The sequence below is a fragment of the Salvelinus namaycush genome, chromosome 37 (assembly GCF_016432855.1).
Source record: "Salvelinus namaycush isolate Seneca chromosome 37, SaNama_1.0, whole genome shotgun sequence".
Classification (NCBI taxonomy): Eukaryota; Metazoa; Chordata; class Actinopteri; order Salmoniformes; family Salmonidae; genus Salvelinus; species Salvelinus namaycush.
The window spans coordinates 13711140-13855318 of NC_052343.1; the positions used below are offsets into that span (position 1 = coordinate 13711140).

Consider the following 144179-nt stretch of genomic DNA (forward strand, 5'->3'; position numbering starts at 1 on the left):
TACAATCCAGAGGCGCCCCTCAGTCCGGTGGGGCCCTTTATTAGGGTTCCCAGGCCAAGGTCGGCGGCGAGGGTCACCGCTCAAAGGACGCTAAGAAAGAGGACAAAGACAATGGTGGAGTGGGGTCCACGTCCAGCGCCAGAGCCGCCACCGCGGACAGATGCCCACCCAGACCCTCCCCTATAGGTTCAGGTTTTGCGGCCGGAGTCCGCACCTTGGGGGGGGGGGGGGGGGGGGGTACTGTCACGTTCTGACCTTTATTTCCTTTGTTTTGTCTTTATTTAGTATGGTCAGGGCGTGAGTTGGGGTGGGCAGTCTATGTTTGTATTTCTATGTTTTCCTATTTCTGTGTTTGGCCTGATATGGGTCTCAATCAGAGGCAGGTGTTTTGTGTTGTCTCTGATTGGGAACCATATTTAGGTAGCCTGTTTTGTGTTGGGTTTTGTTGGGTGGTTGTTTTCAGTCTTTGTGTGTCTGCACCAGATAGAACTGTTTCGGTTGTCACTTTTGTTGTTTTGTATTTTGAGTGTTCATCTTTATTAAAGTAAGATGAACAATTACCACGCTGCGCATTGGTCCTCCGATCCTTCTAACTTATCCTCCTCAGACGAGGAAGACGACAGCCGTTACAGTCTGGAAGGAGAGTTTACAGTCTAACCAGACACCTAGGTATTTGTAGTTGTCCACATATTCTTGGTCAGAACCGTCCAGAGTAGTGATGCTAGAGGTGGATCAGAGAATCACCAGCAGCAAGAGCGACATCATTGATATATATACAGAGAAAAGAGTCCGCCCGAGAATTGAACCCTGTGGCACCCCCATAGGGACTTCAAAAGGTCCGGACAACAGACCCTCCAATTTGACACACTGAACTCTGAGAAGTAGTTGGTGAACCAGGCGAGGCAGTCATTTGAGAAGCCAAGGCTATTGAGTCTGCCGATAAGAATGCGGTGATTGACAGAGTCGAAAGCCTTGGCCAGGTCGATGAATACGGCTGCACAGTACTGTCTTTTATCGATGGCGGTTATGATATCGTTTAGGACCTTGAGTGTGGCTGAGGTGCACCCATGACCAGCTCGGAAACTAGATTGCATAGTGGAGAAGGTACGGTGGGATTCAAAATGGTCTGTGATCTGTTTGTTAACTTGGCTTTCAAAGATTTTAGGAAGGCAGGGCAGGATGGATATAGGTCTATAACAGTTTGGGTCTAGAGTGTCTCCCCCTTTGATTAGGGGGATGATTGCAGCAGCTTTCCAATCTTTGGGGATCTCAGACGATACTAAGGAGAGATTGAACAGGCTAGTAATAGGGGTTGCAACAATTTCGGCTGATAATTTTACAAAGAAGAGCGTCCAGATTGTCTAGCCCAGCTGATTTATAGGGATCCAGATTTTGCAGCTCTTTCAGAACATCAGCTGTCTGGATTGCTGTCATCAGCTGTCTGAAAATATGCATTGCTGGTATTGTCACGTCCTGACCTTAGTTCCTTTTTAATGTCTCTATTTCAGTTTGGTCAGGGCGTGAGTTGGGGTGGGCATTCTATGTTTTTTTCCTATGTTTTCTTTTCTATGTGTTTGGCCTGGTATGGTTCCCAATCAGAGGCAGCTGTCTATCGTTGTCTCTGATTGAGAACCATACTTAGGTAGCCTTTTTCCACCTGGTGTTTGTGGGTAGTTGTTTCCTGTTTTGTCTTGTCACCTTTCAGGACTGTTTCGATTTTCGTTGTTTCACTTTGTTATTTTGTATTTCGTGTTCAGTTATATTAAATTAACATGGACACTTACCACGCTGCGTTTTGGTCCGATCTTTCCTGTTCCTCAGATGAAGAAGATCGTTACAGGTATGGTTGTGTCGTGTCTTTGGCATCATTAACGTGAAGACTGTTATTTTATCAAATCAATTCTCTGTAATTATTATTAGGTGATTAAACGAATTATGTTAATGTAATTAATTAGGAAGTCGGGGCACCAAGGATAATCTTCAGATTCCAAAGTTATACTTTTCCTGATATAACTCTTCAGATATTTTAATATCTAATCAATGAGTCATCTAATTAATTAATTATTCTTTACCTCACGTTAGTCTCATTCCAAACGTCGTAAATTGTTGATTATCTGCACGAACCCAGCCTTTACTATGAATCATCCATACATCAATTGTCTTAATCAATTGATTATACTAACTAACTAAATCAATATTTACAACTAACTAAATATAGGGGAGGTTAGGGGAGGTTCCCTAGTGGGCTACGCCGATATGACGGCTTGTTGGACAAAGGGAAGTGGGTGTGGACTGAGAAGGGCGGGAAAAATGAAAAGGCTGTCACTACACAGTTGATAATTTTATTAAATTCTAATCCTTTGCACATGAACACTCACTCATTCGGGAATAATTGTAATCAATATATATTTACGCTCAGTGTGTCGTCGTGATATCTGTTGGAATCGTCCGTCTTTCTGTTGGAAAGTTCATCCGCGCGTCTCTCTCTGCTTTCCTGAAGTCTTTCGTGGTTAGAATGGTTACTTCAGAGTACCATTCAGAAATGTTCTTATAGAATAGATGTTTCGGCGGTTGTCGGTCTTCGCATTTTAGGTTGACATCATTTCTAGCTGCAGACTAGTAATTAGTATCGAAGAGTTGCTCTTATTCTGTCCATGGCCAATGACTTAGTTAAACTTTAGAGGGAAAACAATTCTCTCACATTAACAGTTCAACATCACCTTACATCATTTCACAAATAGTTTCATCTTTACTCATTCATTTTATACAATAATTAGACGCAAACCTCAGGCACCTGTATAAACAGTGTTATGGTAATGTGGCTGTATTGTCTTTCATGAGGTCACAAACATGAAACAAAATGGATCGGGTCGTAGCTGGCTTCTCCACCGACCGTTTACACATTCTCCAAAACATGGATATTGTTCAGTTCTCAAGATCTGTGATGTAGAAGATGTTCATTTGTTCTCTCTGTGTCTCTTTCTGCATGGCCAGGAATTTACGACCTGAGATAACAGAATCTGGGTGTAGGAGAGGAGAGAGGGGAAGGCACTCGCTCTACCCAAAGAGGGCCACGTCATGACAGTTGGATCCCCCATATACTGTATATAACATTCTATTGGTTGCAATAACTTGTATAATAATTTAAATTGAAATATTATAAGTTTTGAATCTGGCGTCATATACATTTTAAAGATTAGTTGAAGCAATGAAGCATGGAAAAACAACCTAGCCTATCAGCAGGAAAGGTGGAGCTATAACCATATAAATAAATACAGTACCTTCGGAAAGTATTCAGGCACCTTAACTTTTTCCACATTTTGTTACGTTACAGCCTTATTCTAAAATGGATTAAATACAAAAACATCCTCAGCAATCTACACACAATACCCCATAATGACAAGTCAAAAACAGTTTTTTTGAAATGTTTGCTAATTTAATACAAATAAAAACAGAAATACCTTATTTACATAAGTATTCAGTCCCTTTGTTATGAGACTCGAAATTGAGCTCAGGTCCATCCTGTTTCCAATGATCATCCTTGAGATGTTGTACAACTTTATTGGAGTCCACCTGTGGTAAATTCAATTGATTGGACATAATTTGGAAAGGCACACACCTGTCTATATAAGGTTCCACAGTTGACAGTGCATGTCAGAGCAAAAACCAAGACATGAGGTAGAAAGAGTTGTCTGTAGAGCTCCAAGACAGGATTGTGTCGAGGCACAGATCTGGGGAAGGGTACCAAAAAATGGCCTCCAGAGAAGTCCAGAGAAGGGCATTGGTCAGGGAGGTGACCAAGAACCTGATGGTCACTCTAACAGAGGTCTAGAGTTCCTCTGTGGAGATGGGAGAACCTTCCAGGAGGACAACCATCTCTGCAGCACTCCACCAATCAGGCATTTATGGTTGAGTGGCCAGACGGAAGCCAATCCTCAGCAAAAGGCAACTAAAGACTCTCAGACCATGGGAAACAAGACTCTCTGGTCTCTCTTTGGCCTGAATGTCAAGCATCACTTCTGGAGGAAACCTGGCACCATCCCTACGGTGAAGCATGGTGGTGGCAGCAGCCGTGCTTTGGGGATGTTTTTCAGTGGCAGGACCTGGAAGAGTAGTCAGGATCGAGGTAAAGATGAATGGAGCAAAGTACAGAGATCCTTGATGAAAACCTGCTCCAGAGTGCTCAGTACCTCAGACTGGGGTGAAGGTTCACCTTCCAACAGGACAACGACCCTAAACACACAACCAAGACAACGCAGGAGTGGCTTCGGGACAAGTCTCTGAATGTCCTTGTGTGGCCCAGCCAGAGCCCGGACTTGAAGCCGATCGAACATCTCTGGAGAGACCTGAAAATAGCTGTTCAGCAACGCTCCTCATCCAACCTGATTGAGAGGATCTGCAGAGAGGAGTGGGAAAAACTCACCGAATACAGGTGTGCCAAGCTTGTAGCGTCATACCCAAGAAGATTCAAGGCTGTATTCGTCGCCAAAGGTGCTTCATCAAAGTAAAGGGTTGGAATACTTATGTAAATTTGATATTTCCGTTTTTTTTTTATACATTTGCTAACATTTCTAAAATCCAGTTTTTCTTTGTCATTATGGGGTATTGAGTGTGTAGATTGATGAGGGAAAAAACTATTGAATCCATTTTAAAATAAGGCTGTAACCTACGAAAATGTCAAAAGTCAAGTGGTCTGAATACTTTCTGAAGGCACTAAATCCTGCCTAATTTACTTAATGGTTATGTTAAAGGGGCAATCTGTTATTGGTACATCAATTTTTATACTTTTAAATTAATGATTCATACCCAAAGTAATGCTGATTTATTAAAGTATATAACTCATAAATACCTCATAAGCTTAGTTCAACTGTAATACCCCATAAGAACCCACAATCTAAAATAGTTTTCTCCAATGTTTGTAAACAATTTAGATTTAAATAAACACTTTATAGCCTCAAAACATTGTTAAAACTCTACTTTTGTAACGTCCTGACCAGAGTTCGTATGTGCTTTGCTTGTTTAGTGTTGGTCAGGACGTGAGCTGGGTGGGAATTCTATGTTGTGTGTCTAGTTCGTCTGTTTCTGTGTTCAGCCTAATATGGTTCTCAATCAGAGACAGCTGTCAATCGTTGTCCCTGATTGAGAATCATATATAGGTGGCTTGTTTTGTGTTGGGGATTGTGGGTGGATATTTCCTGTGTCAGTGTTTGTGCCACACAGGACTGTGACGGTTAGTTTGTTTGTTATTTTGTATAGTGTCTATGTCTAACGTTAGTAGTTTGTGTATTGCACTTTCGTTTGTAGCTTCACAGTCGTTTGTTGTTTTGTATTAGTTTGTCAGTATCTTGTCTTGGTGTTTATTAAATTCATGGAAAATTACCACGCTGCACATTGGTCCTCCGATCCTTCTCTCCTCTCCTCGTCCGAGGAGGAGGAAGAGCTAGACTGCCGTTACAGAACCACCCACCAAAAAAGGATCAAGCAGCGTGGCAACGGACAGCAGCAGCGGTACCAGGAGGAATGGTCATGGGAGCAAATATTGAACAGAGAAGGACCCTGGGCTAAGGTTGGAGAGAATCGCCGCTCTCGGGAGGAGATGGAGGCAGCGAAAGCCCAGGATCGGTGGTATGAGGAGGCAGCACGGAAGCGTGGCTGGAAGCCCGTGAAGAAACCCCAAAAATTTCTTGGGGGGGGGGGGCTAAAGGGTAGTGTGGCGAGGGCAGGTAGGAAACCTGCGCCCACTTCCCATGCTTATCGTGGAGAGTGGGAGTACGGGCAGACACCGTGTTATGCGGAAGAGCGCACGGTGTCTCCTGTACGGGTGCATAGCCCGGTGCGGGTTATTCCACCTCCCCGCACTGGGCGGGCTAGATTGAGCATTGAGCCAAGTGCCATGAAGCCGGCTCTACATATCTGGCCTCCAGTACGTCTCCTCGGGCCGGTGTACATGGCACCAGCCTTACGCATGGTGTCCCCGGTTCGCCAACACAGCCCAGTGCGGGTTATTCCACCTCCCCGCACTGGACGGGCTACGGGGAGCATGCAACCAGGTAAGGTTGGGCAGGCTCAGTGCTCAAGGGAGCCAGTACGCCTGCACGGTCCGGTATATCCGGCGCCACCTTCCCGCCCCAGCACAGTACCACCAGTGCCAACACCACGCACCAGGCTTCCTGTGTGTCTCCAGAGCCCTGTTCCTCCTCCACGCACTAGCCCTGTGGTGCGTGTCTCCAGCCCGGTACCACCAGTTCCGGCACCATGCACCAAGCCTCCTGTGCGTCTCCAGAGCCCTGTACGCACTGTTCCTTCTCCCCGCACTCGCCCTGGGGTGCGTGCCCTCAGTCCGGTACCACCAGTTCCGGCACCACGCACTAGGCCTATAGTGCGCTTCGAGAGTCCAGTGTGCCCTGTTCCTGCTCCCCGCACTAGCCTTGAGGTGCGTGTCTCCAGTCCGGTACCACCAGTTCCGGCACCACGCACCAGGCCTACTGTGCGCCTCAGCAGGTCAGAGTCGGTCTTCTGTCCAACGCCGCCTGCACTGCTCGTCTGCTCAACGCCGCCTGCAATGCTTGCCTGCCCAGCGCCGTCTGAGCCATCCGTCTGCCCAGCACCATCTGAGCCATCCGTCTGCCAAGCGCCATCTGAGCCATCCGTCTGCCCAGCGCCGTCTGAGCCATCCGTCTGCCCAGCGCCGTCTGAGCCATCCGTCTGCCCAGCGCCGTCTGAGCCATCCGTCTGCCCAGCGCCATCTGAGCCATCCGTCTGCCCAGCGCCATCTGAGCCATCCGTCTGCCACGAGCCTTCAGAGCCGCCCGTCTGTCCCGAGCCATTAGAGCCGTCCGTCAGTCAGGAACTGCCAGAGCCGCCAGCCAGTCAGGAGCTGCCAGAGCCGCCAGCCAGTCAGGAGCTGCCAGAGCCGCCAGCCAGTCAGGAGCTGCCAGAGCCGCCAGCCAGTCAGGAGCTGCCAGAGCCGCCAGCCAGTCAGGAGCTGCCAGAGCCGCCAGCCAGTCAGGAGCTGCCAGAGCCGCCAGCCAGTCATGAGCTGCACTCCAGTCATGAGCTGCCCTACAGTCATGAGCTGCCCTACAGTCATGAGCTGCCCTCCAGTCATGAGCTGCCCTCCAGTCATGAGCTGCCCTCCAGTCATGAGCTGCCCTCCAGTCATGAGCTGCCCTCCAGTCATGAGCTGCCCTACAGTCATGAGCTGCCCTCCAGTCATGAGCTGCCCTCCAGTCATGAGCTGCCCTCCAGTCATGAGCTGCCCTCCAGTCCGGAGCTGCCAGTCGTCCTGAGTTACCTCTCTGTCCTGAGTTACCTCTCTGTCCTGAGTTACCTCTCTGTCCTGAGTTACCTCTCTGTCCTGAGTTACCTCTCTGTCCTGAGCTACCTCTCTGTCCTGAGCTACCTCTCTGTCCTGAGCTACCTCTCTGTCCTGAGCTACCTCTCTGTCCTGAGCTACCTCCTAAATCATGTGGGGGCCTTGGGGAGGATTCTCAGGCCAAGGTCGTGGGCGAGGGTCGCCACTCAAAGGACGCTAAGGAGGGGGACAAAGACAGTGGTGGAGTGGTGTCCTCGTCCACCGCCGGAGCCGCCACCGCGGACAGATGCCCACCCAGACCCTCCCCTTGAGTTTTAGGGGTGCGTTCGGAGTCCGCACCTCAGGGGGGGGGGGGTACTGTAACGTCCTGACCAGAGTTCGTATGTGTTTTGCTTGTTTAGTGTTGGTCAGGACGTGAGCTGGGTGGGAATTCTATGTTGTGTGTCTAGTTCGTCTGTTTCTGTGTTCAGCCTAATATGGTTCTCAATCAGAGACAGCTGTCAATCGTTGTCCCTGATTGAGAATCATATATAGGTGGCTTGTTTTGTGTTGGGGATTGTGGGTGGTTGTTTCCTGTGTCAGTGTTTGTGCCACACAGGACTGTGACGGTTAGTTTGTTTGTTATTTTGTATAGTGTCTATGTCTAACGTTAGTAGTTTGTGTATTGCACTTTCGTTTGTAGCTTCACAGTCGTTTGTTGTTTTGTATTAGTTTGTCAGTATCTTGTCTTGGTGTTTATTAAATTCATGGAAAATTACCACGCTGCACATTGGTCCTCCGATCCTTCTCTCCTCTCCTCGTCCGAGGAGGAGGAAGAGCTAGACTGCCGTTACAACTTTTCATATTATGGATGGTCAGTCCTTGCATCCACAGCTCTGAATATGAATTTGAAAGAGGTTACATTAATCCAGCCTCATCCTCAGCTTTTTACCAAAACATTGGTGGGGTGTCCGGCAGATGGGCACTTTCTTATTTTTATTTAACCTTTATTTAACTACTTTAAGTACCCTGAGATAGGGGCTTAATATCCATTTGGAATTGAACAGAAGTTGCTATCAGTAGGTACTATAGTAGTTTGTTTCTGTTTTATCCTGCAGGTGTGCTGTGATCTCCTCTATCCCAGGTGGCACTTCTAGCACCTTCCAGTGTACCGGCATGGAGGGTCGATATGTCAACGTGGTCATTCCAGGGAGGAAGGAGTTCCTGACCTTGTGTGAGGTGGAGGTGTACGGGTCACCCCTGGATGGGACTGGGCCTACATGTAACTAAATCACATCATTAATTCTAACAGCACCCTGCAATGTTTGGGGAATGTATTGTCTTACGAAAAACAATTCATATTATTTAGTATACTTCCAGTATGTTAATTATCAAAAATGTGTATTTACTTTCAGTATACAAAAACAAATTTGGTCCACTATTCTGGAAGTTCTTCTTGCACACTGTTTTTGGAAGTTTGGGTATAAATTGGCCAACATTTTTTGTAACACTTTAAAAAAAAATATTCATACATTTTATGTAGCCTGAATTATTGGTGAGATGGTTCTCATTCATACTTAGAAATACATATAATGCTGTAATAGTATTGCTATTATGCTAAAATGAATTAAAGGTGAAATCTTGGATCTGGAATTATTCCATTATGTATTTGGTTGTTTGTGCTTGTAGTCTGTAAATAGGTCCATTTTGGCCTCTGTACAATAATCCACTCTTTGCCACATCCTGTTCCCTCTAAAGTTGTAACCCTATCTTCTACTCTAAATTATTCAATTATGGTCGGAATTACTGCAGATTACTTTATTGCTTGCAGCTTTATTGCTTGCTGGCCTCGTATCATAAGACATGGTGAACAAAGTTTGAAGGACCATAAACATAAGCAGATATTTACCAGCTGCATTAATATACGGCTGAAGGCTACTCAGATGACCAGACGAGGACCAAACCAAATCAAGCATACATCAACATACGTTTTGTCACGCCCTGACCATAGAGAGCTTTTTATTCTTTATGTTGGTTAGGTCGGGGTGTGACTAGGGTGGGTCATCTAGGTGTTTATATGTCTATGTTGGCCTGTTATGGTTCCCAATCAGAGGCAGCTGTTTATCGTTGTCTCTGATTGGGGATCATATTTAGGCAGCCATTCCCCTTTGTTCTTTGTGGGATCTTGTCTAGGTATAGTTGCCTGTGAGCACTACTCTGAGCTTCACGTTTCGTTTGTTCGCGTTATTGTTTTTGTTATTTGAGTTTTTCATTCCGAATATAAAGGATGGAAACATACCACGCTGCATTTTGGTCCACTCCTTATGATGATCGTGACAGAAGATCCCACCACAAACGGACCAAGCAGCGTGGCCAGGAGGAACAGGTATCCTGGGCCTGGGAGGATATCCAGGAGGTAAAGACATCTTGGACTTGGGAGGAGATAATGTCAGGAGACGAAAGCCTTCCATGGAAGCAGACGCAAGCTGTGAAGGAAGGACAGCGACAACGCCGGGGTTCGCGGCCACGACGCAAGCCAAAGAAGCTGCCTCAAAATGTTTTGGGGGGGGGGGGGCACACGGGGTGGTCGGCGAAGTTGAGGTGTGAGTCAGAGACCGAGGAGTTATTGGACAAATTGGAGGAGAGTGAACAGAGGGGAGAGTTAGAGACCTTCGAGGAGTTGTTGGACAAATTGGAGGAGAGTGAAGCGAGAGAGCTATTGGTTTGGCGTAGTATGCACGGCATTCGTCCTGAGGAGCGTGTTAGCCGTCCGATGCCACCTGTGCCAGCTTCCTATACTCGTCCTGAGGAGCGTGTCATTTGCTCGGTACCATGTGGGCCGGTTCTACGCAGCAGGTCTCCAGTGCGCCTCCACAACCCAGTACGTCCTGTGTTAGCTCCCCGCACTCACCGTGCGGAGTGTGTCATCGTTCCGGCACCATCTGTGCCAGCTCTACACACCAGGTCTCCAGTGCGCCTCCACAGCCCAGTACGTCCTGTGCCTGCACCTTGCACTCTCCCTCAAGTGCGCCTTCCCAGTCAGGTACGTCCTGTGCCTGCTCCTCGCAATCTCCCTAAACTGCGTGTCCCCAGTCAGGTACGTCCTGTGCCTCCTCCCCGCACTCGCCCTGAGGTGCGTGTCATCATCCCGGTGCCACCTGTACCGGTCCCACGCATCAGGCCTCCAGTGTGCCTCCACAGTCCAGTACGTCCTGTGCCTCCTCCCTGCACTCGCCCTGAGCTGCGTGTCATCAGCCTGGTGCCACCTTTACCGGTCCCACGCATCAGGCCTCCAGTGCGCCTCCAAAGTCCAGAGCTTCCGGCGACAGTTCCCAGTCCAGAGCTTCCGGCGACTGCTCCCAGTCCAGAGCCTCCGGCGACAGTTCCCAGTCCAGAGCTTCCGGCGACGTTTTACGGTCCGAAACCTCCAACGATGGTCCGCGGTCCGGAACCTCCTGAGACGGTCCGCGATCCGGAACCCCCAGCGGGGGTTCTCGGTCCGGAGCCTCCGGCGACGAACCACGGTCCGGAGTCCCCGGCGACGATCCACGGCCCGGAGCCCCCGGTGACGATCCACGGCCTGGAGCCCCTGGCAACGATTCACGGTCCGGTTCCTCTGGCGACGGCCCACGGTCCGGTTAATCCGGCGACGAGCCACGGTCCGGTTCCTCCGATTACGTGTCCACGAGCAGAGTGGGTACTTCGCCCCGCACCGGAGCCGCCCCCAACGGTAGATGCCCACCCGGACCCTCCCCTATTGAGTCAGGTTCTGCGGTCGGAGTCTCCACCTTTTTGGGGGGGGGGGGGGGGGGGGGGGGGGGGGGGTGTAATGTCACGCCCTGACCATAGAGAGCTTTTTATTCTCTGTTAGTTAGGTTGGGGTGTGACTAGGGTGGGTCATCTAGGTGTTTATATGTCTATGTTGGCCTGTTATGGTTCCCAATCAGAGGCAGCTGTTTATCGTTGTCTCTGATTGGGGATCATATTTAGGCAGCCATTTCCCCATTTCCCCTTTGTGCTTTGTGCTTTCTTGTCTAGGTATAGTTGCCTGTGAGCACTACTCTGAGCTTCACGTTTCGTTTGTTCGCTTTATTGTTTTTGTTATTTGAGTTTTTTCTTCCTAATAAAAAGGATGGAAACATACTGCGTTGCATTTTGGTCCACTCCTTATGACGATCGTGACACATTTAAACTCCACTGGACGTTAGGTAAGAGAATATGACAGAATCCTCCAGTAGTCCATTGAATGCCTTTAACCTTATTTGGACATAATACTAGTGATGCTAATTTGTTTACGTAATGTGTATTTTAATTGTACTTAATAAAACAAACATGAAAAATCAACACTTGAAAGTAGGCTTCAAGTGAATACTACCATAGGCAACACCATGGGGTTATTAACATGAGAAGGAATACAGTGCCTTTGAAAGTACTTTTTCCACATGGTTGCTGCATCATGTTATGGGTATTTGTGTAATTGTTAAGGCCTGGGGAGGTTTTCAGGATAAATAGGAAACGGAATGCAGCTAAGCACAGGCAAAATCCTAGAGGAAAACCTGATTCAGTCTGTTTTCCACCAGATACTATGAGATTAATTCACCTTTCATCAGGAGAATAACCTAAAACATAAGGCCAAATCTACACTGGAGTTGCTTACCAAGAAGACAGCGAATGTTCCTGAGTGTCCGAGTCACAGTTTTAAATTAAACCTACTTAAAAATCTATGGCAATACCTGAAAATGGTTGTCTAGTAATGATCAATAACCAAGCTGACAGACCTTGAACAACTTTGAAAAGAATAATGGGCAAATGTTGCTCAATCCAGGTGTGGAAAGCTCTTAGAGACTTCTAATCTCGTTCCTGGTACTTCATAGTACAAAAACATCAACTCATCCAATGGCATATATCAAATGTCAACTTTAGATACTCCCATCTCAAGTACACCCCACTCCTGGACAAGCTCACTGAGGGGAGTGAGCCTCTAGGTCATATACTATCTCAGGATAAGTGCAACATCAGAGGGGACATACAATGGTTCCAGACACTGCCATGCTCCTCCCTCCAATGGGAAAAGGAGGGAGTGACTGGCGTACAGACATTGTGGAGCCAAGAGATAATTGGTTCCTCCTTAATCACGCCATCCCTTCACATGGTTCAACAGATACATTCACATATGAAGACAATGTTCCATTCTGACCTCTCCCTTTCTGATATTCTGCATATTACCAGACATGTAAAATACAAGCCTGACCTCTCCCCTCTCTGGGCCCCAAGTGACTTTTCCCTAGCTGAGAAGGGAAAAGTGCAACGGCCAACAGTATAGTCCAAAGGGAGACATTCTAATGACAAGTATCTCACATAAGCATATTATGTAAATAAAACATCTTATTTATCTATGTTACCCAAATAATTCTGATAATTCTGATTCATCCTCCACAATACATACAGCCTCTTGTGATTTCAAGGAAAATGACACAGAGACGAAAGGTGTATTATTAGTATTTTATTTTTCTTGGTCAATTTTTAGGGGCTTCCCTTGGCATCCATGAGTACGCACCACTGCGTGGGTTTCATGACCATGTCAGTAGCTATGACAATTCAATAATGATGAGACAGGAGCAAGAATCAGTTCAACCAGTTCAACCAATGTACACATCTCATACACAACAATAACAATGATGCTCTGTGCATACAACTACGGTAAGTAGGAGGAACAAAAGGTACAACCTTAATAGATAACACTATGTCTTTTTAATTCAATCTTAGTCCTGTATTGACGCTTTGCCTGTTTGATGGTTCGTCAGAGGGCATAGCGGGATTTCTTGTAAGCTTCCAGGTTAGAGTCCCGCTCCTTGAAAGCAACAGTTGAGTTATGTACGTACAGTCACTGTGGGGACGACGTCCTCGGTGCACTTATTGATAAAGCCAGTGACTGATGTGGTGTACTCCTCAATACCATCGGAAGAATCACGGAACATATTCCAGTGTGTGCTAGCAAAACAGTTCTGTAGTTTAGCGTCTGCTTCATCAACCACTTTTTTATAGACCGAGTCATTGGTGCTTCCTGCTTTAATTTTGGCTTGTAAGCAGGAATCAGGAGGATGGAATTATGGTCAGATTTGCCAAATGGAGGGCGAGGGAGAGCTTTGTATGCGTCTCTGTGTGTGGAGTAAAGTTGGTCTAGGATTTTTTTCTCTCTGGTTGCACATTTAACATGCTGAAAGAAATTTGGTAAAACTGATTTAAGTTTCCCTGCGTTAAAGTCACCGGCCAATAGGAACTGCGCCTCTGGATGTGCGTTTTCCTGTTTGCTTATGGTAGAATACAGCTCATTGAGTGTGGTTTTAGTGCCAACCTCGCTCTGTGGTGGTATGTAGACAGCTATGAAAAATACAGATGAAAACTCTCTAGGGAGATAGTGTGGTCTACAGCTTATCATGAGATAATTTTACCTCAGGTGAGCAAAACTTTGAGACTTCCTTAGATATTTATTTTATTTTTATTTTATTTCACCTTTATTTAACCAGGTAGGCTAGTTGAGAACAAGTTCTCATTTGCAACTGCGACCTGGCCAAGATAAAGCATAGCAGTGTGAACAGACAACAACACAGAGTTACACATGGAGTAAACAATAAACAAGTCAATAACATGGTAGAAAAAAAGAGAATCTATATACAATGTGTGCAAAAGGCATGAGGAGGTAGGCAATAAATCGAATAATTACAATTTAGCAGATTAACACTGGAGTGATAAATCATCAGATGATCATGTGCAAGTAGAGATACTGGTGTGCAAAAGAGCAGAAAAGTAAATAAATTAAAGCAGTATGGGGGTGAGGTAGGTAAATTGGGTGGGCTATATACCGATGGACTATGTACAGCTGCAGCGATCGGTTAGCTGCTCAGATAGCAGATGCTTAAAGTTGTTGAGGGAGATAAAAGTCTCCAACTTCAGAGATTTTTGCAATTCGTTCCAGTCGCAGGCAGCAGAGAACTGGAAGGAAAGGCGGCCAAATGAGGTTTTGGCTTTAGGGATGATCAGTGAGATACACCTGCTGGAGCGCGTGCTACGGGTGGGTGTAGCCATCGTGACCAGTGAACTGAGATAAGGCGGCACTTTACCTAGCATAGCCTTGTAGATGACCTGGAGCCAGTGGGTCTGACGACGAACATGTAGCGAGGGCCAGCCGACTAGGGCATACAGGTCGCAGTGGTGGGTAGTATATGGGGCTTTGGTGACAAAACGGATGACACTGTGATAAACTGCATCCAGTTTGCTGAGTAGAGTATTGGAAGCTATTTTGTAGATGACATCGCCGAAGTCGAGGATCGGTAGGATAGTCAGTTTTACTAGGGTAAGTTTCGCGGCGTGAGTGAAGGAGGCTTTGTTGCGAAATAGAAAGCCGACTATAGATTTGATTTTGGATTGGAGATGTTTGATATGAGTCTGGAAGGAGAGTTTGCAGTCTAGCCAGACACCTAGGTACTTATAGATGTCCACATATTCTAGGTCGGAACCGTCCAGGGTGGTGATGCTAGTCGGGCGTGCGGGTGCAGGCAGCGAACGGTTGAAAAGCATGCATTTGGTTTTACTAGCGTTTAAGAGCAGTTGGAGGCCACGGAAGGAGTGTTGTATGGCATTGAAGCTCGTTTGGAGGTTAGATAGCACAGTGTCCAAGGAAGGGCCAGAAGTATACAGAATGGTGTCGTCTGCGTAGAGGTGGATCAGGGAATCGCCCGCAGCAAGAGCAACATCATTGATATATACAGAGAAAAGAGTCGGCCCGAGAATTGAACCCTGTGGTACCCCCATAGAGACTGCCAGAGGACCGGACAACATGCCCTCCGATTTGACACACTGAACTCTGTCTGCAAAGTAGTTGGTGAACCAGGCAAGGCAGTCATTAGAAAAACCGAGGCTACTGAGTCTGCCGATAAGAATATGGTGATTGACAGAGTCGAAAGCCTTGGCCAGGTCGATGAAGACGGCTGCACAGTACTGTCTTTTATCGATGGCGGTTATGATATCGTTTAGTACCTTGAGCGTGGCTGAGGTGCACCCGTGACCGGCTCGGACCACGGATTGCACAGCGGAGAAGGTACGGTGGGATTCGAGATGGTCAGTGATCTGTTTGTTGACTTGGCTTTCGAAGACCTTAGATAGGCAGGGCAGGATGGATATAGGTCTGTAACAGTTTGGGTCCAGGGTGTCTCCCCCTTTGAAGAGGGGGATGACCGCGGCAGCTTTCCAATCCTTGGGGATCTCAGATGATACGAAGGAGAGGTTGAACAGGCTGGTAATAGGGGGTGCGACAATGGCGGCGGACAGTTTCAGAAATAGGGGGTCCAGATTGTCAAGCCCAGCTGATTTGTATGGGTCCAGGTTTTGCAGCTCTTTCAGAACATCTGCTATCTGGATTTGGGTAAAGGAGAAGCTGGGGAGGCTTGGGCGAGTAGCAGCGGGGGGGGCGGAGCTGTTGGCCAAGGTTGGAGTCGCCAGGAGGAAGGCATGGCCAGCCGTTGAGAAATGCTTGTTGAAGTTTTGGATTATCACGGATTTATCGGTGGTGACCGTGTTACCTAGCCTCAGTGCAGTGGGCAGCTGGGAGGAGGTGCTCTTGTTCTCCATGGACTTTACAGTATCCCAGAACTTTTTGGAGTTAGAGCTACAGGATGCAAATTTCTGCTTGAAAAAGCTGGCCTTTGCTTTCCTGACTGACTGCGTATATTGGTTCCTGACTTCCCTGAACAGTTGCATATCGCGGGGACTCTTCGATGCTATTGCAGTTCGCCATAGGATGTTTTTGTGCTGGTCGAGGGCAGTCAGGTCTGGAGTGAACCAAGGGCTATATCTGTTCTTAGTTCTGCATTTTTTGAACGGAGCATGCTTGTCTAATATGGTGAGGAAGTAACTTTTAAAGAATGACCAGGCATCCTCAACTGACGGGATGAGGTCAATATCCTTCCAGGGTACCCGGGCCAGGTCGATTAGAAAGGCCTGCTCGCAAAAGTGTTTTAGGGAGCGTTTGACAGTGATGAGGGGTGGTCGTTTGACCGCGGACCAGTAGCGGATACAGGCAATGAGGCAGTGATCGCTGAGATCTTGATTGAAGACAGCAGAGGTGTATTTGGAGGGCAAGTTGGTCAGGATAATGTCTATTAGGGTGCCCATGTTTACGGATTTAGGGTTGTACCTGGTGGGTTCCTTGATGATTTGTGTGAGATTGAGGGCATCTAGCTTAGATTGTAGGACTGCCGGGGTGTTAAGCATATCCCAGTTTAGGTCACCTAACAGAACAAACTCTGAAGCTAGATGGGGGGCGATCAATTCACAGATGGTGTCCAGGGCACAGCTGGGAGCTGAGGGGGGTCGGTAGCAGGCGGCAACAGTGAGAGACTTATTTCTGGAGAGATTAATTTTTAAAATTAGAAGTTCGAACTGTTTGGGCATAGACTTGGAAAGTATGACAGAACTTTGCAGGCTATCTCTGCAGTAGATTGCAACTCCTCCCCCTTTGGCAGTTCTATCTTGACGGAAAGTGTTATAGCTGGGTATGGAAATCATACCAAGATATGGTGCACAAGCTGTTGTTTACATAAATGCTTAGGCCCCTTCCCGTGTCTTACCAGAGGCTGCTGTTCTGTCCTGCCGATAGTGTATAACCCGCCAGCTGTATGTTCTTAATGTCGTCGTTCAGCCATGACTCGGTGAAGCATAAGATATTACAGTTTTTAATGTCCCGTTGGTAGGATATACGTGCTTTCAGTTCGTCCCATTTATTTTCCAGCGATTGAATGTTAGCAAGCAGAACGGAAGGCAAGGGCAGATTAGCCACTCGTTGCCTGATCCTCGCAAGGCACCCTGATCTTTTGCCTCAATCTCGGTTTCCTTTTCCAGAATCACGGGGATCGGGGCCTGGTCGGGTGTCTGCAGTATATCCCTCGCGTCCGACTCATTGAAGAAAAACTCTTCATCTATTTTGAGGTGAGTAATCCCAGTTCTGATGTCCAGAAGCTCTTTTCGGTCATAAGAGACGGTAGCAGCAACATTATGTACAAAACAAGTTACGAAAAAACAAACAAAATAGCCTGGTTGGTTGAGAGCCGATAAGACGGCAGCCCTACCCTCCGGCGCCATCATTATTCCGAAGCTCTACGGAGAATTCCTTCGACCTCATGGCTTGGTTTTGCTCTGACATGCACTGTCAACTGTGGGACCTTATACAGACAGGTGTTTGCCTTTCCAAATCATGTCCAATCAATTGAATTTAACAACAGGTGGACTCAAGTTGTAGAAACATCTCAAGGATGATCAATGGAAACAGGATGCACTTGAGCTCAATTATGAGTATCATAGCGAAAGGTCTAAATAAGATATTTCTGTTTTTTAAATTTCTAATAAATTTGCTAAATTTTCAAAAACACTGATTTCGCTTTGTCATTATAGGATATTGTGTGTAGTTTTCTGAGTTAAAAAAAAATGTTTTAGTCCATTTTAGAATACGGCTTACGTAACAAAATGTGAAAAAAGTTAAGGGGTCTGAATACTTTCCGAAGGCACTGTACACACACACACACACACACACACACACACACACACACACACACACACACACACACACACACACACACACACACACACACACACACACACACTTGGTCATGCAACAATGTGGATTGCAATTGCTCCAGGACCAGATTTAAGGAAACATTGAAGTACAGTAATTTCACGATTAGACACTTTAAGTTGGACACCTACTACAAATCTTATTGAATTGAATCATCAACCACAGTAGAATATCTGAAGATGAATACGAATACATAGTGTATAATATGTCTGGTTCCTGTATGCTCTTGAGATTCTATGTGTAGTAATGTTAACAACTACACTGTTGCAAGTTGAACATGTGTAGATGTTTCCTGTTATTACCTTCCATATCACTATATCCTGATCATTCAATTAAACTGTCTGTATGTCTCCATAAAATTGGAATCACGTTTTAGTTATCTATCTCAAAGATTACTCAGCCTTACCTATTCTGATAATAGCATGTGCCGGACATTTAACATGTTGAAAACAAAGATCTCAAGGTCATTGATTTGGTAACTGGGGTATAAATAACTCTGTCAGATTCAGTTTAGTCAGGACCTTTAACTACATCAACATCACATCAACATCAACAGTGACTTTGTTATTTTGAGTGTGAAGATATGAAAATCTATTACTAGTTCGAATTACTTTATATTATATTTTCTGCCTTACTACAACCATATATCAACCCTTGATTTACATAAGTTATGGCATAATAACAATGTAATAATTCAGCAGTGAATGTAATTGTAGATTTAATCAAACCTGCCACAGATAACTAAACTGCTTACCTGTGAGGAAAGTCTATTTGCTTTTTTGTTTTACAATACATACATATAAAAATATAAAATAGGGAGCACTGCTTTGCAAAGAATATAAATGGTATCAAACAAAAATGTATGTTTATACGTTACTGCAATGTGTCTGTACCACTGTATCTGCAATGTGTCTGTACAACTGAATCTGTAATGTGTCTGTACCACTGTATCTGTAATGTGCCTGTACCACTGTATCTGTAATGTGTCTGTACCACTGTATCTGTAATGTGTCTGTACCACTGTATCTGTAATGTGTCTGTATCTGTAATGTGTCTGTACCACTGTATCTGCAATGTGTCTGTACCACTGTATCTGCAATGTGCCTGTACCACTGAATCTGTAATGTGTCTGTACCACTGTATCTGTAATGTGTCTGTACCACTGTATCTGTAATGTGTCTGTACCACTGAATCTGCAATGTGTCTGTACCACTGAATCTGCAATGTGTCTGTACCACTGTATCTGCAATGTGTCTGTACCACTGTATCTGTAATGTGTCTGTACCACTGTATCTGTAATGTGTCTGTACCACTGAATATGTAATGTGTCTGTACCACTGTATCTGTAATGTGTCTGTACCACTGTATCTGTAATGTGTCTGTACAACTGTATCTGCAATGTGTCTGTACCACTGTATCTGTAATGTGTCTGTACCACTGTATCTGTAATGTGTCTGTACCACTGTATCTGCAATGTGTCTGTACCACTGTATCTGTAATGTGTCTGTACCACTGTATCTGTAATGTGTCTGTACCACTGTATCTGCAATGTGTCTGTACCACTGTATCTGTAATGTGTCTGTACCACTGTATCTGTAATGTGTCTGTACCACTGTATCTGTAATGTGTCTGTACCACTGTATCTGCAATGTGTCTGTACCACTGTATCTGTAATGTGTCTGTACCACTGAATATGTAATGTGTCTGTACCACTGAATCTGTAATGTGTCTGTACCACTGAATATGTAATGTGTCTGTACCACTGAATCTGTAATGTGTCTTTACCACTGTATCTGTAATGTGTCTGTACCACTGAATCTGCAATGTGTCTGTACCACTGTATCTGCAATGTGTCTGTACCACTGTATCTGTAATGTGTCTGTACCACTGAATCTGCAATGTGTCTGTACCACTGAATCTGTAATGTGTCTGTACCACTGAATCTGTAATGTGTCTGTACCACTGAATATGTAATGTGTCTGTACCACTGAATCTGTAATGTGTCTGTACCACTGTATCTGTAATGTGTCTGTACCACTGAATCTGCAATGTGTCTGTACCACTGAATCTGCAATGTGTCTGTACCACTGTATCTGCAATGTGTCTGTACCACTGTATCTGTAATGTGTCTGTACCACTGTATCTGCAATGTGTCTGTAATGTGTCTGTACCACTGTATCTGCAATGTGTCTGTACCACTGAATCTGTAATGTGTCTGTACCACTGAATCTGTAATGTGTCTGTACCACTGTATCTGTAATGTGTCTATACCACTGTATCTGCAATGTGCCTGTACCACTGAATCTGTAATGTGTCTGTACAACTGTATCTGCAATGTGTCTGTACCACTGTATCTGTAATGTGTCTGTACCACTGTATCTGTAATGTGTCTGTACCACTGAATCTGTAATGTGTCTGTACCACTGTATCTGTAATGTGTCTGTACCACTGAATCTGTAATGTGTCTGCACCACTGTATCTGCAATGTGTCTGTACCACTGTATCTGTAATGTGTCTGTACCACTCTATCTGTAATGTGTCTGTACCACTGTATCTGCAATGTGTCTGTACCACTGTATCTGTAATGTGTCTGTACCACTGTATCTGTAATGTGTCTGTACCACTGTATCTGCAATGTGTCTGTACCACTGAATCTGTAATGTGTCTGTACCACTGAATCTGTAATGTGTCTGTACCACTGTATCTGTAGTGTGTCTGTACCACTGAATCTGTAATGTGTCTGTACCACTGTATCTGTAATGTGTCTGTACCACTGTATCTGTAATGTGTCTGTACCACTGTATCTGTAATGTGTCTGTACCACTGAATCTGTAATGTGTCTGTACCACTGTATCTGCAATGTGCCTGTACCACTGAATCTGTAATGTGCCTGTACCACTGAATCTGTAATGTGTCTGTACCACTGAATCTGTAATGTGGCTGTACCACTGAATCTGTAATGTGTCTGTACCACTGTATCTGTAATGTGTCTGTACCACTGTATCTGCAATGTGCCTGTACCACTGAATCTGTAATGTGTCTGTACCACTGTATCTGTAATGTGTCTGTACCACTGTATCTGTAATGTGTCTGTACCACTGAATCTGTAATGTGCCTGTACCACTGAATCTGCAATGTGTCTGTACCACTGTATCTGCAATGTGTCTGTACCACTGTATCTGCAATGTGTCTGTACAACTGTATCTGCAATGTGTCTGTGCCACTGTATATGTAATGTGTCTGTACAACTATATCTGTAATGTGTCTGTACCACTGTATCTGTAATGTGTCTGTACCACTGTATCTGTAATGTGTCTGTACCACTGTATCTGTAATGTGTCTGTACCACTGTATCTGTAATGTGTCTGTACCACTGAATCTGTAATGTGTCTGTACCACTGTATCTGTAATGTGTCTGTACCACTGTATCTGTAATGTGTCTGTACAACTGTATCTGCAATGTGTCTGTACCACTGTATCTGTAATGTGTCTGTACCACTGTATCTGTAATGTGTCTGTACCACTGTATCTGTAATGTGTCTGTACAACTGTATCTGTAATGTGTCTGTACCACTGAATCTGTAATGTGTCTGTACCACTGAATCTGTAATGTGTCTGTACCACTGTATCTGCAATGTGTCTGTACCACTGAATCTGTAATGTGTCTGTACCACTGTATCTGCAATGTGTCTGTACCACTGAATATGTAATGTGTCTGTACCACTGAATCTGTAATGTGTCTGTACCACTGTATCTCCTACGACAGTAGCTGTACATTGGCTTGTTCTGTGATTCCCCTCCAGGATGATGAGACAGGCCATGTTCTTCCTTTTGCTGGCTCTTCTTGGAACATCTACTGGTGCCATTGTTCCAAGTAAACACTTCCTCTTGTTTTTATCTCTAGATATATGATGCCATTTAGATTGACAGAGAAACACCTATAGTTATCAACAGTAAAAGTTTTATCATTTCACAAGTAGCCAAGAGTTCTCTTGTCTTGTTAATGACACACCTGTAATATAAACAATCCTTATCACTCACAAATAACAAGGAACTGGTGCACCAGTGTTCTTCCTATGGTAGATCTCTGACTGAGCAAGTTATGTGACTGTGGTTCTTCCAGGTCAGAACAGTCTTTTTATCGTTCTGTGAAGTGGAGGTTTATGGGTACCTCGCCCCAACTGGTAAGGATAAGCCCCATCACGTTTAATTCCATTTGAATATTATTGAAGTAAATACTTTTAGTAAGTAACTCAGAGCAATCATGTCTTCTACTGACTCATTTTATGCAGACAAATATTCAAGTGATGTCTTGGATATACATACTGTATGATACGATACATTATAAATCATGTATCATTGCCTCAACAGTAGTTAAACATTGGTTTAAAGCCGGCTGCCGAATCCGTAAAATGTGAAGATGTATATAGCCTCCAACACTCTACTCAGCAAATTGGATGCAGTCTATCACAGTGCTATCCGTTTTGTCACCAAAGCCCCATATACTACCCACCACTGCGACCTGTATGCTCTCATTGGCTTGTCCTCGCTTCAAATTCGTTGCCAAACCCATAAGTCTTTGCTAGGTAAAGCCCCGCCTTATCTCAGCTCACTGGTCACCATAGCAGCACCCACCCGTCGCACGTGCTCCAGCAGGTATATCTCTCTGGTCACCCCCAAAGCCAATTCCTCCTTTGGCCGCATTTCCTTCCAGTTCTCTGCTGCCAATGACTGCAACGAATTGCAAAAATCACTGAAGCTGGAGACTCATATCTCCCTCACTAACTTTAAGCATCAGCTGTCAGAGCAGCTTACAGATCATTGCACCTGTACATACCCCATCTGTAAATAGCTCGTATAACTACCTCATCCCCATATTATTATTTTTTGTTTTGCTCCTTTGCACCCCAGTATCTCTACTTGCACATTCATCTTCTGCACATCTATCACTCCAGTGTTTAATTGCTAAATTGTAATTAGTTCGTCACTACGGCCTATTTATTGCCTTACCTCCCTAATCTTACATCATTTGCACACACTTTATAGGGACTTTTCTATTGTGTTAGTGACTGTATGTTTGTTTATTCCATGTGTAACTCTGTGTTGTTGTTTGTGTCGCACTGCTTGCTTTATCTTGGCCAGGTCACAGTTGTAAATGAGAACTTGTTCTCAACTGGCCTGAAATTAATAAATAAATAAAAAATATATATATACTCCTTCAATTACAAGGGGGATTACATGAACATCAGCATACGAATGCAAGTGCTAACAATTCTCTTGTCCAGGAAATAATGCAGCTTTACAGGGAAAACCCACCCAGTCATCATTGTGTGGGTTTGGTTTTGCTTACAATGCCATTGATGGGAATCACAACGGTATTTGGGAAGATGGTTCCTCCTCCTGCACCAACACCAAAGTGAAAGTTAACCCTTGATGGCAGTTGGACCTTCTGTGGACTCATAAAGTGTTCTCCATCACCATCCCCAACCGAATAGACGGGACTTTCAGTAGACTGAATGGTTCTGAGTTCCGCATTGGTGACTCCCTGACAAAACAAGAACAATGGCAACAGCAATCCCAGGTGAACTGTGGGAGTTAAAGGCAATGCTATATTTGACAAAAGGTTGGTTAGCACAACTGTGTACAGACTGTAGAGATAGTTAGAGGACACAACATTCTATCTGTCCCATTATGGCGTCTCTGAGAGCATGAGCAGTGCCATTGAGGCCATCTCTATTTTGAAGTAGCACATTCTATTTTCTACTACTTCTATGAGTTGATAAACAAACTGAAAGGATGCGTACTGCCACGTTGAATGTGCTGTTTGAACGGGTATAAAGCCAAGGTTGACTATTTACTGCCTCCTGCAGTTACAGAATATTTGCTCACGAGTATAATTCATTGGCTGATCCCTCCTGGAATTATGTGATCCTTCCTTAACCCATAGAAAGTCCCACCCAGTTGAGTACTTCAAAATGGTGAAAGTCCTCAATGGCACTCCATATGCTAAAACGGGCTTTTGGTCACTTGAGTCCTCTATCTCTATGGTGCAGCCTGACTTACAACACCAGGAAATGTGTTGAATTGTCAACATTATTGAGTGGTTCACTATATGAGTCTGATGAGTTAACATGGAGCTGCTTGTGTTATAGTTACTGTTCTAAAGCTGTTTCGATTTCCTCCTGCAGGTGTGCTGTGATCTCTTCTATTCCAGCTGGCTTCTCCAGCACCTTCCAGTGTAACGGAATGGAGGGTCGATACGTCAACGTGGTCCTTCCAGGAAGAAGTGAATACCTGACCGTGTGTGGGGTGGAGGTCTATGGGTCACCACTGGACTGATAGATCCAGAGCATTTATTACCAAAATGTAATCTGGAGCACACACTGTTTTCTGGACGTGATAGATAACTTATATTATTTTTTTTTTTTAACTAGGCAAGTCAGTTAAGAACAAATTCATATTTACAATTTGACCTACTGGGGAACAGTGGGTTAACTGCCTTGTTCAGGGGCAGAATGACACATTTTTAGCTTGTCAGCTATGGGATATGATCCAGCAACCTTTTGGTTACTGACACAACGCTCTAACCACTAGGCTACCTGCCACCCTAAATTATATTGTAGGTAACATTCTCCACACTCTTAGAAAAAAGGGTGTCCTTCAGCTGTCCCCATAGGAGAACCCTTTTAAGTTCCTGGTAGAACCCTTTTGGGTTCCATGTGGAACAGGGTTCTACATGGAACCCAAAAGGGTTCTTCAAAGGGTTCTCCTATGGGGACAGCCGAAGAACCCTTTAAGGTTCTAGATACACTCTTAGAAGTAAAGGAGCTATGTGTAGGAAAAATCCATGTTTAAATGTATTAACAGTTGAGTATTTGTTATTTCACATTGTAAATATAGTTATATTGAGTACATTCATTTAGATCTGTTTAATTGAAACTGTACTTGCTGTAAAGGCTCCTATCATTGTAATGTATTGTATGTTAATGTATTTGGAGAAGATAAAGTGTAACACAGCACCTGTTTCAGAAGCATTTCTTGGTGTCACCTAGAATGCAATTATCAAAGGTATTTTGATAGGAATATGATGGCCTAACCCTATGTTTTTAAATTCTCAAAACCAAGACATTTAGCTTAGTCACCTGTGTACGCACTCACACATGCATGGACACACATACTGTATGCACACTCACTTGGTCATGTAGAAGAGTGTGGATTGCAATTGCACCAGGACCGTAAGTAAACATTGAAGTCATTTTATAATTAGACACTTTTAATCTACTTTTATCTGAATGAATTTAGTCATCAACTGCAGTAAAATATCTGATGTGGAATAAGAATACATACAATATGTTGCCTGCTCCTGTACATGCTCTTGAGATTCTATAAGTAGCAAAGTATACAACTACTCTGTAACACGTTGAACATGTGTAGATGTTTCCTGTTATTCCCTTCCATATCACGATATCCTGATCATTCAGTTATACTGTCTGTATTTCGCCATAAGTTGGAATCATGTTTTAGTTATTTATCTCAATGATTATGTCACAGGGTGGAAAAGTGAGTTGAGCAGGCATAGTGAAGCAGAGGGAAAAAGTATATTTTTAACATGTATGTTCATACGTCATGGTTTAAAGCCATCACCGTAGGCCAGCAGGCAGGTTGCAGCAAGGATCCACCGAAAAGCAAATGTTTCACACAAAAATAAATAAACCCACTCATAGCAAACAAAGTCCCCTTGAGCATAAAGTCCTCCAATACCTGCCAGAAGCTCTCCCACATGGTGTCCTGATGCAGCCAGGGCCGTTCTTGTAGTCTGCTTTTGTCTAGTTCCCTCTATGGTCCTGGGACGTCAATGAGGACTAGATTAGTATTTAGGACGTTCTCAGGACATTCAGTGTATCAGTTGTCAGGATGTCTGTAATGGTCCCAAAGAAACGTCACTTGGATGTTGAAACGGATCCTGTCCGTCAGTGGTTAGATTCCAGCATTTTACAGAAGTTTCTCTTGTGTTCCCTCCATGAATGCCCGGTCATGATACAAGCAGCCCTGTTGATGATTAACTAGAGCTGGTTGAGACCTGTTTTATCGCACTGATGTAGGGCTGGAAGTCAAACTATGGAACAGTAGTGCAGGTGACTAGTTGTCATGGTATGGTAATTGTTAGGAGGATGTCTTTGGAGACGAGGGGGGTGGACAGGGTCATTGACTTTGTGACTGGTGTATAAATGAATCAGTCAGATTCAGCTGTCTACAGAGCTTTTACCTACATCAGCATCAACAGTGACCTTATTTTTGTTGAGTGTGAAGGTAAGAGGATATTACAATCTAATACTATTTGAAATTGTCTTCTATTACGTAATATTTTCTGCCTTACACAACCACACAATAACTGTTGATTTACATAACAGTTATTTCATAATAATAATGTCTTAATTCAGCAGTGGGTTGAATTCAGATGGGCATGATGTTCCCATAATCCTTTACTTAAATGCATGCTGATGTGTTTGCAAGGAGGCTGTGATTGCAAAGAGACAACAAGCTGGACTGTATTTTATACTGAAAGACTTGTATTCTATTTTTAAAAGTAGCAAGTTCATGAAAGGAGAGAATAGTGCTAAGAGTAATGCAGCACCTCTCATTGTCCTTTCTGCTAATATCATACTCTCTTGAATTACGTTCTTTATTAAGTAGAATTCTTGCAGACATTTAAGCCTGTTATATTAAAATAAGTGCCTTTAAAGAAAAGTTTTACACATCAGATTTTTTATATGAATAAATTATTTCTAAATAGCCAAAAATCTGCCTTTTGACATGTCCCTTTTCTGAGGAAGATTTTAACCCAAAAATTTCCCCAGGTCTTCACCATAATAGTAAAGCACTAGTTATTTTGTTGCTTTGACAATGTCATTTCTGAAGATTATTACTAATTTCACGAGATTAGTGATACATTTACATTTGTCCCTCATTTTCAAGCTCAACTATGCTACGGGAACTGAAGTCTCATTGTCATATGGTGATTACTTTTTAAATAATATTTTCAATTAAAACATAGTGGAAAACTGAGCAAGTCAAGAATAACACGTCAACAATGTTACACATAGATGATAGACTAGAAATGTTTTTTAAAAATTATAAAATGAACGTCAACATGTGCTCTTTATGACAGAATGTTAAAATGAGTTGAAATGAATAGTATAAAACATTTAAATATTACACTACCCAAAATGCACTCTCTTGGTGTTTATTGTTCTTCTTGAGCGGTGAGTAAAACAATATTTAAAATGTCTTTGTTCAAGTCAGCTGAATTTATACAAATTATAAATTGTGATTGAATTGCAGCCTAACAGATAGTTTCAGTTTTTCTGTCAATGTTTCTGTGGACTGGTTCCTATCAGACCCATTGTTGACTTGCTCTGGGCTTTTCCTCCAGGATGGTGAGATCAGCCATGATGTTCATCTTGTTGACTCTCCTGGAACTGGCATGCTCTATTGGTGCGACCGTCCCAAGTAATCACATCTCTAATTCCTTTCCTCCTGTTAACTGATAGATATACAACCTGGTCTGAGAGCATTTCGTATCATTCTGTACATAAATCCAAGACTCTCCATTTAGTATGATATGTTACGTTTGATATGGTTACATAAGACAGATGGTTACTTAAGGCGAAAACTATAGTAGGGTGGTTAGTTGGATGGATGGGCGGACGTATAACGCGAACCTCTAACAACCCTAAAATCGTGAGTTCGAATCCTATCATGGACAACTTTAGCTAATTGGCAACTTTTTGACTACTTACTACTTTTGAGCTACATTGCAACTACTTAGCATATTAACTAACCTAACCTCAACCTTTTTCGACCAACCCTTCCCCTAACCCTAACCTTAACCCTTGACCTAACTCCTAAAAGTAACCCTAACCTTAACCCTAACTCCTAACTCCTAGCCTAGCTAACGTTAGCCACCTAGCTAGTATTTGTAACTTATCATACTTTTTCAAATTCGTAACATACCATACTTTTAGCAATTCGTAACATATCATAAGTTTGCAAATATGTAACATATAAAACGTTTAGCAAATTCGTAATATGTAATACGAATTGTAATTCTTAACATATCATACGAAATGGGTGATGAACATCCACAAATTAATACATACCATATGAAACATAACATATTGTGCTAAATGGTGTTTTAGGCATTTACATACAGAATAATATGAAATGCTCTGAGACCAGGTTGAGATATAATGCCCTTTAAATTAACAGGGCAAGGTCTCTTACTATGAAATGTGAGGTAATATTATATCTCAATGTATTTATGACACAACTTGCAGATTTATGTACTAGGATCATATCATTGGCCTTGGTGTTAAAAAGTGATGGCTGAAAGATGGCGCCGACTGACCTGGCAGCTCTGCTCTGCAAACTTGATGATTGAGTTGGAGGCTTGCATGGCCACGCAGTCACGGGTGAACAGGGAGTACAGGAGAGGGCTGAGAACGCACCCTTGTGGGGCCCCAGTGTTGAGGATCAGCGGGCTGGAGATGTTGTTTCCTACCCTCACCACCTGTGGGCGGCCCGTCAGAAAGTCCAGGACCCAGTTGCACAGGGCGGGGTCGAGACCCAGGGTCTCGAGCTTAATGAAGAGTTTGGAGGGTACTATGGTGTTTAATGCTGAGCTGTAGTCGATGAACAGCATTCTTACATAGGTATTCCTCTTTGTCCAGATAGGTTAGGGTGTCAGGTAGGGTGGAGGTGATGTGATCCTTGACTAGTCTCTCAAAACACTTCATGATGACGGAAGTGAGTGCTACGGGGCGATAGTCGTTTAACTCAGTTACCTTAGCTTTCTTGGGAACAGGAACAATGGTGGCCCTCTTGAAGATGTTGCGTGTAAACCCTCGCAAGGCTGCCGCCCCAGATGGCATCCCTAGCCGCATCCTCAGAGCATGCGCAGACCAGCTGGGTGGAGTGTTTACGGACATATTCAATCTCTCACTTTCCCAGTCTGCTGTCCCTACTTGCTTCAAAATGTCCACCATTGTTCCTGTACCCAAGAAAGCAAAGGTAACTGAACTAAATGACTATCGCCCCGTAGCACTCACTTCTGTCATCCTGAAGTGCTCTGAGAGGCTAGTTAAGGATCATATCACCTCTACCTTACCTGACACCCTAGACCCACTTAAATTTGCTTACCGCCCCAAAAGATCCACAGATGATGCAATCGCCATTGCACTGCACATTGCCCTATCCCATCTGGACAAGAGGAATACCTATGTAAGAATGTAAGGGCCCTGGGTCTGAATCCCGCCCTGTGCAACTGGGTCCTGGACTTCCCGATGGGCCGCCCCCAGGTGGTGAAGGTAGGTAACACCACCTTCACTTCACCGATCCTCAACACAGGGGCCCCACAAAGTTGTGTGCTCAGCCCCTTCCTGTACTCCCTTTACACTCATGACTGCGTGGCCACACACGCCTCAAACTCAATCATCAAGTTTGCAGACGACACAACTATAGTAGGCCTGCTTACCAACAATGAAGAGACTATCAGAACTCAGGATAAGACTGAAATAAGTGCTGATATAGTTTTACAGACAGCAATACTTTTTAGCATTCTGTAAAACTATATCAATAGCAATGATAAAACTCTGAAACTTACTTGTTTCAATCGTCTCACACTCCCTTATAACAATACCTATATGATTCACCTTGGGATGCTTTATTTATTTAACATTACGGACTTCTACACCAGAGTAATCTGCGACACATACCTTTCTCTCTGTGTTTTCTTGGACTGAGAAGAACGGGAGCTACGGTTAGTACCAGGGTGTTAGTAGGTGACGTAAGCACCCAGATTAAATAAAATACATTCAATGAAATAAAAACCGAAGATGTTAATATCATCAAGCTACTGTAGCTGCCTACTTAACATTAACAGGCAATACTAGTAGCGCAACAATTGAAAATAGAAACCAAAGGTTAAGTTCCTGGCGATCATAGCGATCTGACTCCCCCCTTCTGTCTGAACTTGGAATATTCCTTTTTGCGGGCTTGGACCACTGACCCTTAACCTGGAGGTTCTGTTTTGCGTTGTGCACTAGTTTGATGTAATAGCCATTTTAACTCTCTTCCACTGGCACCACACAGCCAGGTCTCTGACCTCCTCCCTATAGGCTGTCTCATTGTTGTCAGTGATCAGGCCTACCACAGTTGTGTCATCGGCAGACTTAATGATGGTGTTGGAGTCATGCCTGGCCATGCAGTCATGAGTGAACAGGGAGTACAGGAGGCACACACCCCTGAGGGGCCCCTTTGTTGAGGTGGCGGATGTGTTGTTACCTACCCTTACCACCTGGGGGCAGCCCGTCAGGAAGTCCAGGATCCAGTTGCAGAGGCAGGTGTTTAGTCCCAGGGTCCTTAGCTTAGTGATGAACTTTGAGGGCACTATGGTGTTGAACGCTGAGCTGTAGTCAATGAATAGCATTCTCACATAGGTGTTCCTTTTGTCCACGTGGGAAAGGGTAGTGTGGAGTACAATCAAGTTGGCATCATCTGTGGATCTGTTGGGGCGGTAGGCAAATTGGTGTGGGTCTAGGGTTTCTGGTATAATGGTGTTGATGTGAGCCATGACTAGCTTTTCAAAGCATTTCATGGCTACAGACGTGAGTGCTATGAGTCGGTAGTCATTTAGGCAGGTTATCTTAGTGTTCTTGGGCACAGGGACTTTGGGGGTCTGCTAGAAACATGTTGTTATTACAGACTCAGTCAGGGACAGGTTAAAAATGTCAGTGAAGACACTTGCAAGGTGGTCAGTGCATGCTTGGAGTCCATATCCTGGTAATCCGTCTGGCACCTGCGGCCTTGTGAATATTGACCTGTTTAAAGGTCTTACTCACATCGGCTTCGGAGCGCATGATTACACAGTCGTCTGGAACAGCTGATGCTCTCATGCCTGTTTCAGTGTTACTTGCCTCGAGTGCGAGCATAGAAGTGATTTAACTGTCTGGTAGGCTCGTGTCGCTGGGCAGCTTGTGGCTGTGCTTCCCTTTGTAGTCTGTAATAGTTCGCAAGCCCTGCCACATCTGATGAGCGTCGGAGCCGGTGTAATAAGATTCAATCTTAGTCCTGTATTGATGCTTTGCCTGTTTGATGGTTCGTCAGAGAGCATAGTGGGATTTCTTAACAGCATCCGGGTTGGAGTCCCGCTCCTTGAAAGCGGCAGCTCTACCCTTTAGCTCAGTGCGGATGTTGCCTATAATCCGTGACTTCTGGTTGGGGTATTTACGTACAGTCACTGTGGGGACGACGTCATCGATGCACTTATTGATGAAGCCAGTGACTGATGTGGTGTACTCCTTAATGCCATCGGAAGAATCCTGGAACATATTCCAGTCTGTGTTAGCAAACAGTCCTGTAGCTTAGCATCTGCTTCATCTGCTTCAAATGGAGGCTGGGGGAGAGCTTTGTACGCATCTCTGTGTGTGCAGTAAAGGTGGTCTAGAGATCTTTTTAGGTAAAACGGATTTAAGTTTCCCTGCGTTAAAGTCCCCGGCCACTAGTAGCGCCGCCTCTGGATGAGCTTTCCCTATTTGCTTATGGCCGTATACAGCTCATTGATTGCGGTCTTAGTGTCAGCAACGGTTTGTGGTGGTAAATAGACAGCTACGAAGAATATAGATGAAAACTCTCTTGGTAAATAGTGTGGTCTACAGCTTATCATGAGATACTCTACCTCAGACAAGCAAACCCTCGAGACTTCCTTAGATGTCATGCACCAGCTGTTGTTTACAAATATACATAGACCGCCACCCCTCGTCTTTCCAGAGGCGCCTGTTCTATACTGCCGAAAAAGCTTAAAACCCGCCAGCTGTATGTTATTCATGTCGTCGATCAGCCACGACTCGGTGAAACGTAAGATATTACAGTTTTTAATGTCCAGTTGGTAGAAAATACGTGCTCGTAGTTTGTCCATTTTATTATCCAATGATTGTACTTTGGCTAATAGGACCGATGGTAAAGTCAGATTACCCACTCGCCGTCGGATACTTACAAGGCACCCAGACCTACGTCCCCGATATCTCCCTCTCTTTCTCCAGCGAATGACGGGGATGAGGGCCTTGTCGGGTGTCTGGAGTAAATCCTTTTCGTCCGACTCGTTAAAGAAAAAAATCTTCTTCCAGTACAGGGTGAGCAATCGCTGTCCTGATATCTAGAAGCTCTCCCCGGTCATAAGAGATGGTGGCAGAAACATTATGTACAAAATAAGTTACAAATAACTTGATAAAACACACACAATAGCACAATTGGTTAGGGGACCGCAAAACGTGCCCATTACAACTTTGTGGACGCTTTTACCAGAGGCTGCCAAACTGCCTGCTAGTGTTGTCACGATACAAAAAAGTTTACTTCCATACCGATACCAGGTTTAGTATCATGATATATGATGCCAAAACCATACAACGGCAAAAATAATATTTTGAGTGTTGTTAACCTTTAATTCAAGTGCGCATGCACTTAACATTTTTGTTTGGTTAGCAGCATTTCTGTAGCACACACACACATGTGATGGAGTTTGCAAAACACATGGCCACTGGATTGATGCAAATAATCATGATTCTGACAGGTAGGCATAGGCCACTTTGTAGATAACTTTTAAATGAAAAAGTTCTTAGGAAAGCATACCCGCACCGCACACACAGAGCAAATTCAATAATTTATAATAAGTTAAATACATTTAGTTGATTTCCAAACGTGAGACAAATTTAATAGAAGTACCAAAAGTAACAAAATTCAATAACCGAACCGTTTTTCATGTTGTAGTTTCAGTACCGCTGCAAAAGTGAGCCCCTCTGTTCTCAGAAGTGATGATGGCTGGATGCTGGATTATCATGCACTGCATTATGCCATTGTGCCATTGTGCTGGCACATGTGAACCAGAGCCTTAAGTATTTTATTTTCTCCGCGTATCAGAACTTAAGGAATACATTTAATGTATTATTACTTAATGTCATTTTATTTTATGAAAATGTCACTTAATACGTTATTTTAAACATGACTATGGATTCATTATCATCTACATCGGCGGCCATTCAGTCTTGCGCCTCCACGTTAAGTTTGCAATGAGCATCCCTTCTAGGATGTTTTCATATCACCTGAATTCATGTTTGTTCCAAATGTCATACTTTTATCTACCACGTAACATATTTATTTTGCTAAGGCCCCGCCCGGACTTTCAGCAGATTAGAAAACTGTGTTATTCTGTTTTGACAGCATCATTAAATTGCTCCTCTATACTCACTCAATGATATGTTTCCCTGCAGGAAATCTTGCCTTGCGTGGAAAAGCTACACAGTCAGACCTCATTGAGAGCATATGGCACGGTTACAGTCATGCCTCCAATGCCATTGATGGGAACCGCGATTCACATTTTCATCATGGGTCCTGCACTGCCACTGATGAATCCACTAACCCCTGGTGGAGAGTGGACCTGCTTGATACCTACATAGTCACCTCCATCACCGTCACCAACAGAGGGGATGCTGTTCCTGAGAGACTTAACGGGGCTGAGATACGAATAGGAAATTCTTTACTGGACAATGGCATTCATAACCCTCTGTGAGTCAAGATACTGTGGTTTTTGAAATTGCATTTACAATGTGTTGTTACTGTTTATGTCCATGAAGAACTCAATTAGAGTGACCAGAATATACATAGTGGACATACTGTAGATAAAAACCCATGCAGGCAGGACAGATAGAATCAAGCAATGCTGGTGAAAAGTTTCAACCCCACTCACAGGTTACCACCAGAACACAGGCACAGTTGTAGATATCAGCATATCATCTCCTGTGTCTTGTTTATTTAGTTTAAATAAAGTTATATAGCATATGATGCAGTATCTTGACAGAGGTCAGTAAAACCCATTTCTCTCTCCAGGGCTAAAACAATTTCCTCTGTTCCAGCCGGAAGTTCTCTCACCCTGGCTTTTGACCCAAGTTTCGAAGGACGTTATGTGATTGTGGTTCTACCAGGCCAGCATAGACTTCTGACACTCTGTGAAGTGGAGGTTTATGGCTACCTTGCCCCAACCGGTCAGAACTTATATTCATATTATGAACAGTATCTTAAAGTGCAACTTTTGTTATTTTCTCTGTAATGGTAGGTTAAACATGATCCACTCTGAAAGTAACCTCTACGATCACAGTGCATGCAAATGCTTACACAATTTCAAACAAATTGTTTGATAAGATGATAGTTAATGTGCATTATGCTCTATTTTGTCCAGGAGATAATGTGGCTCTATATGGAAAGGCCACCCAGTCGTCTTTGTATGAGTTTGGCATTCCAGGCAATGCTATTGACGGGAATCACAATGCTATTTTGATGGGAGGGTCCTGCACCCACACTCTACAGGACATCAACGCCTGGTGGAGGGTGGACCTTCTGAAGACCTACAAAGTGTTCTCCATCATCATCACCAACACAGTCGACAGTGTTTCCAGCAGACTCAATGGAGCTGAGATTCGCATTGGAAACTCCCTGGAAAACAATGGCATCGACAATCCTAGGTGAATGAATGTAGGAGAGTTGAGGTCCATTTAACTTTAAGATCCTACTTATTCTAGGGTTTTTCTTTATTTTTACTATTATCTACATTGTAGAATAATAGTGAAGACATCAAAACTATGAAATAACACGTATGGAATCATGTAGTAACCAAAAAAAGTGTTAAACAAATCAAAATATATTTCATATTTGAGATTTTTCAAAGTAGCCATCCTTTGCCTTGATGACAGCTTTGCACACTCTTGGCATTCTCTCAACCAGCTTCACCTGGAATGCTTTTCCAACAGTCTTGAAGGAGTTCCCACATATGCTGAGCACTTGTTGGCTGCTTTTCCTTCTGCGGTCCAACTCATCCCAAACCATCTCATTTGGGTGGAGGTCGGGTGATTGTGGAGGCCAGGTCGTCTCATGCAGCACTCCATCGCTCTCATTCTTGGTCAAATAGCCCTTACACAGCCTTGAGGTTGTCCTGTTGAAAAACAAATGGTAGTCCCCCTAAGTGCAAACCAGATGGGATGGAGTATTGCAGCAGAATGCTGTGGTAGCCATGCTGGTTAAATGTGCCTTGAGTTCTAAATAAATCACTGAGTGTCACCAGCAAAGCACCCCCACACCATCTTCACGTGGGAACCACACATGCGGAGATTGTCTGTTCACCTACTGTGCATCTCACAAAGACGCGGCAGTTGGAACCAAAAATCTCAAATTTGGACACATCAGACCATAGGACAGATTTCCACCGATCTAATGTCCATTGCTCGTGCAAGTCTCTTCTTATTGGTGTCCTTTAGTAGTGGTTTCTTTGCGGCAATTCGACCATGAAGGCCTGATTCACGCAGTCTCCTCTGAACAGCTGATGTTGAGATGTGTCTATTACTTGAACTCTGTGAAGCATTTATTTGGGCTGCAGTTTCTGAGGCCGGTAACTCTAATGAACTTATCCTCTGCAGCAGAGGTAACTCTGGGTCTTCCTTTACTGTGCCGGTCCTCATGAGAGCTAGTTTCATCATAGCGCCTGATGGTTTTTACGACTGCACTTGAAGAAACTTTCAAAGTTCTTGAAATGTTCCGCATTGACTGACCTTCATGTCTTATTGTAATGATGGACTGTCGTTTCTCTTTGCTTATTTGAGCTGTTCTTGCCATAATATGGACTTGGACTTTTACAAAATAGGGCTATCTTCTGTATACCACCCTTACCTTGTCACAATACAACTGATTGACTCAAACAACCTTAAGAAGGAAAGAAATTCCACAAATTAACAAGGCACACCTGTTAATTGAAATGCATTACAGGTGACTACCTCATGAAGCTGGTTGAGAGAATGTCAAGAGTGTGCAAAGCTGTCATCAAGGCTAAGAGTGGCTATTTGAAGAATCTCAAATATAAAATATATTTAGATTTATTTAAAACTTTTTTGGTTACTACATGATTCCATAAGTGTTATTTCATAGTTTTGATGTCTTCACTATTATTTTACAATGTAGGAAATAGTAAAAATAAAGAAAACCCCTTGAATGAGTAGGTGTTCTAAAATGTTTGACCAGTAGTGTATATAAATTCAGCAAAAAAGAAACGTCCTCTCGCTGTCAACTGCATTTATTTTCAGCAAACTTAATTAACATGTGTAAATATTTGTATGAACATAACAAGATTCAACAGCTGAGACATTAACTGAACAAGTTCCACAGACATGTGACTAACAGAAATGGAATAATGTGTCCCTGAACAAAGGGGGGGGTCAAAATTAAAAGTAACATTCAGTATCTGGTGTGGCCACCAGCTGCATTAAGCACTGCAGTGCATCTCCTCCTCATGGACTACATCAGATTTGCCAGTTCTTGCTGTGAGATGTTACCCCACTCTTCCACCAAGGTATCTGCAAGTTCCCGGACATTTCTGGGGGGAATGGCCCTAGCCCTCACCCTCCTATCCAACAGGTCCCAGACGTGCTCAATGAGATTGAGATCCGGGCTCTTCACTGGCCATGGCAGAATACTGACATTCCTGTCTGCAAGGAAATCACACACAGAATGAGCAGTTTAACTGGTGGTATTGTCTTGCTGGAGGGTCATGTCAGGATGAGCCTGCAGGAAGGGGACCACATGAGGGAGGAGGATGTCTTCCCTGTAACGCACAGCGTTGAGATTGCCTGCAATAACAACAAGCTCAGTCCGATGATGCTGTGACACACCGCCCCAGACCATGACGGACCCTCCACCTCCAAATCGATCCCGCTCCAGAGTACAGTCCTCTGTGTGATGCTCATTCCTTCAATGATAAACGTGAATCTGACCATCACCGCTGGTGAGACAAAACCGCGACTTGTCAGAGCACTTTTTGCCAGTTCTGTCTGGTCCAGCGACGGTGGGTTTGTGACAAAAGGCGACGTTGTTGCCGGTGATGTCTGGTGAGGACCTGCCTTACAACAGGCCTACAAGCCCTCAGTCCAGTCTCTCTCAGCCTTTTGCGGACAGTCTGAGCACTGATGGAGGGATTGTTCGTTCCTGGTGTAACTCGGGCAGTTGTTGTTGCCATTCTGTATCTGTCCCGCAGGTGTGATGTTCGGATGTATCGATCCTGTGCCGGTGTTGTTACATGTGGTCTGCCACTGCGAGGACGATCAGCTGTCCTTCCTGTCTCTCTGTAGCGCTGTCTTAGGCATCTCACAGTATGGACATTGCAATTTATTGCCCTGGCCACATCTGCAGTCCTCATGCCTCCTTGCAGCATGCCTAAGGCACGTTCACGCAGATGAGCAGGGACCCTGGGCATCTTTCTTTTGGTGTTTTTCAGTCAGTAGAAAGGCCTCTTTAGTGTCCTAAGTTTTCATAACTGTGACCTTAATTGCCTACCGTCTGTAAGCTGTTAGTGTCTTAACGACCGTTCCACAGGTGCATGTTCATTAATTGTTTATGGTTCATTGAACAATCATGGGAAACAGTGTTTAAACGCTTTACAATCCAGAGGCGCCCCTCAGTCCAGAGGCGCTCCTCAGTCCGGTGGGGCCCTTTATTAGGGTTCCCAGGCCAAGGTCGGCGGCGAGGGTTGCCGCTCAAAGGACGCTAAGAAAGAGGACAAAGACAATGGTGGAGTGGGGTCCACGTCCAGCGCCAGAGCCGCCACCGCGGACAGATGCCCACCCAGACCCTCCCCTATAGGTTCAGGTTTTGCGGCCAGAGCCCGCACCTTGGGGGGGGGGGGGGGGGGGGGGGGGGGGGGGGGGGGGTACTGTCACGTTCTGACCTTTATTTCCTTTGTTTTGTCTTTATTTAGTATGGTCAGGGCGTGAGTTGGGGTGGGCAGTCTATGTTTGTATTTCTATGTTTTCCTATTTCTGTGTTTGGCCTGATATGGGTCTCAATCAGAGGCAGGTGTTTTGTGTTGTCTCTGATTGGGAACCATATTTAGGTAGCCTGTTTTGTGTTGGGTTTTGTTGGGTGGTTGTTTTCAGTCTTTGTGTGTCTGCACCAGATAGAACTGTTTCGGTTGTCACTTTTGTTGTTTTGTATTTTGAGTGTTCATCTTTATTAAAGTAAGATGAACAATTACCACGCTGCGCATTGGTCCTCCGATCCTTCTAACTTATCCTCCTCAGACGAGGAAGACGACAGCCGTTACAGTCTGGAAGGAGAGTTTACAGTCTAACCAGACACCTAGGTATTTGTAGTTGTCCACATATTCTTGGTCAGAACCGTCCAGAGTAGTGATGCTAGAGGTGGATCAGAGAATCACCAGCAGCAAGAGCGACATCATTGATATATATACAGAGAAAAGAGTCCGCCCGAGAATTGAACCCTGTGGCACCCCCATAGGGACTTCAAAAGGTCCGGACAACAGACCCTCCAATTTGACACACTGAACTCTGAGAAGTAGTTGGTGAACCAGGCGAGGCAGTCATTTGAGAAGCCAAGGCTATTGAGTCTGCCGATAAGAATGCGGTGATTGACAGAGTCGAAAGCCTTGGCCAGGTCGATGAATACGGCTGCACAGTACTGTCTTTTATCGATGGCGGTTATGATATCGTTTAGGACCTTGAGTGTGGCTGAGGTGCACCCATGACCAGCTCGGAAACTAGATTGCATAGTGGAGAAGGTACGGTGGGATTCAAAATGGTCTGTGATCTGTTTGTTAACTTGGCTTTCAAAGATTTTAGGAAGGCAGGGCAGGATGGATATAGGTCTATAACAGTTTGGGTCTAGAGTGTCTCCCCCTTTGATTAGGGGGATGATTGCAGCAGCTTTCCAATCTTTGGGGATCTCAGACGATACTAAGGAGAGATTGAACAGGCTAGTAATAGGGGTTGCAACAATTTCGGCTGATAATTTTACAAAGAAGAGCGTCCAGATTGTCTAGCCCAGCTGATTTATAGGGATCCAGATTTTGCAGCTCTTTCAGAACATCAGCTGTCTGGATTGCTGTCATCAGCTGTCTGAAAATATGCATTGCTGGTATTGTCACGTCCTGACCTTAGTTCCTTTTTAATGTCTCTATTTCAGTTTGGTCAGGGCGTGAGTTGGGGTGGGCATTCTATGTTTTTTTCCTATGTTTTCTTTTCTATGTGTTTGGCCTGGTATGGTTCCCAATCAGAGGCAGCTGTCTATCGTTGTCTCTGATTGAGAACCATACTTAGGTAGCCTTTTTCCACCTGGTGTTTGTGGGTAGTTGTTTCCTGTTTTGTCTTGTCACCTTTCAGGACTGTTTCGATTTTCGTTGTTTCACTTTGTTATTTTGTATTTCGTGTTCAGTTATATTAAATTAACATGGACACTTACCACGCTGCGTTTTGGTCCGATCTTTCCTGTTCCTCAGATGAAGAAGATCGTTACAGGTATGGTTGTGTCGTGTCTTTGGCATCATTAACGTGAAGACTGTTATTTTATCAAATCAATTCTCTGTAATTATTATTAGGTGATTAAACGAATTATGTTAATGTAATTAATTAGGAAGTCGGGGCACCAAGGATAATCTTCAGATTCCAAAGTTATACTTTTCCTGATATAACTCTTCAGATATTTTAATATCTAATCAATGAGTCATCTAATTAATTAATTATTCTTTACCTCACGTTAGTCTCATTCCAAACGTCGTAAATTGTTGATTATCTGCACGAACCCAGCCTTTACTATGAATCATCCATACATCAATTGTCTTAATCAATTGATTATACTAACTAACTAAATCAATATTTACAACTAACTAAATATAGGGGAGGTTAGGGGAGGTTCCCTAGTGGGCTACGCCGATATGACGGCTTGTTGGACAAAGGGAAGTGGGTGTGGACTGAGAAGGGCGGGAAAAATGAAAAGGCTGTCACTACACAGTTGATAATTTTATTAAATTCTAATCCTTTGCACATGAACACTCACTCATTCGGGAATAATTGTAATCAATATATATTTACGCTCAGTGTGTCGTCGTGATATCTGTTGGAATCGTCCGTCTTTCTGTTGGAAAGTTCATCCGCGCGTCTCTCTCTGCTTTCCTGAAGTCTTTCGTGGTTAGAATGGTTACTTCAGAGTACCATTCAGAAATGTTCTTATAGAATAGATGTTTCGGCGGTTGTCGGTCTTCGCATTTTAGGTTGACATCATTTCTAGCTGCAGACTAGTAATTAGTATCGAAGAGTTGCTCTTATTCTGTCCATGGCCAATGACTTAGTTAAACTTTAAAGGGAAAACAATTCTCTCACATTAACGGTTCAACATCACCTTACATCATTTCACAAATAGTTTCATCTTTACTCATTCATTTTATACAATAATTAGACGCAAACCTCAGGCACCTGTATAAACAGTGTTATGGTAATGTGGCTGTATTGTCTTTCATGAGGTCACAAACATGAAACAAAATGGACCGGGTCGTAGCTGGCTTCTCCACCGACCGTTTACACATTCTCCAAAACATGGATATTGTTCAGTTCTCAAGATCTGTGATGTAGAAGATGTTAATTTGTTCTCTCTGTGTCTCTTTCTGCATGGCCAGGAATTTACGACCTGAGATAACAGAATCTGGGTGTAGGAGAGGAGAGAGGGGAAGGCACTCGCTCTACCCAAAGAGGGCCACGTCATGACAGTTGGATCCCCCATATACTGTATATAACATTCTATTGGTTGCAATAACTTGTATAATAATTTAAATTGAAAAATTATAAGTTTTGAATCTGGCGTCATATACATTTTAAAGATTAGTTGAAGCAATGAAGCATGGAAAAACAACCTAGCCTATCAGCAGGAAAGGTGGAGCTATAACCATATAAATAAATACAGTACCTTCGGAAAGTATTCAGGCACCTTGACTTTTTCCACATTTTGTTACGTTACAGCCTTATTCTAAAATGGATTAAATACAAAAACATCCTCAGCAATCTACACACAATACCCCATAATGACAAGTCAAAAACAGTTTTTTTGAAATGTTTGCTAATTTAATACAAATAAAAACAGAAATACCTTATTTACATAAGTATTCAGTCCCTTTGTTATGAGACTCGAAATTGAGCTCAGGTCCATCCTGTTTCCAATGATCATCCTTGAGATGTTGTACAACTTTATTGGAGTCCACCTGTGGTAAATTCAATTGATTGGACATAATTTGGAAAGGCACACACCTGTCTATATAAGGTTCCACAGTTGACAGTGCATGTCAGAGCAAAAACCAAGACATGAGGTAGAAAGAGTTGTCTGTAGAGCTCCAAGACAGGATTGTGTCGAGGCACAGATCTGGGGAAGGGTACCAAAAAATGGCCTCCAGAGAAGTCCAGAGAAGGGCATTGGTCAGGGAGGTGACCAAGAACCTGATGGTCACTCTAACAGAGGTCTAGAGTTCCTCTGTGGAGATGGGAGAACCTTCCAGGAGGACAACCATCTCTGCAGCACTCCACCAATCAGGCATTTATGGTTGAGTGGCCAGACGGAAGCCACTCCTCAGCAAAAGGCAACTAAAGACTCTCAGACCATGGGAAACAAGACTCTCTGGTCTCTCTTTGGCCTGAATGTCAAGCATCACTTCTGGAGGAAACCTGGCACCATCCCTACGGTGAAGCATGGTGGTGGCAGCAGCCGTGCTTTGGGGATGTTTTTCAGTGGCAGGACCTGGAAGAGTAGTCAGGATCGAGGTAAAGATGAATGGAGCAAAGTACAGAGATCCTTGATGAAAACCTGCTCCAGAGTGCTCAGTACCTCAGACTGGGGTGAAGGTTCACCTTCCAACAGGACAACGACCCTAAACACACAACCAAGACAACGCAGGAGTGGCTTCGGGACAAGTCTCTGAATGTCCTTGTGTGGCCCAGCCAGAGCCCGGACTTGAAGCCGATCGAACATCTCTGGAGAGACCTGAAAATAGCTGTTCAGCAACGCTCCTCATCCAACCTGATTGAGAGGATCTGCAGAGAGGAGTGGGAAAAACTCACCAAATACAGGTGTGCCAAGCTTGTAGCGTCATACCCAAGAAGATTCAAGGCTGTATTCGTCGCCAAAGGTGCTTCATCAAAGTAAAGGGTTGGAATACTTATGTAAATTTGATATTTCCGTTTTTTTTTTATACATTTGCTAACATTTCTAAAATCCAGTTTTTCTTTGTCATTATGGGGTATTGAGTGTGTAGATTGATGAGGGAAAAAACTATTGAATCCATTTTAAAATAAGGCTGTAACCTACGAAAATGTCAAAAGTCAAGTGGTCTGAATACTTTCTGAAGGCACTAAATCCTGCCTAATTTACTTAATGGTTATGTTAAAGGGGCAATCTGTTATTGGTACATCAATTTTTATACTTTTAAATTAATGATTCATACCCAAAGTAATGCTGATTTATTAAAGTATATAACTCATAAATACCTCATAAGCTTAGTTCAACTGTAATACCCCATAAGAACCCACAATCTAAAATAGTTTTCTCCAATGTTTGTAAACAATTTAGATTTAAATAAACACTTTATAGCCTCAAAACATTGTTAAAACTCTACTTTTGTAACGTCCTGACCAGAGTTCGTATGTGTTTTGCTTGTTTAGTGTTGGTCAGGACGTGAGCTGGGTGGGAATTCTATGTTGTGTGTCTAGTTTGTCTGTTTCTGTGTTCAGCCTAATATGGTTCTCAATCAGAGACAGCTGTCAATCGTTGTCCCTGATTGAGAATCATATATAGGTGGCTTGTTTTGTGTTGGGGATTGTGGGTGGTTATTTCCTGTGTCAGTGTTTGTGCCACACAGGACTGTGACGGTTAGTTTGTTTGTTATTTTGTATAGTGTCTATGTCTAACGTTAGTAGTTTGTGTATTGCACTTTCGTTTGTAGCTTCACAGTCGTTTGTTGTTTTGTATTAGTTTGTCAGTATCTTGTCTTGGTGTTTATTAAATTCATGGAAAATTACCACGCTGCACATTGGTCCTCCGATCCTTCTCTCCTCTCCTCGTCCGAGGAGGAGGAAGAGCTAGACTGCCGTTACAGAACCACCCACCAAACAAGGATCAAGCAGCGTGGCAACGGACAGCAGCAGCGGTACCAGGAGGAATGGTCATGGGAGCAAATATTGAACAGAGAAGGACCCTGGGCTAAGGTTGGAGAGAATCGCCGCTCTCGGGAGGAGATGGAGGCAGCGAAAGCCCAGGATCGGTGGTATGAGGAGGCAGCACGGAAGCGTGGCTGGAAGCCCGTGAAGAAACCCCAAAAATGTCTTGGGGGGGGGGCTAAAGGGTAGTGTGGCGAGGGCAGGTAGGAAACCTGCGCCCACTTCCCATGCTTATCGTGGAGAGTGGGAGTACGGGCAGACACCGTGTTATGCGGAAGAGCGCACGGTGTCTCCTGTACGGGTGCATAGCCCGGTGCGGGTTATTCCACCTCCCCGCACTGGGCGGGCTAGATTGAGCATTGAGCCAAGTGCCATGAAGTACGTCTCCTCGGGCCGGTGTACATGGCACCAGCCTTACGCATGGTGTCCCCGGTTCGCCAACACAGCCCAGTGTGGGTTATTCCACCTCCCCGCACTGGACGGGCTACGGGGAGCATGCAACCAGGTAAGGTTGGGCAGGCTCAGTGCTCAAGGGAGCCAGTACGCCTGCACGGTCCGGTATATCCGGCGCCACCTTCCCGCCCCAGCCCAGTACCACCAGTGCCAACACCACGCACCAGGCTTCCTGTGTGTCTCCAGAGCCCTGTTCCTCCTCCACGCACTAGCCCTGTGGTGCGTGTCTCCAGCCCGGTACCACCAGTTCCGGCACCACGCACCAAGCCTCCTGTGCGTCTCCAGAGCCCTGTACGCACTGTTCCTTCTCCCCGCACTCGCCCTGGGGTGCGTGCCCTCAGTCCGGTACCACCAGTTCCGGCACCACGCACTAGGCCTATAGTGCGCTTCGAGAGTCCAGTGTGCCCTGTTCCTGCTCCCCGCACTAGCCTTGAGGTGCGTGTCTCCAGTCCGGTACCACCAGTTCCGGCCCCACGCACCAGGCCTACTGTGCGCCTCAGCAGGTCAGAGTCGGTCGTCTGTCCAACGCCGCCTGCACTGCTCGTCTGCTCAACGCCGCCTGCAATGCTTGCCTGCCCAGCGCCGTCTGAGCCATCCGTCTGCCCAGCGCCGTCTGAGCCATCCGTCTGCCCAGCGCCGTCTGAGCCATCCGTCTGCCCAGCGCCATCTGAGCCATCCGTCTGCCCAGCGCCATCTGAGCCATCCGTCTGCCCAGCGCCATCTGAGCCATCCGTCTGCCACGAGCCTTCAGAGCCGCCCGTCTGTCCCGAGCCATTAGAGCCGTCCGTCAGTCAGGAGCTGCCAGAGCCGCCAGCCAGTCAGGAGCTGCCAGAGCCGCCAGCCAGTCAGGAGCTGCCAGAGCCGCCAGCCAGTCAGGAGCTGCCAGAGCCGCCAGCCAGTCAGGAGCTGCCAGAGCCGCCAGCCAGTCAGGAGCTGCCAGAGCCGCCAGCCAGTCAGGAGCTGCCAGAGCCGCCTTCCAGTCATGAGCTGCACTCCAGTCATGAGCTGCACTCCAGTCATGAGCTGCCTTCCAGTCATGAGCTGCCCTACAGTCATGAGCTGCCCTACAGTCATGAGCTGCCCTCCAGTCATGAGCTGCCCTCCAGTCATGAGCTGCCCTCCAGTCATGAGCTGCCCTCCAGTCATGAGCTGCCCTCCAGTCATGAGCTGCCCTCCAGTCATGAGCTGCCCTCCAGTCCGGAGCTGCCAGTCGTCCTGAGTTACCTCTCTGTCCTGAGTTACCTCTCTGTCCTGAGTTACCTCTCTGTCCTGAGTTACCTCTCTGTCCTGAGTTACCTCTCTGTCCTGAGCTACCTCTCTGTCCTGAGCTACCTCTCTGTCCTGAGCTACCTCCTAAATCATGTGGGGGCCTTGGGGAGGATTCTCAGGCCAAGGTCGTGGGCGAGGGTCGCCACTCAAAGGACGCTAAGGAGGGGGACAAAGACAGTGGTGGAGTGGTGTCCTCGTCCACCGCCGGAGCCGCCACCGCGGACAGATGCCCACCCAGACCCTCCCCTTGAGTTTTAGGGGTGCGTTCGGAGTCCGCACCTCAGGGGGGGGGGGGGTACTGTAACGTCCTGACCAGAGTTCGTATGTGTTTTGCTTGTTTAGTGTTGGTCAGGACGTGAGCTGGGTGGGAATTCTATGTTGTGTGTCTAGTTCGTCTGTTTCTGTGTTCAGCCTAATATGGTTCTCAATCAGAGACAGCTGTCAATCGTTGTCGCTGATTGAGAATCATATATAGGTGGCTTGTTTTGTGTTGGGGATTGTGGGTGGTTGTTTCCTGTGTCAGTGTTTGTGCCACACAGGACTGTGACGGTTAGTTTGTTTGTTATTTTGTATAGTGTCTATGTCTAACGTTAGTAGTTTGTGTATTGCACTTTCGTTTGTAGCTTCACAGTCGTTTGTTGTTTTGTATTAGTTTGTCAGTATCTTGTCTTGGTGTTTATTAAATTCATGGAAAATTACCACGCTGCACATTGGTCCTCCGATCCTTCTCTCCTCTCCTCGTCCGAGGAGGAGGAAGAGCTAGACTGCCGTTACAACTTTTCATATTATGGATGGTCAGTCCTTGCATCCACAGCTCTGAATATGAATTTGAAAGAGGTTACATTAATCCAGCCTCATCCTCAGCTTTTTACCAAAACATTGGTGGGGTGTCCGGCAGATGGGCACTTTCTTATTTTTATTTAACCTTTATTTAACTACTTTAAGTACCCTGAGATAGGGGCTTAATATCCATTTGGAATTGAACAGAAGTTGCTATCAGTAGGTACTATAGTAGTTTGTTTCTGTTTTATCCTGCAGGTGTGCTGTGATCTCCTCTATCCCAGGTGGCACTTCTAGCACCTTCCAGTGTACCGGCATGGAGGGTCGATATGTCAACGTGGTCATTCCAGGGAGGAAGGAGTTCCTGACCTTGTGTGAGGTGGAGGTGTACGGGTCACCCCTGGATGGGACTGGGCCTACATGTAACTAAATCACATCATTAATTCTAACAGCACCCTGCAATGTTTGGGGAATGTATTGTCTTACGAAAAACAATTCATATTATTTAGTATACTTCCAGTATGTTAATTATCAAAAATGTGTATTTACTTTCAGTATACAAAAACAAATTTGGTCCACTATTCTGGAAGTTCTTCTTGCACACTGTTTTTGGAAGTTTGGGTATAAATTGGCCAACATTTTTTGTAACACTTTAAAAAAAAATATTCATACATTTTATGTAGCCTGAATTATTGGTGAGATGGTTCTCATTCATACTTAGAAATACATATAATGCTGTAATAGTATTGCTATTATGCTAAAATGAATTAAAGGTGAAATCTTGGATCTGGAATTATTCCATTATGTATTTGGTTGTTTGTGCTTGTAGTCTGTAAATAGGTCCATTTTGGCCTCTGTACAATAATCCACTCTTTGCCACATCCTGTTCCCTCTAAAGTTGTAACCCTATCTTCTACTCTAAATTATTCAATTATGGTCGGAATTACTGCAGATTACTTTATTGCTTGCAGCTTTATTGCTTGCTGGCCTCGTATCATAAGACATGGTGAACAAAGTTTGAAGGACCATAAACATAAGCAGATATTTACCAGCTGCATTAATATACGGCTGAATGCTACTCAGATGACCAGACGAGGACCAAACCAAATCAAGCATACATCAACATACGTTTTGTCACGCCCTGACCATAGAGAGCTTTTTATTCTTTATGTTGGTTAGGTCGGGGTGTGACTAGGGTGGGTCATCTAGGTGTTTATATGTCTATGTTGGCCTGTTATGGTTCCCAATCAGAGGCAGCTGTTTATCGTTGTCTCTGATTGGGGATCATATTTAGGCAGCCATTCCCCTTTGTTCTTTGTGGGATCTTGTCTAGGTATAGTTGCCTGTGAGCACTACTCTGAGCTTCACGTTTCGTTTGTTCGCGTTATTGTTTTTGTTATTTGAGTTTTTCATTCTGAATATAAAGGATGGAAACATACCACGCTGCATTTTGGTCCACTCCTTATGATGATCGTGACAGAAGATCCCACCACAAACGGACCAAGCAGCGTGGCCAGGAGGAACAGGTATCCTGGGCCTGGGAGGATATCCAGGAGGTAAAGACATCTTGGACTTGGGAGGAGATAATGTCAGGAGACGAAAGCCTTCCATGGAAGCAGACGCAAGCTGTGAAGGAAGGACAGCGACAACGCCGGGGTTCGCGGCCACGACGCAAGCCAAAGAAGCTGCCTCAAAATGTTTTGGGGGGGGGGGGGGGGGGGGGGGGCACACGGGGTGGTCGGCGAAGTTGAGGTGTGAGTCAGAGACCGAGGAGTTATTGGACAAATTGGAGGAGAGTGAACAGAGGGGAGAGTTAGAGACCTTCGAGGAGTTGTTGGACAAATTGGAGGAGAGTGAAGCGAGAGAGCTATTGGTTTGGCGTAGTATGCACGGCATTCGTCCTGAGGAGCGTGTTAGCCGTCCGATGCCACCTGTGCCAGCTTCCTATACTCGTCCTGAGGAGCGTGTCATTTGCTCGGTACCATGTGGGCCGGTTCTACGCAGCAGGTCTCCAGTGCGCCTCCACAACCCAGTACGTCCTGTGTTAGCTCCCCGCACTCACCGTGCGGAGTGTGTCATCGTTCCGGCACCATCTGTGCCAGCTCTACACACCAGGTCTCCAGTGCGCCTCCACAGCCCAGTACGTCCTGTGCCTGCACCTTGCACTCTCCCTCAAGTGCGCCTTCCCAGTCAGGTACGTCCTGTGCCTGCTCCTCGCAATCTCCCTAAACTGCGTGTCCCCAGTCAGGTACGTCCTGTGCCTCCTCCCCGCACTCGCCCTGAGGTGCGTGTCATCATCCCGGTGCCACCTGTACCGGTCCCACGCATCAGGCCTCCAGTGTGCCTCCACAGTCCAGTACGTCCTGTGCCTCCTCCCTGCACTCGCCCTGAGCTGCGTGTCATCAGCCTGGTGCCACCTTTACCGGTCCCACGCATCAGGCCTCCAGTGCGCCTCCAAAGTCCAGAGCTTCCGGCGACAGTTCCCAGTCCAGAGCTTCCGGCGACTGCTCCCAGTCCAGAGCCTCCGGCGACAGTTCCCAGTCCAGAGCTTCCGGCGACGTTTTACGGTCCGAAACCTCCAACGACGGTCCGCGGTCCGGAACCTCCTGAGACGGTCCGCGATCCGGAACCCCCAGCGGGGGTTCTCGGTCCGGAGCCTCCGGCGACGAACCACGGTCCGGAGTCCCCGGCGACGATCCACGGCCCGGAGCCCCCGGTGACGATCCACGGCCCGGAGCCCCCGGCGACGATCCACGGCCTGGAGTCCCTGGCAACGATTCACGGTCCGGTTCCTCTGGCGACGGCCCACGGTCCGGTTAATCCGGCGACGAGCCACGGTCCGGTTCCTCCGATTACGTGTCCACGAGCAGAGTGGGTACTTCGCCCCGCACCGGAGCCGCCCCCAACGGTAGATGCCCACCCGGACCCTCCCCTATTGAGTCAGGTTCTGCGGTCGGAGTCTCCACCTTTTGGGGGGGGGGGGGTGTAATGTCACGCCCTGACCATAGAGAGCTTTTTATTCTCTGTTAGTTAGGTTGGGGTGTGACTAGGGTGGGTCATCTAGGTGTTTATATGTCTATGTTGGCCTGTTATGGTTCCCAATCAGAGGCAGCTGTTTATCGTTGTCTCTGATTGGGGATCATATTTAGGCAGCCATTTCCCCATTTCCCCTTTGTGCTTTGTGCTTTCTTGTCTAGGTATAGTTGCCTGTGAGCACTACTCTGAGCTTCACGTTTCGTTTGTTCGCTTTATTGTTTTTGTTATTTTAGTTTTTTCTTCCTAATAAAAAGGATGGAAACATACTGCGTTGCATTTTGGTCCACTCCTTATGACGATCGTGACACATTTAAACTCCACTGGACGTTAGGTAAGAGAATATGACAGAATCCTCCAGTAGTCCATTGAATGCCTTTAACCTTATTTGGACATAATACTAGTGATGCTAATTTGTTTACGTAATGTGTATTTTAATTGTACTTAATAAAACAAACATGAAAAATCAACACTTGAAAGTAGGCTTCAAGTGAATACTACCATAGGCAACACCATGGGGTTATTAACATGAGAAGGAATACAGTGCCTTTGAAAGTACTTTTTCCACATGGTTGCTGCATCATGTTATGGGTATTTGTGTAATTGTTAAGGCCTGGGGAGGTTTTCAGGATAAATAGGAAACGGAATGCAGCTAAGCACAGGCAAAATCCTAGAGGAAAACCTGATTCAGTCTGTTTTCCACCAGATACTATGAGATTAATTCACCTTTCATCAGGAGAATAACCTAAAACATAAGGCCAAATCTACACTGGAGTTGCTTACCAAGAAGACAGCGAATGTTCCTGAGTGTCCGAGTCACAGTTTTAAATTAAACCTACTTAAAAATCTATGGCAATACCTGAAAATGGTTGTCTAGTAATGATCAACAACCAAGCTGACAGACCTTGAACAACTTTGAAAAGAATAATGGGCAAATGTTGCTCAATCCAGGTGTGGAAAGCTCTTAGAGACTTCTAATCTCGTTCCTGGTACTTCATAGTACAAAAACATCAACTCATCCAATGGCATATATCAAATGTCAACTTTAGATACTCCCATCTCAAGTACACCCCACTCCTGGACAAGCTCACTGAGGGGAGTGAGCCTCTAGGTCATATACTATCTCAGGATAAGTGCAACATCAGAGGGGACATACAATGGTTCCAGACACTGCCATGCTCCTCCCTCCAATGGGAAAAGGAGGGAGTGACTGGCGTACAGACATTGTGGAGCCAAGAGATAATTGGTTCCTCCTTAATCACGCCATCCCTTCACATGGTTCAACAGATACATTCACATATGAAGACAATGTTCCATTCTGACCTCTCCCTTTCTGATATTCTGCATATTACCAGACATGTAAAATACAAGCCTGACCTCTCCCCTCTCTGGGCCCCAAGTGACTTTTCCCTAGCTGAGAAGGGAAAAGTGCAACGGCCAACAGTATAGTCCAAAGGGAGACATTCTAATGACAAGTATCTCACATAAGCATATTATGTAAATAAAACATCTTATTTATCTATGTTACCCAAATAGTTCTGATAATTCTGATTCATCCTCCACAATACATACAGCCTCTTGTGATTTCAAGGAAAATGACACAGAGACGAAAGGTGTATTATTAGTATTTTATTTTTCTTGGTCAATTTTTAGGGGCTTCCCTTGGCATCCATGAGTACGCACCACTGCGTGGGTTTCATGACCATGTCAGTAGCTATGACAATTCAATAATGATGAGACAGGAGCAAGAATCAGTTCAACCAGTTCAACCAATGTACACATCTCATACACAACAATAACAATGATGCTCTGTGCATACAACTACGGTAAGTAGGAGGAACAAAAGGTACAACCTTAATAGATAACACTATGTCTTTTTAATTCAATCTTAGTCCTGTATTGACGCTTTGCCTGTTTGATGGTTCGTCAGAGGGCATAGCGGGATTTCTTGTAAGCTTCCAGAGTCCCGCTCCTTGAAAGCAACAGTTGAGTTATGTACGTACAGTCACTGTGGGGACGACGTCCTCGGTGCACTTATTGATAAAGCCAGTGACTGATGTGGTGTACTCCTCAATACCATCGGAAGAATCACGGAACATATTCCAGTGTGTGCTAGCAAAACAGTTCTGTAGTTTAGCGTCTGCTTCATCAACCACTTTTTTATAGACCGAGTCATTGGTGCTTCCTGCTTTAATTTTGGCTTGTAAGCAGGAATCAGGAGGATGGAATTATGGTCAGATTTGCCAAATGGAGGGCGAGGGAGAGCTTTGTATGCGTCTCTGTGTGTGGAGTAAAGTTGGTCTAGGATTTTTTTCTCTCTGGTTGCACATTTAACATGCTGAAAGAAATTTGGTAAAACTGATTTAAGTTTCCCTGCGTTAAAGTCACCGGCCAATAGGAGCTGCGCCTCTGGATGTGCGTTTTCCTGTTTGCTTATGGTAGAATACAGCTCATTGAGTGTGGTTTTAGTGCCAACCTCGCTCTGTGGTGGTATGTAGACAGCTATGAAAAATACAGATGAAAACTCTCTAGGGAGATAGTGTGGTCTACAGCTTATCATGAGATAATTTTACCTCAGGTGAGCAAAACTTTGAGACTTCCTTAGATATTTATTTTATTTTTATTTTATTTCACCTTTATTTAACCAGGTAGGCTAGTTGAGAACAAGTTCTCATTTGCAACTGCGACCTGGCCAAGATAAAGCATAGCAGTGTGAACAGACAACAACACAGAGTTACACATGGAGTAAACAATAAACAAGTCAATAACATGGTAGAAAAAAAGAGAATCTATATACAATGTGTGCAAAAGGCATGAGGAGGTAGGCAATAAATCGAATAATTACAATTTAGCAGATTAACACTGGAGTGATAAATCATCAGATGATCATGTGCAAGTAGAGATACTGGTGTGCAAAAGAGCAGAAAAGTAAATAAATTAAAGCAGTATGGGGGTGAGGTAGGTAAATTGGGTGGGCTATATACCGATGGACTATGTACAGCTGCAGCGATCGGTTAGTTGCTCAGATAGCAGATGCTTAAAGTTGTTGAGGGAGATAAAAGTCTCCAACTTCAGAGATTTTTGCAATTCGTTCCAGTCGCAGGCAGCAGAGAACTGGAAGGAAAGGCGGCCAAATGAGGTTTTGGCTTTAGGGATGATCAGTGAGATACACCTGCTGGAGCGCGTGCTACGGGTGGGTGTAGCCATCGTGACCAGTGAACTGAGATAAGGCGGCACTTTACCTAGCATAGCCTTGTAGATGACCTGGAGCCAGTGGGTCTGACGACGAACATGTAGCGAGGGCCAGCCGACTAGGGCATACAGGTCGCAGTGGTGGGTAGTATATGGGGCTTTGGTGACAAAACGGATGACACTGTGATAAACTGCATCCAGTTTGCTGAGTAGAGTATTGGAAGCTATTTTGTAGATGACATCGCCGAAGTCGAGGATCGGTAGGATAGTCAGTTTTACTAGGGTAAGTTTCGCGGCGCGAGTGAAGGAGGCTTTGTTGCGAAATAGAAAGCCGACTATAGATTTGATTTTGGATTGGAGATGTTTGATATGAGTCTGGAAGGAGAGTTTGCAGTCTAGCCAGACACCTAGGTACTTATAGATGTCCACATATTCTAGGTCGGAACCGTCCAGGGTGGTGATGCTAGTCGGGCGTGCGGGTGCAGGCAGCGAACGGTTGAAAAGCATGCATTTGGTTTTACTAGCGTTTAAGAGCAGTTGGAGGCCACGGAAGGAGTGTTGTATGGCATTGAAGCTCGTTTGGAGGTTAGATAGCACAGTGTCCAAGGAAGGGCCAGAAGTATACAGAATGGTGTCGTCTGCGTAGAGGTGGATCAGGGAATCGCCCGCAGCAAGAGCAACATCATTGATATATACAGAGAAAAGAGTCGGCCCGAGAATTGAACCCTGTGGTACCCCCATAGAGACTGCCAGAGGACCGGACAACATGCCCTCCGATTTGACACACTGAACTCTGTCTGCAAAGTAGTTGGTGAACCAGGCAAGGCAGTCATTAGAAAAACCGAGGCTACTGAGTCTGCCGATAAGAATATGGTGATTGACAGAGTCGAAAGCCTTGGCCAGGTCGATGAAGACGGCTGCACAGTACTGTCTTTTATCGATGGCGGTTATGATATCGTTTAGTACCTTGAGCGTGGCTGAGGTGCACCCGTGACCGGCTCGGACCACGGATTGCACAGCGGAGAAGGTACGGTGGGATTCGAGATGGTCAGTGATCTGTTTGTTGACTTGGCTTTCGAAGACCTTAGATAGGCAGGGCAGGATGGATATAGGTCTGTAACAGTTTGGGTCCAGGGTGTCTCCCCCTTTGAAGAGGGGGATGACCGCGGCAGCTTTCCAATCCTTGGGGATCTCAGATGATACGAAGGAGAGGTTGAACAGGCTGGTAATAGGGGGTGCGACAATGGCGGCGGACAGTTTCAGAAATAGGGGGTCCAGATTGTCAAGCCCAGCTGATTTGTATGGGTCCAGGTTTTGCAGCTCTTTCAGAACATCTGCTATCTGGATTTGGGTAAAGGAGAAGCTGGGGAGACTTGGGCGAGTAGCAGCGGGGGGGGGGGCGCAGCTGTTGACCAAGGTTGGATTCGCCAGGAGGAAGGCATGGCCAGCCGTTGAGAAATGCTTGTTGAAGTTTTCGATTATCACGGATTTATCGGTGGTGACCGTGTTACCTAGCCTCAGTGCAGTGGGCAGCTGGGAGGAGGTGCTCTTGTTCTCCATGGACTTTACAGTATCCCAGAACTTTTTGGAGTTAGAGCTACAGGATGCAAATTTCTGCTTGAAAAAGCTGTCCTTTGCTTTCCTGACTGACTGCGTATATTGGTTCCTGACTTCCCTGAACAGTTGCATATCGCGGGGACTCTTCGATGCTATTGCAGTTCGCCACAGGATGTTTTTGTGCTGGTCGAGGGCAGTCAGGTCTGGAGTGAACCAATATATCTGTTCTTAGTTCTGCATTTTTTGAGCGGAGCATGCTTGTCTAATATGGTGAGGAAGTAACTTTTAAAGAATGACCAGGCATCCTCAACTGACGGGATGAGGTCAATATCCTTCCAGGGTACCCGGGCCAGGTCGATTAGAAAGGCCTGCTCGCAGAAGTGTTTTAGGGAGCGTTTGACAGTGATAAGGGGTGGTCGTTTGACTGCGGACCCGTAGCGGATACAGGCAATGAGGCAGTGATCGCTGAGATCTTGATTGAAGACAGCAAAGGTGTATTTGGAGGGCAAGTTGGTCAGGATAATGTCTATTAGGGTGCCCATGTTTACGGATTTAGGGTTGTACCTGGTGGGTTCCTTGATGATTTGTGTGAGATTGAGGGCATCTAGCTTAGATTGTAGGACTGCCGGGGTGTTAAGCATATCCCAGTTTAGGTCACCTAACAGAACAAACTCTGAAGCTAGATGGGGGGCGATCAATTCACAGATGGTGTCCAGGGCACAGCTGGGAGCTGAGGGGGGTCGGTAGCAGGCGGCAACAGTGAGAGACTTATTTCTGGAGAGATTAATTTTTAAAATTAGAAGTTCGAACTGTTTGGGCATAGACTTGGAAAGTATGACAGAACTTTGCAGGCTATCTCTGCAGTAGATTGCAACTCCTCCCCCTTTGGCAGTTCTATCTTGACGGAAAGTGTTATAGTTGGGTATGGAAATCATACCAAGATATGGTGCACAAGCTGTTGTTTACATAAATGCTTAGGCCCCTTCCCGTGTCTTACCAGAGGCTGCTGTTCTGTCCTGCCGATAGTGTATAACCCGCCAGCTGTATGTTCTTAATGTCATCGTTCAGCCATGACTCGGTGAAGCATAAGATATTACAGTTTTTAATGTCCCGTTGGTAGGATATACGTGCTTTCAGTTCGTCCCATTTATTTTCCAGCAATTGAATGTTAGCAAGCAGAACGGAAGGCGAGGGCAGATTAGCCACTCGTTGCCTGATCCTCGCAAGGCACCCTGATCTTTTGCCTCAATCTCGGTTTCCTTTTCCAGAATCACGGGGATCGGGGCCTGGTCGGGTGTCTGCAGTATATCCCTCGCGTCCGACTCATTGAAGAAAAACTCTTCATCTATTTTGAGGCGAGTAATCCCAGTTCTGATGTCCAGAAGCTCTTTTCAGTCATAAGAGACGGTAGCAGCAACATTATGCACAAAACAAGTTACGAAAAAACAAACAAAATAGCCTGGTTGGTTGAGAGCCGATAAGACGGCAGCCCTACCCTCCGGCGCCATCATTATTCCGAAGCTCTACGGAGAATTCCTTCGACCTCATGGCTTGGTTTTGCTCTGACATGCACTGTCAACTGTGGGACCTTATATAGACAGGTGTTTGCCTTTCCAAATCATGTCCAATCAATTGAATTTAACAACAGGTGGACTCAAGTTGTAGAAACATCTGAAGGATGATCAATGGAAACAGGATGCACTTGAGCTCAATTTTGAGTCTCATAGCGAAAGGTCTAAATAAGATATTTCTGTTTTTTAAATTTCTAATAAATTTGCTAAATTTTCAAAAACACTGATTTCGCTTTGTCATTATAGGATATTGTGTGTAGTTTTCTGAGTTACATTTTTTTATTTTAGTCCATTTTAGAATACGGCTTACGTAACAAAATGTGAAAAAAGTTAAGGGGTCTGAATACTTTCCGAAGGCACTGTATACACACACACACACACACACACACACACACACACACACACACACACACACACACACACACACACACACACACACACACACACACACACACACACACACACACACACACACACACTTGGTCATGCAACAATGTGGATTGCAATTGCTCCAGGACCAGATTTAAGGAAACATTGAAGTACAGTAATTTCACGATTAGACACTTTAAGTTGGACACCTACTACAAATCTTATTGAATTGAATCATCAACCACAGTAGAATATCTGAAGATGAATACGAATACATAGTGTATAATATGTCTGGTTCCTGTATGCTCTTGAGATTCTATGTGTAGTAATGTTAACAACTACACTGTTGCAAGTTGAACATGTGTAGATGTTTCCTGTTATTACCTTCCATATCACTATATCCTGATCATTCAATTAAACTGTCTGTATGTCTCCATACAATTGGAATCACGTTTTAGTTATCTATCTCAAAGATTACTCAGCCTTACCTATTCTGATAATAGCATGTGCCGGACATTTAACATGTTGAAAACAAAGATCTCAAGGTCATTGATTTGGTAACTGGGGTATAAATAACTCTGTCAGATTCAGTTTAGTCAGGACCTTTAACTACATCAACATCACATCAACATCAACAGTGACTTTGTTATTTTGAGTGTGAAGATATGAAAATCTATTACTAGTTCGAATTACTTTATATTATATTTTCTGCCTTACTACAACCATATATCAACCCTTGATTTACATAAAAGTTATGGCATAATAACAATGCAATAATTCAGCAGTGAATGTAATTGTAGATTTAATCAAACCTGCCACAGATAACTAAACTGCTTACCTGTGAGGAAAGTCTATTTGCTTTTTTGTTTTACAATACATACATATAAAAATATAAAATAGGGAGCACTGCTTTGCAAAGAATATAAATGGTATCAAACAAAAATCTATGTTTATACGTTACTGCAATGTGTCTGTACCACTGTATCTGCAATGTGTCTGTACCACTGAATCTGTAATGTGTCTGTACCACTGTATCTGCAATGTGTCTGTACCACTGTATCTGCAATGTGTCTGTACCACTGTATCTGCAATGTGTCTGTACCACTGTATCTGTAATGTGTCTGTACCACTGAATCTGTAATGTGTCTGTACCACTGAATATGTAATGTGTCTGTACCACTGTATCTGTAATGTGTCTGTACCACTGTATCTGTAATGTGTCTGTACCACTGAATCTGTAATGTGTCTGTACCACTGAATATGTAATGTGTCTGTACCACTGAATCTGTAATGTGTCTGTACCACTGTATCTGTAATGTGTCTGTACCACTGAATCTGTAATGTGTCTGTACCACTGTATCTGTAATGTGTCTGTACCACTGAATCTGTAATGTGTCTGTACCACTGAATATGTAATGTGTCTGTACCACTGAATCTGTAATGTGTCTGTACCACTGTATCTGTAATGTGTCTGTACCACTGAATCTGTAATGTGTCTGTACCACTGTATCTGTAATGTGCCTGTACCACTGTATCTGTAATGTGTCTGTACCACTGAATCTGTAATGTGTCTGTACCACTGAATCTGTAATGTGTCTGTACCACTGAATCTGTAATGTGTCTGTACCACTGTATCTGTAATGTGTCTGTACCACTGAATCTGTAATGTGTCTGTACCACTGTATCTGTAATGTGCCTGTACCACTGAATCTGTAATGTGCCTGTACCACTGTATCTGTAATGTGTCTGTACCACTGTATCTGTAATGTGTCTGTACCACTATAAAATAGGGAGCACTGCTTTGCAAAGAATATAAATGGTATCAAACAAAAATCTATGTTTATACGTTACTGCAATGTGTCTGTACCACTGTATCTGCAATGTGTCTGTACCACTGAATCTGTAATGTGTCTGTACCACTGTATCTGCAATGTGTCTGTACCACTGTATCTGCAATGTGTCTGTACCACTGTATCTGCAATGTGTCTGTACCACTGTATCTGTAATGTGTCTGTACCACTGAATCTGTAATGTGTCTGTACCACTGAATATGTAATGTGTCTGTACCACTGTATCTGTAATGTGTCTGTACCACTGTATCTGTAATGTGTCTGTACCACTGAATCTGTAATGTGTCTGTACCACTGAATATGTAATGTGTCTGTACCACTGAATCTGTAATGTGTCTGTACCACTGTATCTGTAATGTGTCTGTACCACTGAATCTGTAATGTGTCTGTACCACTGTATCTGTAATGTGTCTGTACCACTGAATCTGTAATGTGTCTGTACCACTGAATATGTAATGTGTCTGTACCACTGAATCTGTAATGTGTCTGTACCACTGTATCTGTAATGTGTCTGTACCACTGAATCTGTAATGTGTCTGTACCACTGTATCTGTAATGTGCCTGTACCACTGTATCTGTAATGTGTCTGTACCACTGAATCTGTAATGTGTCTGTACCACTGAATCTGTAATGTGTCTGTACCACTGAATCTGTAATGTGTCTGTACCACTGTATCTGTAATGTGTCTGTACCACTGTATCTGCAATGTGCCTGTACCACTGAATCTGTAATGTGCCTGTACCACTGTATCTGTAATGTGTCTGTACCACTGTATCTGTAATGTGTCTGTACCACTGTATCTGTAATGTGTCTGTACCACTGTATCTGTAATGTGTCTGTACCACTGTATCTGTAATGTGTCTGTACCACTGTATCTGTAATGTGTCTGTACCACTGTATCTGTAATGTGTCTGTACCACTGTATCTGTAATGTGTCTGTACCACTGTATCTGTAATGTGTCTGTACAACTGTATCTGTAATGTGTCTGTACCACTGAATCTGTAATGTGTCTGTACCACTGTATCTGTAATGTGTCTGTACCACTGTATCTGTAATGTGTCTGTACCACTGTATCTGTAATGTGTCTGTACCACTGTATCTGTAATGTGTCTGTACCACTGAATCTGTAATGTGTCTGTACCACTGTATCTGTAATGTGTCTGTACCACTGTATCTGTAATGTGTCTGTACCACTGAATCTGTAATGTGTCTGTACCACTGTATCTGTAATGTGTCTGTACCACTGTATCTGTAATGTGTCTGTACCACTGTATCTGTAATGTGGCTGTACCACTGTATCTGTAATGTGTCTGTACCACTGTATCTGTAATGTGTCTGTACCACTGTATCTGTAATGTGTCTGTACCACTGTATCTGTAATGTGTCTGTACCACTGTATCTGTAATGTGTCTGTACCACTGTATCTGCAATGTGTCTGTACCACTGTATCTGTAATGTGTCTGTACCACTGTATCTGTAATGTGTCTGTACCACTGTATCTGCAATGTGTCTGTACCACTGAATCTGTAATGTGTCTGTACCACTGAATCTGTAATGTGTCTGTACCACTGTATCTGTAATGTGTCTGTACCACTGTATCTGCAATGTGCCTGTACCACTGAATCTGTAATGTGTCTGTACCACTGAATCTGTAATGTGTCTGTACCACTGAATCTGTAATGTGTCTGTACCACTGTATCTGTAATGTGTCTGTACCACTGTATCTGCAATGTGCCTGTACCACTGTATCTGTAATGTGTCTGTACCACTGTATCTGTAATGTGTCTGTACCACTGAATCTGTAATGTGCCTGTACCACTGAATCTGTAATGTGTCTGTACCACTGTATCTGTAATGTGCCTGTACCACTGTATCTGCAATGTGCCTGTACCACTGTATCTCCTACGACAGTAGCTGTACATTGGCTTGTTCTGTGATTCCCCTCCAGGATGATGAGACAGGCCATGTTCTTCCTTTTGCTGGCTCTTCTTGGAACATCTACTGGTGCCATTGTTCCAAGTAAACACTTCCTCTTGTTATTATCTCTAGATATATGATGCCATTTAGATTGACAGAGAAACACCTATAGTTATCAACAGTAAAAGTTTTATCATTTCACAAGTAGCCAAGAGTTCTCTTGTCTTGTTAATGACACACCTGTAATATAAACAATCCTTATCACTCACAAATAACAAGGAACTGGTGCACCAGTGTTATTCCTATGGTAGATCTCTGACTGAGCAAGTTATGTGACTGTGGTTCTTCCAGGTCAGAACAGTCTTTTTATCGTTCTGTGAAGTGGAGGTTTATGGGTACCTCGCCCCAACTGGTAAGGATAAGCCCCATCACGTTTAATTCCATTTGAATATTATTGAAGTAAATACTTTTAGTAAGTAACTCAGAGCAATCATGTCTTCTACTGACTCATTTTATGCAGACAAATATTCAAGTGATGTCTTGGATATACATACTGTATGATACGATACATTATAAATCATGTATCATTGCCTCAACAGTAGTTAAACATTGGTTTAAAGCCGGCTGCCGAATCCGTAAAATGTGAAGATGTATATAGCCTCCAACACTCTACTCAGCAAATTGGATGCAGTCTATCACAGTGCTATCCGTTTTGTCACCAAAGCCCCATATACTACCCACCACTGCGACCTGTATGCTCTCATTGGCTTGTCCTCGCTTCAAATTCGTTGCCAAACCCATAAGTCTTTGCTAGGTAAAGCCCCGCCTTATCTCAGCTCACTGGTCACCATAGCAGCACCCACCCGTCGCACGTGCTCCAGCAGGTATATCTCTCTGGTCACCCCCAAAGCCAATTCCTCCTTTGGCCGCATTTCCTTCCAGTTCTCAGCTGCCAATAACTGCAACGAATTGCAAAAATCACTGAAGCTGGAGACTCATATCTCCCTCACTAACTTTAAGCATCAGCTGTCAGAGCAGCTTACAGATCATTGCACCTGTACATACCCCATCTGTAAATAGCTCGTATAACTACCTCATCCCCATATTATTATTTTTTGTTTTGCTCCTTTGCACCCCAGTATCTCTACTTGCACATTCATCTTCTGCACATCTATCACTCCAGTGTTTAATTGCTAAATTGTAATTAGTTCGTCACTACGGCCTATTTATTGCCTTACCTCCCTAATCTTACATCATTTGCACACACTTTATAGGGACTTTTCTATTGTGTTAGTGACTGTATGTTTGTTTATTCCATGTGTAACTCTGTGTTGTTGTTTGTGTCGCACTGCTTGCTTTATCTTGGCCAGGTCACAGTTGTAAATGAGAACTTGTTCTCAACTGGCCTGAAATTAATAAATAAAATAAAAAATATATATATACTCCTTCAATTACAAGGGGGATTACATGAACATCAGCATACGAATGCAAGTGCTAACAATTCTCTTGTCCAGGAAATAATGCAGCTTTACAGGGAAAACCCACCCAGTCATCATTGTGTGGGTTTGGTTTTGCTTACAATGCCATTGATGGGAATCACAACGGTATTTGGGAAGATGGTTCCTCCTCCTGCACCAACACCAAAGTGAAAGTTAACCCTTGATGGCAGTTGGACCTTCTGTGGACTCATAAAGTGTTCTCCATCACCATCCCCAACCGAATAGACGGGACTTTCAGTAGACTGAATGGTTCTGAGTTCCGCATTGGTGACTCCCTGACAAAACAAGAACAATGGCAACAGCAATCCCAGGTGAACTGTGGGAGTTAAAGTCAATGCTATATTTGACAAAAGGTTGGTTAGCACAACTGTGTACAGACTGTAGAGATAGTTAGAGGACACAACATTCTATCTGTCCCATTATGGCGTCTCTGAGAGCATGAGCAGTGCCATTGAGGCCATCTCTATTTTGAAGTAGCACATTCTATTTTCTACTACTTCTATGAGTTGATAAACAAACTGAAAGGATGCGTACTGCCACGTTGAATGTGCTGTTTGAACGGGTATAAAGCCAAGGTTGACTATTTACTGCCTCCTGCAGTTACAGAATATTTGCTCACGAGTATAATTCATTGGCTGATCCCTCCTGGAATTATGTGATCCTTCCTTAACCCATAGAAAGTCCCACCCAGTTGAGTACTTCAAAATGGTGAAAGTCCTCAATGGCACTCCATATGCTAAAACGGGCTTTTGGTCACTTGAGTCCTCTATCTCTATGGTGCAGCCTGACTTACAACACCAGGAAATGTGTTGAATTGTCAACATTATTGAGTGGTTCACTATATGAGTCTGATGAGTTAACATGGAGCTGCTTGTGTTATAGTTACTGTTCTAAAGCTGTTTCGATTTCCTCCTGCAGGTGTGCTGTGATCTCTTCTATTCCAGCTGGCTTCTCCAGCACCTTCCAGTGTAACGGAATGGAGGGTCGATACGTCAACGTGGTCCTTCCAGGAAGAAGTGAATACCTGACCGTGTGTGGGGTGGAGGTCTATGGGTCACCACTGGACTGATAGATCCAGAGCATTTATTACCAAAATGTAATCTGGAGCACACACTGTTTTCTGGACGTGATAGATAACTTATATTAATTATTTTTTTTAACTAGGCAAGTCAGTTAAGAACAAATTCATATTTACAATTTGACCTACTGGGGAACAGTGGGTTAACTGCCTTGTTCAGGGGCAGAATGACACATTTTTAGCTTGTCAGCTATGGGATATGATCCAGCAACCTTTTAGTTACTGACACAACGCTCTAACCACTAGGCTACCTGCCACCCTAAATTATATTGTAGGTAACATTCTCCACACTCTTAGAAAAAAGGGTGTCCTTCAGCTGTCCCCATAGGAGAACCCTTTTAAGTTCCTGGTAGAACCCTTTTGGGTTCCATGTGGAACAGGGTTCTACATGGAACCCAAAAGGGTTCTTCAAAGGGTTCTCCTATGGGGACAGCCGAAGAACCCTTTAAGGTTCTAGATACACTCTTAGAAGTAAAGGAGCTATGTGTAGGAAAAATCCATGTTTAAATGTATTAACAGTTGAGTATTTGTTATTTCACATTGTAAATATAGTTATATTGAGTACATTCATTTAGATCTGTTTAATTGAAACTGTACTTGCTGTAAAGGCTCCTATCATTGTAATGTATTGTATGTTAATGTATTTGGAGAAGATAAAGTGTAACACAGCACCTGTTTCAGAAGCATTTCTTGGTGTCACCTAGAATGCAATTATCAAAGGTATTTTGATAGGAATATTATGGCCTAACCCTATGTTTTTAAATTCTCAAAACCAAGACATTTAGCTAATTCACCTGTGTACGCACTCACACATGCATGGACACACAAACTGTATGCACACTCACTTGGTCATGTAGAAGAGTGTGGATTGTAATTGTACCAGGACCATAAGTAAACATTGAAGTCATTTTATAATTAGACACTTTTAATCTACTTTTATCTGAATGAATTTAGTCATCAACTGCAGTAAAATATCTGATGTGGAATAAGAATACATACAATATGTTGCCTGCTCCTGTACATGCTCTTGAGATTCTATAAGTAGCAAAGTATACAACTACTCTGTAACACGTTGAACATGTGTAGATGCTTCCTGTTATTCCCTTCCATATCACGATATCCTGATCATTCAGTTATACTGTCTGTATTTCGCCATAAGTTGGAATCATGTTTTAGTTATTTATCTCAATGATTATGTCACAGGGTGGAAAAGTGAGTTGAGCAGGCATAGTGAAGCAGAGGGAAAAAGTATATTTTTAACATGTATGTTCATACGTCATGGTTTAAAGCCATCACCGTAGGCCAGCAGGCAGGTTGCAGCAAGGATCCAGCGAAAAGCAAATGTTTCACACAAAAATAAATAAACCCACTCATAGCAAACAAAGTCCCCTTGAGCATAAAGTCCTCCAATACCTGCCAGAAGCTCTCCCACATGGTGTCCTGATGCAGCCAGGGCCGTTCTTGTAGTCTGCTTTTGTCTAGTTCCCTCTATGGTCCTGGGACGTCAATGAGGACTAGATTAGTATTTAGGACGTTCTCAGGACATTCAGTGTATCAGTTGTCAGGATGTCTGTAATGGTCCCAAAGAAACGTCACTAGGATGTTGTAATGGATCCTGTCCGTCAGTGGTTAGATTCCAGCATTTTACAGAAGTTTCTCTTGTGTTCCCTCCATGAATGCCCGGTCATGATACAAGCAGCCCTGTTGATGATTAACTAGAGCTGGTTGAGACCTGTCTTATCGCACTGATGTAGGGCTGGAAGTCAAACTATGGAACAGTAGTGCAGGTGACTAGTTATCATGGTATGGTAAATTGTTAGGAGGATGTCTTTGGAGACGAGGGGGGTGGACAGGGTCATTGACTTTGTGACTGGTGTATAAATGAATCAGTCAGATTGTTGTCTACAGAGCTTTTACCTACATCAGCATCAACAGTGACCTTATTTTTTTTTACGGTAAGAGGATATTACAATCTAATACTATTTGAAATTGTCTTCTATTACGTAATATTTTCTGCCTTACACAACCACACATTAACTGTTGATTTACATAACAGTTATTTCATAATAATAATAATGTCTTAATTCAGCAGTGGGTTGAATTCAGATGGGCATGATGTTCCCATAATCCTTTACTTAAATGCATGCTGATGTGTTTGCAAGGAGGCTGTGATTGCAAAGAGACAACAAGGTGGACTGTATTTTATACTGAAAGACTTGTATTCTATTTTTAAAAGTAGCAAGTTCATGAAAGGAGAGAATAGTGCTAAGAGTAATGCAGCACCTCTCATTGTCCTTTCTGCTAATATCATACTCTCTTGAATTACGTTCTTTATTAAGTAGAATTCTTGCAGACATTTAAGCCTGTTATATTAAAATAAGTGCCTTTAAAGAAAAGTTTTACACATCAGATTTTTTATATGAATAAATTATTTCTAAATAGCCAAAAATCTGCCTTTTGACATGTCCCTTTTCTGAGGAAGATTTTAACCCAAAAATTTCCCCAGGTCTTCACCATAATAGTAAAGCACTAGTTATTTTGTTGCTTTGACAATGTCATTTCTGAAGATTATTACTAATTTCACGAGATTAGTGATACATTTACATTTGTCCCTCATTTTCAAGCTCAACTATGCTATGGGAACTGAAGTCTCATTGTCATATGGTGATTACTTTTTAAATAATATTTTCAATTAAAACATAGTGGAAAACTGAGCAAGTCAAGAATAACACGTCAACAATGTTACACATAGATGATAGACTAGAAATGTTTTTTTTAAATTATAAAATGAACGTCAACATGTGCTCTTTATGACAGAATGTTAAAATGAGTTGAAATGAATAGTATAAAACATTTAAATATTACACTACCCAAAATGCACTCTCTTGGTGTTTATTGTTCTTCTTGAGCGGTGAGTAAAACAATATTTAAAATGTCTTTGTTCAAGTCAGCTGAATTTATACAAATTATAAATTGTGATTGAATTGCAGCCTAACAGATAGTTTCAGTTTTTCTGTCAATGTTTCTGTGGACTGGTTCCTATCAGACCCATTGTTGACTTGCTCTGGGCTTTTCCTCCAGGATGGTGAGATCAGCCATGATGTTCATCTTGTTGACTCTCCTGGAACTGGCATGCTCTATTGGTGCGACCGTCCCAAGTAATCACATCTCTAATTCCTTTCCTCCTGTTAACTGATAGATATACAACCTGGTCTGAGAGCATTTCGTATCATTCTGTACATAAATCCAAGACTCTCCATTTAGTATGATATGTTACGTTTGATATGGTTACATAAGACAGATGGTTACTTAAGGCGAAAACTATAGTAGGGTGGTTAGTTGGATGGATGGGCGGACGTATAACGCGAACCTCTAACAACCCTAAAATCGTGAGTTCGAATCCTATCATGGACAACTTTAGCTAATTGGCAACTTTTTGACTACTTACTACTTTTGAGCTACATTGCAACTACTTAGCATATTAACTAACCTAACCTCAACCTTTTCGACCAACCCTTCCCCTAACCCTAACCTTAACCCTTGACCTAACTCCTAAAAGTAACCCTAACCTTAACCCTAACTCCTAACTCCTAGCCTAGCTAACGTTAGCCACCTAGCTAGTATTTGTAACTTATCATACTTTTTCAAATTCGTAACATACCATACTTTTAGCAATTCGTAACATATCATAAGTTTGCAAATATGTAACATATAAAACGTTTAGCAAATTCGTAATATGTAATACGAATTGTAATTCTTAACATATCATACGAAATGGGTGATGAACATCCACAAATTAATACATACCATATGAAACATAACATATTGTGCTAAATGGTGTTTTATGCATTTACATACAGAATAATATGAAATGCTCTGAGACCAGGTTGAGATATAATGCCCTTTAAATTAACAGGGCAAGGTCTCTTACTATGAAATGTGAGGTAATATTATATCTCAATGTATTTATGACACAACTTGCAGATTTATGTACTAGGATCATATCATTGGCCTTGGTGTTAAAAAGTGATGGCTGAAAGATGGCGCCGACTGACCTGGCAGCTCTGCTTCCAGCTCCTAAGCAACTTTGCAGTATTTCGTTTTTGTGTGTGGAATTTGTAACATTATTATCCCATAGCGTTTTTTGTGTTATTACATACAGCCGGAAATAACTTTTGGATATCAGAGTGGCGGTAACTCACCAGCATTACGACCAGGATTACAACTTTCCTGAATTGGTTGCGTTGTTCGCACCACCCAGGGCAATTTAACTTATCCTAGAGTCTGCTCCAAGACGACGCCGGCGGAGAAGAGGTATTTGGAGTGGACTTCTAGTCCGACTCAGGAGGCGGGCACACCATCCACCGCTTCAGAGTATATTACTTGCTAAAGTTCAGACTCTGGACAATAAAGTAGACAAATCAAATCAAATTGTATTGGTCACATATGCAGATGTTAATGTGAGTGTAGCGAAATGCTTATGCTTCTAGTTCCGGCCGTGCAGTAATATCTAACAAGTAATCTAACAATTTCACAACAACTACCTTATACAACTACCTCTTTTTTCCAAGATGGCGTAGCAGTGCAGACGTGGTTTGTCGTCCTCTCTTTTACTTTTTGTATTTTTCGTCTTTTTTGTATATATTTCAATTTATTTTTCAATCTCTTTTCCATTTTTAAACTAAATATACCTTCCGGTAACCCGCCTCCCTCAATGTGACACGGATCCGCAATTAATTTTTTTAGACCTTAGACAGAACCTCTATCAGAAGCTAGCCATCAGAAGCTAACCAGCTAATTAGCTACTAGCTATTTAGTCATTGTTAGCCACTGCTAGTGCCTTTTACCTTCTACCTTTTACCTGCACAGGCACCAGCCGTTTTTTAGCCTGGATAATCCCTGCCAGCCTCAGACTGTTTTTCTCCACTACAAAGAAACCCTGGACCATTACTCCTGATCATCACAGCTAGCTAGCTGCCGCTGAGTGACCCAGCCCCGAAGCTATCCCTGAGCCAGGCGCATCTCCCGGCTAGCAAACGAAATTACTACAACTACAATACCTCTTTCGCCATCTAGCCCGGACCCTTTGTCGACACGGCGCCCCGCCGTACCACCACGACTAGTCCGCAGACGTAATTCCATCCGCTGTGCCCTCAACCGGCCTTTGCCGGATGTCGGAGCAGACGCTTCTACTTACCCCGGCCTGCTAACTTTAAATGCCGTGTCTCCCGCGTGCTAGCGTAGTAACTACTACCCCGCGGCTTCCCTGTTCCATCGATTGCTGTTCACTGGACCCTATGATCACTTGGCTACAAAGCTGATGCCTGCTGGACTGTTCATTTATCACGGTACTCCACTTTGTTTACTTTTTGTTAATCTGTCGGCCCTAGCCCCGAACTCAGGCCCTGTTTGTAGTTAACCGACCCTCTCTGCCCATTCATCGCCATTTTACCTGTTGTTGTTATCTTAGCTGATTAGCTGTTGTTATCTTAGCTAGCTCTCCCAATCAACACCTGTGATTGCTTTATGCCTCGCTTTATGTCTCTCTCGAATGTCAATATGCCTTGTATACTGTTGTTTAGGATAGTTATCATTGTTTTAGTTTACTGCGGAGCCCCTAGTCCCACTCAACATGCCTCATATACCTCCTTTGTCCCACCTCCCACACATGCGGTGACCTCACCCAGTATAACCAGCGTGTCCAGAGATGCAACCTCTCTTATCACCACTCGGCGCCTGGGCTTACCTCCACTGTACCCGCACCCCACCATACCCCTGTCTGCACATTATGCCCTGAATCTATTCTACCACACCCAGAAATCGGCTCCTTTTATTCTCTGTCCCCAACGCACTAGACGACCAGTTTTGATAGCCTTTAGCCGTACCCTCATCCTACTCCTCCTCTGTTCCTTGGGTGATGTGGAGGTTAATCCAGGCCCTGCGTGTCCCCAGGCACTCTCATTTGTTGACTTCTGTAATCGAAAAAGCCTTGGTTTCATGCATGTTAACATCAGAAGCCTCCTCCCTAAGTTTGTTTTACTCACTGCTTTAGCACACTCCGCCAACCCTGATGTCCTTGCCGTGTCTGAATCCTGGCTTAGGAAGGCCACCAAAAATGAGATTTCCATACCCAACTACAACATTTTCCGTCAAGATAGAACTGCCAAAGGGGGAGGAGTTGCAATCTACTGCAGAGATAGCTTGCAAAGTTCTGTCATACTTTCCAGGTCTATGCCCAAACAATTCAAGCTTCTAATTAAAAAAATGAATCTCTCCAGAAATAAGTCTCTCACTTTTGCCGTCTGTTATAGACCCCCCTCAGTTCCCAGCTGTGCCCTGGACACCATATGTGAATTGATTGACCCCATCTATCTTTAGAGTTCGTGACCTAAACTGGGATATGCTTAACACCCCAGCAGTCCTACAATCTAAGCTAGATGCCCTCAACCTCACACAAATTGTCAAGGAACCCACCAGGTACAACCCTAAATCCGTAAACATGGGCACCCTCATAGATATTATCCTGACCAACTTGCCCTCCAAATACACCTCTTCTGTATTCAATCAGGAGCTCAGCGATCACTGCCTCATTGCCTGCGTATGCTATGTGTCCGTGGTCAAACGACCACCCCTCATCACTGTCAAACGCTCCCTAAAACACTTCTGCGAGCAGGCCTTTCTAATTGACCTGGCCCAGGTATCCTGGAAGGATATTGACCTCATCCCGTCAGTCGAGAATGCCTAGTCGTTCTATAAAAGTTATTTCCTCACCATCTTAAATAAGCATGCCCCTTTCAAAAAAATGTAGAACTAAGAACAGATATAGCCCTTGGTTCACTCCAGACCTGACTGCCCTTGACCAGCACAAAAACATCCTGTGGCGGACTGCAATAGCATCGAATAGTCCCCGCGATATGCAACTGTTCAGGGAAGTCAGGAACCAATACACTCAGTCAGTCAGGAAAGCAAAGGCTAGCCTTTCAAACAGAAATTTGAATCCTGTAGCTCTAACTCCACGCTGTCTGGGTGGGTGGACCATTTCAGTTTGTCCGTGATGTGTACGCCGAGGAACTTAAAACTTTCCACCTTCTCCACTGCTGTCTCGTCGATGTGGATAGGGGGTGCTCCCTCTGCTGCTTCCTGAAGTCTACGATCATCTCCTTTGTTTTGTTTACGTTGAGTGACAGGTTATTTTCCTGACACCACACTCCAAGGGCCCTCACCTCCTCCCTGTAGGCCGTCTCGTCGTTGTTGGTAATCAAGCCTACCACTGTAGCGCCGTCTGCAAACTTGATGATTGAGTTGGAGGCTTGCATGGCCACGCAGTCACGGGTGAACAGGGAGTACAGGAGAGGGCTGAGCACGCACCCTTGTGGGGCCCCAGTGTTGAGGATCAGCGGGCTGGAGATGTTGTTTCCTACCCTCACCACCTGTGGGCGGCCCGTCAGAAAGTCCAGGACCCAGTTGCACAGGGCGGGGTCGAGACCCAGGGTCTCGAGCTTAATGAAGAGTTTGGAGGGTACTATGGTGTTTAATGCTGAGCTGTAGTCGATGAACAGCATTCTTACATAGGTATTCCTCTTTGTCCAGATAGGTTAGGGTGTCAGGTAGGGTGGAGGTGATGTGATCCTTGACTAGTCTCTCAAAACACTTCATGATGACGGAAGTGAGTGCTACGGGGCGATAGTCGTTTAACTCAGTTACCTTAGCTTTCTTGGGAACAGGAACAATGGTGGCCCTCTTGAAGATGTTGCGTGTAAACCCTCGCAAGGCTGCCGCCCCAGATGGCATCCCTAGCCGCATCCTCAGAGCATGCGCAGACCAGCTGGGTGGAGTGTTTACGGACATATTCAATCTCTCACTTTCCCAGTCTGCTGTCCCTACTTGCTTCAAAATGTCCACCATTGTTCCTGTACCCAAGAAAGCAAAGGTAACTGAACTAAATGACTATCGCCCCGTAGCACTCACTTCTGTCATCCTGAAGTGCTCTGAGAGGCTAGTTAAGGATCATATCACCTCTACCTTACCTGACACCCTAGACCCACTTAAATTTGCTTACCGCCCCAAAAGATCCACAGATGATGCAATCGCCATTGCACTGCACATTGCCCTATCCCATCTGGACAAGAGGAATACCTATGTAAGAATGTAAGGGCCCTGGGTCTGAATCCCGCCCTGTGCAACTGGGTCCTGGACTTCCCGATGGGCCGCCCCCAGGTGGTGAAGGTAGGTAACACCACCTTCACTTCACCGATCCTCAACACAGGGGCCCCACAAAGTTGTGTGCTCAGCCCCTTCCTGTACTCCCTTTACACTCATGACTGCGTGGCCACACACGCCTCAAACTCAATCATCAAGTTTGCAGACGACACAACTATAGTAGGCCTGCTTACCAACAATGAAGAGACTATCAGAACTCAGGATAAGACTGAAATAAGTGCTGATATAGTTTTACAGACAGCAATACTTTTTAGCATTCTGTAAAACTATATCAATAGCAATGATAAAACTCTGAAACTTACTTGTTTCAATCGTCTCACACTCCCTTATAACAATACCTATATGATTCACCTTGGGATGCTTTATTTATTTAACATTACATTACAACATTACATACCTTTCTCTCTGTGTTTTCTTGGACTGAGAAGAACGGGAGCTACGGTTAGTACCAGGGTGTTAGTAGGTGACGTAAGCACCCAGATTAAATAAAATACATTCAATGAAATAAAAACCGAAGATGTTAATATCATCAAGCTACTGTAGCTGCCTACTTAACATTAACAGGCAATACTAGTAGCGCAACAATTGAAAATAGAAACCAAAGGTTAAGTTCCTGGCGATCATAGCGATCTGACTCCCCCCTTCTGTCTGAACTTGGAATATTCCTTTTTGCGGGCTTGGACCACTGACCCTTAACCTGGAGGTTCTGTTTTGCGTTGTGCACTAGTTTGATGTAATAACCATTTTAACTCTCTTCCACTGGCACCACACAGCCAGGTCTCTGACCTCCTCCCTATAGGCTGTCTCATCGTTGTCAGTGATCAGGCCTACCACAGTTGTGTCATCGGCAGACTTAATGATGGTGTTGGAGTCATGCCTGGCCATGCAGTCATGAGTGAACAGGGAGTACAGGAGGCACACACCCCTGAGGGGCCCCTTTGTTGAGGTGGCGGATGTGTTGTTACCTACCCTTACCACCTGGGGGCAGCCCGTCAGGAAGTCCAGGATCCAGTTGCAGAGGCAGGTGTTTAGTCCCAGGGTCCTTAGCTTAGTGATGAACTTTGAGGGCACTATGGTGTTGAACGCTGAGCTGTAGTCAATGAATAGCATTCTCACATAGGTGTTCCTTTTGTCCACGTGGGAAAGGGTAGTGTGGAGTACAATCAAGTTGGCATCATCTGTGGATCTGTTGGGGCGGTAGGCAAATTGGTGTGGGTCTAGGGTTTCTGGTATAATGGTGTTGATGTGAGCCATGACTAGCTTTTCAAAGCATTTCATGGCTACAGACGTGAGTGCTATGAGTCGGTAGTCATTTAGGCAGGTTATCTTAGTGTTCTTGGGCACAGGGACTTTGGGGGTCTGCTAGAAACATGTTGTTATTACAGACTCAGTCAGGGACAGGTTAAAAATGTCAGTGAAGACACTTGCAAGGTGGTCAGTGCATGCTTGGAGTACATATCCTGGTAATCCGTCTGGCACCTGCGGCCTTGTGAATATTGACCTGTTTAAAGGTCTTACTCACATCGGCTTCGGAGCGCATGATTACACAGTCGTCTGGAACAGCTGATGCTCTCATGCCTGTTTCAGTGTTACTTGCCTCGAGTGCGAGCATAGAAGTGATTTAACTGTCTGGTAGGCTCGTGTCGCTGGGCAGCTTGCGGCTGTGCTTCCCTTTGTAGTCTGTAATAGTTCGCAAGCCCTGCCACATCTGATGAGCGTCGGAGCCGGTGTAATAAGATTCAATCTTAGTCCTGTATTGATGCTTTGCCTGTTTGATGGTTCGTCAGAGAGCATAGTGGGATTTCTTAACAGCATCCGGGTTGGAGTCCCGCTCCTTGAAAGCGGCAGCTCTACCCTTTAGCTCAGTGCGGATGTTGCCTATAATCCGTGACTTCTGGTTGGGGTATTTACGTACAGTCACTGTGGGGACGACGTCATCGATGCACTTATTGATGAAGCCAGTGACTGATGTGGTGTACTCCTTAATGCCATCGGAAGAATCCTGGAACATATTCCAGTCTGTGTTAGCAAACAGTCCTGTAGCTTAGCTTCATCTGCTTCAAATGGAGGCTGGGGGAGAGCTTTGTACGCATCTCTGTGTGTGCAGTAAAGGTGGTCTAGAGATCTTTTTAGGTAAAACGGATTTAAGTTTCCCTGTGTTAAAGTCCCCGGCCACTAGTAGCGCCGCCTCTGGATGAGCTTTCCCTATTTGCTTATGGCCGTATACAGCTCATTGATTGCGGTCTTAGTGTCAGCAACGGTTTGTGGTGGTAAATAGACAGCTACGAAGAATATAGATGAAAACTCTCTTGGTAAATAGTGTGGTCTACAGCTTATCATGAGATACTCTACCTCAGACAAGCAAACCCTCGAGACTTCCTTAGATGTCATGCACCAGCTGTTGTTTACAAATATACATAGACCGCCACCCCTCGTCTTTCCAGAGGCGCCTGTTCTATACTGCCGAAAAAGCTTAAAACCCGCCAGCTGTATGTTATTCATGTCGTCGTTCAGCCACGACTCGGTGAAACGTAAGATATTACAGTTTTTAATGTCCAGTTGGTAGAAAATACGTGCTCGTAGTTTGTCCATTTTATTATCCAATGATTGTACTTTGGCTAATAGGACCGATGGTAAAGTCAGATTACCCACTCGCCGTCGGATACTTACAAGGCACCCAGACCTACGTCCCCGATATCTCCCTCTCTTTCTCCAGCGAATGACGGGGATGAGGGCCTTGTCGGGTGTCTGGAGTAAATCCTTTTCGTCCGACTCGTTAAAGAAAAAAATCTTCTTCCAGTACAGGGTGAGCAATCGCTGTCCTGATATCTAGAAGCTCTGCCCGGTCATAAGAGATGGTGGCAGAAACATTATGTACAAAATAAGTTACAAATAACTTGATAAAACACACACAATAGCACAATTGGTTAGGGGACCGCAAAACGTGCCCATTACAACTTTGTGGACGCTTTTACCAGAGGCTGCCAAACTGCCTGCTAGTGTTGTCACGATACAAAAAAGTTTACTTCCATACCGATACCAGGTTTAGTATCATGATATATGATGCCAAAACCATACAACGGCAAAAATTATATTTTGAGTGTTGTTAACCTTTAATTCAAGTGCGCATGCACTTAACATTTTTGTTTGGTTAGCAGCATTTCTGTAGCACACACACACATGTGATGGAGTTTGCAAAACACATGGCCACTGGATTGATGCAAATAATCATGATTCTGACAGGTAGGCATAGGCCACTTTGTAGATAACTTTTAAATGAAAAAGTTCTTAGGAAAGCATACCCGCACCGCACACACAGAGCAAATTTAATAATTTATAATAAGTTAAATACATTTAGTTGATTTCCAAACGTGAGACAAATTTAATAGAAGTACCAAAAGTAACAAAATTCTATAACCGAACCGTTTTTCATGTTGTAGTTTCAGTACCGCTGCAAAAGTGAGCCCCTCTGTTCTCAGAAGTGATGATGGCTGGATGCTGGATTATCATGCACTGCATTATGTCATTGTGCCATTGTGCTGGCACATGTGAACCAGAGCCTTAAGTATTTTATTTTCTCCGCGTATCAGAACTTAAGGAATACATTTAATGTATTATTACTTAATGTCATTTTATTTTATGAAAATGTCACTTAATACGTTATTTTAAACATGACTATGGATTCATTATCATCTACATCGGCGGCCATTCAGTCTTGCGCCTCCACGTTAAGTTTGCAATGAGCATCCCTTCTAGGATGTTTTCATATCACCTGAATTCATGTTTGTTCCAAATGTCATACTTTTATCTACCACGTAACATATTTATTTCGCTAAGGCCCCGCCCGGACTTTCAGCAGATTAGAAAACTGTGTTATTCTGTTTTGACAGCATCATTAAATTGCTCCTCTATACTCACTCAATGATATGTTTCCCTGCAGGAAATCTTGCCTTGCGTGGAAAAGCTACACAGTCAGACCTCATTGAGAGCATATGGCACGGTTACAGTCATGCCTCCAATGCCATTGATGGGAACCGCGATTCACATTTTCATCATGGGTCCTGCACTGCCACTGATGAATCCACTAACCCCTGGTGGAGAGTGGACCTGCTGGATACCTACATAGTCACCTCCATCACCGTCACCAACAGAGGGGATGCTTTTCCTGAGAGACTTAACGGGGCTGAGATACGAATAGGAAATTCTTTAGTGGACAATGGCATTCATAACCCTCTGTGAGTCAAGATACTGTGGTTTTTGAAATTGCATTTACAATGTGTTGTTACTGTTTATGTCCATGAAGAACTCAATTAGAGTGACCAGAATATACATAGTGGACATACTGTAGATAAAAACCCATGCAGGCAGGACAGATAGAATCAAGCAATGCTGGTGAAAAGTTTCAACCCCACTCACAGGTTACCACCAGAACACAGGCACAGTTGTAGATATCAGCATATCATCTCCTGTGTCTTGTTTATATAGTTTAAATAAAGTTATATAGCATATGATGCAGTATCTTGACAGAGGTCAGTAAAACCCATTTCTCTCTCCAGGGCTAAAACAATTTCCTCTGTTCCAGCCGGAAGTTCTCTCACCCTGGCTTTTGACCCAAGTTTCGAAGGACGTTATGTGATTGTGGTTCTACCAGGCCAGCATAGACTTCTGACACTCTGTGAAGTGGAGGTTTACGGCTACCTTGCCCCAACTGGTCAGAACTTATATTCATATATTTTATATATACTGTACCAACAGTGGCGGTTCTAGCTTGTATGGCTCCCTGGGCGAACCTCCCCTTCAGCGCCCCTTAACTGGCATTTTTATTCAGACATTTGTAACAACACAAATAAATAATCATAAAATATAAAAATATATACAAAAATAAGACTCAATAATATCAAAAAGAAGCAACAAAGACAAATATAAACAAATTGTGGTATATAAATAAAAAAGAGAATCGAATTATTACACTATTACCCTATTACTAACAAAAAACACACAAATAAAACTAAATTGCACAAATCCTATATCACACAAATACACAAATAGAATAACACACTTATAAAGAAGAGAACCTGATTATTACACTAATGCACTTCAAACAAGAAACACACAAACTAAATTGCACAATTGCCATCTAAACCCTGACCTTTCTTGTCTTCCTTGATGCAAAGTCATTAGTTACATCCTCATAAGAAATCTGCCCAACAATTGCATGGTTAATACTGATGACAGCAAGGCCACTAAGGCGTTCCTGTGGCATGGTGGACCTCAGGTAGGATTTGATGAGTTTCAGCTTTGACAAGCTCCTCTCTGCTTCAGCTACGGTCACTGGAAGAGTAAGACAAAATATGAGAGCAGTCCACAAATGTGGATACATTTCTGAGAGCTCCCTTTCGTGTATAAATATCAGCAGCTCAAGCAGGGTCATGGTCTTCGACGGCAAGTCAGGCAAGTTCTTCACTTCCTGTGCAAGCTCTCTGCCATCCAAGTCTGAGTGTTCTTTATAGTGCACTGTCACACTAAGGGCCTCACATTGTTCTGTCAGCTCCTCATTTGAGAGACTTTGGAAGGTTGACAGCACTCCAAACTTCTCTCCCACATTTTCCAATGTGTAAAATCTTTCCTGAAGGGCCGAGGTTGCAGCATCAACAACGACATTGAAAAATGTCACCTCCAGCTTCTTCAGGACATCGCTCAAAGGCTCATCAAATGATTCGTATGAAAAGTGCCATTTTGTGGACCTCAGCCCTTTTTGTTGTAGAACGGCCTCTACATTCATACCCTCGCAAATATCCTTGGCTGACGTTTGTGCAGTCATAAAGCCTGTTGCCCTGTAGTTGCTGAGACCTCTCTCTGTCTTTCTGAGAAGGCTGACTGCAACATCCACATGCATACTGGGAGACTGCATCAGCTTGCTTACATGTTGGATCTGTCTCCAGATGTCATACCACACCACTGTACAGATGCTGAAGAGGTATGATCCCACCTCCTCTGACAAGGACTGGGCCTCAATCTTTATCATAGGGTCTTTGGTTTGATCCCTCACCTAAATCAGTGCCTCTCTCACCACTGCTGCCTGATACCTCAGTGGCTCGACACGTATGATAATAATAGCCTAATATATTCAATATGCTATAAACTATTGTTTTTTAACAGTTTCACTCAATTCATTCTAATAAACGTAATAATTATGACACACCCCTCACTATTGTCACTGGTTGCATTAATTGCACTGTTTGTCTACATAACCTGGTTCAAGCATTCATGACATTACTCTGAAGAAGGCACAGTGATGCCGAAACGTTGGTGATTTACCCCATAAATGACTGGGAGTTTATACAGTATATGGAGTGTGTGGCTCTCTTCATTATTTTTTAGAGCTTATAGTTTATTCGCCGTTAGTCAGCACCTCTTCATATAATAATTTATCTGGGTGTTCGCCAGCTCATGACACACCTACTCATTCCAGGGTTTTTCTTTATTTGTACTATTTTCTACATTGTAGAATAATAGAGAAGACATCAAAACTATGAAATAACACATATGGAATCATGTAGTAACCAAAAAGGTGTTAAACAAAAATAGATTTTATATTTGATATTCTTCAAAGTAGCAACCGTTTGCCTTGATGACAGCTTTGCACACTCTTGGCATTCTCTCAATCAGCTTCATGAGGTAGTCACCAGGTGTGCCTTGTTAAAAGTTATTTTGTGGAATTTCTTTCCTTCTTAATGCATTTGAGCCAATCAGTTGTGTTGTGACAAGTTATGGATGGTATACAGAAGATAGCCCTATTTGGTTAAATACCAAGTCCATATTATGGCAATAACAGCTCAAATAAGTAAAGAGAAACGACAATCCATCATTACTTTAAGACATGAAGGTCAGTCAATACGGAAAATGTCAAGAACTTTGAAAGTTTTTTCAAGGGGAGTCGCAAAAACCATCAAGGGCTATGATGAAACTGGCTCTCATGAGGACCGCCACAGGAAAGGAAGACCCAGAGTTACCTCTGCTGAAGAGGATAAGTTCATTAGAGTTACCTCAGAAATTGCAGCCCAATTAAATGCTTCACAGAGTTCAAGTAACAGACACATCTCAACATCAACTGTTCAGAGGAGACTGAGTGAATCAGGCCTTCATGGTCGAATTGCTGCAAAGAAACCACTACTAAAGGACACCGATAATAAGAAGAGACTTGCTTGGGCCAAGAAACATGAGCAATGGACATTAGACCGGTGGAAATCTGTCCTTTGGTCTGATGAGTCCAAATGTGAGATTTTTGGTTCCAACCACTGTGTCTTTGTGAGACGCATAGTAGGTGAACGGATGATCTCTGCATGTGTGGTTCCCACCGTGAAGCATAGAGGAGGAGGTGTGATGGTGTGGGGGTGCTTTTCTGGTGACACTGTCTGTGATTTATTTAGAATTCAAGGCACACTTAACCAGCATGGCTACTACTACAGTATTCTGCAGCGATACGCCATCCCATCTGGTTTGCTCTTGTGGGACCATCATTTGTTTTTAAACAGGACAATGACCCCAAAACACACCTCCAGGCTGTGTAAGGGCTATTTGACCAAGAAGTAGAGTGATGGAGGGCTGCATGAGATAACCTGGCCTCCACAATCACCCAACCTAGACCCAATTGAGATGGTTTGAGATTAGTTGGACCGCAGAGTGAAGGAAAAGCAGATATCAAGTGCTCAGCATATGTGGGAACTCCTTCAAGACTGGTGGAAAAGAATTCCAGGTGACTACATCATGTAGCTGGTTGAGAGAATGCAAAGCTGTCATCAAGGCAAAGGGTGGCTACTTTGAAGAATCTAAAATATATTTTGATTTGTTTAACACTTTTTTGGTTACTACATGATTCCATATGTGTTATTTCATAGTTTGATTTCTTCACTATTATTCTACAATGTAGAAAATAGTAAAAATAAAGAAAAACCCTTGAATTAGTAGGTGTGTCCAAACTTTTGACTAGTAGTGTATATATACAGTAGGGAGAACAAGTATTTAATACACTGCCGATTTTGCAGGTTTTCCTACTTACAAAGCATGTAGAGGTCTGTAATTTTTACCATAGGTACACTTCAACTGTGAGCGACGGAATCTAAAACAAAAATACAGAAAATCACATTGTATGATTTTTAAGTAATTAATTTGCATTTTATTGCATGACATAAGTATTTGATCACCTACCAACCAGTAAGAATTCCGGCTCTCACAGACCTGTTAGTTTTTCTTTAAGAAGACCTCCTGTTCTCCACTCATTACCTGTATTAACTGCACCTGTTTGAACTCGTTACCTGTATAAAAGACACCTGTCCACACACTCAATCAAACAGACTCCAACCTCTCCACAATGGCCAAGACCAGAGAGCTGTGTAAGGACATCGGGGATAAAATTGTAGACCTGCACAAGGCTGGGATGGGCTACAGGACAATAGGCAAGCAGCTTGGTGAGAAGGCAACAACTGTTGGCGCAATTATTAGAAAATGGAAGAAGTTCAAGATGCCGGTCAATCACCCTCGGTCTGGGGCTCCATGCAACATCTCACCTCGTGGGGCATTAATGATCATGAGGAAGGTGAGGGATCAGCCCAGAACTACACGGCAGGACCTGGTCAATGAACTGAAGAGAGCTGGGACCACAGTCTCAAAGAAAACCATTAGTAACACACTACGCCATCATGGATTAAAATCCTGCAGCGCACGCAAGGTCCCCCTGCTCAAGCCAGCGCATGTCCAGGCCCGTCTGAAGTTTGCCAATGACCATCTGGATGATCCAGAGGAGGAATGGGAGAAGGTCATGTGTTCTGATGAGACAAAAATAGAGCTTTTTGGTCTAAACTCCACTCGTGTTTGGAGTGTTTGGAGGAAGAAGAAGGATGAGTACAACCCCAAGAACACCATCCCAACCGTGAAGCATAGAGGTGGAAACATCATTCTTTGGGGATGCTTTTCTGCAAAGGGGACAGGACGACTGCACCGTATTGAGGGGAGGATGGATGGGGCCATGTATCGTGAGATCTTGGCCAACAACCTCCTTCCCTCAGTAAGAGCATTGAAAATGGGTCGTGGCTGGGTCTTCCAGCATGACAAAGACCCGAAACACACAGCCAGGGCAACTAAGGAGTGGCTCCGTAAGAAGCATCTCAAGCTCCTGGAGTGGCCTAGCCAGTCTCCAGAGCTGAACCCAGTAGAAAATCTTTTGGAGGGAGCTGAAAGTTCGTATTGCCCAGCGACAGCCCCGAAATCTGAAGGATCTGGAGCTCTGTATGGAGGAGTGGGCCAAAATCCCTGCTGCAGTGTGTGCAAACCTGGTCAAGAACTACAGGAAACGTATGATCTCTTTAATTGCAAACAAAGGTTTCTGTACCAAATATTAAGTTCTGCTTTTCTGATGTATCAAATACTTACGTCATGCAATAAAATGCTAATGAATTACTTAAAAATTATACAATGTGATTTTCTGGATTTTTGTTTTAGATTGCGTCTCTCACAGTTGAAGTGTACCTATGATAAAAATTACAGACCTGTACATGCTTTGTAAGTAGGAAAACCTGCAAAATCGGCAGTGTATCAAATACTTGTTCTCCCCACTGTAGATACTGTATGTACTGTATATATAGATTATGAACAGTGTGTTATAAGTACAATTGTTGTTACATTCTCTGTAATCATAGTCTAAACATTAATCTCTATGATTACAGTGCATGAATATGCTTACACAAGTTCCAATAATTGTTTGTTAAGATGATAGTTAATGTGCATTATGCTCTATTTTGTCCAGGAGAAAATGTGGCTCTATATGGAAAGGCCACCCAGTCGTCTTTGTATGAGTTTGGCATTCCAGGCAATGCTATTGACGGGAATCGCAACGCTATTTTGATGGGAGGGTCCTGCACCCACACTCTACAGGACATCAACGCCTGGTGGAGGGTGGACCTTCTGAAGACCTACAAAGTGTTCTCCATCATCATCACCAACACAGTCGACAGTGTTCCCAGTAGACTCAATGGAGCTGAGATTTGCATTGGAGATTCCCTGAAAGACAACGGCATCAATAATCCTAGGTGAATTACTGTAGGAGAGTTGAGGTCCTTTTTATACGTTTTAAAGATTAGTTGAAGCAAAAAACGATGGAAAACCAACCTAACCTATCAGAAGGCAAGGTGGAGCTATGACCATATTAGTACATTTATCCTGCCTACTTTACCTACCGGGTACCTTAAAGTGGTAATCCACGTTTGGTACATCCATTTTTTTACTTTTAAATTAACGATTTTATACCAATTGATTCTTGAAGTATGTAGCTCATAAATACCTCATGAACTTAGTTCAACACTCATCAGAACTCAAAATATAAACTTGTTTTACTCCAATATTTGTAAACAATGTAGATTTAAATATGTGTTGTCTCAAAACATTGTTAAAACTATAATTTTGATATCATGGTTGGTCAGTCCTTGAATTTGAAAGAGGTTACATTAATCCAGCCTCATCCCTCAGCTTTTTACCAAAACAATGGCGGGGTGTCCGCTTTGTTATTGTTTGAACTGCAGATGGACGGCTAGAGATAGTGGCTAGATATCAATTTGAAGTTGATCAGAAGTTGCTATAGTAGTTTGTTTCTGTGTTATCCTGCAGGTGTGCTGTGATCTCCTCTATCCCTGGTGGCAATTCAAGCACTTTCCAGTGTAACGGCATGGAGGGTCGATATGTCAACGTGGTTATTCCAGGGAGGGAGGAGTACCTGACCTTGTGTGAGGTGGAGGTGTACGGGTCACCCCTGGATGGGACTGGGCCTACATGTAACTAAATCACATCATTAACTCTTAACAGAACCCTGCAATGTTTTGTGGGCTGTATTGTCTTACGAAAACAATTCAACTTTTTAGTATACTATCACTATTCTGGAAGTTCTTCTTGCACACTGTTTTTGGATGTTTGGGTATAAATTAGCTAACACTTTTTGTAACACTTTTTAAGAACAACTTTCATTAATTATTATGTAGCCTAATTATTGGTTAGACAGTTATCATTCATACCTTGAAATGCATGTAATGCTGTGTCGTGTCTTTGCTATCATTAAATTGAAGACTTATAGTTTTTATCAAAGATTCCTGTAATTAGGGATTACGCGATCAACCTAGTAATAACGTAACTAATTAACTAGGAATTTGGGAGCACCAGGGAAAGTAGTCAGATTACAAAGTTATAATTTCCCAATATAACCTTTCAGATATTTTCATATCTGATCAATAGTCTTCTGATTAATGATTTATTTATTTTACCTCACGTTAGTCTCATTCCAAACGTCGTAAATTGTTGGTTATCTGCACGAACCTAGTCTTCACTATGAGTCATCCATACATCAATTGTCTTAAATCATTTATTTATTACTAACTAAGTAATTCACAGAAATGCATAAACAAACAAACAAACTTAAAATGGTTACATGAAAATGATGGGAGAAATATGCCCTAGTGGGCTGAACCGGCATGGCGGCTTGCTAGACAAAGGGAAAATTGTGGTTCGACTAAGAAGTCACTACAGAGTCCATAATTATAACAATTGACATGCTAATCCTTACACATGAACGCTCACTCATTCGGGAACAATTGCAATCAATATATATATATTTACGCTCGGTGTGTCGTCTTCACCGCTGGAGGAAAGTTAGTTTCTGTTGGAGATTCGTCGGTCTCTGTCCTGGTTATTGTGGATAGTTCAGAGTGACATTCGTTATAGAATGGATGTTTCGGCGGTTGTCTTTCTTCGCGTTCAATGATACCGAATTCCTAGCTGCAGACTAGTAGTCAATATCAAAGACTTGTTCTTATTCGTCTAAGAGTTTAACCACGTGGTATGGTTAAAGATTCAGCAATGGTACTTAACCTTTGTTCTCCTCCCATGGAGAAAAACATGGTCTAATGATAATTTCTCAGAGTTTAGCTTTTATTCAGATAGCAGAGAGGGGCTGTCCCAGGGTGTCTGACCCAACTGGCTCAGGGGCGGGTCCTCGGATTTAGTTCAAATCAAAAGGGATTTGTATTTTTCTTCATTAAACAGTCCAAAATCATATTACACAATTATACAAACAGTATCATACTCACTCATTCATTTTATACAACAAACAGATGTAAACCTCATATCTGAGGTTATTATATAAACAGCGGTATGGTAATGTAGTCCCACAGTCTCTCATGAGTTTCCCACATGGGGACAAACGGACATGTTAATAGCTGGACTCTTCACCGATCTTCCATACCTCCTCCGGAACATGAAATCCGTTCGTACCTCAAGTTCTGTGAGGTGGAAGAAACCTCTTTGTCCTGAAAGTTTACCCTCTCTCTAATACTGTTTGGCCATGACGAGACTCTCAGGAATTTACGACGTCTCTCTGTGATCACAGCATGGGTTGAAGGAGGAAAGGGGGAGGCAGGGAGTGGCAGGGAGAGGGGAATGGGCTTTATGTACCTAAACAGGCAACGTCATGACAGCTGTAATAATAATACTATTATGTTAGAATTAATGGTCCCGCTTTAAATGACGTTCAGATTATAAAGGCTTCATAAAGCCTTAAAAATGCATTCACAAGCAGTACATAAATGTTTACAAAGCATCTATAACCATATGTCATGCTTTATAAAGGGTTCATAAATGTGGCATAACTGTGTGACATAATCACCTATATCATATGTGATATAACCCACTAAGTCAAATATGATATTAACATGTGCTTTATAAAGGGTAACGTGCTGAAGGATGGCAAAAGCTCTAAAGGGATGTCATCTTAGTCACATTACACCTAATCTCGTTCCCAGACACTTCCGCCCAAATGCTCAGAAGGTCTGATGGACCATTGCATCAAACTTGGCCTTCATTAGTCAGGGTTAGGTTTCAAATCACATTTTAACAAGATAAAGTGTGGAAATGGGCAGGGTTTAGCCAAAATTATGACTTTTTGACTCTGTTAAGGAGTGACGATGACAAATACTTTACTCAGTAAGGTCACTGCTATAGAATTCTATGGTCACTCCCACTAAGCCCAATTTTGAATGGTTGATATCCCAGGCTTCAACTTGCTGTGTGTGCAATAGCCTGGGAACAACATTACACAAAGAAACACTTCCATTGATGAAAGACCCCAATCTAAAGAAATTGAAAGTGTCTTTCTTCTGGAACCAAGTTACATGTTCCTCAGTACACAAACATGCAAATAACAAAAACGAGCCATACTGCACAGTGCTGGGCCCTGTCAAGTCTTTGACACATTCACCCACTTCCCCGCTGAAAGATCAGCCACAAAATGTCTGCACCATTGTAACATGTTGTAATCAAGCCCTGGTCCCCAGCACGGGAACAGAAGAGGACTAGCTGATGCAGTAGTCTCAGGTTGGACTACTCCAAATCATCTTGGTTCTGACACATAAACACAAGCTTTGCAGGTCCATCAACCCATGTAATACCTCTCGCACCCTTCAGTAACCTGTGGATCATGAGAGAAACTTAATAAACTTAATAAATCAGCAGAACTTTAATCACCTATTTATTAACACTTCATGTAGTGTCCAGTAATAATTAGTTTGAAATGAGACACCTTCGTATGACGCTGTACTTCATTTAAAGTCAATCTACTTTGGTCATTTATGACACATGCATAAATGCCTTATATCATATGACGCTGTACTTACTATAACGTCAGACACCTTTGGTCATTCATAACACATGCATAATGGCTTAATGATGTTAACACAACTGTATTAACACTTAGGGAATTGGCATTAAAAGATAAAACAAGTAAACATTAAAGAAATGTTTAAACCATACAGTACATTTATTTTATTTGTACATTTTTAAAACAATACAAATACATGACATTTCAAAAAGTCCAGCAATGCCATTACATTGAACATTACACAGGGCTGTGAATGGTGTCATTTCATGGTGTCACTTCATGGGGCTCTAAATAATATGGAATGTGGCCGGCCTTTTACTCCACCCATTCTATTGGCGGCCAGATCACATCATGTGTGCTTACTGCACTACAGAAAACCTGCTAACAAAACAACAGTGCAGAGCATGCTCACTGAATTAAAGGGCAACTACACTTAAAAATATAAGTTTCTTAGATTTTTCCCAGACCTCAAAAGTCAAACCCTGATGTGGTTTAAGAATTGTTGTGAACACAGAAAATTAAACGTTGTTTTTCTATTAAGAAAGTGTGAAAACACTGGGGGAAACCAGAAAGAATGGGGAAAATCTGAAACCTGGAAAAACAAAAACAAGAAAACGGAATTTGGGGGAAAAAAAGAAGTAGGCAACAACAACAAAAAAACAAATGTTTTTTGCTTTGCATGACTGCACTTTAGAGTCTGTGTTCTCCTGCAGCACAGCATTTTGGGGGAAGTTGAAGTCAAGTCCAATATTGACTATGCACCCAAGAGGGAAAGAGATTGGGCCATTCTAGAAATGTTTTAGTGAAATATAATATATAACATTTTGCAGAAACTTTTATCCAAAGCGACTTACAGTCATACGTGAATACATTTTTTACGTATAGGGTGTTGAATCGAACCCAATATCCTGCCGTTGCAATGTTCTACCAAGATGTATTACAGGGTTATAAATGCTTTGTGAAGCCACAATTTAATATGATTTATAAGCTCTTTATTAAGCGGTGCTCATGCCACCCTTTATAAAGCACAGGTTTGTATCATATTTGACATAGTGAGTTTTGTCCCCTTAGACATTGGTGGTTATGGCAAACAGTTATGCCACATTTATGAACCCTTTATAAAGCATGGCATACGGTTATAGATGATGTGTAACACATTTATGTAGTGATTATGAAGGCTTTATGAAGGTTTTAGGAAGCCTTTATAAGCTGCACGTAATTTAAAGTGGGACCAAATTAATTAATAAACTTAATGAATAAATCTGTAATGTTTCCATTGTGTATTTGGTTGTTTGTGCTTCTGGTAGGTAAATAGGGCAATATGCGCTCCTTCATCCTTTGAACAACAATCCTCCCTTTGCCACAGTCTGTTCCCTCTGAAGTTGTAACCCTATCTTCTATTAGGGCCCCAAGTTATGGTCGGGATTACTGAAGATTATCTTATTGCATGCAACTTTATTACTTACCGGCCTCATATCATAGCACATGGCGAACAAGGTTTGAAGAACCATAAACATATGAAATTATTGGAGAGTCCATGCCCCAACGAATTTAGGCTGTTTTGAGGGGGAAAGGGGGTGAAACTCATTATTGGGAAGGTGTTCCTAGTTTGTCCACTCAGTGTACATGTGGCCAGTGACCCATAACCCCGTGAGAGTACTTCTAGTAGACAAAACAGGTTAAACATTATTAGACAGCTGTAACGGCTTTCTTCCTGGGAAGAAGGAGAGGACCAAAACGCAGCGCGGCTAGTGTTCAACATGTTTAATAAAGAATAATAATGTGAACACTACAAGCTACAAAACAATAAATGTGAAAACCGAAAACAGTCCTATCTGGTGCAGAACACAAAGACAGGACGGAGGGGCAGCTCCGGACGGAGGGGCAGCTCCGGACTGAGGGGCAGCTCCGGACTGAGGGGCAGCTCCGGACTGAGGGGCAGCTCCGGACTGACTGACGACTCTGGCCGGTCCTGGCTGACTGACGACTCTGGCCGGTCCTGGCTGACTGACGACTCTGGCCGGTCCTGGCTGACTGACGACTCTGGCCGGTCCTGGCTGACTGACGACTCTGGCCGGTCCTGGCTGACTGACGACTCTTCTGGCCGGTCCTGGCTGACTGACGACTCTGGCCGGTCCTGGCTGATTGACGACTCTGGCCGGTCCTGGCTGACTGACGACTCTGGCCGGTCCTGGCTGACTGACGACTCTGGCCGGTCCTGGCTGACTGACGGCTCTGGCGGCTCCTGGCTGACTGACGGCTCTGGCGGCTCCTGGCTGACTGACGGCTCTGGCGGCTCCTGGCTGACTGACGGCTCTGGCGGCTCCTGGCTGACTGACGGCTCTGGCGGCTCCTGACTTGCGGCTCTGGCCGCTCCTGACTGACAGACGGCTCTGGCGGCTCCTGACTGACGGACGGCTCTGGCGGCTCCTGACTGACGGACGGCTCTGAAGGCTCAGGACAGACGGGCGGCTTTGAAGGCTCAGGACAGACAGGCGGCTTTGAAGGCTCAGGACAGACGGGCGGCTCAGACGGCGCTGGGCAGACGGGCAGCTCAGACGGCGCTGGGCAGACGGGCAGCTCAGACGGCGCTGGGCAGACGGGCAGCTCAGACGGCGCTGGGCAGACGGGCAGCTCAGACGGCGCTGGGCAGACGGGCAGCGCAGGCGGCAGCTCAGACGGCGCTGGGAAGACGGGCAGCGCAGGCGGCTCTGGGCAGACGGCAGACTCTGGCCTGCTGAGGCGCACAGTATGCCTGGTGCGTGGTGCCGGAACTGGTGGTACCGGGCTAGGGACACGCACCTCAAGGCTAGTGCGGGGAGCAGCAACAGGGCGTACAGGGCTCTGGAGACGCACAGGAGGCTTAGTGCGTGGTGCCGGAACTGGTGGTACCGGGCTGGAGACACGCACCACAGGGCGAGTGCGTGGAGGAGGAACAGGGCTCTGGAGACACACAGGAAGCCTGGTGCGTGGTGTTAGCACTGGTGGTACTAGACTGGGGCGAGGAGGTGGCACCGGATAGACCGGACCGTGAAGGCGTACTGGAGCTCTTAAGCACCGAGCCTGCCCAACCTTACCTGGTTGAATGCTCCCCGTAGCCAGGCCAGTGCGGCGAGGTGGAATAGCCCGCACTGGGCTATGCTGACGAACCGCGGACACCATGCATAAGGCTGGTGCCATGTACACCGGCCCGAGGAGACGCACTGAAGACCAGATGCGTTGAGCCGGCTTCATGGCACCTGACTCGATGCCCACTCTAGCCCGGCCGATACGTGGAGCTGGGATGTACCGCACTGGGCTAAGCACTCTTCCGCATACCACGGTGTCTGCCCGTACTCTCGCTCTCCACGGTAAGCCCGGGAAGTTGGCGCAGGTCTCCTACCTGACTTCGCCACACTCCCCTTAAGCCCCCCCCCCCCAAGAAATGTTTTGGGCTGTCTCTCGGGCTTCCTACCGCGTCGCCGTATTGCCTCCATTCGCCGGTATCCCTCCTCACACTGCTCCAGAGAATCCCAGGCGGGCTCCGGCATTCTCCCTGGTTCAATCGCCCACCTGTCTATCTCCTCCCAAGTAGTGTAGTCCAGATTCTGCTCCCATGTCCATAATTCCTGACTTTGCTGCTGCTGCTGCCGCTGCTGCCCGTTACCACGCTGCTTGGTCCGAGTTTGGTGGGTGATTCTGTAACGGCTTTCTTCCTGGGATGAAGGAGAGGACCAAAACGCAGCGCGGCTAGTGTTCAACCTGTTTAATAAAGAATAATAATGTGAACACTACAAGCTACAAAACAATAAATGTGAAAACCGAAAACAGTCCTATCTGGTGCAGAACACAAAGACAGAAAACAATCACCCACAAACCAACAGTGCAAACAGGCTACCTTAATATGATTCCCAATCAGAGACAATGACAAACACCTGCCTCTGATTGAGAACCATATTAGGCCAAACAACAAACCCAACATAGAAACACAAAACATAGAATGCCCACCCAGCTCACGTCCTGATCAACTAAACACAGACTAAACAAAGGAAATAAGGTCAGGAACGTGACAACAGCATATACACAGGCCTGAAATATCTCCTACATATTAGTTTTACTCAATGCAAGACTGCTGTCAATGACTAACAAGTTAACAATAGTTAAAACAATTAATAAAACATGATAAGCATATGTAATGCATATTTATGTTATACTGCATTTTACAGCTTTGTTTTAAAGAAACCATTTTAGGCTCTGTTGCTGCACTCTCCTGAAGTACAGGTCCACATATTGCAGGATGTGGTCCACTGCACGGAGCAGAAGGATGTCCGTGTTCTCATCAATGTCCAGCTCAGATGAGTAGTTCTTCAGTGGGACAATGTAGGCGGTGGACATGCCAAGCAGAGCCCCAATCTTGGTCATCTACACACGTGTGCACGCACAAACATGCACGCACACACACACATTTGTTTTACTATCCTTGTGGGGACCAAACAATTTATTCCCATTCAAAATCCTACTTTCCCTAAACCTAACTCCTAAATCTAACCCATAACCCTAATTCTAATCCTAACTGTATCCCTAAACCTAACCACTAAACCTAAAATAGGCTTTTTCCTTGTGGGAACCCCACTTCTCTGGATTTTCCTCATTTTACTATCCTAAGATTTCTGGTCCCCATGAGGATAGTAAAACCCCAAAAAAACACACACACACAGTGATTAAATCATACTGTATTCTTGATTTTTGGTTTGTTTAACTTCCAATATTTGAGATGAAATGAAGCTCCTCTTTTCAACCATCTGATGGTTTTGTTGTATTGGAAACATTTCTTCCACTTGGACACGGCAAACTGTGATTCTGCAATGCTGCTATATTTATTCAGTTTATTCAGCCTGGTAAAATGATTAGATAAACATACAACTAGTTTTAAATGACCATTTAGGACGGACTTAGAGGTGGTTTTGGACTATACGCATGTGTACTGTATGCTATAGCATGATTATAGGGCAATGGCCAGGTTGATGTCACCAGGTTGTTCCACTGAGTCTTCACAACAGTCAAGGCCGTCTTAGTGTGTCTGTGACGCTTCCTCATGTCTTATGAACATACTCATGAGCATACTGTACAAGGAATACAAAAAGTGCAGTTCACACAAAAAGTACAGAGATTGGAATAAGATGACTAAATGTGACTTGCCTGTGTCAGGGCTCTGTATATGTAATGCTCCATGGCACAGTCTTGTTGGCCACTTTTGAAAAGTAAACAGTTCTTTGTACATTGCGAACATAGTGACTCAGAGGTCAGTGGACCCTTCCTATGTTCAATCCATTTTTGCCAGTCTCTGAGGGCTTAAAGAAATTGATTCCTCGTGTTCTCTATCGTCACCTCCTTTTTAAAGCCCAGTTGTGGAAAAAGTACACAACTGTTATACTTGAGTAAAAGTAAATATACTGCAGTAAAAAAAGATAGAAGTAAAAGGGAGAGTCACCCAGTAAAATTATCTTTACAAGTGCGTGAATTGGACCATTTTACTGTCCTGCCTGAGTACTTTTGGGTGTCAGTGAAAATATATGGGAGTGAAAAGTAAACATAAAATAGGAATCTAGTGGAGTAAAAGTTGTCAAAGGTATTTTAACTAAGCTAAAATGTAGGATGAAGGGCAGTGCCATACCTGGGGTTACTGTTACAATTGTTCTCCAGGGAGTTTCCAATGCGGATCTCAGCCCCGTTGATCCTCTCTGGTGAAGTATCTCTGTTGGTGATGATGACTGACGGAGGTGACTTGGTATGTCTCTGGCAGGTCCACTCTCCACCAGGGGTTGGTCTCTCCCAAAGTGTGGCTGCAGGAGTGATCTTCGTAAGTCGAGTTCCATATTCCATCAATGGATCTTTTTGCAGTGCCTCCATAGAATGTGGAGGATTGGGCTGCTTTGCCCCCCAGAGCAACATACACTGTGGGCCAGAAGGAGAATAATGAGGATAGCTCAGAGCAACATTCACTGTGGGCCAGAATAAGAATAATGAGGATAGCTATTCAGCACACAGATCAACCATAAATCATGTTACCAGCTAATAATCTTCTTATATGTTATAAAATAGTTTTTAAAGACTGTATTTAAAGATCCACTTTTGAAATAATGACACTATTTTTATGCGTTAACTTTACATACAGAACAATAGAAAATAGATTCCCATGGGACCCAACAAGGTAAGGGGGTTTACCAACCTAATTCATCTTTAGAGCACCTTCCCATTCCCAGAATTGTTGATGATGTTGTTGTTGACCATATACATTTGGGAACTTACTGTGTATGTAATGTGTTTGCATGCTCTGCATTAGAGGGGATTCCTTTAGGTCCTCAGAGACTGGCAAAAATGGATTGAACATAGGAAGGGTCCACTGACCTCTGAGTCACTATGTTCGCAATGTACAAATAACTGTTTACTTTTCAAAAGTGGCCAACAAGACTGTGCCATGGAGCATTACATATACAGAGCCCTGACACAGGCAAGTCACATTTAGTCATCTTATTCCAATCTCTGTACTTTTTGTGTGAACTGCACTTTTTGTATTCCTTGTACAGTATGCTCATGAGTATGTTCATAAGACATGATGAAGCTTCACAGACACACTAAGACGGCCTTGAGTGTTGTGAAGACTCAGTGGAACAACCTGGTGACACATAAGTATGTTGCATAAATTCATAGATCTTTGTACTGTATTGGTAAGTGTAAACCTTCTATTTCCTTAAATACCATGTTGCCTTAAAGAAAACTACTGGTCAATCCTCACAGAACTCCTACATGGGGTCTCTGACAATGTCGTAGATGGAAGACGCCTCTCCATGTACAAAGACAAATCATGCAGCCGCACCAAGTCCCAAGTCAACCCATGGTGGAGGGTGGACTTGCAGCAAACTTAAAACATCACCTCCATAACAGTCACCAACATTGAAGACGTTGATCCAGAGATGATCGATGGTGCTGAAATCCACTTTGGAAACTATCTGCAGAATAACGGCAACAACAATCCATTGTGAGGAAGCTCGTCAGCAAATATTGACTTATTTAAAACACTAAAACACAGAGCGCATTTGATGTTTATGATTTGAGATCAAAAGCCTGATTATACGATTTCCTTCTTTAGGTGCGCTGTGATGTCCTCATATTCCGCGTGGGAGGTCATGACCTTTCAGTGCAGAGGGATCGAGGGTCGCTATGTGAACGTCTTCTTGCCGGGCTGCAATAAAGACCTGTCACTGTGTGAGGTGGAGGTGAATGTGGGCAGCCGTCCAGGTGAGGAGCAGACATTATATGGTATTGTCATCAATTAACTGAAGGGGCAATATATGATCACTTCATCTAAGTTTATAAGCTTGTTAGGGTGACAAAATCATGACATCTGGTCAAACTTGACCTATTCCTCTAAATTACAACAAATGTATTGGTCCTTTTACAGATATAGACAAACATCTTTCCTCTGGTATGTACAGGGTTTTAGTTCCTATTTCTCTGATGTGTTGTTGTTGGACATTAACTTGCCAACATGGTAGCTATTAGATGACTTGAAGCCATGGCTAACTGTCTTTTAAGCCTGTGACTCAAACCCTTATGTACTGTAATGTTTCCTGTAGAGAGGAGGGTGCAAGATATGAAGAGAGGGCAAAACATTCTATGCCTACATCATAAGACTCAATATGGTAATACAATATACAATATTTTTTACTTTTGTTGTACTATAGAGAATACAACCACTGTTTGAGAAAAAGTTTTAATTGAGATAATTAATTAGTACAGCTATGTACTGCATCTTGAACTGACAATGAACCATTTGTAATCCCAATGTTTTTAATCTTGTTTGTTCTGTGAAGAGAGTGCAGCCACTGTAGCCAGTCAGTCGTCGCAGTGGGACAAGTTTGGAAATGCCAACAATGCCATTGACCTGAACTGGACCAATTGGTATCTGGAGGGGTCCTGCAGCCACACGAAAGCAGATATCGACTCCTGGTGGCGGGTGAACCTGAGACCCACAACATCACCTACGTCACCATTACCAACAGAGGGGACTGCTGCTCCGATAGGATCAGTGGAGCAGAGATCCACATTGGGGAATCACTGTTCAACAACGGCAATAGCAACCCACTGTGACTTATCTTCGTAACACAACTTCTGGCTGGCTACACAACGCACTATGTGTCATCCCAGTAACACAATTCTGCCTTAAACAACACAGCCATCTCCATAACTCATCATCATCAACTATGAGAATTGAACCAGACTTAAAGGGGCAATCCGGAGTTGAAACAATAACAAACGGTTCTCCCAGACTAGGGATGGGTCTGGAGAAATGTAACCACTCTTAAATTCATAGACATAGCTATGGATGCAAGGACTGACCATCTGTGAAATAAAAATTTTAGTTGGAACCATGTTTTGAGGCTATATAGTTTGTTTACATTTACTTTGTTTAAGAACATTGCATAAAACAAGATTATATTTTGTGTTCTGATGGGCTACGACAGTTGAACTAAGCTCATGAGGCATTTCTAAATTACAGTAAATTCTTCAAGAATCCATCATTAATTTATACATCCCAAAATGGATTTAGCCACTACAGATTGCCCCTTTAAGCTTTCAGGAAATTCATCCCTGATCCCTTATTTTGATCAAATACTGTTTGTCCCGCAATCTTCTCATAAAATATAACAATGCTCAAGATTACTATACCTGTAGGTGTGCCGGGATTCCATACATCCCTGCTGGGCAAACCAGGACATTTCCGTGCGGTGGGATATCGTGGCGCGATGTCAACATTCTCCTCCCAGGAAAAGAGAAGTGCCTGACTTTGTGTGAGGTAGAACTGCACGCAAGCACCTTTCAGGCAGGTATGGGCTCCATCATTCAGAATGTACACCTTCTCCAGCAGATGCCTTTTTTAATTCTTGTTTACGGATATATTTTTTTTTACTCTACTCCCTTTCTCCCTGTGCCTCTCCTTTTTCCAGCCCTGCCTTCAACTGCCACTGAGACAGCTGTTACAGCTCCAAACCTAAACCTGGCCTGGCTGTGGGATCTTCTGAGATCCCTCAGAAGACTTGCCATTCGGAGAGGTCAGCTACTCCTACATCCAATGATACAGTACCCTCCAGGCTAAAATTGGGACCAGAAATCAGAAATTTTTAACCAGAGCCTTGTAATTTTTCTGAGCAAACCCCATCCCTCTTGTTTGAATGAAGGCAACGTGGCGCTGATAGGAAGAGCGACCCAGTTGTCCAAGCTAAGCCGTCTGACCCATGCCGAGAACGCCATCGATGGTCGCCTGGATGCAGAGTGCCTCTCTGGCTCCTGTGCCCACACCCGGCTTCAGAGCGACCCCTGGTGGAGGGTGGACCTGGCTGTTCGCAAAGTCACCTCCATTACCGTCACTAACAGAGAGGACTGCTGCCCCTGGAGGCAGGACGCGGCAGAGATTCTCATCGGAAGCTCCCTGAAGAACAACGGCAACAGTAACCCTCAGTGAGTAGGCTGAGCAAATATGTTGACAATAAACTACTCACAACTCTGTACTTCTACTAAAGTACTAGTACATGAAAAGCACAATGCAACCAAAGAGAACTACTAACACAGTACTAAAGTACTACTATAATTGCCACACTGCTACCATGTAGTTACTGTAACAGTACTATTTCAGAACCAATGGGATCACCTAAATAAAGGATACATAATATAAATCCTGTAGGCTATTGTATGAATGACTCCTAATCTACCTGGCAGGTGTGCTGTGATCTCATCCATAGCGGCTGGGGACTCTGTCACCTTCCAGTGCCACGGGATGGAGGGACATCATCCGCCCGGGCTGCTTCAACCCGTGCTTGGTGGGTATATGATGGATTAGAATTGGGGTAAATTCATAGAGATGTACAAAAGAGCTCTTCCCCTATCTTTGCAATGGCCACTTCTGTGAGAGCATGGGCAGCGCCATTGAGGGCTGTCCCCATTTTAAAGTTGTCCATTTCTTCTTCTTCTACTTCTATGAGTGTATTGGCAGTACCAAAATGAACTGAAAAGGTGCATACCACTACCTACTTTGCTGGAATGTGTATAGTTTGAACAGATAGATTTACTGCCACCTGCAATTATGGAATGTTTCCTCATGTGTATAATTCATTGGCTGAACACTCCTACTGACCTACTGTGATCCTTCCTTAACCCATTGCAAGTCCTACCCAGTTGACTACTTCAAAATGGTGAAAATCCTCAATGCACATGCCAGGTTGTGGGACACATGCTACCTCTAACCAACTCAATGGGTCAATTACATTTCAACACAGTTGATTCACGGAAGGCCAAATCCTAACTTCAAATCGATGTATTTACCTCAAGTTTCATGCATTAGGATTAGCCCTGAAATGAGTTGACGTGGTAGTTTCAACCCTGCTTTTGCATTGATTTCCCTCACTTCTCGTCTTCTATTTCTCCACTGACGAAGAGACCTATAATCAAAACAGTACAGACGAAGAGACGTTTGATCATGAGAAAATATCAATTGAGACACAATATCCAGTTGATACAGTGCATGGTAAGTTACCCACATAGTCTGCAAACTGCAAGCAAACCCTTTTGCTTTCGTTGTGTGTCACTAAGGCTGTTTACATAGGCAGCTCACTTCTGATAATTTTTTCACTCATTTGTCTTTTGACTAATCAGATTAGCTCTGATTATGATCTGATGTGAAAAGATCTGATGTGATTGGTCAAAAGACAAATTATTGGGAAAAAGATCAGAATAGGGCTGCCTGTGTAAATGCAGCCTATTACACTTACAGTGCCTTCAGAAAGTATTCACACCCCTTTGACTATTTACACATTTTGTTGTTACAGCCTGAATTTAAAATAGATTAAAAAAATATTAAAATGTCACTGGCACAATATCCTGAATATTTGTCCTGAATACAAAATGTTATGTTTGGGGCAAATCCAATACATTACTGAGTACCACTCTCCATATTTTCAAGCATAGTTGTGGCTGCAGTATGTTATGGGTATACTTGTAATGGTTCATTAAACTTATTTGGGACTGGGGGGCAGTATTGAGTAGCTTGGATAATAAGGTGCCCAGAGTAAACTGCCTGCTACTCAGGCCCAAAAGCTAGAATATGCATATAATTAGTAGATGTGGATAGAAAACAATCTGAAGTTTCTAAAACTGTTTGAATGATGTCTGTGAGTATAACAGAGCTCATATGGCAGGCAGAAACCTGAGAAACAATCCAACCAGGAAGTGGGAAATGTGAGGTTTGTAGTTTTTCAAGTCATTGCCTATCGAATATACAGTGTCTATGGAGTCATATTGCACTTCCTAAGGCTTCCACTAGATGTCAACAGTCTTTAGAACCTTGTTTCAGGCTTCTACTGTGAAGGGGGAGAGAATAAGAGCTGTTTGAGTCAGGTGTCTGGCAGAATGCCATGAGCTCAGTCAGGCGCAACCCCGTGAGAGTTAGCTGCGTTCCTTTTCCTTTCTAAAGACAAAGGAATTGTCCGGTTGATACATTATTGAAGATTTATGATAAAAACATCCTAAAGATTGATTCTATACATCGTTTGACATGTTTCTACGGACTGTAATATAACTTTTTTGACTTTTCGTCTGAACTAAGCGATCGCGCATTGAGCATTTGGATTACTGGGATAAACGCGCGAACAAAAAGGAGGTATTTGGACATAAATTATGGACTTTATCGAACAAAACAAACATTTATTGTGTAACTGGGATTCCTGGGAGTGCATTCCGATGAAGATCATCAAAGGTAAGTTAATATTTATAACGCTATTTCTGACTTTTGTGACACCTCTCCTTCTTTGGAAAATGGCTGTATGTTTTTCTGTGGCTAGGTGCTGACCTAACATAATCGCAAGGTGTGCTTTCGCCGTAAAGCCTTTTTGAAATCTGACACAGCGGTTGCATTAAGGAGAAGTTTATAATTCCATGCAGAATACTTGTATCTTTTATCAATGTTTATTATGAGTATTTCTGTAATTTGATGTGGCTCTCTGCACTTTCACCGGATGTTTGTTTGAGACAATGCATTTCTGAACATAACACACCAATTTCAAATGAGGTGTTTGGACATAAAGATTAACTTTATCGAACAAAACACACATTTATGGTGTAACATGAAGTCTTGTGAGTGCCATCTGATGAAGATCATCAAAGTTTAGTGATTAATTTAATCGCTATTTCTGACTTTTGTGAGCCCTCTCCTTGGCTGGAAAATGGCTGTATGGTTTTCTGTGACTAGGTGCTGACCTAACATAATCGTTTGGTTTGCTTTAGCCGTAAAGCCTATTTGAAATCGAACACTGTGGCTGGATTTACAAGAAGTTCATCTTTAAAATGCTGTATAATACTTGTATGTTTGAGGAATTTTAATTATGGGATTTCTGTTGTTTTGAATTTGGCGTCCTGCAATTTCACTGGCTGTTGTTGACGCTAGCGTCCCACATATCCCAGAGAGGTTGGGCTGGGGAGTTTTTCTGAATAAAAAATAAATGGAATGGACCTAATTCTAGAAGAAAACCTGGTTCATTCTGCTTTCCACCAGACACTGGGAGATGAATTCTCCTTTCAGCAGGACAACAACCTAAAACACAAGGACAAATATACACTGGAGTTGTTTACCAAGAAGACAGTAAATGTTCCTGAGTGGCCGGGCTACAGTTTTGAATTAAATCTACGGCAAGACAAATATATGGCAAGACTTGAAAATGGTTGTCTAGCAATGATCAACAACCAATTTGAAAGAGCTTGAAGAATTTTGAAAAGAATAATGGCTAAATGCACAATCCAGATGTGTGGAAGCTCTTAGAGCAGGGTTCCCCGACTGGTGGCCCGCAGATGATATTCCCCAAATTTGGCCCGAGGGTTATATTATTTGTTTCCCCACGTTTTCTGAACAAACAAAATAATATACAGTATCAGTCAAAAGTTTGGACACCTGCTCATTCAAGGGTTTTTCTTTATTTTTACTATTTTCTACATTGTAGAATAATAGTGAAGACATCAAAACTATTCAAAAACATATGGAATCATGCAGTAACCAAAGAAGTGTTAAACAAATCAAAATATATTTTGTATATTTTGATTTGCACACACTTGGCATTCTCTCAACCAGATTCATGAGGTAGTCGCTTGGAATGAATTTCAATTAACAAGTGTGCCTTGTTAAAAGTTTTGTGGAATTTCTTTCCTTCTTAATGCGTTTGAGCCAATCAGTTATGTGGGGTGGTATACAGAAGATAGCCCTATTTGGTAAAAGACTAAGTCCATATTATGGCAAGAACAGCTCAAATAAGCAAAGAGAAACGAAGGTCAGTCAATCCGGAAAATTTCAAGAACTTTGAAAGTTTCTTCAAGTGCAGTCGCAAAAAACATGATGAAACTGAATTCTAAATAAATCACTGTCAGTGTCACCAGCAAAGCACCCTGACCTCTATGCTTCACGGTGGGAACCACGCATGCGGAGATCATCCGTTCACCTACTCTGCATCTCACAAAGACACGGCGGTTGGTTCCAAAAATATCCAATTTGGACACATCAGACCAAATGACAAGATTTCCACCGGTCTAATGTACATTGCTCATGTTTCTTGGCCCAAGCAAGTCTCTTCTTATTGGTGTCCTTTAGTAGTGGTTTCTTTGCAGAAATTCGACCATGAAGGCCTGATTCATGCAGTCTCATCTGAACAGTTGTTGAGATGTGTCTGTTACTTGAACTCTGTGAAGCACTTATTTGGGATGAAATCTGAGGTGCAGTTAACTGTAATGAACTTATCCTCTGCAGCAGAGGTAGCTCTGGGTCTTCCTTTCCTGTGGCGGTCCTCATGAGAGCCAGTTTCATCATAGTGCTTGATGGTATTTGCAACTGCACTTGAAGAAATGTTCCGTATTGACTGACCTTCATGTCTTAAAGTAATGATGGACTGTCATTTCTCTTTGCTTATTTGAGCTGTTCTTGCCATAATATGGACTTGGTCTTTTACAAAATAGGGCCACCTTCTGTATACCACCCCAACTGACTGGCTCAAACGCATTAAGAAGGAAAGAAATTCCACAAATTAACTTTTAACAAGGCACACTTGTTAATTGAAATGTATTCTAAGTCATTACCTCATGAAGCTGGTTGAGAGAATGCCAAGGGTGTGCAGAGCTGTCATCAAGGCAAAGGGTGGCTGAAGAATCTCAAATATATTTTGATTTGTTAAACACTTTGTTGGTTACTACATGACTTCATGTGTTATTTCATAGTGTTGATGTCTTCACCATTATTCTACAATGTAGGAAATAGTAAAAATAGAGAAAAACCCTTGAATGAGTAGGTGTGTCCAAACTTTTGATTGATGCTGTATATATTATTTTTTAAATGTGGACATAAAATACTGTAAAAACACCAGCAAATCAGCTCCAAGTGATTTTAGTTTTGGAAATCTGTTCCAAAGCATTCCCACGCATAAGAGATATTTGTGACCGTATACAAATGAAAGCATGGTTTGAAGATGTTTTAATAAAATATGTTTGTTCTTCTTGCAGTCAATTTGTAATTATGTCCCTGAACATCCGCTCAAGTAAAAATCACCCCACGGGTGAATATAATTGATGATCCCTGTCTTAAAGACTTACCAAGAAAGACTGACTGTTGTAATCGCTGCCAAAGGTACTTCTACAAAATATTGACTCAGGGGTTTGAATACTTATGTTGAGATATTTCTGTAAGTCACTCACTATCTCTTGTCATACCCAGTGGAACCTCAAATGTTTTTCTTTGTTGGAGGTGGCCGTCGCACTATAAAAACAGTCACATTTGTATTCAATTGTGTATTCTAGTAATAAAGGCTTGTTACTGTGAATCCAGAAACCATTTAATGAATGAAATATCCAATTCTCTCAAATGATCAACTAGCACAAACTTTTACTCACTGTTAAAAACAAGAGAAAGAAAGAGGCTGATGAACATTTTATTTTGAAAATACAGATTAAATAGACAAGCATTAGACAAAGCTAGGTCTGTCACTCAAATTAGAGATATTTCAGGTTGGGTGGTCACCGCCCCACCACTAAAAATGAGCACTTTGCTTTCAAGATCACTTCAGTACCTTACTGTATATCTTGGACAACCAAAAATAAACTTAGCATAAAACACCATAAGCATCTGCTGTGCTATTCATGAAATAGCAGAATACATTGAAATAAACTTCTAGCTTTAACCTTGCATTTAATTGAAACCGCCACTTGATACTATTACAATTGATGAATGTTGTATAAAATGTATAAACCTTAAACAGTCTTTATGAGTAACTAACTATGCTTATTGCTAAAAAGCCTCACCTGTATTGGTGAGATGATTTGTACCCAACAATACTGTAGCTTTTACACTGGGGTTGTTTTAAGTAACTTCAATGCCACACTGGTAAAAGGCAGAGTGAGTCACAGGGATAATGAGAAGGACACTCTGGTTAAGCGGAGCACTCTCCTGTTTGACCCTTGACCTCATCAGAGTGGCAAAGGGACTTTCACAGCTGCATGAACAAAAGGGGACAGTGGTTTTAAGTGGGTAGAGCACACCAGTGCTATCGAGTGTAAAGTGGAGTCCACAGAGTGGTGTAGTCTTTCACAGCTATGTCCCCAAAATTGAATGGTGGGGAAGTAACCGCAAGCAAAAAAATAAAAAATGTTGGGTCATAATACATTGTTGAATTCTAATATGTTGCTGTTGTGACATGTGCAAAGGCCACTTTTTGAGGTGCAAAAAAGGCTAAAATTCATGATGTAACTTCCTGTGTGGTGGAGTACAAAGCAATGATGCTAAATTGGCATGACTTTAACAACTCCAAAGATGCCTAAGTGTTTTCTGTATGTCAATACAGGGTCCTAAACCACTGATATTTGGTGGTAGGTCATTACGCTAATGCTTAAAATAATGCACTGCTACAAGTTGCAATGGCTTGTTGGGAAAAATCTTTTTGCAGATTATCATATTCCGCTTCTCTTAAAGGACATTTCAGGTGTGCTACATTAACCTGACACTTGCAGCTGTAACACTAGTAGTTATACTAACTACACTTTGCTTTGGCAAATAACAAAATTATTACACACATCAGTGAATAAAAAAATAACACTGTCTAAATAATGACCATTCTTAATACGCAAAAAAAGGGCATAAAAGTACAAAAACTAAATATGCCTGACATCCAAAATGTACTAATACACACTAAAATAAAATGAATTCAGTCATAAAGAACAACTTTCAGTATAAGCTCGCATAAAATAAAATGCTTATACAACACGAGTGGGGACTCTTATCTAGCCCATCACGTCAGTCCACTGCTCTAACAGAGCCTCAAAAAAAGGGAGACGTAAAACGCAGCTGTGGCAGTGGTACCTCCAAAGGGAGACAGACAAACAGGAAAAGGAACTATATAAAAACACGCACCAGGTCGGTGGAAATACTAGAAGGTAGCACCAAAAACAGGCCGACCCTGCTGTTATCTGAGCTCTTTATCTGCTTTGGGAACTTTTAGAACTTTGTAAACGTTGTTGTGAAAGACTGTGGCAAAGTGGGGCCTGGAGTCCCTGGACATGAGCGTACAGAGGGGGACTTTCCCAGCGTTCTGAGGGTCCTCCACATCCCAGATCTCAGGCATACTGCAGCCAGGCCTGGGGAGAGCACAGAGAAAGCCAGGAAGGGAGAAAGAGAGGGGCAGCGAAAGATAAATATTTCAGCAAAGAAACAAACTAAACAAAAACATTGTGTGATTAACAGACTGCGAAACAGATTGTTCAAAAGGTCACTTGGCAGCAGAATTGGGTTCAGTTCAATTCAGAGTCATTTCAGAGTGAGTTGGAAAAATACCCTGTACTGACTGGAATGACTTGTTGACAATGTCACAAGAACATATGACAGTGTTAACAGCAGTGGATTACTGACGGGAAAGCCACCCAGGGTTACCTGGAGCGGCGGGTGCACCACGAGTCCTCCAGGACGAAGTAGTCCACCTCCATCTGCATCAGGTTCCTCTTCACCACCTCGGCAGACTTGCGGCTGTACATGGCGTACACCAGCTTGGTCCTCTCCCTGAGTGGAACAGACCATAACGTTTAGACAACGCTGAATTGGTGTTAGCCTAGCACATAGCTAGTGCAGTAGTATCAATGTTCTGTCCACACCTCAGTCCAGCGTCCTCGTAGTGTGGGTGATTGACGATGGGCCGGCCGGCTGACAGCTTCACACTGGCCATGGTGGGCATGGCTCCAGCAAACACAGCGTCTGCACCACACACAAAACAAAGTACATCTAAGGGAAGAGTCCACAAAGGCATGGGTGATCTGAAAGGGACTGGATACCTGAAAGTGAGGTTACCAGCCAATTGCTTTCACCAATCCAACCTAGTCAGATTAGTCAATTCCATAACGAAGGATGCTATTTAGCATGATTTTTTTTTAAATTACAAAAATATTTTATTTTTTATAAATACGTTTGTCTCAAGTGCCAGGGGTTGGTTTCAGACATAGGATGAAGACAGCACTCACTGGGTCGGGTGTTGTCTTTGATCCAGTCCAGCAGCTGCTCCTGGGGTAGGTTGCTGAATTCTCCCATGATGCCCCACTGGGCCTGCAGGTTGGCCGCACCCTGCATGGCCATGATGGACAGGATGCCAAACACCATCATGTGGAGCTTGAACTTCTCCCCTATCCAGCCAAACAACTGACACAGACAGACAACACATGAGCATCACAGAGAACACCGGTCTGTAGTGTCTGTGATGAAGGTCTCTGGTGGTGTTGTGATCCATCTTTGGTAACGTTATGTAGGGGCGGCAGGTAGCCTAGTGGTTAGTGCGTTGGACTAGTAACCGAAAGGTTACAAGATCGAATCCCCGAGCTGACAAGGTAAAAATCTGTCATTCTGCCCCTGAACAAGGCAGTTAACCCACTGTTCCTAGGCCGTCATTGAAAATAAGAATTTGTTCTTAACTGACTTGCCTAGTTAAATAAAGGTAAACAAATAAAAAAATCTGCGGCATGTGTGTGGTGTCAGTGCTAAATGTGTTGTGATAATCTCGTCGTGTCGTGTCAGGGACTGACCTGTTTGGAGCAGATCAAGGAGGCCATGATGCACATGTGGGGCGTGAGGAAGAGCTTGAGACGCATGATGAGCATCGCCAGCACTGCAAACGCTATCAACTGTAGGCTATGGTACACCAGCTGACACCATGACAGAGAGAGAGAGAGAGAGAGAGAAAGAGCCCAGGTAGAGAATGAGGGTTGAAGGGCACAGGGAGAGAACAAGATTGGGGGAGGGATGAATGGAGGAAGCAAGAGAAAGAAATGCTTAGAGCTAGAACTGATAATAAAGCGAGCACAATTTAACTGGCAGGAGAAAATTGCCTCTGTATGCAGGTAATGATCATTATTGTAGCTGAAGCAGATAAACATTACCGCATTTAAGAAAACAGAAGGCTTGAATCATATAACGTGAGGAGACTCAGCCACGGTGTATACAGCAGTAACATTCAGGGAAATCAGGATGCTTGCTTACCTCTCCTTTTGCCAACATTTCTGGCCTGTGAAAGATTTGAAAAAGTTATGAGAAGTTGTGTGGTCTTTATAAGAATGAATGGGCAAAATATACACAGAAGTTTACCTTTTGACTTGTGCTGTTAAGAGGGTGAGTTTTACAGAGAGGACAGAGGGAAATATACTCACTCTTCATCATCGTCATCATCTTCAGGTTTGACAGAATACTTCTCTCCTTCCCTCAGGAACCTCACAACATCCTGGATCGTCTGTACAGAGTAGGAGAAGGGACAAACAGTGTCACAAATTAAAAAAAGAACCTCAGAAGGGATATAACGTTGAGCAGGATGACTCCACCTTCTATTATATGCTAAAAGTGAACATACTCACAGCAAATATTAAATAATTAACCATTTTCACCAGTGTCACTATTAAGAAGCCCTACATTTCTATATTAGCAAAGCAAGTCAAGCAGAATGCCCCTTTTTCTCCCCAATTTCGTGATATCCAATTGGTAGTTACAGTCTTGTCCCATCGCCGGAACTCCCATACGGTCTAGGGGGAGGCGAAGGTTGAGAGCCATGTGTCCTCCGAAACACAACCCTGCCAAGCCGCACTGCTTTGCTTAACCCGGAAGCCAGCCGCACCAATGTGTCGGAGGAAACACTGTACAACTGGAGACCGTGTCAGTGTGCATGCGTCCGGCCCGCCACAGGAGTAACTAGAGCACGATGGGACAAGGACATCCAGGCCGGACGACGCTGGGCCAATTGTGCGTCGCTTCATGCGCCTCACAGTCGCGGCCGGCTGCGACAGCCCTGGATCGAATCCGGATCTGTAGTGATGCCTCAAGCACTGCAGTGCCTTAGACCGCTGCGCCACTCGGGAGACCCGGACTTGTCTTATTGATTCTGCATTTGACACACAATTAGATCAAACTGACACATTTGGACACGCTCGAGGAGATTCTTGAATATTTTTGCAACATGATTCTCTTGCCGTTTCTTCAAGTCTGCCTCAAATATGACAAATTGAGCTCAACAGGCAAGTCCAGAGCATAACGGGAGAAATGACATGTAAAGGTTGCCTGCCTTGTTCACTAACAGTGGATTGTGTGGAGCGCCTGGTGTATGGCACACAAATTAAGTCTTACCCGTCCTGCTATGACAGCAACCACCAGCATGTTGATGGGGAGCAGCAGTGTCTTGATGTAGCGCAGTGGGGTCTGAGAAAAGCAATGTTACACACGTCATATCGACTGGAGAAAAACATTTATTTCTGACACACCACACACACATTACATGACCTTTACAAAATGAGCTGCCAAATACTACGAAAGGATCCCTTCTAACACTAGTGCCGTGTTCCTATGCCAAATAGGGCCAAGTGTCTTTCATACCTCAATTTCCATGAAGTCAAACTCAGCAGCACAGGTATACATCATGGTGTCAAAGTCCTTGTAGCTGGTAAACTTGGACTTTATTAAGCTACTGATGTGAGCCTGGGAGAGAGAAAGTTGTAGTAAAAATAGCTGCAATTTCAAATACAGTTAGCATATTCCTGTTAACTTTTATTACTATCATACTATTGAGTGATGGCTTGTTTCAAAATGCAGTGATTCTTCCAGAAAAGGAACCAACATGTAAGGCAATATAGCTAGCTTGTTTCAAATGCTCAGGGCTATTTTCAAAGACTTACATCATCAGAGGCTCCAAAGATGGCTGACAGCATGAACTTGAGAATGACAGTGGAGACAACCCATACCAGGCCCTGCATGACCTGAGAGCAGACATAGGTCAACCAGAAGACACACAGACATGTGCCCGCACACACACTCACGCAGTCTTGTTTTACTAACATTGTGGGGACACACAATTGATTCCCATTCAAAATCCTATTTTCCCTAACCCAACCCCAAAACCTAACCTTAACCCTAAACACTAACTCTACACCCCCCCTAGAAATATACTTTTTCCTTGTGGGGACCGGCAAAATGTCCCCAGTTTTTGATTGTCCATACAAGTATCATGTCCACACAAGTATAGTTAAACATGTCCACACACACACACTTATGTCCTCTTACCCATGTGATGAGGCCAGGTTTGAAGGCTTCTGCAAATTTGTCCCGCAGGGCAATTATTCCCTGCAACCAGGAAGGAACTGATTTCAACACCATACCGTTTTCAACATCACACCATGCTTAACATAAAAGACATCCTCTACACATGGAAAGCATGAGGAGAGTGTTAGTCCAGCTCACCCAAATGGAGACCAGCGAGGAGGCGTAGAATGATGTCAGCAGCATGGAGTTTCCAAACATCAGAACAAAGCACACAGCAAGTGTGATCTGGAGATGGAGTGGGGTGGAAAGAAGTTTGGTGACATAGTCCGAGTCGATATTCACATAATAATAAGGAATTCCCCTTGACCACACCCACAAATTGGGGAAAACAAACATTTTCCCATTGACCCCAGTGTAAAAGAGACAACTTCATCATAGATTTGATGGCATACAGAAAAAGCTGCTGTGTTGTTCAATGTACATGTAACCAGGTCAAAAATCCCAACCTACGGTTCGCAATACTTCCACGTAGGGAAATAGAGCCTGCGAGAAGAGCCCTATGACTTCAGGCTATTCGGTGTGGGACAGTGGGAAATATGGGGACCCAGTGTCCAAGTACACTATACGTAGCTACAGTATGTGTGTGGAAAACATTTCATCACAGGTAAGACATTTAACTTGTTTAGTATAGTCTGTTTGTAACTCCACTCACTACTAGTAGCTGTATCGTCCTTTATAGTCTGTTTGTAACTCCACTCACTACTAGTAGCTGTATAGTCCTTTATAGTCCGTTTATAACTCCACTCACTACTAGTAGCTGTATAGTCCTTTATAGTCCGTTTATAACTCCACTCACTACTAGTAGCTGTATAGTCCTTTATAGTCCGTTTATAACTCCACTCACTACTAGTAGCTGTATAGTCCTTTATAGTCCGTTTATAACTCCACTCACTACTAGTAGCTGTATTGTCCTTTATAGTCCGTTTATAACTACACTCACTACTAGTAGCTGTATAGTCCTTTATAGTCTGTTTATAACTCCACTCACTACTAGTAGCTGTATAGTCCTTTATAGTCCGTTTATAACTCCACTCACTACTAGTAGCTGTATAGTCCTTTATAGTCCTTTATAACTCCACTCACTACTAGTAGCTGTATCGTCCTTTATAGTCCGTTTATAACTCCACTCACTACTAGTAGCTGTATAGTCCTTTATAGTCCGTTTGTTCGTGTTGTTGTTCTCGGTTAGCTTAATGTTCTGGTCTGTAGCCGGTGGGTAGCACTCACTCACGTGGCTGCTAGCAGTCATGACAACGGGCATGAGGGAAGCTCTACAATATGATGTTTTTCTAAGTAGTGAGAACACTTGGAAGTAGGCAATTTTGAAAAGTAATCTTTAGACATACTTTTTTGTTGTTGTAATTGACTAAAACAGGTAAACAACAAGGAAATAGCATTTACGTTTCAGCTGTGTGCCAATGGGGTAACCTAGGCAACCACAGGTTGTTTTCCCCCACAGGTGGGCAGGGCCACGACATTCAATCTAATACCAACTGGGACTATTTTACTGTTGTCATAGCACACAGACACGCACACCAAACTTGTTACAGACAAAGTGGGCTTAACAATGCTGTAGGTCGTCAAGGACACAAGCCTGTGAGTGTCCCGTTTTCTTCACGCTGCCACTTCTTGCCAGGCGGATGAATTATTCACAGCCATATGTCCTCTCTTCTCTCCTCCTCCGATGACACAAATCTCCAGCATCATCTTAATACAAAGGGCCTCTTCTCTTATCTCCCCAGCACACTGGCCCCAGCCCGCTACGCTAGCCACGCTAACAGCCTGTGTTGCTGAGAGGATTAGGAGAGCTGGAACTGAGGTAGCTACAGACTGAATCACACACACAAACACACTCCTTGGCAAAACGCACAGCCCTGTTTTACGATGCACGTCCACAAGTGCAGGTTAGATAGGAACCATAAAATACATTTACCATGTGTGTCACTAGGAGGGACTGAATTTTGGTGGGGCTGATGTATCCCAGGATGTACGAGGCAAAGAGAGAGGCCACCTGAAACAAGTAGTCAAATGTGTAAACACAAGCAATAAGTAGTGTATACAACAACTGTGAAATGATTGCAATAAAGGGTACATGCTTATTTTGAGCACAACACATTGATGTTATAAGTACTTAGATTACAGTATGTTGTAAAATCCCTATATATATAAGGCTCTGATTAGGATAGGGAACTGTAGCTAGCTGAGGGACATTTGCTATTATAATCTAGCCAGACTGCTTTGCAACAGCTTTGCTATCAAAGATGCCAGCAGATCCGTATGAAAGACTAACCTTCGACACTTTTGTCTGCCTCCGCTCCTCCTCCAGTCTTATTCTCCATCCGTCTCACACCCTCCCTCCTTTTTCACTGTCTGTGCTCTTTTTTGTTAACCTCGTCTCCATCTTTTACAACGTCCCTTTAACAGTTTACTCTTCTCCCTTTCTCTCTCAATCTCTTTCTCTGTCTCTTTTTCTCTCCCTCTCTCACTCTCACAGCCTCCCTTCTCTCTATCCCCATCTCTTCCTCTTCTTCACCCCTCTCACATACTCTACCTTTCCCTCCACCCTTCTTTATGTCTCTTTTTTTCTCTTACCTGAGTAAGTAGCACAAACTGGGCAAACTGCCAGGGCAGCATGAAGCACAAATTGGAGATGCCCAGCGCCCACATGGTCTTTCTGCTGGGGTTGCGTGTCCTTTGGAGAGACAGATGTGGAAAAGGGCAGGAGGCGAGAGTTAAGGAAATCCATTAACACAGGAACACACTCTAATGCTCCCATTCAGGCTGCCTCTAGACAGAATGTATCAGCCACCAAGCCTTCCACTCACACTGACAGCTTTAGAGAACAAGTTAACATGGTCGAATAGCAGACACTTTGACTCAAAGTGAATTAGAGTTAATACAAAATGTGAACAATGCGGGAATGGAACCAACAACCTTGGTATTGCAAACACCAAGCTTTACAAACCAGATATCTGGACCACAATGAATTGAGATCATAACAATTGCAGAGCTCTCAATATAATCTACAACTGGTTTTGCCTCGGGATCCAAATTGAACTAGGTTGTCTCAGTCGCGACATTCTCAATCCAATCTTGAAAAAAACGGAATGTTATATTGATAGCTAATGTAGCAATTATATTCCCAGCCAACTCTTTCATTGTCAATAATTACATTTTGCCCATATTCTTGATGAAGAATGTTAATAAAGTCACCTCACTGGCTTGAGAACACAAAAATCAACCAAAATAGTGCTGTTAACTTCTTTATGATAGGGGGCAGCATTTTCACTTTTGGATGAATTGCGTGCCCATAGTGAACTGCCTCCTACTCTGTCCCAGATGCTAATATATGCATATTATTATTACTATTGGATATAAAACACTCTGAAGTTTCTAAAACTGTTTGAATGATGTCTGTGAGTATAACAGAACTCATATGGCAGGAAAAAACCTGAGAAAAAATCCAAACAGGAAGTGAGAATTCTGAGACTGGTCAATGTTCAACTCATCGCCGATTCAATTCCCTATAAGATATGGATCTGTTTGCACTTCCTACGCCTTCCACTAGATGCCAACAGTCTGTAGAACATGGAATGAAGCTTATGCTGTGTTGTGGGGCCGGATGGGAGGGGAATGAGTCAGTGGTCTGGCAGATTGCCAGTTCCTGGTCACGCGCTTTCCTCATGATATCGCCTTGCGTTCCATAACTTCTACAGACATGAAGGAATGCTCCGGGTGGAACGTTATTGGATATATATGATAACAACATCCTGAAGATTGATTCTCTACTTAGTTTGACCAGTTTATTCGACCTGTTATATAACCTTTTAAGTTTTCGTCCAAGTTCGCCTGCATTTGCGCGAGCGTTTGGACATGTGCACTAAACATGCAAGCAAAAGTAGCTACTTAGACATAAGTAATGGACATTATCGAACAAAACAACGGTTTATTGTGGAACTAGGATTCCTGGGAGTGCATTCTGATGAAGATGATCAAAGATAAGGGAATATTTATGATGTAATTTCGTATTTCTGTTGACTCCAACATGGCGGAGAAATGTTGTTATGTTTGAGCGCCATCTCAGATTATTGCATGGTGTGCTTTTTACGTAAAGTTTTTTTGAAATCTGACACAGCGGTTGCATTAAGAACAAGTGTATCTTTAATTATATGTAAAACATGTATCTTTCATCAAAGTTTATGAGTATTTCTGTTTTTTGACGTGGCTCTCTGCAATTTCTCCGGATATTTTGGAGGCATTTCTGAACATGGAGCCAATGTAAACCGAGATTTGTGGATATAAATATGCACATTATCGAACAAAACATAAATGTATTGTGTAACATGATGTCATATGAGTGTCATCTGATGAAGATCATCAAAGGTTAGTGATTCATTTGAACTCTATTTCTGCTTTTTGTGACTACTATCTTTTGCTGGGAAAATGGCTGTGTTTTTCTGTGGCTATGTACTGAGCTAACATAATCGTTTGGTGTGCTTTCGCCGTAAATCCTTTTTGAAATCAGACATGTTGGCTGGATTCACAACATGTGTAGCTTTAATTTGGTGTCTTTCATGTGTGATTTCATGAAAGATTGATTTTTATAGTAATATATTTGAATTTGGCTCGCTACATTTTTTCTGGCTTTTGCCCAAGTGGGACGCTACCGTCCCACATATTCCAGAGAAGTTAATAGCTCTATATTGAAAATACTGTGATTTAAGAAAAAGTGTTCAGGGATTAAATTATAAAAACATGCAAGTACATTATCAGTTCTTCACACTTTCTACCTGGTTTAAGTTCAGACTGGAGTATTTTTCTATTAAAAAAAATAATAAAATTTACTCAGACACCCGTGAACCATCAAAAACCTTCGCGACCAAAATTTGGGTCGCGACCTACCAGTTGAGAATCGCTGCTCTACATTACATATGACTAGCACATGAAGAGGCAGCCAGAGGGTATTAAAAAGAGAAGGAGAGAAAGGAGAGGAAGGAGGGATGGTGAGTTACCGGAGGATGTGGGTGAGGAGTGACATCTGCAGGACCAGGAAGGGATAGGAGAAGCTCTCCCTCAGGGGTGGAGTCCACATGACCCGGGTGCTCTGACACAGAAACACACAGAAACAAACACAATCCTACTTTATTTTGCGACAACAAATTGCTGCGTAGGAGGGGATTTTCTGTACCGCTACGCAATCAATCAATGACAACTGCAAAGAGCTATTTGTACATAAAGACGCATCCAGTAATCTCATCCAGTACATTTAGTAATCATCCTACAACCCACACTACACCAATGCTCCTATCATAATGATGTGGATACATTCACACTTCTGCATTGAAACCAGCACAGACAGAGAAGGTCAAGGAGACAAGTGGGTGGCGACTGTGGAGAGGAGACAGGAGAGCTGAGAGTATGACTGAAATGTCAGTATCGATTGGTGTGAAGAATACAATAGAGCAACCACTCAGCCTGTCTGAGACAGATATCCTTTGATGGCTGCCTGCATTGTATCCATCCCCCATCCCCACCTTCACGGTCCTGTACGCTATACACTCACCTCTCCATGGTTGAAGAAGAAACATAGCACCGTGACCATACCCCCGAGCCGACTGCCACTAGAGAGATGAAGGGAGGGAGATGAATCTTTTCTTATTTTGTTTGAACATTAGTCACTAAATTACTTTAAAATCTGAGCCCAACCGATGCAAAATCAAAGGAGGGTAAAGGTTAAGTTACCTGAGGTAGGTCGCGTAGATGAAGAACAGACTCATCATCAGACCATTGAGGAGGAACACAAAGGTCACGTAGAAGTATGCGGGGTCACCCATACCTAACACACACAGACAGAGAGGCTATTAGGATTGAGACTGGCAATGGCAAGGACCTCGAATAGCCAAAGGCCATAACTTCAAAGCACTGATTCTCATGACCAGAGATTCTATTAAAATTACTATATGTTATTCTATGGCCATGACCTGAAGTCCTGAACAAAAATGAGAGTGAGAATTGTTAAGTTCATGTTTTAAGTATCCCTATACTTCTGTTATTACAGGCTATCACTGAGTCAAGAGTGCGCCTGCGCATGAAAAGAGTGGGTTGTTGGACCTAGCCTGGAGTGTAATGGCTACCTTGTAGTGTGTTCATATAGTAGAGTAAACTTTGTTAAACTGGAACCTTGTCGTTGTGTCATTTCGAGTTAACATTGGTAGCAGAGGATGGCTTCTAACTACAATGTGCCACCTCACTTCGACGAGAAGAGGTCGTACGATAGTTGGAAAAATGAACTGGGAATCTGGATACGCGTTACTAATCTGGACGTGAAAAAGCAAGCACTTGCGGTGGTATTATCGCTTGAGGGAAGAGCGAGAGATACAGCACTGGAAATATCCGTTGAGGATTTGAACAAGGATGACGGTATGGGAACTTTGATCACAGCACTGGATTCTGTATTTCTTAAAGAAGAGAAAGACCGTGCCTACGAGGCATATTCAAACTTTGATAGTGTTACGAGAGATATTTCGGTTGCAATGACGGACTACATCATTGATTTCGAACAGAGGTACAATAGGATGCGCAAGTACGACATGGTTCTCCCAGATGCAGTGTTAGCGTTCAAGTTGCTAGATACTGCCCGTCTAGATGGTAGGGAGAAACAGTTGGCTTTGACTGCTTGTACTGTGCTGACTTTTGCAAATATGAAGTCGGCACTCAAAAGAATATTTGGTGAAAAGACGTCTGTCGCGCCAATAACAGATGGAATGCAAGTGAGTGACGCAGCATATTACACCGAGCAGCACAGAAAAGGCGCCAAAAAGTCACGTTCAAGATAACCAGAAGAGGGCGCCATTTCCCGGCACAAATCCACTGGACAAATATGGAAGGAGATCGAAATGTGCTATTTATCAAAGCACTTACCATTGGGTTAAAGACTGTCCTCATAAAAATGAACAAGTTAAACTAACAGAGGAAAATGTAAACAGAGGTAGAACAGTGTAACATTACACTGTTTTCAAATGAATCTGATACTGAGATTTTTATAGTTGAATCCTTAGGATCTGCTGTGATTGATACTACATGCACACGGACAGTGTGTGGTGAAAAATGGCTTGATAGCTATGTCAGTGAACTAAATATGAAGGAAGTACAAAATATGATTGACACACCAAGCAACAGAGCTTTCAAATTTGGAGATGGGAGAATTGTCCATTCTACCAAGAGAGTTAAGATACCAGCAAAAATTGGTCAGACTAAGTGTCACATTGAAACAGAGGTGGTCCCTACAGATATCCCCTAAACTATTAAGCAAAGCTTCAATCAAGAAGGCAGGGGCTGTATTAGACATAAAAAATGACAAGGCAGTGATGTTTAAACAACCAGTGACTCTTGAACTTACTACCTCAGGCCACTATTGTGTAAACATTTTGGACAAAGACATCACACAGAGTCCATGCAAAAATGAGATTCTGACTGACACGAAGCACATGGAGATTCTGACAGTCACAGAGAACATGAACACAAAAGAAAACCACAAAGTATTATTAAAGCTTCACAAACAGTTTGGACATGCTACAGTTGGCAGACTTCAGAAGTTACTCAGGAGTGCAGGGAATAATGATGATGAGAGTATTTCCATTCTACAGCAGATAGTTAAGAATTGTGAGACATGTAAAAAATACAGCAAACCTAAGCCCAGACCAGCTGTTGGTTTGCCACTGGCTTCCATGTACAATGAAACAGTGGCTGTAGATCTACATGAGTTAGGACCAAGTGTGTGGTACCTTCACATAATCGACCACTTCACACGCTTTAGTGCTGGAAGCATTGTGAATACAAAGAAACCCAGTGAAATTGTCAAGCACTTCATTCATTCCTGGATATGTGTGCATGGCCCGCCACAGAAATTGTACAGTGACAATGGAGGAGAATTCAATAATAATGAAATAAGAGAAATGGCAGAGAACTTCAACATGGAAGTAAAGACAACTGCTGCATACAGTCCATGGAGCAATGGACTTCTGGAGAGACACAATCAAACACTCACAGAGATCATGCTGAAAGTAAAGCAAGACAATGGATGTGACTGGAACACAGCCCTAGATTGGGCTTTGATGGCAAAAAACTCAATGCACAATGTTCATGGTTACAGCCCATATCAACTAGTGTTCGGGCAGAACCCTAATCTTCCCTCAGTACTGGTTGACAAGCCACCAGCACTAGAAGGGACCAGTGTGAGTGCATGGGTGGGACAGCACCTTTCAGCACTACATGCAGCGAGAAAAGCATTCACTGAAGCAGAGTGCTCAAAAAGAATTCGCAGGTCTCTGCGGAAACAGCTTCGACCCACCGATGAGAAGTACGAGACTGGAAACAGAGTGTACTACAAACGAGTTGACTGTCAAGAGTGGAAAGGACCAGGAGTAGTCATTGGCCAAGATGGTGTGGTGATATTTGTGAGACACGGAGGCATCTTTGTCAGGGTGCATCACTCAAGATTGCAGAAAGTAAATGATCAACAAGATAGAGGGGCTGTTGCTGAGAATCAGTCTCCTAATGAAAATGACAAAAAGGACACAGTAACAGACACAAACCTACCAGATGTCGCATCCAATGATATGGACACTGAAACTGACACAGGAAATGGAGCAGAGACCTTCAACCATGCCGCAGGTAATACTGTTGAGGGTTCAAATGAGGAAAACATTCAACAACAGGCACATGTGTTAAGAGAACATGGTTGTTCCAATCTGAAAACTGGACAAACTGTTAAATACATGGACAGAGAAAGTGGTATTCCACACACAGCAACCGTCATTGGACGAGCAGGAAAAGCCAAAGGAAAACACCAGAACTGGTACAACTTGCAGTACTCTGAACCAGCTACACTTTCTGGTACAACAGGGTCAGCTGACCTGTCACTTGTAGATAATCTCAGAATTGAACCAATGGAAAATCGAGAAAAACAGAATGACATTCAAAATGATGATGTACTTGAAACAAAGGACGTGTCATTTGACTCAGCTAAGCTAGATGAGCTCAGTAATTGGAGAAAAAATGGAGTGTTTGAGGAAGTCAAAGACATTGGTCAAAAATGTGTCTCAACAAGGTGGGTGTGTACCCTTAAAGAATCCTTAACTGGAATAGTGCCTAAAGCACGTCTAGTGGCTAGAGGTTGAGGAGCTGGCTGCTAAAGAACTCCCAAAAGACTCACCGACATGCGCCTCAGAGTCACTCAGATTGCTGATGTCAGTGATCTGCCAGAAAAAATGGAAACTTAATTCCATAGACATCAAATCTGCATTTTTGCAGGGAACAGAGCTGTCAAGGGACATTCACATCCGACCTCCGCCCGAAGCTAAAAGCGAAGGAACACTGTGGAAACTAAAAAAGTGTGTGTATGGACTGGCAGATGCATCACTCTACTGGTACAACAAAGTCAAGGCAACAATGCTGAATACAGGTGGAAAAATGTCACAAGTGGACCCTGCAGTCTTCTATTGGCTTGATCAAGACTGCAATGTGACTGGAGTACTTGCCTGTCATGTTGATGACTTTATCTGGGGTGGCTCACAGACCTTTGCTACAACTGTGATTCCAAACCTCAAAGCTGTTTTCCAGGTCGGCCGTGAAGAGAATGATAATTTTTGTTATGTTGGCATAGAGTTTATTACAGTTGATGGAACAATACTGATGCAACAGGAGAGCTATATCAAGAATCTTCAACCCATCCACATGGATTCTTCAAGCGCCGTACAAAGGAATTCCCCTCTATGTGGAATTGAAGCTGATCAATTGAGGTCGAAGATAGGTCAAATTCTATGGGTTGCTAGACAGAGTAGACCTGATGTGATGTTTGATGTTTGCAACTTGGCATCTAACACAAAACACGCCACTGTACAAACCATTCATGAGGCAAACAAAGTTGTTCGTAAACTGAAATCACAACAAGTGACTTTAAAGTTTCAGCATGTTGGAAAAGATGACTCTTTGAAACTAGTTGTCTTCAGTGATGCTTCGCTAGGGAACCTTACAGATGGAGGCACACAAGGTGGACATCTAATCGTGTTAATGGGTGAAGGAGGTTCTCACCTATCTGTTGGAAGTCAAAAAGGATCAGAAGGGTTGTCCGAAGCACACTTGCTGGAGAAACACTTGCTCTTGCGGATGGAATTGACAATGCGATCTTTCTTGCAACTCTGTTCTCAGAGCTTACCACTGGTGAGACAAAACGGCACATTCTACCTGTAGTTTGTGTCACTGACAACTACTCATTAGTTGATGCTGTGAAGTCAACCAAGTCTGTCACAGAGAAAAGACTTCGTCTTGAGATTAGCAGCATCAAGGAACTTATTCAAGCACAGAGAATCCAGCGGATTCTGTGGTCGACCACAAAGGAACAGCTTGCTGACTGTCTGACTAAAAAAGGAGCATCCAGTCTTGTGCTCCTACAGGCTCTCAGTAATGGAAAGTGGCAGCTTGAGTAATACAAATAAAAACTGTCACACAACCCATTTGTAATGGGGATCTTGAATAATACTTGGACCATAAATTATGTTGTTGATGTTTTATTTGTCTTTAAAGAAAAGGGGGAGATTGTTAAGTTCATGTTTTAAGTATCCCTATACTTCTGTTATTACGGGGCTATCACTGAGTCAAGAGTGCGCCTGCGCATGAAAAGAGTGGGTTGTTGGACCTAGCCTGGAGTGTAATGGCTACCTTGTAGTGTGTTCATATAGTAGAGTAAACTTTGTTAAACTGGAACCTTGTCGTTGTGTCATTTCGAGTTAACAAGAATATTGTTTGCTTGTTGTATTGCTGTAGCACACAAATTACCTTCCTTTTAGAAAATGTTAAGTCGACTGATGGAATGGCTCAAAACAAGATGTTTGAAAGCATGATGGAATAATGATTGATTGACACCTGACACATGGCTCGCTCATAGTGAAAGACATAGGCCTAAAGGAAACATTGAAGCCTTCAGTCGCCATCTTAATGCTTTCCTGAAGTGGGAGGCTTTCTCATTTCACTACCATAGAACTGCTGAGGATAAAGGGCTATTTTGAGTCTGCTCTAATTTGCTGTGCACTCAGCTAGTGGAAACAGGAACAAAAGGCAGGCGGCACTTACATGTACAGCAGCACCTTCAAACTACATTGTGTGTGCTTTCACATAATTCACACCTTTAATTAGAAAGAAGTGTAACTTGCGCCAGTCTTAACTATATAACACTGAAGTACTACGCATATAACATGCTATGGAGTGCTAATGACAAGTCAAGAGAGCAGTTCAACAAGTAGAAAAGGGGAACAACCTCCCCTCACAAAACACCTCCCCCTTATTCATAGATTTCATTGAAGTTGCCCCGGATACATGTGAAATGTGTTATGTGAAATAAGGAAGCTTTTCCTTTGTGCAGCAGCTCAATAAAAATGCAACAAAAGCAAGAAATAGCCTCATGGATTGTAATTATTCATGAGCTAAGCAACTGCATGGCATTCCTGTGGGAAACAGATCTCTATTTTCCTGAAATTAACTGATATTCAGTCAAACTTGCACATTTGGAAATCCACAATTCAGAAAAATAACATTGATCCAGTGCAGTGGAATATATATATATATATGTTGAAATTAAAATCAAACAGTTTGGCTTTGTGTCATCATGCAGTTTTCTCCCTACGGAGTGGAACATTGGCGTTATGCCAACTTTCAATTTCATATGCAGCAATAACTAGTTTTTTTTTTATATAACTAATATTTCAGATGAACCACTGATGGCACAGGAATAACACAAATTTTCTTAATTATTTCCCATACTGCTGGTTTGATTGCATCTGGCCTAGAGAGTTGTGTGTGTCTCTGTGTGTGTGTGTTCAGGTCAAACAAGACTGCATTGGTACCTTCACAGCCATCCACCGGAGCCATACCCTCTCCTCTATTGATGGACCAACACATCTTGGTGGGGAGTCCAAAGAATTCCATTATATCTGTGTAGATTCTGTACCAGCTGGCCAGGACCACCTAAAGAGCAGTGGAGGAAGGATTTCAGCATGAAGACCCTGAACAAAGTCTGTTGTCCAATCAAATTCCAAGGATGTCCATATCCACAAATATTACCTCTGGATAGAGATTGAACCTCTTCAGTGTGTTTATAACCAGTGGGTACTCTGTAAGCCGATCGTTCATGACCAGATACAGGCCGTTGAGAAAGGTTGGTGCCTCAATGATCGTCTTGAAATAGGAGTAGTATAAACCCTAAAACAGGATCATATAACAAATGGATTAAATTCCCACACAAAAGCCCTTATCAGGTATTGGCTCATGGCCTGCTACAGAAACACAGCTCTAAGATTTTGCAAGACACAGTATCACACACAATCATATAGAATAGGTCATCATTATTTCATTCGTTTCTCCTTCTGTCATCTTTCAATACCACAAGACTTACCATTTCTGTCCGAAATGCCATTTCCTTTTCTAGTCCTGACAGATGTGAGAAGTGCCTGTCATTTTCAAAGAGGCGTGAGAGATGGTACCTACAGAAACAACAAATAGGCTTTAGGGATATCTAGCTAAAGTTAGTTATCTACAATCAATGTACACAGGAAACGTGCAAGACTTTGAAGTGCATTGACCTGAAATGTTAGAGGTTAGCTATTTAACTTACCAATGTAAATACCCAGCCAGAGCAGCTATGAAGAAAATACAGAGAAACATAAATATAACTAGTTAATGATATTGGGAAAGTTGTGGGGTTTAATCATTGTTCTATTATTAGTTAGCTAACGTTAGCTAGCTAGCGTTAGTTTTAATAATATAACTTCCGTTAGCTAACTACTGTAGTTACAGTAATGTTAAAGTTGCTAGCCACCAATGACGGGGCACAGTCTGGGATAGCAACCTCAGTAACGTTAGCTGTCGTTGTGGTTGTGCTGTTTGAGCTAGCGTTGGCTAGCTAACGTAACGTAAGCTAACTAGCTACGTTAGCAACATAGTTACAGTACTGGTAGCTAGCTAACTACTGTATATGTGTTGTGTGACACTTACCAAGAACCAGAGTGATTCCGAGTTTCACAAAAGCAGACGGAGTAAGGCCAAGCTTACTTCTGATGAATGAAAACCCAGGAAATAGTCCATTCCTATTGTGAAGCAAGCTGTTGAAAGGGGTGCCTTTGCCTGCTCGTCTACTTTTCCCTGTGCCTGGCGATACAAACGGACTCCTGTCTCTGTCGTCGACGTTGGGCTGCGGCGGTTGATCCTTCACGTTTTGTTTTCTAGTTTTTACGACCATGTTTTCATAATCGTAAATCTTCGGCTGTGAAAGACGTTTTGTAGAAGTAACTGGATGGGTACCTTCTATCCACCGCTCAGGATCTACACCTTTTGCTAGCTACCTGAGTGATGCTGTGTTCACTGCACAAATCTTTGAAATGTTCGCCCCCAACTGGAGTTAATACAGACTGCATGCGTTAGTAGCCATGGTAACACAAATATGTCAGTTGGTAGCTAGAACACTTACATTCAAAATGTTGTTTTTCTAATGTAAATATAATCCTAACGCGACAGTGGCACATGCCAGCAGAATCCCCCCCATCCCTCGGTCTCTCGCTCTGTCAATTTCAGTTCAATTGAAAGGCTTTCAATTCAATTTAAGGGGTTTATTGTCATGGGAAACATATGTTAACATTGCCAAGGTAAGTGAAGTAGATAATTAACAAAAGTGAAATAAATAATAAAAATGAACAGTAAACATTACACTCACAGAAGTTCCAAAAGAATAAAGACATTTCAAATGTCATATTATGTCTATATACAGTGTTGTAACGGTGTGCAAAATAGTTAAAGTACAAAAGGGAAAATTAATAAACATAAATATGGGTTGTATTTACAATGGTGTTTGTTCTTCACTGGTTGCCCTTTTCTGTGGCAACAGGTCACAAATACTGCTGCTGTGATGGCACATTGTGGTATTTCACCAAGTAGATATCGGAGTTTATCAAAATTGGGTTTGTTTTATAATTCTTTGTGGATCTGTCTAATCTGAGGGAAATATGTGTCTCTAATATGGTCATACATTTGGCAGGAGGTTAGGAAGTGCAGCTCAGTTTCCACCTTATTTTGTGGGAAGTGTGCACATAGCATCTCTTCTCTTGAGAGCCAGGTCTGCCTATGGCGGCCTTTCTCAATAGCAAGGCTATGCTCACAGAGTCTGTACATATTCAAGCTTTCCTTAATTAAGTTTGGGTCAGTCACGGTGGTCAGGTATTCTGCCACAGTGTACTCTCTGTTTTTGGCCAAATAGCATTCTAGTTTGCTCTGTATTTATGTTAATTATTTCCAATGTGTCAAGTAATTATCTTTTTGTTTTCTCATGATTTTGTTGAGTTTAATTGTGTTGCTGTCCTGGGGCTCTGTGGGGTCTGTTTGTGTTTGTGAAAAGAGCCCCAGGATATTTCCCTGTGAATTATGAATGCTAAGCACAGGTTTACATTTGCATTACTAATGCCACTACATTTTCCAGAAATTGACAAACTACAGTAATGGCATCCATTGACCAGCAGATAATGGTTTACGCTTGTCTTGGTTTTAACCACTAGATGTCACTACAGTTTCGGGTATGAATTGAGAACATTCAAGTTTGCTACAAAACCAGGCAAAATGGCATTCCATTTACTACACATGTACTGTTTGACCTGATAATGTATTCCTAATGGCCTCTGTATCTCACAAAAGACTACAAAACTATAAACACTACTACTTTATGAGAGTTTATTGGACACATGTAGTATTAAATAATTTGTGCTACTTTTGTTTATCGCTCTTTCTAGCTTTTTCATTTTAAGAAATCTGCTGTAGTGGTCACAATGGTTCAATTATGGTTAATTAAATGTATTTATTTCATTATAAGTCTTCAGATTAATCTTGGACTGATCAAGATGTCTTCCTCTAGATACAAAATGTTCTTGGTTGAAGGTTATCAGATAAAATAACTGACCAATAATGTGCAGAACTATATTTGCTGTCATACCAGAGATACCACCTTTATGCCAGGTGACCAGATTAACTGTGTATCTTTAGAGCCACTCTGTGGCCGCGACAACCCTCGAGGACAGAGACATGGTTGCCAAAGCTGCAGCGGAGTGGAGTAATGGTGGCTGGTCACACAGACAGGAACATCAAGAAAGATGATCTGATCTCATCTGTTTGGCTTGGAAAGGGACAGAGAGCACTAGAGGGAAAAGCTGCCTTCTAGTGATGACATCATGACAGCTTCTCACCATCTCCACAAACAAACATGTCGGCTTGGTGTGCTTTTTCTCGGTGGGGGGTGAGTGGGACAAGAGGATGAGGGGCAGGAGGGAAGCGCTCTGTTTATTTTCCCTGGTGTTCTCCGTCGTGTTGGCCCTGGGACCCGGGAGCCTCCTGCTTTCTCTGGGAATCACGGCTGAGGAAGAGCGAGGACCCCGACCGGCCCACACGGAGGCCTGCCTGGTACAGGTGCAGAATGAGGGAATGTTGTTCTGATGCTGACAGGCTATCAGGGTGCTGAGCCTCAGAGTATTCTAATGTCCTTCAATGGAAGCAACCCTCAGAATGTTGTCCTACATTCTTAGAACAAAGGGTTCCAAAAGGGTTCTTAGAACTCTCTAGAGAGCATGTATCAGAAGTTCCGGCGCCGACAGAGATGGCCGCCTCGCTTCGCATTCCTAGGAAACTATGCAGTATTTTGTTTTTTTATGTGTTATTTCTTACATTGTTACCTCAGGTAATCTTAGGTTTTATCACATACAGTCGGGAGGAACTATTGGATATAAGAGCAACATCAACTCACCGACATTATGACCAGGAATACGACTTTCCAGGAGCGGATCCTCTGTTTTGCCCACCACCCAGGACAATGGATCGGATCCCAGCCGGCGACCCAAGACAACGACGCCGTAGAAGGGGAAGACGGAGCGGTCTTCTGGTCAGGCTCCGTAGACGGGCACATCGCGCACCACTCCCAAGCATACTACTCGCCAATGTCCAGTCTCTTGACAACAAGGTAGACGAAATCCGTGCAAGGGTAGCCTTCCAGAGAGACATCAGAGACTAACGTTCTTTGTTTCACGGAAACATGGCTCACTCGAGACACGCTATTGGAGTCGGTACAGCCAGCTGGTTTCTTCACGCATCGTGCCGACAGAAACAAGCACCTTTCTGGTAAGAAGAAGGGCGGGGGTGTACGCCTTATGATTAACGAGACGTGGTGTGATCATAACAACATACAGGAACTCAAGTCCTTCTGTTCACCTGACTTAGAATTCCTCACAATCAAATGCCGACCGCATTATCTACCTCGAGAATTCTTTTTGATTATAATCACAGCTGCATATATCCCCCCCAAGCAGACACATCGATGGCCCTGAACGAACTTCATTTGACTCTATGTAAACTGGAAACCACATATCCTGAGGCTGTATTTATTGTAGCTGGGGATTTTAACAAGGCTAATCTGAAAGCAAGGCTCCCTAAATTCTATCAGCATATCGATTGTGCAACCAGGGCTGGCAAAACCCTAGATCATTGTTATTCTAACTTCGCGACGCATATAAGGCCCTCCCCCGCCCTCCTTTCGGAAAAGCTGACCACGACTCCATTTTGTTGCTTCCAGCCTATAGACAGAAACTAAAACAGGAGGCTCCCGCGCTCAGGTCTGTTCAACGCTGGTCCGACCAATCGGATTCCACACTTCAAGATTGCTTCGATCACGTGGACTGGGATATGTTCCGCATTGCGGCGAACAACAACATTGACGAATACGCTGATTCGGTGAGCGGATTTATTAGTGCATCTGCGATGTACCCACAGCGTCTATTAAAACATTCCCAAACCAGAAACCGTGGATGGATGGCAGCATTCGCGCAAAACTGAAAGCGCAAACCACTGCTTTTAATCAAGGCAAGGTGACCGGAAACATGACCGAATACAAACAGTATAGCTATTCCCTCCGCAAGGCAATCAAACAAGCTAAGCGTCAGTATAGAGACAAAGTAGAGTCGCAAATCAACGGCTCTGACACAAGAGGTATGTGGCAGGGTCTACAGTCAATCACGGACTATAAAAGGAAAACCAGCCCGGTCGAGGACCAGGATGTCTTGCTCCCAGACAGACTAAACAACTTCTTTGCTCGCTTTAAGGACAATACAGTGCCACTGACACACCCCGCTACCAAAACCTGCGGGCTCTCCTTCACTGCAGCCGACGTGAGCAAAACATTTAAACGTGTCAACCCTCGCAAGGCTGCAGGCTCAGACGGCATCCCCAGCCGCGTCCTCAGAGCATGCGCAGACCAGCTGGCTGGTGTGTTTACGGACATATTCAATCAATCCTTATCCCAGTCTGCTGTCCCCACATGCTTCAAGAGGGCCACCATTGTTCCTGTTCCCAAGAAAGCTAAGGTAACTGAGCTAAATGACTACTGCCCTTTAGCACTCACTTCCATCATCATAAAGTGCTTTGAGAGACTAGTCAAGGACCATATCACCTCCACCCTACCTGACACCCTAGACCCATTCCAATTTGCTTACCGCCCCAATAGGTCCACAGACGACGCAATCGCAATCACACTGCACACTGCCCTAACCCATCTGGACAAGAGGAATACCTATGTGAGAATGCTGTTCATTGACTACAGGTCAGCATTTAACACCATAGTACCCTCCAAACTCATCATCAAGCTCGAGACCCTGGGTCTCGACCCCGCCCTGTGCAACTGGGCCCTGGACCTCCTGACGGACAGCCCCAGGTGGTGAGGGTAGGTAACAAAATCTCCACCCCGCTGATCCTCAACACTGGGGCCCCACAAGGGTGCGTTCTCAGCCCTCTCCTGTCCTCTCCTGACTGCGTCGTGGGTGAACAACTGCGTAGAAAGTTTTTAGTTCCTCGGCATACACATCACGGACAAACGGAAATGGTCCAACCACACAGACAGCGTGGTGAAGAAGGCGCAGCAGCGAATCTTCAACCTCAGGAGGCTGAAGAAATCTGGCTTGTCACCAAAAACACTCACAAACTTTTACAGATGCACAATCGAGAGCATCCTGTCGGGCTGTATCACCGCCTGGTACGGCAACTGCTCCGCCTATTACCGTAAGGCTCTCCAGAGGGTAGTGCAGTCTGCACAACGCATCACCGGGGGCAAACTACCTGCCCTCCAGGACACCTACACCACCCGATGTCACAGGAAGGCCAAAAAGATCATCAAGGACAACAACCACCCGAGCCACTGCCTGTTCACCCCGCTATCATCCAGAAGGCGAGGTCAGTACAGGTGCATCAAAGCAGGGACCGAGAGACTGAAAAACAGCTTCTATCTCAAGGCCATCAGACTGTTAAACAGCCATCACTGACATTGAGTGGCTGCTGCCAACATACTGACTCAACTCCAGCCACTTTAATAATGGAAAAATGTATGTAATTAATGTATCACTAGCCACTTTAAACAATGCCACTTCATATAATGTTTACATACCCTACATTACTCATCTCATATGTATATACTGTACTCTATACCATCCACTGCATCTTGCCCATGCCGTTCTATACAATCACTAATATTTATGTACATATTCTTATTCCTTCCTTTACACTTGTGTGTATAAGGTAGTTGTTGTGAAATTGTTAGGTTAGATTACTCGTTGGATATTACTGCATTGTCGGAACTAAAAGCACAAGCATTTTGCTACACCACCATTAACATCTGCTAACCATGTGTATGTGACAAATAACATTTGATTTGATTTGATTTTAGAAAGATTAAACAAGAGTACATGGACTATGTGGACCTCAATGGCATAAAATGTACCTTTTAGGGTTTAGCCTTATTGACCCATGGAACAACTGAATAGACTCTGGACAACAATATCAGCACAATAACATTGAATACACATAGGCTAATAAATATATTTAGATAAGAGATAACGTCCCGAACCCATTTCAACACCCTGTCACTGACCTCCACAAACACGTGACAGGATGCTTCTTGATACTCCACCCTGGACCAGTTTTCTTTGGAGCACCTCAGTTTCTTACACAACCAGTCCGCCCCAGTACTCTCCCTTGCCTGGCCATAGCCACGCCTTCACAGACACAGATATATATCACATGATACCCTAACTAAGGCCCCTACATGCCAAGCTTTCAACATTGCACTCTAATCCCGTCTCCCCATCCCCTATCCCAATGCCAAGCTCAGGGTGGCATTTCTTGGGCCCCTGACTGATTCATGAGTGCCAGACTGAGCCTAAATACAATAATGCAACAGAGTGCCCGTCAGGACTGTCAGAAACAGGGGCGTGGGTGGGGGGTGGGGGTACTGGGGTGAGGGGACGAGCCATTGAAAACTGCTCTGCTGTTAGCTCAGCTTGCTGCCACACTGAGGGAATTTGTTTTTTCACCAAACAGAGCGCTGCAGCAGCGCCCGCTTGCCTGGGTTGGCTGGAAGGAGGGCGAGCGTGGGTAGAGGCGGACAGGGAGCAGGCGTTTTAGCGGTGCGGGCAGGACTGCTCGACGCACTGTAGTGTGGCTGATGACACCTCCTGTTGACTGCCCCGGGGTAATTGAAGCCAGCCGCCCCGGCCCGGCCGCCCCATGCCGAAGTTAATAGCATGCTGGGAAGAGGAAGGGCATTTGGGTCTTCGTTTCTTGGAAGTTGCATAGTCCTGCACACTCCAACCCTTGAGATTTTGTCTGTCTCATATGAAAGGGGCACATAATTGTTGGCCATCTTGGTTTTACAAATAATTGTCCTATTGAAGTCTATCATGAGATTCTCATATGTAATTTTAGAGTTTCATGCTACCATGTCATATTTTTTGCTATTTCCCTTCTCCACAACAGTCCGACTCCCTGGATTAAATGATAACAGGGCTAGTTTTGGTTGGTCCAGTAGGTAAGCACACAGTCGGCAGTCTGAAGTGTGAATCAGGGACCAGTGTTTATGTACTGAGCTTTCAGAGCACTGAAGCTCTCCCAAGTCTCCACTACACAAACATCTCCCATATGGAGCAGCCAGAGAACTGAGGGAGGCATCTGGGCCAGGGCAGCCCATGGGTGCCAAAGTAACCACGGGACAGTGGGAAGAGATCTGTGATCACAAGCAGTGTGTGCTTGTGTCTGTCTGTGGCATCTCAATTTTTCTTCTCGCTTTTAGAGGTTTTTATAATGACACCTTGATAGTCAAATTATGAAATAAATATACAACAATTATTTATTTTTTAACTAGGCAAGTCAGTTAAGAACAAATTCTTACTTACAATAACGGCCTACTGCCTTGTTCAGGGGCAGAACGACAGATTTTTACCTTGTCAGCTTGGGGATTCGATCCAGCAACCTTCCGGTTACTGGCCCAACTAATGTAATTTCAGCAGTGCAAGTTCGCAACCCGTTTACTTAGTCACTAGTTACAGTACTAAACCATACAATTTACTGCATGCTGTGCGTGTGCGTGAGACAAAGGGGGAGTGCCAGGGGAAATTCATTATGCACCAACTGGCTCCCTGTTTCTGTGACATGTTTATTACTGACAAGAAACACATGCTGTCAATGATCACTTATTCTTTGGGTATCAGTTATCTCAACATTACGCCTCATTAGTATTCTCTGGAAACCAATTCAATTAGGCCTCTCCAGGGGCCTGGGGCCACAACACAGCATCAATCTGAATGAGAGGGAGAGCGGCTGTCAAATCAGTGCAAGGGTGTGTGTGTGTGTGCGTGTGTGTAGAGGTGGGGGTGTCATGGGCGTTTGTCGTCACAGAACTCTGTCACTCACCCAAGGGGAGGGAGAAAGTGTGGGGGTTTAGGGTGAAGGGTGGTCTTAAGGGCAGAGGGACGGAATGTAGGTCTATGTTACCCTGAAGAAAAGTGTTTTGTTATTGCTCTGCTTTTGTGATGTTGACCACTTTGTTAACCACTTTTGACAGCTTCAACCACTGCAGTCCACTCCAGTCTTCACAACTATCCAGTCCTGATCTCTGTCTTTTACTGCATGTGAACAAAACCCGACTTTAGAGTACAGAAAGCTGACAATCCAGGTTTGATGCCAGTCTGTTACAAGAGCTCAGCAGGTCCTGTGGTTGTCATGGCAGCTGGCGGCATGGTAACAGGCACACCTGTTCAGGTTAACTACGGGTCCCTTGCCCTCGTCTTAATCCTGGTAATACCACTGGCAGATTACCGGCAAGCCTCAACCTCCATGTTTCGTATTCCTCTCTTCCTGGGACAAAGCGCAAGCCTGCCTCACCTGCATGGTTGCTGATGGAGAGATAACAGAGAGATAATAAAGGACATACTGTATATCAGCCTAAAAGGAGAGGTATCAGCCTTTAGCCCTGAGGAACATTAAGGTCATTGTGCTCTCATGAGCACCTGAGGCCACATGGAAGGTCTATAGGACAGTCATTGTGAAGTCCTACGTCATTGTGAAGGTCTATGTTACTCTATGTGAAGGTCTACAAAACAAGGCTGTTAAACTGAGAGGATTAAATGTGAGGTTTCTTTCCTGTTTGCCTTGTTCCTGGTATCACGGAAAGGACATGAGCGATATGTACATTTTTGGTTGGTAATTATTTTACAGTGGAGCATATACAGTATACATACAATAAACCATATTTGTCTAGATCAAGGGTATTCAACCAGGGGTCCGCGGCCCCCTATGGGTCCATGGAGGTACTGCAGTGGTCCACGAAAATATATGTATATATTCATTTATTTTTAAATAATCATGAATATCATTAGCAACAACAGAATAGACACATTTACAATTACATACCCACAGTAGAAAAGAGAAGAATATCTTCTTTCTAATGATGTCAACTTTATTTCTCAACTCCTAATATTGAGCAGATTACACTCATCGGAGACAATTACACTTACTAGAGTATCAGACATACACTTTGAAAAACCACCCGCAAATAGGCTACCAGTGCAGCAAGTGCCGCTGGCTTTCTTGACTTAGACATGAATTGTTGCCAACACATGGCTAACATTTGTTTAACCAGCTAAACAGTTGCTCTTAGTGAAAATGTTTTTGGAGTTACCTTTCAAGCTAATAGGCTGGGTTAGCGTTTACACTTCCTCTTCCAATTATAATGTGGGGATTTAATGAAAAACTATCTACCAAATAATTTTAAAATGTTGATTTATTCTCCTTGCCATTATCATGAGAGCACCTGATGATAAGACAAGACTTGAAAAAAAAATAGTTTTTTGCTAACATATGATAGGTGTCCCTGGGTCGCCGGTTTGCGTAGGAGGGGCTCCCTGGGAAAGAAAAGTTTGAAGCCCCACATGATCAACAAACAGACAGAGAGCTAATTCAAATGGGGAAGAACAAAAAGTATAGGGAAGACCAAGAATCACATAGATTGAATCCTGGAGCGAGAAGGAGAGAAAGAAAGAAAGAGAAAGGGTAAGAGAAGGCCAGCAGCTTTGAGTTGAGAGAAAGGACATGATTGGCTAAAGCCTGTGCAAAAAGATTGTTTCCTTTGGCCCTGCGCTGCGATTTCCTGCCCTGTGATCATCTCTTCCATATGATTAGGCCGATGTGCAGAGCATGCAGTCATATGATGGGCTTACGCCACTGGGCCGGGCCTGGGCAGGGCGTGGAGAGAAATGAAGCGGAGCAGAGCAGGGCAGCCTACAGGATTAGCTTTTAAGAGCCCCGGAGAAAAAGCACATAACTTATGTTCTACATATTAACACTGGCCCTGAGCCCCCCAGTGCTAGCATAGCTCTGTTATAAACAGATGATGACGCTGCTGTTTAATGCAATTGTAGACCCATAGAATCCATCCAGCTCATTGAGAGAGGAGCTAGTAGTTATACATGTATAATTTATACTATGTATAGGTACATGCGCACAGACTTAACTGGCATCGAGTAGGGGCTGTAATGTAATTAGCACAATACATTGACCTGTCTTTTAGACTCTACACAATACCAAGGGGCCCCTGCCTCCCCCTCTCTCCCCACTGACCCAGCTGGGCTCTGCTAGCTAATGGAGACACAATCAGCCAGCACTCTGGGTCTATCTGTCTGTCAAATAAAGACAGTGTCAAAAGAGAGCCTGGCTTTGCGGTAACTATAGTATGTGAGAGGGTTAAACATATGCACATTCAATGGCTCTAGCAGGTGCTGGATATCGAAGTATACATCAACATGTTCATAAATTTTATTCAGCAACATTGTGGTGTCAAAAAGGTATGGATTCCAGAACAAGTCAAAGATTTAACCCGTGCATATACACTCGCACACACTACACTGTCTCTGTCTCGCTCAAACACCTGAACCAACCCTACCCTCTTCCGCCCGGGCTGTGCCCTCTCCCTCTCATTACCAGAAATATTTCCACTAAGCCTCTTACTCATAAAGACGTACCTGATCGACTATTGGGAAAGCAATCTGGAAAGCCAATTAGTTTAATTAAGGTGAAGAGTCCTGGCTGATCGCTGAGACCTCATGGAGTGTGACTTCTTCAGAGCAGCTTACACACTCGAGGAGGTTTCTCTGTCACTTGTCAACACCCTAACGTTTTAATCTTTCCTGCCTGTGCACATATAAAAAGATTATGAGCTTTCTGCATGGCTTCATGCCGCCGCATAAGGGCCTGTTCTCCAGGGGCCCCCTCTCCTCCAGAGGGGGTTAGATGTAAGATCTAGGGCGCAGGCTAGGGGAGGGGGATTTTTACTGTTTCTTCCACATGTGATGCATGCCAGACATTTTCACGCAGACTTGGATCTGAAAGAGTTTTTCAGTCAAAGTTGTGTTCATTTCTTGTTGCGATTTTGTATTTAGAGGTGGGTGAAGGAGTCAAGCGCAGGAGAGCAGAGATGTCCAAGTAGCGTCTTTTAATAGGCAAGTCCACAACAATAGGGTCAGGTACAATACCAAATAAATGCCCACGACAAAAGAAAACACAGTTACTCACGGAAGGAGGAAAAACAACGCTCCTTAAACTTATACACAATCGGTATATACGTGAAAATAACTGAGGCACAACCTCAACGAGCAACATGACACGAATAATCCCACACAAACCTAAGCAGGCAACAGGGGTAATTATACACACAGAAATTAAAGCAAATGAAACCAGGTGTGAAAGAACCAAAGACAAAACAAACGGGGAAAAAAAGAAAAAAAATGGATTGACGTACAGGCCATGCTCCAACAGTCGCCCAAGTACCTTGTGCACCAGAGACACATGCGCGGCGCGTGTAGCGGAATATACCAGAATGTCATCGATATAAACCACCACCCCCTGCCCGTGAAGGTCCCTGAGAATCTCGTCTACAAAGGATTGGAAGACTGCTGGAGCATTCTTCAACCCATACGGCATGACGAGGTACTCATAATGGCCGGATGTGGTACTAAACGCTGTCTTCCACTCATCTCCCTCCCGGATACGCACCAAGTTATACGTGCTCCTGAGATCCAGCTTTGTGAAGAAGCGTGCCCCGTGAAATGACTCAATCGCCATGGCGATGAGAGGTAGCGGGTAACTGTACCCCACTGTGATGGAATTTAGACCTCTATAGTCAATGCACGGACGCAGACCTCCCTCCTTCTTCTTCACAAAAAAGAAACTCGAAGAGGTAGGTGACGTGGAGGGCCGAATGTACCCCTGCCCCAGAGATTCAGAGACATATGTCTCCATAGCTACCGTCTCCTCCTGTGACAGGGGATACACGTGACTCCTGGGAAGTGCAGCGTCTACCAGGAGATTTATCGCACAATCCCCTCGTCGATGAGGTGGTAATTGGGTCGCCTTCTTTTTACAGAAGGCGATAGCCAAATCGGCATATTCTGAGGGAATGTGTACAGTGGAGATTTGGTCTGGACTCTCCACCGTTGTTGCACCGATGGAAACTCCTACACACCTGCCTGAGCACTCCTCTGACCACCCCTTTATAGCCCTCTGTTGACACAAAATCTTGGGGTTGTGACAGGCCAACCAGGGGATCCCCAGCACCACTGGAAACGCAGGAGAATCAATGAGGAAGAGACTAATTCTCTCCTCATTACCCTCCTGCGTAACCATGTCCAGTGGAACCGTGGCCTCCCTGACTAGCCCTGACCCTAATGATCGACTATCTAAAGCGTGCACTGGGAAGGGTTTATCAATCCGAACAAGGGGGATCCCTAAACTATGCGCAAAACCGCGGTCAATAAAATTTCCGGCTGCGCCTGAATCTACTAGCTCCTTATGCTGGGCATGAGGGGAAAACTCAGGAAAAGAAATCAATACATACATGTGACCAACAGGGGACTCTGGGTGAGCCTGGTGCCGACTCACCTGAGGTGTCCGAGCAGTGCTCGGCCTGCCGTCTCGACTCCCAGAAGAGCCCCTCCAGCATTGGTCAGCAGTGTGCCCTCTACGACCACAGCTGGTACAGGAAAGGGCTCCTCCTCCGGTCGCCCTCGCTGCAGCACCTCCTAGCTCCATGGGCGTTGGAGCGGAGGTGCTGGGAGATGAAACTGACAGGGCCCGATCCGGATGTCCGCAGGTAGCCAGCAAGTTGTCCAGCCGAATGGACATGTCCACCAGCTGGTCCAAGGTGAGGGTGGTGTCTCTACAGGCTAGCTCCCTATGGACGTCCTCGCGCAAACTGCACCTATAGTGATCGACCAGGGCCCTGTCGTTCCGTCCCGCGCCGGCGGCCAAGGTCCGGAACTCTAGGGCGAAGTCCTGTGCGCTCCTCGTCTCCTGCCTCAGATGGAACAGACGTTCACCCGCTCTGGGTAGTGAACTCTGGGTAGTGGTCCCTCGCCGAGTCTGGCTCGTTCCATACCGCGTTGGCCCACTCCAGGGCTTTGCCTGAGAGGCAGGAGACGAGGGCGTTCACGCTCTCACCTCCCGAAGGAGCTGGGTGAACGGTTGCCAGGTATAGCTCCAGCAGGAGTAGGAACCCCTGGCACCCGGCAGCCGTCCCATCGTACTCCCTCAGGAGCGCGAGCCAAATTCCACTGGGACCAGTCGACGAAGGAGAGGGTTGTGGGACTGGTTGGAGTGTGGCTGGTGGAGGTGTAGGAAGGCTATCTCTCTCCCATCTTTCCATCGTCGCCATCACCTGATCCATCGCGGTCCCCGGTGTAATACTGCCGTGCGGTGTTGAACGCGCTCCTCCATAGATGTCGGGTTCGCGTCAGCTCCTGCTGACTCCATCATACGGGTGCGGGATTCTGTTGCGATATTGTATTTAGAGGTAGGTGAAGGAGTCAGGCGCAGGAGAGCAGAGATGTCCAAGTAGCGTCTTTTAATAGGCAAGTCCACAACAATAGGGTCAGGTACAATACCAAATAAATGCCCACGACAAAAGAAAACACAGTTACTCACGGAAGGAGGAAAAACAACGCTCCTTAAAACCTCTTATGGCTGCAGTCCCGATATCGGGACCAATATGACAACAGCCAGTCCAAGTGCAGGGCGCCAAATTCAAAAACCAGAAATCTCATAATTAAAATTCCTCAAACATACATGTGTCTTATATCATTTTAAAGGTAATCTTGTTGTTAATCCCACCAAAGTGTCCGATTTCAAATAGGCTTTTCAGCGAAAGCACTACAAACAATTATGTTAGGTCACCACAAAACCAAAAATAATCACAGCCATTTTTCCCAACTAAATATAGCTTCACAAATACCAGAATAGAGATAAAATGAATCACTAACATTCGATTATTTTCATCAGATGACACTCATAGGACTTCATGTTACACAATACATGCATGTTTTGTTTGATTAAATTCATATTTATATCAAAAAATCTGAGTTTACATTGAGGCTACAAGATTCACTAAATGCAAAAACATCAAGTGACTTTGCATAGCCCATCGTTTCAACATGAATACTCATCATAAATATAGATGATAATACAAGTTATACACATTGAATTATAGATATACCTCTCCTTAATGCAACCGCTATGTCAGATTTCAAAAAGACTTTACGGAAAAATAATTGCACGCTATAATCTGAGACGGCGCTCAGAGTAGCATACCACAGCTGCAAAGATAGCGTCACTATAAACAATAAAATACATGATAAATATTCCATTACCTTTGTTGATTAGGATCAGAGAGCACACCAGGAATCCCAGGTCCACAATAAATGTTTGTTTTGTTCGAAAAAATCTGTTATTTATGTCCAAATACCTTCTTTTGTTAGCGCGTCTGGTTTACATATCCAAACGCTAATTCTGGTCAGCGTTATATCGGACAAAAACTTCAAAATGTGATATTACCAGTCGAAGAAACATTTCAAACTAAGTACTGAATCAATCATTAGGTGTATAGCTTCAATAAAGTTCCAACCGGAGTATTCCTTCTTGTCTGCGTGAGCAATGGAACGTCAGTGCCTTGCATGAGGAAAAGACATGATCAGCGCATGGCTGCTTGATGGACACCTGACTGATTCTGCTCTCATTCTCTCCCACAACATCATAGAAGTCTCATTGGAATTTCTATTGATTGCTGACATCTAGTGGAACCCCTAGGCAGTGCAACATCAGTCATAACTCAATTGGACTTCGTAAAGGACTCAGGTGAATACAGACACGCTCAGATTTCTGACTTCCTGTTTTGATTTCAACTCAGGATTTTGCCTGCCAATATGAGTTCTGTTAATCTCACAGACATAATTCAAACAGTTTTAGAAACTTTGGAGTGTTTTTCTATCCAATACTAATAATAATATACAAATATTAGGAACTATGACTGAGGAGCAGGCCGTTTGAAATGGGCACCTTTCATCCAAGCTACTCAATACTGCCCCTGCAGCCATAAAAAGTTAAACTTATACACAATCGGTATATACGTGAAAATAACTGAGGCACAACCTCAACGAGCAACATGACACGAATAATCCCACACAAACCTAAGCAGGCAACAGGGGTAATTATACACACAGAAATTAAAGCAAATGAAACCAGATGTGAAAGAACCAAAGACAAAACAAACGGAAAAGGAAAAATGGATCGGTGATGGCTAGTAGGCCGGCGACACCGACCGCCGAGCACCGCCCAAACAGGGAGAGGAACCACCTTCGGTGGAAGTCGTGACATTTCTGCTATATTTTTTTATGCAATATGTACTTTCCGTGCATTACACTCAAGTTTGTTTACAAGATAGGCCTACTATGGAGTTTGTGTTTTGTCAAGCAAGTGTCTATCCTACAGGTTATTCTATGCATGTTTGCTGTGACTCACAGTAGGCCTGTTTACCCGTGTATTCCCTGGGAACCAGTGTATGTGCATGAGTGTGAAAGAGAGAGAGTTTCTATTAACACTCCTCCCAGGTACAGAGGCGAGGTCTAATAGCCTCTTTCAGCACGTTGGCGGGCCGGCTGTGTGCTGCAGTAATCTTTCAGCGGCAGCCAGGCTCCCTGCTAACAGGCCGCTCAGAGCAGCCGTTCAATTAGCAGTTTATTATTACAGAGACCCAGCACAAGGCGCTGATAGCCACATGCCAATACTGCTACTGACACTTTGGAGTGTGTGTGTGTGTGTGTGTGTGTGTGTGTGTGTGTGTGTGTGTGTGTGTGTGTGTGTGTGTGTGTGTGTGTGTGTGTGTGTGTGTGTGTGTGTGTGTGTGTGTGTGTGTGTGTGTGTGTGTGTGTGCATATACGTGCGTGTGTGTTCCTGCGTGGATGTGCGTGCGTGAGTGTGTGTGTGCTGGGCGAAAGTGAAGAGTGACACCTTTCACTCATATCAGAGGTGGAGGTATTTAGGTAAACATGTTTCTATGCAGTACAGTTCCTACACTCTTAGTACGTCAGTCTGTGTTCCTGATAGAGGTGCAGTGTGTCACACAGTGGAGTGGGGCACATAGCATGTAGTATCATATTGAGTCTCTAAAGTGTAAAACTATCTATCCTATCTTTAAAGTTGAAAGGATGGTGAACTAGTAAGGGTATTCATTTCGGTGCTCTTGCTTACATCAACACTTGTATTGGTGTTACAATCTGTTAGTTCTATAACTAGCACATGGAGATACTGTCAGACTGCAGGTGTTTGGGATGTTCTCTGATTAGAGGGCTACATACAGTAGAGTAGAAATAACCAGAGATATCACTGTCTCTAACGGTCTGTGTCAGAGTGGGAGAAAGGGAAGACAGTATTGGCTAAATCACTCTTTCTCTCGCACACATGCATGCTCATTCACTCTCACACTCACATATGCACACACACACACACACACACACACACACACACACACACACACACACACACACACACACACACACACACACACACACACACACACACACACACACCTAATCCCCTCCCTGTGCGGCTCTCCAAACCCCTGCTCGCCTATCTGCCAATGCACTGGTAGAGATATTGTTAGCATTCCATTTACCATTTACATTTTCTATGCTTGACATAATTGAGGAATGGATGCTCTTATGAAAATTAAACTTGCGGTCCTCCTGGGTTACTGTAACCCTGTTAAAATGTAATGAGATTCTTTATGCCTCTTCTTGTGATTTTTTATTAAATAGAATATCAGTATGACTAATTCCCCAGGCCTAAATGCAGACTGGGACACAGCATTATTGATAGGCTAGTGCATAAGTGGTCTCCCTTCCCCTGCCTCTAATGGTCTAATAATGCATTATACCAGTATCAGTGGGTCTGTGGCTTGCAGTGCTTATTGTCGTTATTGAAAACACCTGGGCCAACCATTCATCAAGGTTAAATCAAGAGGGCCCATCCGTTCATTAGGCTGTCAGTAAACATCTTTATTTAGTTTCGCCGTCTGAAGCCGGCCAGCAGTCCCACGGCAAGGCACGAGCCCCAAGCAGCCATGGTGCACGAGCCTCAGTCAGCCCGCCAAATGAGACTTTTTCCGGTTCGACCCTCGCCTGATGGTTAGCGTTGTCATTTTGGACGGATGATGAAGCGGAACGGATTATGTTGCTTGCCATTCCCGGAACCAAGGCAATTTTACGATAGCTATTCACCGCGCATATTTATCATACTGATGATTGTTTTGAGTGTAAGCAGACAGAGAAAGCGACTGACAAACTTATTTTAGACAGACTTTCAGAATTGTGAAGGTAGTTTTTCTGTACTTGTAAATTAAGATAGATCAATCATTAATGCCATAAAATATTAGTTTGTTGTTCTAAAATAAAGAAGAAAAAAAGTCAAATAAATAATTTATTTAAATGTCATAGATAAAAATAAAAATAAGTTAATTAATTTATGAATCATTTGGTTTGTTGTTATTGGCACAAATAATTGTTAGCCTATAAAAAAATGCAAGGCCTACAAGTGCCCAACACAGTCCAATAAATAAAAATGTCCTTACACCATAAAGAGAAAAAATGGGATTTCTGCTTCCATCTAACACAAATGTAATTTATGTGGTTAGCGGTGACGCTGACAATTAATTCAGAGTTAATTAGTACAAATTTTGAGGACTTAAACTGAGGAGAAAAACAGTCAATACAAACATTCCTAAAGGAGCAAGGTCTTTCCTACATTTATCAAAAGGAAAACCAATCAACTCTTTCCCTGTAGTTCCGAGTTTAATCTGGAAAGTGTGTTTCAAATCGAAATAGTGCAGAGTTGACCGTTTACAAAATATATTGGGTAGTTTGAAAATGGACATCTAAAGTGCAAAATATAATTACAAGAAATTAACTTAGTAGGGGCCCTTTAAAGGAAGCTACTACTGTTTAGATACAACCTTTCAGTGCAGCTGTTCCTCACTTCATCACCTGTCCCCATAGAATTAGGAATTAGAATACTGTATTATGTATTATTATTTATTATTATTATAGTAATTTAATAGGATTTCTATGCCTGTCCCCTACACTAAAATCACAATAGGCTACCTCAAACAGCAGCTATTCCGTCGCCTCATCTTACACAATCTTTATTTAATTTTAGTCATATCCATCACACAAGGGTCTGTACAACAGCATAAACATAACATGGAGTCTGGAATACAAAACACTATACAGTTTGTTTCATACCTGCCATAGTGAACACACCTTCTCTCCCAGCCTCAAATAAATAAACCACAAGGTGTGGTGTCACATCAATTGACACCTTAACTCCATCACTGCAATAAAATTCAATGAGAAAACCGTCATTACATTTATATTGGCACTATCAGTGTGTAGCAATGTAGCACACAACACCATCCACCAATTCCACGAGCAGTAAAAAATAACACACTGAAACTGTCACTGTCTCTGCAACCCTGTAAAAGCACTGTAGAAAAATAGAAATTAACAGACAACAGCTAAACACTCTGCCGTCACTTTCACCACTGTAATAATGACACTGAGAGTCAGGGAGTCAAGAGAAGATATGCAAGCGAACACAGACAAAGGGGCTGTGTTTTCAGCTTTCACACACACATGCACACACACACCACTGGTACACTGGAAGGAGATAGCCACATGTGATTGGGAGGGCGGTGGCGTTGATGAATTGATGCGCTGGGCTGGGCTGTGCTTCCCTTGCCAGCCTGGGACACACAGCTTGGATTCATGGGAACGGGTAGTTCCACGGAACCATATTTCTCTCAGAGCCCAAGGCGGGAGAGAGCTAGGACTGCACATGTCTGTCACTGGGCTGGGCCGGTCCTTGAGCCCTCAGACCAAAGACAAACAAACACACGCAGCTGGATCAGAGACTTCATCTACTCACTCTCTCACTCTCTCACGTACACACACACACACACACACACACACACACACACACACACACACACACACACACACACACACACACACACTCAAAACATGGACAGTACACACTGTATAGTACACCTACTGTCCACACACACACTTCTCTCTAGCATATGTACAGTCCTACTCTCTCTCACACACACACACCTCTGTCTCTCCTTTCGCTACGTCTACATTCCCCTCTGGTTATCCAACCCTATAGGCATTGTTGCACAGACATTTATACTGTTTCACAACGTATGTGTAACACAGCAGCACGTCTTATTGTCTACCTCTGTACAGCAGTTGCAACATTGGACTTTGAACTCTAGGGGGCGACCATAGGATACGCAGATAGTAGAATGGCAGGGAAAACTCAAAGGTTGTAAGAGGAAGAAAAACCTCTTGTCATGTACAGATCAAAAGGTCTGAACATATTTCTAAAGAGGTCTTATGTCAAGATGAGTGGATGTCCCATGCTATCGATGGCAATGGACATGAATGTGTCTTGACAGTAGACCACTTTAGAGGTCTGAAAATGTCTAAGAGTCATTGCTATTGGAATGAACTATTACTTTAGCACATAGTTACCTCAGTGTGGTTTAGGGCTAAACGTGACAATTACCAGATATATAAGAAACACTCATATGTTGCTGTTAGTGCTTCTTTAATGGCTACTAATGTATCTGCTTCCTTTACACTGTTTCAATTATTTGAGTGACATGTATTGAAATTGAATTTAGAGACATTAAACCTTAGGATTTTCCAAGTATCTGCCAACATATTAGTGAGTCTTTAACAGGAGATAACTTCAATTAAGAGCTATTTAAGTGAACTTCTTTGGCAACTAGGCCCACATTATTCTTAAATACAATAGCCAGCTCTCCTGGCACAGAGAGAGCCAAAGTCAACCATTCTCCACAGCGTTCGTCATCATCATCGCAGCAGCATGAGAAGTTCTGAATGAGTAAAATGATTTGATTATGTTGAGGCTAATGACAAGAGGCATACTTAAATCCATCTCCACGTTTTTCTTGATTCTGCCTCTGATTCAGCGGCCTGTCAGCAGCTTGTTAAAGTTTTACTGCAGTATTTCAGAGCTCTGCTATGAGCTCCTGTCAGCCCAGTACATAGTGAGAGAGAGGCCCTGTGGAGAACTGACAACCAGCAGTTTTACTGTAAAACAGTTATACTGTGCATGAACCCTTTGTCTTAAGGCCTGCTATACACTATCATTGTAATGGCATAATATATATTAATATTAATAAGAATAAGAATATATTTCATTTGTAAAGTGCATTTCTCACACCCAAGGCGCTGAAAGTGACAGATAGTGTCAGATTAAGACACTTTAAATTGGCATTACACAAATCACTACTTAGAATAGATAGGTGTATAACCATAGCCAACCAGCTCCCTACTGTAAACGATAGTTGTATAGTGGATTGACATCAGCTGTCATGACCACCACAACAACCTCTCTTTCCCTCTCTCTCTCCCCCTCTTTCTCCCTCTCCAGGCTGGTGTGGCTGGATGGCTGCTTGGCTGTTTCCGAAGGCCAGTCCATGTTTGTTTTCATTCGACCTGTTGTCGGGGACAACGCTCACTGGTTGATTGTATCCCTTGGCATCTCTAGTTTGTCCATGTCAGGGCCTGAGGGCGAGCCCCATAGTGCTCATTTGATTGCATCCGGCCTAGAGAGAGAAAGTTCTAACTTTACTACCATTTTCGGTTCCAAAAGTTCCCAAAAGGCTATTTTAGGCTCAGGGGTTAAGTTTAGGGTTACAATTAGGGTTACAATTAGGGTTAGGTGTTAGTTTTATAGTTAGCTAGAGGTTAGGGAAAATAGGATTTGAATGGTAATACATTAAAATCCTATTGGATAGTAAAACCAACGTGTGTGTGTGTGTGTGTGTGTGTGTGTGTGTGTGTGTGTGTGTGTGTGTGTGTGTGTGTGTGTGTGTGTGTGTGTGTGTGTGTGTGTGTGTGTGTGTGTGTGTGTGTGTGTGTGTGTGTGTGTGTGTGTGTGTGTGTGTGTGTGTGCCACTGTTTGTCATGACAGACACCCTATATTTTATTTATACTGAACAAAAATATAGACGCAACATGCAACAATTTCGAAGATTTGATTGACTTACTGTTCATATAAGGAAATCAGTCTGTCACGCCCTGACCTTAGAGATCCTTTTTATGTCTCTATTTGGTTTGGTCAGGGTGTGATTTGGGGTGGGTATTCTATGTTCTTTAGTTCTATTATTTGTATTTCTATGTTTTGGCCGGGTAGGGTTCTCAATCAGGGACAGCTGTCTATCGTTGTCTCTGATTGAGAATCATACTTAGGTAGCCCTTTTTCCCACCTGTCTTTGTGGGAGGTTAACTTTGTTTGTGGCACATAGCCCTTTAGTTTCACGGTTGTTTTGGATTGTTTATTGTTGGCGTCATATAAATAAAGGAATATGTACGCTCACCACGCTGCACCTTGGTCTACTTTTGTTGACGGCTGTGACAGAACCTCCCACCACCAAGGGACCAAGCAGCGTGGTAAGGGGGAGAAATGGACATGGGAGGAGATACTGGACGGTAAGGGACCCTGGAGGCAGGCTGGGGAGTATCGCCGTCCACGGGAGGAACTGGAGGCAGCGAAAGCAGAGCGGCAGCGTTACGAGGGAACACGGCTAGCAAGGAAGCCCGAGAGGCAGTCCTAAATCATTTTTGTGCAAATGGAAAATGTCAGTTGTTTTTTTTCAACTCATGAAACATGGGACCAACACTTTACATGTTGCATTTATATTTTTGTTCAGTGTAACTACACATAGATATACTGATGTGCAGTTGTAAATTCTCAGAGCAATAAATCAATATGCCCATATGTTCGTATGGTGTCTCGTGGGCTGACAGCCTGTTTTGTGATGAGACTGAAAAATAACAATAACCTGTACACAAAGCTGATCAAATTCACCCTTATAATTGACATACTGAAAGGGCTCCACAAAAAAGTGGCACTGCTGAAATAAGTGACCCGCCTTGTCTGACTGTCAATACAACAAAGAGCCGAGCATAGAGAGGAGTCCAGTTAGCCAGCTGGTGCTACAGATGAGATCGCTAACACCCCAAAACATCACCCAGCCTCAGTGCATGACAATAACACACTGATCCAGTCAACCACATTACTGTAAAGCAAAGCACAAAGACAATCTCATTACCTTTACAGGACACACTGAAGCACAAAGTGAGATGAAATGTTAACTGGAAATCTGAACTTAAAGAACCATCTGAAACAGAGACCACTGGGAGAACTGGCATTATCTGACCTCTGCGCTACACCGGAACAGTTTATACAACAGGATACTTCCATTGCATGATGTACTAAGATGTAACAAATATACAAAACAAAACATAAACAGGTCATTTAATGACAAGGGTTTCATACATAAACCATTGGTGTCTGTGATGAGCTTCTATGATACCAGAGCAACGAGAGTTGACGTGATAAAATACAGCGGGTGGTTTGAGAAGGGGAGTATATAAAAGTGTGTGTGTGTGCGTGGCTGTTACTCTCTCTCGCCGTTATCGTCACTTCCTTGTCTATCGCAGATCACTGGCAAGAGGAGATGGCAAAAGGGATGCTGTAAAAGAGAAAGATAGGAAGAAGGGACGTTTCACCGCTTGCAGAGAAGCTCCATCGGTGAGGAGCCCCTAATCACATTACCCAAGAAAACTTTTACTTATGGCTAATGGAATTCGTTTAAAATTGAACTGCTTGAGCATAAGTAGATTTGTATTGATCCAGATATGTATAGAGCCAAAGTCAGTCTATCTATTCTGTGAGGGAATTAAAAGCGGGTAAGCCTATAGAGCCAGACTGTATAATCCTATGTTCAAAGATCAATACTGGCTGGACCACTCATGATCTTTTTCCAGTGGCTCTTTGTGTGTGTGTGTGTGTGTGTGTGTGTGTGTGTGTGTGTGTGTGTGTGTGTGTGTGTGTGTGTGTGTGTGTGTGTGTGTGTGTGTGTGTGTGTGTGTGTGTGTGTGTGTGTGTGTGTGTGTGTGTGTGCGCACACACGCAAGCTCGTGGTTGTGTATATATGTGTGTTTGTCCAGAGTGTATATTTTTCCAGCAAATTCTTTAGTGTGGGAATTGGCCATCCCTGGGTCTTACCTGCATGTTGGGTGGCGGCCATGGCCCTTGCGAGGGATCCTTGGGGTTTCGCTGGCCTGTTAACACCACACAAATAAGCCTGGCTGCCCCACGTTTATTTAGTCTGACACTATTGACATCCATCGTCTGAGCAGCCTTCTGACAGCCTGATCTTGGGAAGAGCAGAGCAGACGCTCCTGGAACTACTGCCACCAAACCAACCCAACACTGCCCTGTTTACAGCAGGAAGCAGAAACTAAAGACTCACCGAGATATATATTGGAACTCAATGGAACTCAGGCGTTCCAATCAAGTAAGCATGTTTGAGGAACATTGGGTAATGTTCTCTTGAGGTTCTCCTTAGATTATGTTGTAGTAAATGTTGCACAACTATTTTTATTAAGAATGGTTTAAAGCAGGCAAGAATGTTTCCGAAAACGTTGGTAGAGTTGTACAAAAAATCTTACTCAATAGGATGGTATTGTCACGACTTCCGCAGAAGTCGGCTCCTCTCGTTATTCGTGCGGCGTTCGGCGGTCGGTGTCACCGGCTTTCTAGCCATCGCCGCTCCATTTTTCCATTGTTCCATTTGTTTTGTCTTGTTCCCTGCACACCTGGTTTACATTCCCTAATCACAATGCATGTATTTATTCCACTGTTCCCCCCCATTTCTTTGTGAGGAATTGTTTTTGTTACGTGTTTCATGTTTCATGTTATGCGCCAGGCTGGTTTTTCCCCTGTATTCCGTGGTATTTCACGAAGGATGTTTAATTGTTAAACATTTGCTTATCTTTGTGACTGTTTCGCGCTTTGCACTTTTTATCTTTGGCTGGAGGTTTTGACGCAGTGGCGTCTGTCTGTTTTATTGCCTCTGCCTAAATAAAGTGTGCGCCTGTTCACAACTCTCTGCTCTCCTGCACCTGACTTCTCCACCAGTAGCGTACAACCTTGACAGAATTCCACACCACCCATGGAGTCAGCAGGAGCAGGTCAGAGGAGTCGAGGAGCGCGTCCGGGAACACTCGGCAATGCTGCAACATCTCGGTGCCACGATGGATCGCGTTGTCCAGTCCATGGACCGCTGGGAGAGACAGGAAGTCTCTCCAGTGCCTCGACCAGCGCAACCGGGGTTACCTCTACCCGTCCCTCCTGGATCCAGTCCCAGTGGGATGCGTCTCTCCCTTCCCAGGGAGTATGATGGGACGGCAGTACGGTGTCAGGGGTTCCTATTACAGCGGGACATATACCTGGCCACCGTTCACCCAGCTCCCTCGGGAAGGGAGAGGGTGTCCGCCCTCGTCTCATGCCTCTCGGGGAGAGCTCTGGAGTGGGCAAACGCCGTGTGGGGAGAAGGAGACGCGGCGTTGGACCACTTCGAGGAGTTCACCCGCAGCTTCCGAATGGCTCTTCCACTTGAGGCAGGGGACGAGGAGCGCCCAGGAGTTCGCCCTGGAATTCCGGACCTGGAACGACAGGGCCCCTATCGACCACTACCGATGCAGCCTGCGCGAGGACGCCCGACGGGAGTTGGCCTGCAGGGATGCCACCATCACTTTTGACCAACTGGTGGATCTGTCCATCCGGTTGGATAACCTGCTGGTCACCCGCGGACGTCCAGAGAGGGCTCTGTCAGTTCCATCTTCCAGCACCCCCGTTCCGGTGCCCATGGGGCTGGGAGGGGCTGCGCTTAGGGAGGCTGGAGGAGGTGCCTTCACGTGCACCATCTGTGGCCGCAGAGGGCACACTGCCGGGCGGTGCCGGGTTGGTCCCTCTGGGAGTCAAGGCAGCAGACGGGGCACTCTGGCGTTATCCCCAGGTGAGTCTGCACCACTCTCATCCAGAGTCCTCTGTTGTCCACCTGTTTGTACCTGTTTGTTTTCCTGTGTTTTCCCCGCATTCCCAGTATAAGGCGCTCGTCGATTCAGGCGCGGCTGGGAATTTTATCGACAGAGCGTTCGCCCTTAGTTTAGGGATCCCCATTATTCCTGTGGTTAGACCTTTCCCGGTACACGCTCTGGATAGTCAACCATTAGGCTCCGGGCTAATCAGGGAAGCCACCATCTCCCTGGCCATGGTGACGCAGGGGGGTTACGAGGAGAGAATCTGTCTCTTCCTCATTGACTCTCCTGCGTTTCCCGTGGTACTAGGCCTTCCCTGGTTAGCTCGTCATGACCCCACCATTTCATGGCAACAGAGGGCTCTCACGGGGTGGTCGCGAGAGTGCTCGGGGAGGTGTGTAGGGGATTCTGTTGGTGCTACTACGGTGGAAAGTCCAGACCAGGTCTCCACCATGCGCATCCCCCCAGAATATGCCGATTTGGCTCTCGCCTTCTGTAAAAAGAAGGCGACTCAATTACCACCCCATCGACGGGGGGATTGTGCGATAAATCTCCTGGTAGACGCTGCACTTCCCAGGAGTCACTTGTATCCCCTGTCGCAAGCGGAGACGGCGGCTATGGAGACATATGTCTCTGAATCCCTGCGTCAGGGGTACATTCGGTCCTCCACTTCACCCGCCTCCTCGAGCTTCTTTTTTGTGAAGAAGAAGGAGGGAGGTCTGCACCCCTGCATTGACTATCGAGGTCTCAATTAAATCACGGTAAGGTACAGTTACCCGCTACCTCTCATCACCACGGCGATTGAGTCAATGCACGGGCGTGCTTCTTCACTAAACTGGATCTCAGGAGTGCGCTTCTTCACTAAACTTGATCCGGGAGGGAGACGAGTGGAAGACGGCGTTTAGTACCACCTCAGGGCATTATGAGTACCTCGTCATGCCGTACGGGTTGATGAAATCTCCATCAGTCTTCCAATCCTTTGTAGACGAGATTTTCAGGGACCTGCACGGGCAGGGTGTAGTGGTGTATATCGATGACATTCTGATATACTCCGCTACACGCGCCGAGCATGTGTCCTTGGTGCGCAGGGTACTTGGACGACTGTTGGAGCATGACCTGTACGTCCAGGCTGAGAAATGCCTGTTCTTTCAGCAGGCCGTCTCCTTCCTAGGGTATCGCATTTCCACATCAGGGGTGGAGATGGAGAGTGACCGCATTTCAGCCGTGCGTAATTGGCCGACTCACACCACGGTAAAGGAGCTGCAGCGGTTTTTAGAGTTTGCCTATTACTCCCGGAGATTCATCCGGGGTTTTGGCCAGGTGGCTGCTCCCATTACCTCACTGCTGAAGGGAGGTCCTGTACGTCTGCAGTGGTGGGTTGAGGCGGACAGGGCTTGGGCACCTAAGAGCTCTGTTTACCTCTGCTCTCGTGCTGGCCCATCCGGATCCCTCTTTGGCGTTCATAGTGGAGGTGGACACGTCCGAGGCTGGGATAGGAGCCGTGCTCTCTCAGCGCTCGGGCACGCCACCGAAGCTCCGCCCCTGTGCTTTCTTCTCAAAGAAGCTCAGCCCGGCGGAGCGTAACTATGATGTGGGGGACCGGGAGCTGTTGGCTGTGGTTAAAGCTTTGAAGGCGTGGAGACATTGGCTTGAGGGGGCTAAACACCCTTTCCTCATCTGGACTGACCACCGCAACCTGGAGTACATCCGGGCAGCGAGGAGACTGAATCCTTGTCAGGCAAGGTGGGCCATGTTCTTTACCCGTTTTGTGTTTACCCTGTCCTACAGACCAGGTTCCCAGATTGTGAAGGCAGACCCACTGTCCCGGCTGTATGACACAGAGGAGCCCATGGATCAGACTCCCATCCTCCCGGCCTCCTGCCTGGTTGCGCCGGTCGTATGGGAGCTGGACGCGGACTTTGAGCAGGCGTTGCGCACAGAGCCCGCTCCCCTCCAGTGTCCAGTCGGGCATCTGTACGTTCCGTCTGCTGTCCGTGACCAGTTGATCTTTTGGGCCCACACGTCACCCTCCTCTGGTCATCCGGGGATCGGTCAGACGGTGCGCTGTCTGACTGGGAAGTACTGGTGGCCCACCTTGGCTAAGGACGTGAGGGTTTAAGATATCCCTCTAGTGGTGTGGGGGCTGTGCTTTGGCAAAGTGGGTGGGGATATATTCTTCCTGTTTGGCCCTGTCCAGGGGTATCATCGGATGGGGCCACAGTGTCTCCCGACCCCTCCTGTCTCAGCCTCCAGTATTTATTCTGCAGTAGTTTATGTGTCGGGGGGCTAGGGTCAGTTTGTTATATCTGGAGTACTTCTC

General features: G+C 44.0%; 6 protein-coding genes, 1 long non-coding RNA gene and 1 pseudogene across 12 annotated transcripts in view; 7 read left to right on the forward strand and 1 right to left on the reverse strand.

The window, feature by feature from the left end:
- The window catches only part of LOC120030867 (fucolectin-like), a 23565-nt gene extending 14607 nt beyond the window's left edge, over positions 1–8958 (forward strand). For 2 of the 3 annotated variants that reach the window (XM_038976357.1, XM_038976358.1), the window contains one exon: positions 8413–8958. In XM_038976357.1, the coding sequence (XP_038832285.1) occupies positions 8413–8584 (172 nt within the window). In that variant the 3' untranslated portion in view covers positions 8585–8958. Of the gene's footprint in view, positions 1–1821; positions 2409–8412 lie in introns of those variants that run through there. The other variant, XM_038976359.1, reaches the window with a different exon arrangement.
- Positions 8959–10727: 1769 nt separating this feature from the next.
- LOC120031635 lies at positions 10728–24625 on the forward strand (annotated as a pseudogene).
- A 1440-nt stretch (positions 24626–26065) lies between these two features.
- LOC120030799 (fucolectin-like) lies at positions 26066–46306 on the forward strand. 3 transcript variants are annotated; one of them, XM_038976242.1, is made up of 6 exons: positions 26099–26231; positions 27355–27431; positions 33245–33539; positions 33861–34015; positions 34210–34492; positions 45761–46306. In XM_038976242.1, exons 2-6 carry the CDS (start codon positions 27356–27358, stop codon positions 45930–45932), a joined length of 981 nt encoding a protein of 326 aa, XP_038832170.1. In that variant the 5' UTR covers positions 26099–26231; position 27355; the 3' UTR covers positions 45933–46306. The 3 variants fall into 3 exon arrangements, with proteins under 3 accessions (XP_038832171.1, XP_038832169.1, XP_038832170.1); XM_038976243.1 differs by lacking the exons at positions 27355–27431; positions 45761–46306 and adding an exon at positions 39304–39890 and having other exon boundaries at positions 26066–26231; XM_038976241.1 differs by lacking the exon at positions 27355–27431 and having other exon boundaries at positions 26068–26231.
- A 12555-nt stretch (positions 46307–58861) lies between these two features.
- On the forward strand, positions 58862–61925 carry LOC120030803. The gene is made up of 3 exons (XR_005473688.1): positions 58862–59094; positions 59344–59404; positions 60507–61925. It is a non-coding gene; the product is annotated as an uncharacterized LOC120030803 (long non-coding RNA).
- A 1428-nt stretch (positions 61926–63353) lies between these two features.
- LOC120030800 (fucolectin-6-like) lies at positions 63354–80914 on the forward strand. The gene is made up of 6 exons (XM_038976245.1): positions 63354–63524; positions 64651–64727; positions 73730–74024; positions 74346–74500; positions 79592–79874; positions 80449–80914. The coding sequence occupies exons 2-6, from the start codon at positions 64652–64654 to the stop codon at positions 80618–80620; spliced, it is 981 nt and encodes a 326-aa protein (XP_038832173.1). The 5' UTR covers positions 63354–63524; position 64651; the 3' UTR covers positions 80621–80914.
- Positions 80915–89990: 9076 nt separating this feature from the next.
- Positions 89991–91895, forward strand: LOC120030801 (fucolectin-3-like). 2 transcript variants are annotated; one of them, XM_038976246.1, is made up of 6 exons: positions 89991–90151; positions 90260–90500; positions 90612–90760; positions 90924–90947; positions 91099–91164; positions 91336–91895. In XM_038976246.1, exons 2-6 carry the CDS (start codon positions 90436–90438, stop codon positions 91623–91625), a joined length of 594 nt encoding a protein of 197 aa, XP_038832174.1. In that variant the 5' UTR covers positions 89991–90151; positions 90260–90435; the 3' UTR covers positions 91626–91895. The 2 variants fall into 2 exon arrangements, with proteins under 2 accessions (XP_038832174.1, XP_038832175.1); XM_038976247.1 differs by lacking the exon at positions 90924–90947 and having other exon boundaries at positions 89992–90500.
- Positions 91896–92126: 231 nt separating this feature from the next.
- Positions 92127–94503, forward strand: LOC120030802 (the record flags this gene model as incomplete). The annotated part of the gene is made up of 4 exons (XM_038976248.1): positions 92127–92349; positions 92470–92574; positions 92701–92980; positions 93239–94503. Coding segments are annotated over 4 exons (729 nt in total), but the record flags the coding sequence as incomplete, so codon positions are not given.
- A 3956-nt stretch (positions 94504–98459) lies between these two features.
- On the reverse strand, positions 98460–117447 carry LOC120030798 (probable C-mannosyltransferase DPY19L1). The gene is made up of 22 exons (XM_038976240.1): positions 117204–117447; positions 116824–116848; positions 116605–116692; positions 116274–116411; positions 116057–116177; positions 109899–109992; positions 109720–109777; positions 109169–109260; positions 106749–106848; positions 106090–106167; positions 104295–104381; positions 104118–104177; positions 103733–103813; positions 103434–103535; positions 103188–103259; positions 102224–102303; positions 102057–102081; positions 101603–101722; positions 101048–101222; positions 100685–100784; positions 100467–100592; positions 98460–100174 (listed from the first exon to the last, which is right to left on the reverse strand). The coding sequence occupies exons 1-22, from the start codon at positions 117445–117447 to the stop codon at positions 100003–100005; spliced, it is 2238 nt and encodes a 745-aa protein (XP_038832168.1). The 3' UTR covers positions 98460–100002.
- Positions 117448–144179: the final 26732 nt, after the last annotated feature.

What these genes read in the sequence shown, in the direction of transcription:
- LOC120030800 (XM_038976245.1), top strand. Translation starts at nt 64,652, where the DNA reads ATGGTGAGATCAGCCATGATGTTCATCTTGTTGACTCTCCTGGAACTG. An exon ending in AATGGCATTCATAACCCTCT is followed by an intron (nt 74,025 to 74,345) that starts GTGAGTCAAGAT and finishes TTCTCTCTCCAG; the next exon opens with GGCTAAAACAATTTCCTCTG. An exon ending in CGGCTACCTTGCCCCAACTG is followed by an intron (nt 74,501 to 79,591) that starts GTCAGAACTTAT and finishes TATTTTGTCCAG; the next exon opens with GAGAAAATGTGGCTCTATAT.
- LOC120030798 (XM_038976240.1), bottom strand. Translation starts at nt 117,447, where the DNA reads ATGGTCGTAAAAACTAGAAAACAAAACGTGAAGGATCAACCGCCGCAG. An exon ending in TCCGGTGGATGGCTGTGAAG is followed by an intron (nt 109,993 to 116,056) that starts GTACCAATGCAG and finishes TGTGTGTGTTAG; the next exon opens with GTATGGGTGACCCCGCATAC. An exon ending in TGGTGCACCCGCCGCTCCAG is followed by an intron (nt 100,175 to 100,466) that starts GTAACCCTGGGT and finishes TGCTCTCCCCAG; the next exon opens with GCCTGGCTGCAGTATGCCTG.
- LOC120030799 (XM_038976241.1), top strand. Translation starts at nt 26,150, where the DNA reads ATGAATCAGTCAGATTCAGCTGTCTACAGAGCTTTTACCTACATCAGC. An exon ending in TATTTTTGTTGAGTGTGAAG is followed by an intron (nt 26,232 to 33,244) that starts GTAAGAGGATAT and finishes GTTTCCCTGCAG; the next exon opens with GAAATCTTGCCTTGCGTGGA. An exon ending in TGGCTACCTTGCCCCAACCG is followed by an intron (nt 34,016 to 34,209) that starts GTCAGAACTTAT and finishes TATTTTGTCCAG; the next exon opens with GAGATAATGTGGCTCTATAT.
- LOC120030801 (XM_038976246.1), top strand. Translation starts at nt 90,436, where the DNA reads ATGATCGATGGTGCTGAAATCCACTTTGGAAACTATCTGCAGAATAAC. An exon ending in AACGGCAACAACAATCCATT is followed by an intron (nt 90,501 to 90,611) that starts GTGAGGAAGCTC and finishes TTCCTTCTTTAG; the next exon opens with GTGCGCTGTGATGTCCTCAT. An exon ending in GAATGTGGGCAGCCGTCCAG is followed by an intron (nt 90,761 to 90,923) that starts GTGAGGAGCAGA and finishes GTCCTTTTACAG; the next exon opens with ATATAGACAAACATCTTTCC.